The 144179-nt window shown below is 42.4% G+C and overlaps 3 protein-coding genes across 4 annotated transcripts in view; 1 reads left to right on the top strand and 2 right to left on the bottom strand.

Annotated features, from left to right (window-relative positions):
* The window catches only part of LOC134417919 (uncharacterized), a 54555-nt gene extending 27401 nt beyond the window's left edge, over positions 1–27154 (bottom strand). The window contains exons 1-3 of the mRNA XM_063155789.1: positions 26953–27154; positions 26170–26270; positions 3125–3303 (exon numbers count right to left, since the gene is read on the bottom strand). Of these exons, the coding sequence (XP_063011859.1) occupies positions 3125–3303; positions 26170–26270; positions 26953–27154 (482 nt within the window). The remainder of the gene's footprint in view (positions 1–3124; positions 3304–26169; positions 26271–26952) is intronic.
* A 3381-nt stretch (positions 27155–30535) lies between these two features.
* LOC134417918 (uncharacterized) lies at positions 30536–31950 on the bottom strand. The gene is made up of 3 exons (XM_063155788.1): positions 31825–31950; positions 31051–31769; positions 30536–30930 (listed from the first exon to the last, which is right to left on the bottom strand). The coding sequence occupies exons 1-2, from the start codon at positions 31948–31950 to the stop codon at positions 31143–31145; spliced, it is 753 nt and encodes a 250-aa protein (XP_063011858.1). The 3' UTR covers positions 30536–30930; positions 31051–31142.
* Positions 31951–50211: 18261 nt separating this feature from the next.
* On the top strand, positions 50212–143756 carry WNT7B (Wnt family member 7B). 2 transcript variants are annotated; one of them, XM_063153944.1, is made up of 4 exons: positions 50212–50706; positions 101252–101478; positions 128269–128540; positions 140360–143756. In XM_063153944.1, the coding sequence occupies exons 1-4, from the start codon at positions 50636–50638 to the stop codon at positions 140837–140839; spliced, it is 1050 nt and encodes a 349-aa protein (XP_063010014.1). In that variant the 5' UTR covers positions 50212–50635; the 3' UTR covers positions 140840–143756. The 2 variants fall into 2 exon arrangements, with proteins under 2 accessions (XP_063010014.1, XP_063010013.1); XM_063153943.1 differs by lacking the exon at positions 50212–50706 and adding an exon at positions 57037–57503.
* Positions 143757–144179: the final 423 nt, after the last annotated feature.

Genomic DNA, 144179 nt, shown 5'->3' with positions numbered 1-144179 from the left:
CCATGCTCTAACTGCTGCACCATTCCCTGAGTTATGAATAAAGTCTGCACAGTGAACTACTAGCCTAGATCTGAAAAAGAGGAAAACCCACTCATTATTTACAGCATTCTTCTACCATGGCACTTCCATTCTGCAGGGACTCTTGAAGGCAACTTCTTGCACAATAAAGTTTGCTGAGAAATGGAGACCCTTGTTTCCTTCTATATCACCAGTTCTGTTTTTACATTGTGTTGACCTTCAAGTTGGTCAGGGCCTCCCAAGTTAAATTCTGAAAGAATTTAACTTCTCTGTGGATGATGTCAATAAAAAAAAAATCCACCACCACTATTGAGATGAATCTTTAAATGACCTAAAGGCTGCTGCCTTCCCACAGCAAGCACATCTCCCTCTGCTTGTTGGAGCCAGCAAACTGAGTGAGCTACAAGCACAGAGAACTTGAGCAGTTGAGTGGGAATCACTTTGCAGGAGGTTTTTCAGGTGAAATACACTCTGCTGTAATAAGGTGCTTCACAACCTCCTCACAAAGAGCTGCCATACATTATACTGCAGTATGGCACTTTATTCATATATTAAAGTTTCAGCAAAGCTGCAGAATGAATGTGGGTACAGGATTGTCAACAGCTATCTACTGGCTGTGAGCTACGGGGAATGAGACAAAAACCAGGCACTAGGCATATAACCTTAAATGAAAGACTACTTCAAATAACTCTCCTAAAGAAGAGGGCATGGAGTTTATTATGTAAGAAATTCAGTGGAACAACCTCCAAGTCAATTTTTTGCTGAAGAGATTCAGACTGTAAGGCAGATTTCTTGTTACTGTGAACACCTGCTTGACTGACTTCTAATCATGTTTTCAACCAATCCAGGCTCTAATCTGGGAGGGATTTTCCTTTCTAGGAGAGGTGGGACTGCATGGACAAGAACTGCACAGGTAAGTGCACTTCCTTACCTAAGCCATAGTGTAGTAAAAATGTTTTATGTAAAAAAAGTGTGTAAAAATACTTTATGGAGAAATATTTGGACACTGCAATAAGCAAGGGAAAATTAAAATATATGCAGCCAGAAACATGACCCAAATAGAGAGGATTTTCCTCAGTTTAAATGAAAATGCTGCCTTTTCACATAAAGATCTATGGTCAGGCATTTTTCCTACTGCAATTTAGCCATGTCTCTGCATGGACACCTCTGCTTTTAGACTATTGGATTTGAAATAAACAAGCCATACATCTCAAAGTACTGTAAGTACAATTATCTTCCTTCCCTTCTGAGGGATCTAGGCATTTATACTGAAATAAAATAGCGACAATACCCTAAACCAGGGTGTTACTCTGTAGCATTTTATGCAAAACCAGAAAAACAACCTCGCTTTAAAAAGGTTTTTTTTAAAGTATGCAATTTAAGAAGATTATTCCATTGAAACAAAAGCTTTCAGAGTTATTCAGCAAACAGGAAGGCACGGGGGTCAAACTTGGAGATGCGGGAGCTCCATCAGGAGATACCTGTGGTTACTGCACAGAGCCCACTCCACTTGTGCAGTGAAAGAAGGAAAATTTGTGCAATCTTCAATGCCTCACAAAGGAGCTGGAGAGGCTGTAATACAGCAATTCCCCTGAAAGCCTATTCCCAAGGGACACGTGGCATTGTTTACTTGGTCAGGTAAGTGAGGTCTCAGACTCAAATACACCTCAAGAGCTTCTTTGTTTAATAAAATTTAAAAAGAGTAGTTGCCTTAGTGTAAAAAATGCATATTTTATGATTGGCTTTTTGCAAATATTAAAATTATTATTATATGTGTTGTGTTAGAAAGTTATGTGGTATTAATTCTCTTAAGTAGTGTGTTAAATATAATTTTAGGTTATAACAAAATATTAAAATAGAAACTATGCTATGTAGGATACTTTTTTAAAGAAAAGACTCAGCGAGGTAGCAGCTACAGGACACCTAAATCTTTCAGAGAAAAAGTATTTATTGCTCCCTTATCAGAAGAAAGGAACTTCTTCCCACCTTGCTCAGGATTGAAGACACCATCAGGATTCAGAGGAAGAAGCTGACACTGACCAGACAGAATCCTGTGTTTGAATGGAATTTATGCATCATGTATGAGGTGTATGAATATGCAACAGGCTGTTGTTTTAAAGGTTAATCCTCTTAAAAGGGGTCCTTTTTCAGGCTTATTTTGCCCAGAAAAAGGTACCTGGACTGTCTGTAACTCTTTGTTTTTATTGTCTCATAGCACCCTAATTCAAATTGTCCAAATTATTATTACTCTAATTTTATTGCTATTTTTATAACCATTTTATTACTATTAAGCTTTTAAAATTTTAAAAACAAGTGATTGGCGTTTTTCACAATTAGGCAGGTTTGGCATCTCAGGGACAGACAAGGCACAAGGACAGAGCTGTAGGCTACAAGTCTGTCCTTACTATCAATAAAGTATTAGTAAGACCTTCTCTAGGCCAGAGCAACCATCTCTTGTCAATTGAGTATTAAATTTTCAAGATCATAGGGAGTTAAGAAAGCCAGCTGTATTGCACTGTTACCAGATTCCAGGCTGGTTAATTTGTCATGCTGACATTGCACAAGTTCAGGAGAATGAAAGTCTGAAAGAAAAGTCTTTTCCCTTCTGGGAACAAGGTAAATAACATAAAAAAATAATCCATGCTGCTTGTTCCCCTTCCAAATACATCACCTCACTTTCAAAATGAATGTAAACAAACCATACAAGTGCATGACTTAAAAGTATCTTAAAAACACTGTCACATCATTCATATCAAGTTTTTAGGGCATAATCTTTCCTATATCTTGCAATTCAAAACATCAAAAGAAGTCATTCCATACTGGCTTTTTAGTGCTCTGTATGTCAAACCCAACACTTCTCCCATCCCCAATGCCACAATACCTTAACTCTTCAATAAGAATTACTTAAATACCTGCACAATGCCACTAACAGAAACTTGTCTGCCTCACATGTAGGTAAGGGAACTGAGCCCTCAAAAGCCTTGTTCCTACATCATCACCTTCTACAGCCAAATCCCCACCCTGACACCCCAGAGGAAACAGGAGGGGTGTCACCGTGGCTGCAAACAGCTGACAGATGCTGCTGGAAACCCAATTAATTACCCACCAGGAAGGTTGTCCTGCTGCAGAGGTGGTGTTGACACTGTTTAAAGTGTGGCTCAGTGATCCCCCTGCTGCAGAGTTCCTGTGTCCTGGGAGCAGAGTCCAGGCAGTGCCAGTGTGGGCACGCTGCCATCGGAGCAGATGGGGACAGACAGACGGACATGGGCAGCCAGGAGCAGACACCTGGAGCGACATCAATAATGGGAGTTGTCCAAATGTCCCTTCACCCCAAGTGCCTAAATCAAGCTTTGTGTGTGAGTGCATTTAGGGATAACCACAGATATAAAGCCTGACTTCTCTGTCTCTTTCATATCAACCAATACACCTTTGGCAATAAGAAATAGCAAAAAAAAATAAAAACTTCTTCAGGAAGTAGAACTGGTTTATTTTCAATTTCTAATCTTAGCTGTGTTTGCAATGGGGCAGGTGCTGGTCAATGCCCATGAAATCCAGTGTTCAGGAAAGAGTGAGGAGCTTTCCCTTCTCATACAATCCAGGAAAACAGGAGTTTTGGGGAATGCCAAGGGTGCTCTTGATGTCCTGAGCCCTCAAAGGGCACTGTGCTAAACTCCAAAAAGCATTTTTCTATTCCAGGATGCTGCCATTATAGCGCAACAGCTCTACTATCATTACATTGCAAGGGTTTCCATATTGCTAGAGTTTCATACCTCCTTGATGTTTCTTGTAGGCAGCTCCTCCAGGCACTGACTCTTCCTTGTCCTCACAGCAGCCAAGTGACTCCGGTTCCCACGAATCCACTCTTTTATAACACTCTTCTTATTGGCTACAACTGTGGCCTGTTAACATCAGGCCTGCTCCTAATCCTTAATAATTAACCCAGCTGCAACTCTTTAGGAGATAAGATTACATTCTAGCCACCTTCATTTACCCATACTGTATCCCCCTACACCAGGAAGAAATGGAAAATCACTCATTGCTGTGGGAAGAACAGGGCTTTCTCTTCAAGGGAGTCACTGAAGTCCTCCAGGACTTTCTCCTGCAGCCCTGCTAATTGTCTCAATTAGATTTCTGATCATACATGTTTTAAATTTATCTCCCAACAGGAAGGATAAAGGAATAGCTTTGATACAACAGATGGCCATCCAGGGTGGTGAGGAGAGGCAATAAGGGCTGTTAGCAGACAGGGGCTATGTTGCTGTTCTCCACATGAGACCTCTTGGTGGGATCATGCAGTGGCTGGGCCTCCATGAAGCACAGGGCTATTCCTCCAGAACATTGCAAACATATTCCTAGAGCTCCTTCCTCCCCCATATCCAGGACCACGTGCAGCCCTGGCTCTACACTTTGGCTAAGCAAACACATACACACACACAGAAAATTAGCTTCTACCTGCATTGGGCCCCGTGGAATTTTCCAGGAAACCTGGCCAGAGTTTTGTGTTTCTAATAAAACCAAAACGGTTTTTAAATCCAGCTTCAAGCTTCATGGCAAATATTTCTCAGAGCCCTCTGTAGCAGGAATAATTACTGTCCTTATTTATCGGGTAGATTATACAAATCCCCTAGTAAGTAAATTGTAGGATTAAGGTTAATGTGCTAGATTAAGCTGACAGATTTATTTACTTCCTCCGAGGAGGAAAGACGAAAGGATGATGACCTATCATGTATATTAATTCAGCATTTAACCCTACCACAGCTCCAGTGATTATCTCTGCAAGTGCCAAGTTTCACTTTAGCAGATTAGAGTTGCCATACTGCACACCCAGGGCTCTGTTGTCCCCAGGATTTTATCTGTTCAGCTCCTGGTTTTTCACACGGTAACGTGCTGTACTTTTGCTGTGCCTTCCCTCTGCAGTTTCAGAGGGCTCACAAGGAACCACACATGCACTCACCTTGCAGAAAGCATTACTTATCCTCATGTTACAAGCATTCATGCTGATGCAGGTTTTTTTTCTATCACTTGTCTGGATGAAGTAGACAATTCATGCACGGTGCACAGTCACTGTGTGTTTTGGGAGTCCCTTGGAGTGATTTTTCCTGTTGTAAAAAGCCACATTCCGGGGTATGGAAATGTTCATACTGGTCAGCTGGGTTTTGTGCTGCTTTCTGATGCTGACACTGGTATTGTGGTCAAGTTATCTGAGGGCTGATGCTGCAGTTGAGGACAGGAATGAAAAGACAAACGTGGATCTTCCCTTTTGTTAGGTCTATCCCATCAGTGCATGTACCCTGAGCAGGGGCCAGGCTGCTTTGCTGTTCAAGTGAATGTGTTTCTCATCTGCTCTCTCCATCAGCAGAGCTGGTTGCATCCAACAGCACTGCCTAAGAATTTGATCCATCCTGAGCAGCACATGCTGCCCAGAGCTGCCCCAGCAGATCATTTCCTGCAAATTAATGGGGGATATTTTATGGGATTACAGAGGTGGAGACTTGCTGCAGCATGTTGTGTCCCCCCTCCTTGCTCCACCCAACTGGCCAGCGAACAGAGGGAGATACCAGATGGAGAAACAACTTCCCTACAACCACAAACAAGGGATGTGGCAGAAGCAGGACTCTGGTCTTCAGAAAATTGACTTTCAGTGCCTGGATTCCCTCTCAGTGCTGTGAGCTCCTCAACAGAGAGATGTGGTAATGAACCAAAACAGGCAACACTGACACAGACAGATCTTCTAGTGTCACACCCTCTCCACTACAGAAACCCTCCCAGAGGAACTGGGAAAAGCTGTCAAGGTGCAAATGCTTGCACAGCAGACTGGGATTTGCAGCAGCAGGGCTGGGATTCACCTCAAACCCAGAACATTGCCATCTGTGTGTTCTTCCCCCTTCAAATAAAAGCTTTTTTCCCCCCATGTGCTGGCCCCAACAGGTTTCTATATTTATCTGTCCTTATTTTAGGAGGTCTGCAGAATAAAGGTATAGGTTACAGATGTGGTGCTTCTCATCTGAGCTAAGGTTTTCAGTAGGGATGGTTGTTCTGGGACACAATCCCAGCCCAGAGTCATTTGCTGCTCGCCTGCCAAGTGGACTCTGAGCATTGCCAATGCTCTGCTTGACTTAGCTTGAACAGTTCACAGCCTCTGAGGAAGGGGAGGAAAATTCCACCATGGAATAGCTGATTTAAAGTGCTGCATCCCACAATGACAGGAGAGTGCTCGCCAATGCCAACGCATTTTTCAGATGGAGACTCTTAGTTTGACTTTCAGGATTGTGTTCCTGCTGGGGAGAGGGCCAGGGTCAAACCCCTCCCTCAGCCCAAAATTCAGTGAGTCTTTGAAAGGAAACCTATTCTGCTTTCACAGCTGGCACCAGTTCTGCAAAATGTGACTCCTTACAAGGAGGAAGAGGAGGAGGAGGAAGAGATTCTGGTGACATATCCACCTCCTCTTCCCTGTGTCCTGTCCCTCAGTCAGCAGTGGGATTTTGCTTCTGCCAGAAACAGATAGACAAGAGGAATATAGGAAATTGAAAACTCACTCAGAAATTTACTTCTAAGGAAAATTTGCATTGTGAAATATATAGTACATGCTCAAAACTCCCATTTACATGTGATTTTGGCAGATAATATGATATTTAGAGGTGCTCCAGGAAAAAAAAAAAGGCAAAACCAAAGAACTAGAATGATGGTGTCTCTTCGAGAACCTGATAAAGACCGTTTTCAAAGGCCACTACAAATTTCTTTCCATCAAAAGAGGAAATAATTCCATCCAGAGAGTTGAATTCTACAGAGTTGTCTTAGTTTGCAAGGGTTAAATAGTCACAGCATTTTGAGGTGTTTACATCTGATAACTCCCAATAGAGATAAACATATTTAGTGCTTCAAATGTAAGTTAACACTGGACATACAATAGGAGATTTATTGCTGATTTAAAGTGCTGGACATATGATAGGAGATTTATTAGAAAGAACATTAAAGATTATTATTAGTCCCAGCTGCAAATCTCTGTCAGGAAGGAATGGCTGTGTGTGAGTCAGTTGTCAGAATGGTGCACCTCTAAATATGAGAAACCCTTCTCAGTGGCTGCCTTTCCACCCATTTCAGCAGCATTTGGGTCAAGCCTTCTTTTACTAGAAAGATATTTAATTTAATCCTGAGAGGAAGGACTGAAAACCAGACACCCACATTTCCTTTGCCTCTTCATCTGGCAAGGCTACTCTGTGTAATCAGCAATGAAGATTTAGATCACAACCACTGTAAACTGAATATCAGCTGCAGGGAAATGTCTGTGGGGAAAGCTCAAACTCAGTGTGTCAGGGGGAGAACGGGGGCTTATTCCGGCATTTTCTAAAACCAGATGAAAAAAATCTATGTACTTTTAAGTAGCACTGGTTCCTTCTCTATTACAGACAGCAGAGATTTGCTTCTGACTTCAGAGAGGGAAGAACTAAAGCTGTGTGCCTGGGTGTAATTGTACGGGAGGTGTTCTAAAAGGACACAAGGATCACATGCTACATAAATTGTACCTGGTTCTGAAAGGGCAACCCTGTGTGGAAAAGGATTTATTATTACAGGGCTTTTGATACAGAAATCCCAAGTGTACACCTAATTTAGCACTCTAGTTTTCCTATGATTAAGTTAGATTGATGTCAATGAAGATAAATCAATTTTTTCCTACTGAAAAGCTAGTAGATACAAGAAATATGATGTATGATGGAAACAATGTGGAAGAGAAATAAAAGATACACTGAATTATGACAGTTTTTTCCCTCGTTTTTAATAACTAGATGTGGCCACTTAGCTATCACTGTCAACTTACCTCTATTTGCATCCTTCCATACCATGATTTCAGTAAGTAGCTTTAAATATTCTAATACAGGAAAAGGGGAAAGTAGGAAAATCAAATGCTAGATCAGGTGCAAGTGGGCTATCGACTCGTACTCAAGCACATGGCTGCAGCAAAAACAGAGAACCAAGAGCAAGAGTCATGTGCCAAGAGCCTGTCACAGGTGAATTTTGCACAAGAGCAAAATTCAAAATTCAAATCCACGATCAAAGTCTGCAGAATTCATCCCTGACACCTCCATGGCCCTGGCACAGCTGGGTCACACCACATCTCTTCAGGAAAATGTGGGGTCAGCAGCTGGGAAAAGGAGGCAAACTGTCCATATTGAATGGAAAACCCCCTAAAAGAATGGCCTGTACAAAACAGTGTTTAAATAAGAAAGGAAAGACAGACCTGTGAAATGGATGGTATTTTAACTTTAGGCTCATCTTTCATATTTAGCCCAGGCTGCTGGTGATTGAAACTTGTTGCCAAGGTTTATCTTTTACATTTAGGATACTTCTTAATAACTACATAGCCCCTCCAGAGGAGCATTGCTGCCTTTCATCAGTATACAGCCTCAAAATGGGAATAGTGGCAGCTATTTTCAGAAGACACCAGGCTAATTAGAATACATTCAGTAGTCCAGAAGCTCCTAAGTCCATAAATAATGACTTGTGCTGGGTAAGGGACAGAATTTGTCCCTTCTGCTGTTGACAAACAGGCTGGGTAACTCAGTTTTGGTCTCTCATTCACAACAGGTTCAGATGGTGGATGTGGAGGGGAGGATGGAGTGGCTGCCTTTCACTGCCTGCCAGTAACACAAACAGACACATCTAATTGGCCTGTTGTCACTCTGCAGAGCTTTCTAGGTCTGGTGTCATGTCTCATGACAGTTTTTGGCTGATGCTTCATGTTCTTGTAAGATGTCAAGCTACATTAGATCATTAATCTTGTGTAATATAGTATTGGACAATGCCACTGAATGAATACAGAGTAGAAGTATTTGCAGTTGTTCTTTTTCCCAGGGGACTCCATCTAGCTCTTGGCTTTCTAAAAAGACACTGTGTTGAGACATTGTAAGGTAGAAAGGAGAGTAAGAACCACAATTATGCAAAAAGCTTCAGAAACATCAATGACTTCCAAAAAGATATACTTAAGGATTTGCAGGAAATTCTGCATGTTGAAACACCACACTACTCAGGACATGTATTTTAGTTGCTGAGTGAAGGTCATAGGTGCAAGCCAAACTGCTGAAAGAGCAGCTGCAGTGGTGTTACCACAATGATATGCAAGCCACAAATGCTGTTGTTGAAAAAGGTTATTCATAAACTGCTTGTATGATAATCTAAGAAGTTAACTAGGCTTTGGGGGGAAAAGCAGAACATCTGATATTCATTTCTACCTTCCCAGCATTAGCTCACTGACATAAAATGAGATATTTATTATCCTTGTGTTTTTTCCATTTAAATCCTGCCCACATTTGCCATCAGTTCACAGCCATTCTTCATGGATGGTGCTGTAAAGCAGCCATCCCCTCTCTGACACTGCCTGAGCATTCAGGTGTCTTTTGGTGGGGATGAATCACAGAGGATCAGCCCTGTTCCAGAGAATAATTCAGGCTGGAAGAAACCCAAATCCAGCCTCCTGCTCCGTGTGGGGACAGCTGTGTGGTCAGACCAGTTTGCTCAGAGCTTCACCCAGCTGGGCTTTGAAATTTTCTGAGCAAGGAGGCTGCACAGCCTGAGTCCACCTCATCCATGGCCTTCTGTAAAGAACTGGGGGTTCATCTCTCCAGAGAGGCCACCAGCAGTGGCTGAGGGCCACAGGTGACACCATGGCTTTGGCAGGTTTGAGAACCAAAATTGGAAATTTGTACCTTCTCACAGGTGAATAAATTCAGTGCCTGAACTGTTTGTGCGCCCTGGGACAGGGCTGACTGTGCCATGACCACATTCACTGGCACTGCTTAGCCTGGGCCAACTGAAACCCTTCCAAATATAGCCTGGCCACAGTCTGGCAGCTCAAACACCTGACAATTTGCATGCAAACACCCTGGAGTTTACTAATGCAGATGTTGCTGTTCCAGGCCAACAGAGCCCAGGAGGCTCCCAAGCACCTTTGATCAGCTGATACATATTGAGCTTTTTTCTTTTTCCCAATTCAGGACTTTGTCCTGATCAATTTGTGCCTTCTCCACCTGTGAAGATTTAAAAATTAGGAATTAGTTGCTTGATACAGCACTTTTTTTTTTTGACCAATCTCCTGTGTGCATTTATGAAAGCTACTCTGTAGACAATTTTCCAGGGAAGCTTGTAAAACAGCTGGTGTGATATACAGTTTTGTCACAAGCATGGATAAGCACCATCATGTAGCATTTCTTTCCTTATCTGAATAGTATCATTAAACTGATGACACCCAGGGCCATCCAGTGTTAGATTCCTCCCTCATTAGGATCATGATGTTCTCACAGAAGGTGTGAAACAATGTGATGAAAGAACTGTCTGCTAAGACAGAGAAAAGTGACTTTCTCCAGTCAGACTTTTCAGAGGCACAGGAGACACCCATCTCCCGTTAAGGATCAATGCCAATCAGCCAGGAATCCTCATACAACAGCCTGCAAGCTCTGCAAAAGGAGATTCTGCATTCCTGTGAAGATAAAGCTCCATGAGGATGTGTCAATTGCAGGGCTCAACAGGTTGCCCACCTCATGTTTGCAGACTCACTTGTTCCTGCAGCTGACCAGGACACCTAAATGCCATTGTCATGATGAAGACATCCCAAATGCCTTCATCAGGTTAGTCCTCTCCCCATGAGGTAGCAGGGCAGGGGGCAGCCTGGAGCTGAAACCTACCTTTAGGAATAATTGAAGCATAATATCAAGAGATAGTATGAGAGAAAGCCACATTGAGATCAGAGTTTTTGTATTGCATTAGTTTTGTTGATATCCAAACAATTCCACAGATGTGCTCAACCATGAAACACATAAATATGCAAGAGGAAAGACACACTTTGTCAGTAAACTTTATGTAAATGTAGCACAAATATCAGTAATGGGATAAAGGCTTTTTTGTGGATAAAACAGCCAGTTTAGTGTAATACAAGACTTTTGTATTAAATTAGTAGTTTTTAATTATGCCAATCAATTTTCTTTCTTTAAAGACTGGTGAAATATTTTTCATATGACATGAAATGAAATATTTTTCATGACATGAGGAAGAGGAGAGAATTCCTAGCTTTCAGTCAGCACTTGGTGTGCCACCAGGAGATGTGCAGTGAAATTGTGGGATGCAGATCCTCCCATCTCCCTTGCCCAGGGGAGGAGCACCATGGGCAGCAGCAGAGCCCAGCTGCACCCACAGAGACACAGCACCCTGCAGGAACAGGCAGGATGGCTCTGCTTGCTCCAGGCCAGCTGGGCCCTGAGCCCAGGAGACAACCAGGGAACAGCAACTGCCTACAAAGACATTTTCTGTTGGTTTTTTTTTTTTTTTTTCTTTCCCTGCAACAAATCAGTCAGGTTTGCATTATAGTGCCTGTTTCCATGGCAGAAAGCTCAGACTGGGAAATGTCTGTCCTCCAGGTTTTTAATCATTCTCCTTGTGATCCCAGACAGGGATCCCTGTGTGCCAGGACAGATGTTTTTGCAACCTTCATGATGGACAAAATCACATGTGTTGCAGGAGGGCTGAGACTTCAGCTAAGCCTTGTCAGAAAAGTTTCTAGGGCTGAACAAGATACTGATTTTATACTGAGATAAATGGTTTTGTACAAACACAGCAGCAGTTTCATCTCTTCTCAGTAAACCAAGCACTCCTCGGGGTCTGTGACCTTCAAGTTGCAGCTCTCCCTCAGAGGGAAACTGCAGGATGAGGCATAGGGGGAAAGTTGATCAAATGGACACAGGACAAAAAAGACAACTGTTAACTCTCTGCATTAACAACAGTGCAGCTTTTGAGTCAGTGATGCAAAAGCCCAGAAGAGAAGCAGAACACTGAACACCTCATTAATGTGGCCAAAACAAAGTTTCAGCTGTGTTAACTGTAGATATTCCTAAATCCTTATTGTAACAGCTGGTTTTAAACAGAATATCCAGTCACACAAAGCCCAGAGAGGTGCCTGCCACTTTCCCTGAATTTTATTTGTATCTGCTGTACATATTTTTTGCTGGAGTTCCAAAAGATTTATTCTTCTGGCTACACAGAACCCACTGACTTCACTTTGCACTGGCAAAACAGAAGAGATGAAAAACAAGGCCAGGAAAGAGCACCTAATTCTATTCTTCTAGTTTTGTCAGGACACCATTTAAAATAACCTTTACATTTGTACACATGCATACCCATTTGTTTACTTGCAAATAGGCACAGAAAGACATGAGACAGAAGTGTCTTTGTCCTTCCATCAACTACAAAGGGAGTTTAGATGGTGAGATCATCTGTCAGCATCTCTCCCATAAATGTTTAAATACGGACAGACGAGAGTGTCATTGATTATCTGGTTCCTTTATTCTGTAGATTGCAGAGTAGATGAAGAGTGGTTTACCAGGAGCAGCAGGAACCCGGCAGTGAGTTCTCAGTGCAGGGCTGGAAAACTCCTCATGCTCACTCAGCCTGGAGCAGGGAACACAGAGGTTGGTTTTGCTGGACACAGTTTCCTTCCCTTTCCACCCTGAATTGCATATTCTTTGTGTGGGTTGAATTTTGGACTCATATAAATGTAATTAATTAAAGTAATTAAAACAAAAGGAGCACAAAAAAAGAGCATGCTCTAAAACTTGTAGAGGTCAGTGTACAGATCTCAGTGTCTTCAGAGAGCTCTGGAGCAGGCTCCTATGCCTTCAGTGCTGTTTGAAGTGAGAAAATAAATGTGAAGTGATTTACCAAAAAAAAAAAAAAAAGCTTCCTATGCCAGTGAAAAAAAAATTCCAACATGTGCCAGCTCAGGAAGTTCAGCTCTTTATGGAGGGAAAGAGCAACTTCTGTCCCCAAGATAAAACTGAACAGAAACTTCTCGTGGAAGACTTTCCAACTATTTATTAAAAGCATACAGAACTGATATAATATTATTCAGCTCCCAATCATTGTTTCACCAGACTTCCACACTTTTTGGTTCTGTTTTGTTTCCAGGACTGGGCTTTTCCTTGCTTTTTTCTTACAGTGGTATCTTTTGGAGGCCAGTTTCCTTCCTGCTGTAGCACTACACGGCTGCCCTCTGGAACATCAGATCTCACAAAATCCATTTTAATCTCCACTGGAGAATTACAGCACTCTTCATGGAATTTACGCTCTTTGGAAACATCCAGAGTGATGCTGGACAAGTCTATGAAGGATACTGACACTAGGGATGAGGTTCATATCTTCCTCACATGAGGTCAGTATTCACTGTTTTCAAGGGATTTCTCAGGATCAGGATTTCTCAGTTTCAGGATCAGGACTACAAACAGGTTGGCAGAATATCTGTGCTGTCTTGGAGTTTTATGGCAGTATTATCCCCCTGTAAAACTACAGACCAGAATGTGCAAGTTTGAGCATTCAGGCTGCTTCTATTAAGGCTTCAGCTTAAACCTCGTTCATTCTCAGTTTGCCCATCTGGAACAAAATGTCCCAGAACAAAGAAATTGGAAATTTATTCTGTGGGGATATTTTATGTACAGAACCCCTAACCATGAAACAATCCAGTTTTTCTTTTATAATATGTGCTTTCACATACCCTCCACCTTCTTGAACTCCATCTATATAATAGATTTTACCACATCAGAAAATACTTTTTAAATGCTGATTTTAAAATAAACAAACAAAAAACAGTTTTGTTCAATACAGTTGTTCTGGCCACCACAGAAAGAGCAATTTTTCTGTTAGTACTTCCACTGCATTCCCCCCTCCGCCCCCAAAACCCACAGTGGGGTCAATGCATTCTTAAATATGGTGTAGCTTATAAAGCACAGACACAGAACAAGCAAAGGCAAAGAAAAAAGGGAGTGAGGATCTGTTTGAGGAGAGGGAAATCATAAAATCATTGGCTCTGCAGCTCAGAGACACAGCAACAGGTTTTGCTGCAGCAACCCAAAGCTCCCAGCAGACCTGGAGTACCTGAGGTCTGTGTGGAATGATGCTGATTACTGCTAATTTTTGTGTTTCTGAAAATGATACAGCACAGGAATGATGCATTGCTACCAAGCTGATCAAGGTATTTTTACTTTATATAAATATGCTATATAAGAATTTATTAAATAAGTACTTAATATTATTAAAAATCAGTATTTCACTATTCTAATCCTAAGAATTTACAAAAATCACAGGATTCTCTGGAAGGAAAAATAATATTTGAAACTTTGAGATTTTTTTTTAAAAAGTGTTGGAATCTTTTTATGCTCTCTTTTTTCAGATGTTAGATTTCATAATTCCAGTTTCTCTCTATTATCAGGAATGGTTAAGTGATAAAAGCTGTGATTTACTTTCAGAACAAGGTTTCTTTCACAGGATATGCAGAAAACCATCAAATGTAAGAGCATAAGGACCAAAAACACTGAATATTTTTGGTTGCTTTTTTCAAGTGTTCATTGTAGGGTTTTCCATTTTTATCGCATTTTGTTTTAGCCAACCTCTAAAATGTTATGTTCCTGAAATGCACGCCATTGTTTCCTCCTCTATATATTTTTAACCAGAAAGCTGATTTCTCTTTGGGTTTTACTGAGGAAGGGCAGGTGCCTCTAGGAAACAGCTGATTTGTGGAGAGTTGTATGGGAATTGTATAATTGTACAAGGGATGGGAAGAAAGTGCACAAATCTGCTTCTCTGCACTCATAGTTTTGTCAAAAGTCAGCAAAGGGAACAATTTCAGATTGCCACCTCTCTTTGTCACTACCCCTGCCTCAGGAGCAGATCAAAGACTGCCTGCTGAGGGGAATATCCAGCAAAAGGGTTAACCCCACTAATATGATTACTAATAATAAATAATTCATTGCTCCTGTAATGCAAAGTGAAAGAGGCTAAAACCAGAGCAGCACATGGCAGTCCCACTGCTTGAAATTTGGCTTGCCCAGGAAGTCACAAGGCTGAAACCCAGAGCAGAAGGCTGAGCTATCACTGCCAATGGACCCCAGCCACCAAATCCACTGCTGAGCATCTTCATTAGCACATTCCCAAAAGGTGAGATAATTCTACCTGCTCAGAATTAGCAATCTTTTGCTGTGCATGAGGTCACACACTCATTGGCAGAAGCCTGCAATATAAATCTTAGGTAGTTAACTAAATGACAATTGCTATGTATAAAGGATTTTTTAAAAAGAAAACCCACATTTAGAAAAGTAAATATAATAGGAGGTGCTTAAAGTTAAGCAAGCTTTAAGAAGGAAATAATCATGGCTCCAGTCTTCCTGCCCATAGAATTGGGGTAACATTACACAGCCATTTTCTAAATTACTACAGGATGTTAAGATGGGAGTCTCCACATTAGGGCATGATAGTGTTATTTTCAATCTCTTTCCACACAATATTAAGTGCAATGCTTCTAAAAACCTGCCCCATCTACACTGCTGCAGAGTCAGGTCTGTTTAAATAAAAATAAAGGAGAGTGAGCGATCAAGCACACATTACAGCTGCACCACTGGGTCAGTAAGTGAGAAGTTAAAATAAGAAGTTCATTCAATAAAATATTGATTCTGGAAACAGATTACAGGAAATCATACCATACCACTAACTTAATTTATGAGTATTTATATTGCAGGAATTATACCAATATATCAAACACAATGCCTTCAACCTTAGTTCAAAAGAGAATTTTATCTCTAAGCTTTAACAACAGGGCTGAAAATAATTCAGATTATATGGGCAGCATTTTAGCAGCCCATTTTCATCTTCTTTAAAAGCAACATTCTAATGCATGATGGTTAAGGATCAAGTTGGGATTATGAGGAGAATGTTAAACATATACCAAGTAATACATCTGTTTTGAATAAAAGATGTTGTATAGAGTTCCAGTTCATTTTTTTTCCAGCTCTTTGCTGTACGTGTTGTAGCTGCTAAGTGAAACCATGCATCAGATAAATACATCACTCCAGCAACAGATTGCTAATCAATTGTCTGACATGTTCTGAAATATGTGGAATAAAAATACTTGGGGCAGAGGCTTTTCTAGTTTGGAAAAGTGTTTCATGTTCTGCTGTGGTTCACCCTTCCACCTCTGAGCTTCTAGGGTGTGCTGCTGTCTCCAGACTGGTGCTAGACCATTCCCTCCATGGAAATGGAGAAGGAAAGGCATGGTGTAAGGCATGTTCCCTGCCCATTTCCAAACACCACTGTGAGGGAAAGGCATATTTGATGGCCTGTCATTCTCTGGCCAACAAACATGTTGCTCCCAATAAGAGAATCACTAAAATATTCTGTTTGATTGCTGTATCTTAGCAAGGTTTAATAGTAGGGTTTGAAGCAACTGATTTTTCAGAAGGTTAATTTAGAAATTCTGATAAAAGGATTGTTTTCAGTTTTTTTCTTCAGTTGGAATGGGAAACTGGAAGCTTGCTGTAAAAAAATTACTCTGTTTCACTCACTTTCATTTCAATCACATCAGAACTTCACACTTCTATGGATTTTAAATAGCCACCTTATCAAATCTGTTTGATAACAATAACTAGCATGACTAGTTCCTAATATTCAACCAAAAATATGTTTAATATTTCAATACAAGGGAAAATGGGTGCATGTGGGCTCCACTTGTGCTAGGCTGTAGCTACAGTTCCTCCAGAATTCTGGAACCAGTTGTCCCCTCTTCCCATTCTTGGTATCCTCCCTGTCTGCAGCCTCACCTCCTTCTCTTCAGAGCAGCTCTTTGTCAGCTTCCTCATGGGGCAGAGAAGGAGGGCATTCAGGTTTTTATTTCCTGATGAGGGGAAAATAACAGTAGGAACAGCTGCCATACAAAGGCCAAGGGTTTGAGATCAGTGCTCTGGTACTTGTCTCATCCAGCTCCAAACACCTCTACTCAGGAACCAGAGATATTTCCCAAGTATTGAGTAGTTTATACTCTATTTGATGCCCTCTACTTCTCATACTGCAAAAAAAGGTGAACAATCACTCCCTCTTCAGCTTCTTCACTCCACTAACTCCTATTGTGTCATTGTCCAGTGATATTTTTTCCATGCTAAAGGGCTTTGGACAATTAATTTTGGTCAAAGACCATCACAGTCACATTTCTTTGTCTGCCACTGCTGCACCCCATCCAAACTTTCTCACATTCATCTGAGGAAGAAAGAGTAATCAAACAAGTCCACATACACTAAAGAGTCCTGAAGCTGCTGGCCCCCATGAACCCAACCATTCCTATATCAACAGGTATCAGGGACAGAAAGTTTAGTAAAAACACAATCATCACCTGTCACTCAGACTGATCCTGGGCTCATCTTTGAATATTTCCTCACTGCTGTAATTCTCTGTGGTTTTCTGATAACCTAAGGCAGATGCATGTGATGACACAAGAAACACTTTGAGCCTGATACAGTGCTGGGTTATGGTTTTGTGCAGTCCTCTTGCTGTGACTGTGAAGCAGGCAGAGTCCTTACTGTAGAATCTGCTAAGAACCAGAGGCATTCACAGTCCCACTGGGATCTGGCTGAAGACCCAACTCCTTTCTACTACACAGAGCAATCCCCCTGGGTCAGATGCTTAGTTGCAAGGGCAATAGATACTCAGTGTTTTTGAGGCAAAGAAAGTCTGATAGTCACATCAGCAGATGTTCCTGCAACCATGGGAAATGTATCTCCCAGGGGAAAAGATGGATTTATGGAGTGGGAAGTTTTCAAAGGGGCTCCCACAGTCCAAAGGCACATCTGATAACAGACCTGGCAATGACTCTGGGTGTCTTTGTGTCCCCTTTGCTGTCCCACCAGGGCTGTGTCTGCAGGTACAGTCCCTGTGAGCATTACAGAGCCACAACAGCAGAGCTCTGCAACAGAGTGCAACTTTGGCTACCTGAAAGAGATTTTATGCCATCCTAGTTACACCAGGCTCTAAACCCCACAGGTTAATCTGGCAGCAGCCTTTTCCTGGCAGCACAGCTGTGTCCACACCGGGAACTTTGCTGGCTGAGCTCCACTGGGCAGGTGGGATTTATTTTATTTTCAGATCCAGGCTAACATCAGCATGTGAGAAGTTTCTAATGTAGGCCTGTAAGAAACATCTCTGATATAAAAGCTCCATTACCTCTGCACGTAGCAATGAGCTGTCTTGTCCCTCAACTCCAACTACAAAAAAACTTAATTTGTGTCCTCAAAAAAAGGAGGTGGGAAAACTGGTGATGCTGATGGATCATAAGAATGGCAGAAATGTTTATGAGTTTTCTGTGAAAGATGCATTTGATTTATTCACTAACAAGGCAATTGGTGAATCTTCTTGTTACTGCTGGTATGTGAGAGACATGGCATCAGGATACACATTACAGCAGAATCAATCTCAACTTTGGAAAACAGAAATAGGACCACTGCCATGCAAAGGGGTTTTGGTTTTGGTTTTTTTAGGGTTTTTTGGGGGTTTTTTGTTTGTTTTTTTTCTGTTTTGTTTGTTTGTTTGTTTGGGGTTTTTTGGGGGGTGGGGTTTTGTTTGGTTTTTTTTTGTTTGTTTGTTTGTTTGGGGGGGTTTGTTTGTTCTTTTGGTTTTTGTTTTCTGTTTTGTTTTTTTTTTTTTTTCTTTTTAAATAAAGGTTTAATTACTGGTCTTACAGATGTCATACTTTCAATTCCAGTACAGGGACAGGAAAGTAACACAAAATTAATATGCATTTAGAAAGGAATCGAGACATCAAGCATTTATGCCAGATTAGCTGTTTACTTGTTAATATTGTGTATGTTTTTGCTATAGGACCTCATTAGCCTTGCTGAACAAAAAAAACCCTCTCTGTATGAAGATCCAATGTAAGCTGGAGGTCTTACTCCATATGAACTGTTGTCACCAAGTGCATCTTCCACTATCCTTAAGGACCTTTTTGCCTTTTACAATTGTTTTTTTCTGATTCACTTGATTTAAAAACAAAGCCTCTTTACTGAAATTCTGTTCCTCATATTATAGATAGCTTGAATCAAGATCAGTCCAATATCCTCAGTCTTGTGTCAAACATAAAAACCCCCAATACAATATTAATAATATGCCAGTGCAATATTAACACTGGGCATTTTATAAATGTGGAGAATGAAAAAGATCTTGAAACATAAAATGAGACTCTGTATTCAGATGGTGTAATGGATATCTTTGATTACCAGATACTTGCACTGATCTGATTTGTATTTTAAATGAAATGTAATGAACTGTACAGGATATGTAGAGCATAAAGTCACATGCCTGTTAAAAGCCTGTTGCATTCCCCGACTTAAAAAAAACTCCAGCATTTGAAAACTTGATTACTTCATAAAAGCTGCAATATGATACAATAATAATAACTCAGTGTTATGTAAAGCTAAAATCTGCTGCCAAACCATGAAGGCTGCCAAGTTAACATTGACTTGCAGATAACCATTATCACGATGGAGAGCTTTTCCTGAATAAGAACATATTCACCAAAAATGCAGTTTTCACAAATCAAAGCAGCCCTTAACTCATGTAAAATCTGGCAAACACATCTGAACATTTTTTTTTCAGTGATGAAAATCCTTTGGCTTTATTAATCAAGTACATGAAGAGCATTCAAGAGCATGACCCCACAGGGCAAAGGCTAAGTCATAAGTTGGGATATCTATTTTGCAGTTTCTGATCCAAATTCTCTTAAGAGGAGTTTTTGTCTTTTAGTTCTCCCTCATTGGGCTGCTAGTAAAAGGAGGGAAAAGGAAGAATGATGAAAATTACCACCTGCTCCTATTTATCCAGATATATGAGTGTCTTTTTACTTTCATGAAAAGTAGCCAGAAATATTTTGCCAAAGACAGTTATGTTAATGTGCCATTATTAAAATGTTTGAGTTTGATTTTACCTGAACCCATATGCAAAACCTTATCTTGGCTGCCAAAACCAAAACACCATTTATTCACCTGTTTTTTTAGATCAGTACCTTTAGTAATGCATTTTCCAGGACTCTCTTCCTTTAGAAAAACCTGTGTTGCACATCCAAAAAAATAGAACGGGATTAAATACAGCAGGATGTAAAAATCTCACTGATGTGCGGGGACAGGAAGAAGAAACTATATTAACAATCAATAACTAGGAGAAATATCACAGAGCCTGGCTTTTACCAAAAAGAACAGGCTGAAGATGCTGAAGCCAATATATTCATTGCATAGAAATGCAGATTTTTATCCTTTAGAAGCTTCACTTCCACGTGTAATACCAAAAACCACAGTCAGCATCTGAACTGCCTGGAGCAGGCAATAGAATGGACCTTGACCAGCCACTTTTGCTGCAATCAGCATCTCTCAGTGCTCCTTCCTCAACTGCATTTAGCATTAATCCCACCTGATCCACATTAGAGTGAGCTGAAATCCAGAGTAGGTACCACTCCCACTTAAAATATAAACCAAAGCAAATGATATTGATATATTTCAGAGGCTTATAGAACACTAATTTATTTAACTAAATGCTCATTGAGAAATCACAGCAAGTAAGAAAGAAGAGACACAGATGGAAACCTGTTTTTCCAGAGTTATAGATACCTTATTCATTTCACTATTTTCTTTTCTTTCACGAGTTTCCTGTTTCAGACCTCTTAAGAAAAAGCTGTATTTAACATGCCAAAAAATCTTCTTAAGAACCAGCAGTACTCTCTCTAGGGGCTGTTTTAGGCAATTATAGTTTTACAGTTTCCTCTTCACATTGGATAAGGATCTTGGATAGTGTCAGATATTTGGTATGTGGACACGATCTTGGCCCCTGGATATGAAGTTGTCATAGCTACTCTGGATGGTTTCTAAACATGACCAAATCCTCCACAGGATCCTTCCCAAGTTTCATGGTCTGTCTGCAAAGAGCTTCCCTTTAAAAGACAACAGTTTGCAAGACTGTGTGTGCAGTACAGTTTTTCAGGTAGAGTTTGGCATTTTCTTTTGAAAAGAAACACTTTTAAAAATAATAAAATAGGGAAAGGGTGAGAAAGAGATGCTATAGACCAACTAAGAGAAAGCCCATCATCTAAGATCACAGGAAGTAGGTCCAATTCTTTCATGCAAACTATACAATAAATTCTGGTTTGGTCACAGCAGCGTAGAACTGGAATAAATTCATCAACACTGGAGAAGCTGAGCTTGAATTATACCAGAACAGCTGAGAGTAAAGCCAGGCCTTTAGGTTTCATATTTTGTTCAGCTCTCCTATAATTTACAAAGAATCATAAATCAACAGCTCATCATCTCTGGAAATATATAGAAAACAATTTTCTTTTGGGCCTAAAAACATAAGAATGGTTTAATTACCTTTAGATTCAAGGAATTAACCTTGAGGTATGGTCATACTTCAGAATATGGTTTTATAATCTTTATAACATGGAAGAAGGAACATTTTCCAAACTGTATTTCACCCTAGATACTCAGATTAGTCTCTGTTCTTTTCCAATGCAAGAGGCAAGAGCAGAATAAATAATGAACAGGGACTGTTGATTCCAAAGGTAACTACAGGGTATGTTCATAGCAGAGAAGATAAAAAATGAAATTTAGTAAATGGAAAGTGGTTTAGAACAAGCTCTTCAGCAAGAACTACTGCCACTGAAGTTATTACAAAAAAAAAAAAAATAAAAAAAAAAAAAAAAAAAGGAAGGAAGAAAGAAAACCAAAAGAAAACCAACTCATCTTAATAGGGTAGGTCTGCTCTGAGTAGGAGGTTGGACCAGATGACTTCCAAAGTCTCTTGCAATCTAAATCATTGCATGATTCTAAACAAACTGGACTTTTCTTGTAAACATATTTGTTCAAGAGACTAAAAGAGATTTAAAAATCAAGATTGATTGGATAGGTACTTATTATTACAGCAAAAATTACAAACAGTCACTTACAAGTAGCAAAAATATTACTTCCTCAGAAATACAAAAAATAATGACCCTATCATTTGAGCATTTAAGTAAAGTCTGGTCAGAAAAAAATATAATCTATAACATTTTTGTCATTTTTCCTAAGCTTTCCCACTGATGGAACACAACCTTTTGGTCATGTACATCCCTGTTTCTCCCTCAACCACAGCCCTCTTGTTGGATTCTAAAAGACTCAAGGAAATGATGTTGTTGAGTACAAAATTTTATGAATGTCCTAATGGAAAATGTTTTGCTGTATAACTTCTAGGAAATTTAGCCTTACTATGGGATCACTTATAAACTGGGCACTTAATTTTTATTGCCTTGTTGGTTAAGTTAATTACATTATGACTGCTAGCAATTTTTCATCAAAACAAGAGGCTGTTTTACCGTATCTTTTACGTTTTGCTTCTCTAGAGTGTACTGGAAAGTATCACAAATGCAGACAGAGGACTGTTGTTAAGTGGTGGCATTTGTGCTTGTAAGTTTAATCCAAAATAAATTTGCCATAAACCAACAATAAAATGGAATATAAGACTGACATTAAATGAGTGAGTTTTGCCATGGTGAATTAGTGAAAAGAGGAATCTTAGAGGTATATTGGGTGAAAACCAGGTAATATGTAAAGTTTATTGTATAGAGTCTCCTATTGCACAAGTGTTACTTGACAGTGCTTTGGGGTTCCTGCAAACACAAACATGGTCAGACTAAACAAAATAACAATGAAATAGGCACAGAGACTCTGCTGATGCCAATGTGTGTGTATAGACCCTGCTTCCCTACCCAACAATCCCACTGAGGTCTCTACTTTCATCCTACTCACTCTAACCACAGAGAGAATCCCTTGTTATTTTCAAGGAAGATATTAGAGTCAAAACAGACCATACTGCACTAATTTGAAGAATAACTACAATAACTCTTCCTAGTGCAGTTAGAATATGCCCAACGAGCTCTGTTGGTGTATATATGGGCAATTTGATGCTTGCATTTCTGTGCAGAGCTGTAACCCTGGGAGCTATTCTGGTATTCACCATGTCCATCTCTGTGCTTTCCCAGTGTTTTGATGTGAAGCTGTTTTTAGATCTCCTTGCAAGTCTCTGGATCAGCAGCACAAGGGAATGAACTGCTTTCAGTGATTAAAGGCAAATATCACTAAACACTTTCAGGATATAATTACAGAGCATTTTCACTCCTCTGCTGCTATTGGCTTAAAAGAGTTTGAGTTTCTGCTGATAGTTATCCTCTAACAGCTGGGTCCACTTTTGACCCAAGCACATGGATCTGATCTATGTGGTACCACCATGGTCCTCAGAGATATTTAGTTAAGATGTTCTTCAAGATCAGGCCCAAAGCATGAAGGAAAGGTCACTCAACTGTTATGAAATGTACAAGTACCATTGTAGAACTATTTTCTGTTCTCTCTACTTTTATCATGACTTTGTTGGTAGTATTTCTAATTTTTTTACTCCTCTGAAAAGACCACAGTTTAAAGCTCTCCCCCAAAGATATATTTCCTTCCAATGGGTTTATAACTTGATATTTTTGCCTTTATTCCCCTTGAAGTACACTTTCAAGCATTAAAATATTTTTATGCTGTGTGCATCTTACAAGGAGCCACAGGTATTTCCTGAGACAAAAAAAGTGCAGCGACAACAAAAGTCTCTTTTCTTTCCACAGTGTATATGCACCCTCACCCTTTTGTTTTTCCTCTCTGTTAATCATCATCTACTTCAAAACATGAATTTAAAAGATCAGTCTGTCTTGCTTCAGATGAGGGCATCTTATCACTCAGTAATTGCAAGCTTGGGCCACTACACAAGATGCTATAAAGACACAAGCTATAAAGACAGTTCTTCCCTTGAAAAGCTTACTGCAAGACATCACACACCCAGAAAAAGACAACACACCCAGAAAAAGAAAGAAAAGTGAGACTTGTAGTGGTATTTGGCAAAAAATCAGGTAAATTTTCACTTGGACAATACCTCCCTGTTAGAAGATCACTGATAAGATGTGTAAGACTACATGAATGCTGCTCAGTTGTACATACTTTTTTATGCTGAGGGAAAACAAACAACTAATCCATGGGAGTTGTATTCCTGAATGAGAAGATATGGTGCTGGGCAGGATATCACAGCAGCTCAGGATTCATATTTGAACCCTGGAGCCCCCATAGATCTGGAGAAGGCAGCCTCTCTGACCTTCCAAAAATGTAGTATTTTGAGGGCTTTTTCTGCAACTGTTCTTTCAATCCTTTTTAAACCACTGACAATGAGGGAAGAAGTTACAAAGATGAGAATTTAACAGTTCTCCAAGATCCTACATGTGTGGAGTTGGCACATTTGGAGAAGAAAACTGTTTCCTCCTTCTGTGTCCCTCTTCCCTCTTCCCACCCCTGCCTTGCCACACAGTCCCTCCACACTTAGGGAAAAATTAGATTTGAGCTTAGCTGTAACCAAACCCTACACTCCAGTAAGGCTCAGCTAAGAGACCTGATGAGGAGATGCTGCTGCTGAGAAACATCTGGCCTTTGTTTGATGCACCCAAAGAGTTAAAATTATTGTCAGAAATACCATAATGTATAAAAGCTGCAAACACCCAACCCTAGTAGTGTCAGACTGCCAAATTGTACAAATGTATTTGTCTCTCTTATTTGTAAATGTTATTTGAACAGAAATGGCACATTGTAACCACCTAACAAGAAGCAGTCTTTCTGATGACGTTTGAGACTTCTTTGCTCCACTGCATGGAAATATTTAGAACTTAAAAGATTTATATTAGAAAATAGCATTTCAAATGGCTCAGTCCTGTTCCCAGTAAAGTCAAAGAGGGGGTTACTCTCAGCTTCAATGAAAGGGGCATAAGGGCCAAGATGAATTTAACATGATTTTTTTTCTGTTTTGTTCCAAGAGTCAAGAAGTCTCTCCAAGAAGTCTACTCCTTAAAAAAAAAGAAGAAAAAAAATCAAGCAAGTTATCAAGCATCCATCAGTGCCATGGCCAGGCATGAAAATCCATCGAGACCTCTGAATGTCAGAGTTCCACCACATACAGTATGTTGGGCACAGAGAAACCCAGTGTATTTCCAGGTTTAGGATTGGAAGGCATCTGTTGCCTTTAAAAATATTTTCTCACAATATCCAACACACCGTCCCATTTGCTCTGAGACAAAGATTCTCATCTTATGGACATACTTCAAATATAAAAATCAACACTAACAAGTGAGTGATACAGTCTGATCCTTTAAAGGGATTAGAGTTTAGGTAAAGTCAGCAACCTTTGATTCATTTTTTTTATGATTGACAGATGCTAAATTAAGTTATATAAATGAACAAACAGGCCCATAAATTTTTATATCTATATTTCAATTTAAATAGAACAAGGACAAACATTTATCATCAACTGAGCTTTCCCACCAGCCTCCAGAATGAAAATGTTTTTCTTTGTTGGTTTTTATGTTTTATGCTCAGATTTTTTTTTAATAATGATTTGGATCATGCATTTTGTATTTCTGCTGATCCTCAGATGTGAATAGCAAAATCATATGTATCTTCTTGATAAAAGTTTACAGGAAATGTGGAAATGACATATCCTAATATTAGATTATTCTTTCTTCTTCTCTTTCTTATTATTTCTTTTCGTTTTTAGTTATTTATTTAGAATTATAAGCTCTGTTGGAGACCTCTGCCAGGGTCTCACCACACTGTTTCTCCTCTAGTGCCATGTTTTGCTGTTCTGCTTGAAGAGCCCTGAGTGACCCTTTATGCTCAAACATAGCCAGACAATTTTCATCCCAGAAATTTATGAGGGACAGCACGATAATGTCACACAAAGGTGCTCCAGTGACTTCATTAGGATCAAGTCAGCATAGACAGAGTAAAGCTGTTCATCTCCTGAGAGTCCTGGGCGACTGCTGCAGGGAAGGCCTGGAAGAGCTGGGAAAGGGAACTACGAGGACAGGGAAAAAAACCTTACAAACCCAAACCAGAACAAACCAACACGCATTTTATAAGGGGAAAAAAAAAAAAAAAGTTGGAATCCAGCTGTATATTTTAAAAGGGAAAGGTTAGAAAAACATTCAGGGAGAGCGCCCAAAAAGTTAATTTCCAGCAGCGCTTGAGGCAGCAAAGCCTGGGAAGGCTCCTGGCGCCCTCTGGTGTGAGGCGGCAGCAGGAGTGGAAATTTCCTCTGGAAAACACCTTTGTCCTAAAGTTCGGGCTGATAAAATGACTCTCAAGCGTCCCGATGGGAACAGGGGTAATTTGATCCCCCAAGAGAAGCGTGGCTTGGGGCGCAGCTTCTTTTTGGGGTGACGGGGAGGAAAGGCGGGAGGCTACTTTCTATTTTTATTCTTATTACTTTTGCTTGGTTTTCATTTCTTCTCCGGAGTCTCAAGTTGGGCCGGCTGCAATATGAAGAAAGGAGCCCTGAAAGCCGGTGAATGAAGAGCTCGCAGGATCCTCGGAATAATGGGTGCAGCATGGCAAACATTTTTATAAAACAGCAAAACCTCCCAAATCATGCACGCCTATTTCCCTCCTGTCTGGAGTTTCCAAGGGAGAGAGAGCCTAAACGAGCACGGAAGAGAAATGTGTTTTTCAACACGACTTAAATACTAAAAGGGAAAAGCCTTCGGGGAAAAAGAAAAAAATAAAAAAGAAAGAAAGAAAAGGGGGAGGGGGGGGGGAGAAAGCGCAACAAACAACAAAACAGAAAAGGCATTCTTGACTTCAAGCACCTCTCCCTTAAAATTGAAGGATGCTCCCTAACCCAAATCGACACCCTTACTTTAATTGCCAGGAGAGTGAGAAGCACCCTCTGCTAGCAGGCTATGAATTCACATTTTTAAACATCTTTTTTTTTACATTTTTACAATCATTAACAGCGATAATAGCTTCTTGTGAGAAACAAATGCACAAAAGCCCATTTGTAAATGCAAAGGGACCGACAGACGGTAGAGCAAACATCAGGGTTCTTCCTTTAGGTACCTGCTGAGGAAATACACTCTGATTTTAACCTCTAAAATTAAAAGGGGGGGTGAGGCGCGGTGTTTATGCTGATTGGAGACCAATACACAGAGCTTTCCAGCTCATCTTCACCAGCTGTTTTTCCTTCATTCCTAGCATCTTCCAGCAAACGTACCTCCCAGCCCCTCCCAGGAGACGGGATTTTTTGATTTTTGGCAGGAGCGGCTTTTTGAGAGGGGGTGGTCCCGCGGTGGGTGCCCTCGGCTGCAGGTGCGGCCCCCGGGGTGCCCAGGTGGGACAATGTCCCCGTCGCGGGGATGGTGGCGGGGACTCAGCCGGCCCTGCACTGCAGCTCTTCCTCCCGGCACCCTCTCCATGCGGGCAGCAGCCGCTGGGCTTCTCCCTCGGCTGAGCACGAATTTACCTTAAAAACAAATAATAGGTCTGTTTTATTACCTTTTCTTAAAAAAAAAAAAAAAATCGTTTGTTTTTGCGTGTTTATTTAGTGGGGGTTTTTTTCTCTTTTTAAAAGGAAGCTCCTTATACAAGTGATTTCACGTCCTGGTCCGACAACGCTTGACAAAGTTCAAGGATATTAGAGGCAAGTCCCTGACTGCCGCTCTGCTCTTTGCATACCAACCACAGCACACTTCCTTGGGATAAAAAATGCTAAACTAAACACAATTTATTTAGTAAAAGCCAGCAGATTTCTGTCACGATGCAGGCAAGGCTCGGCATCTATCTTGGTTTGTAGGTATACACATGTGGTGCTCTTCCACCCCAAGCTCTCCATCGGAGTGCTGTGAAAGAGAAAAGATATTCGTATTTTTTAAATTATAGGACCCATTTTACAGGCAGCGATAAGTCAAAGCAAACTGTAGCCGAATTCTTGTAGGAAGGGTCATGCGTGGGCAGATTTGTCCTATTAATAGGACACAGGAAGAGCCGGGAGAGCAAACGCCTGCCCTGAACACAGCGTGGGATGTTATTTGAGGTAATAGATTGAGAGCAGACACGAAATCAGCGCTTTGTGGATGTTCAAACGCGTCGTTATTTCGCGCTAAATAACATCTTAAAGACGCTCCCCCGGGTTTTCTGCTGGAAGGATGCGGGATTATTTGGAAGCATTTAAAATGGAGAGAAAAAAAACTGTATCCAGACGACAGCTCCCCGTGGGAAGCTAATCAACATTATAGACAGTAAACATTCTACTGTTAAGGGCTACTTTGCCGCAATTGGTTTTAAACCATAAACATATAAATACAGGAAATAATTCTGAGACCACATCGGAGTTTACCTGGAAATGACGGGAAAGCAACAGAGTATTCCCGAAACTGTCAGTACCTTTCAGGGAAGCCTGTTGATGCTGAAGGACTGATAGTGGGCAGAAAAAAAAACCAAACAAAAATCCCGAAACAAACAAATTCACAAAAAACCCACACACAACAAGCAAACAAAATCTAGGACACCTCCCGAGCCCCAGTGTCGCCGCGTTTAGGAGGAAACACACAATACGTTTCTAAAAATCCCGCTCGCCTAATTGTTGCTATTGTGGTTAAAATATTGGCTGACACCGCACTAAAGGTCTCAGTAAGTTACAGACGATCTCAGACGTACGGAACATTTAAAACACGACCCTGCCGATTTAAGAACTAAGTATTTTAGGTAAAAAAGGACTCTGATAGCGATTCATTTACCCTAATTAGGAATTAATGGGTTTTTAAAAGATTTTTTTTTACGAAAGTGACTTCACAAAACAAGATTTCAGTATTTTTGCTTGTATTGACCTTCCTCTTCACAAGCAGTTAAAATGTAGAGTTCAGGAGGTGCTGGATTTTTGGCTGGTTGTATTTTATTTTATTATTTTATTTTATGTTGAGCTTTTATTGTTGTTTGCTTTTGTTTTTCAGTATCCACTTTGTATCAATGTTTATTACATTAGTCCATTACTAAAAAATTCCAGAAGAAACAAAAACAAACCCAAAACTATGGAGGAGACGAGTAGGGCCTTACTGTACATTTTTAATTAACGGAAAGACAAAATTTCTATTGACTCAGGGTGGAAGGGAACGGGGCCCTGTGAGAACCACGACAGGAGTCAGGTGTATTTTCCTTTCTCTCCTCAGCCTCAGGGACGAGGGGACAATGCCGCACCCCCGCCCATCCCGGGGCAGGGCTGCTCCGGCCCAAGGGACACGGAGAGGCTCCCGAAACTCTCCGGGATCCCTCCCCACGTCCCCACGGATCCCTGCCTTTGCACAGGGAGGGCACACGAGTGCCAGGCGGCTGCTGCCCTGCTCCAAGGATCGGCGCGGCAGCGGGAGCCAGAACCAAGCCGGGGGCTTGGCAAATATTCCCTTCCAAAGAGCAGCGAAAAGGGATTACACTGAATTATCAAGTACAATATTTAGCTTCCATTCACGCTTCAAAAAAATTACTTTAATCATCCATTAACTGTTATTATGACCAGTGTTACTTGTTCATCACTGCTCCGTGAAAGTTATTATTTATTTGAAAATTCTTTGCGATTTCCAGTTGCTCTCCACATAGCATGCACTACTCGAAGAAAGCAAGAGGGCTCTCAAACAGGAAAACGCAGAGTTAGTCCCTCATTTTGCAAGACGGAGATGCCACTGGGGCTACTAGTTTTATTTTTAATACAAAGAAAATTATTTTCCTCCGTGCTGAGCACCTATCTTTTTATTCTCCTCCTTACTATTACCGTGGATTTCTCTGGCAGGTGCTGGGTGCCAAAGCCTTAGGAGAAAACGGGCTACCTTTTGACAAAGGCCCAACTATGGACTTAACAAGTAATAAACCCTACGATGTCGTTTCAATCCCAAATTCACTGTACCACGCTCAAAAGATGCCGTAAACAATGTGAGCAGTACAGAAACATTGTGGAAAACAGGAATTAAAAAAAAAAAAAAAAAAAAAAATTTAAAAGGGCTCTCATAACCGAAAAATACTTTTAGGATATGTGACAGTCTGGAGCAGGACTCGCCTGCTCCGTGGGGAAGCAGAGCCAGCGCGCACCGACCGCCGGGCTGTGAGTGCCGCTGCCCCGCGGGGGATGCTGAGAACCAAAATCGCCACGGGGGAGAGCCGAGCGTGCCCCCGAGTCCCACCAGTTATTTTTATCCACGTCCGGCCTTTCCAAGCCATCAGATATTCGCTGCGATAGAAAAGCACCCTCGGAACTCAGCCGGACTCGCAGGGACACACGGAGCCCGCCACCGAGAGCGAGCTGGGCTGTGACATCGGGCCCCACGCTGCCTGCCCTGACCGTAAATTAGCAACAAAAAGAGTTAACTACCTAAACCCGAAATATTGCCGAGATCTCAGTAAAGCAGAGAAAGAAAATTTAAAAGTAACAAAAATACACCTCCAAATACCAGCTTAGGACAGGCGGGCAGCAGCACAGCTCTGCTGGCTCCCGGAGACCGAGCTGCTGCTGCTCGGATTACCCTCCGGACGCTCCAACCACGAATGGAAGGAACCTTGCTTTTTTTGTTGTTGTTTTGGATCTTTTTTGTTGTTGTTGATTTGGGTTTTTAGTTTGTTTTTTATTTATTTGATTGTTTTCCTCCCTTCAATGTCCCTTCTTTTTTCTGTACAAAGCAGCAACCCCGACCCTGTGCACTAGGCCTTGCAGAATCTCCCAAAACGGTTTAATAAACGTAAACCCGGGATTAAGATATTCTGATTGGCATTTATTATAAAATATATAAAGTACATATTATGTGTTTATATGCGCATGTATAAATATATATCTAAGCTTCCCCCGGCCTTTTTCAATACATCGGGAAAAACTCAGACTCGAGGTAATGCAAAGTCAGTAACAGGAGCAGCTTTTCTCGGCTCTGTCTGACAGGCTTTGTCTCTATGTCTGCGTCAGACAGCGCTCAGTCTAAGCCAGCCGGATTAATCAGGACGATCCCCGGGTGATCCCGAGCAGCGTGACAAACCGCAGTGCTAAAATATGCCCGTGCCACTCTCTGCGGACACCTCGGGGCTGTTTTACGGTGCCACATCCCCGGTTATCCCTCTGCTCGTGAATGCCGGCCGGGGCGCTGGATGCGGGAATTAAAATCCACCATCACACCCGGAGAAAGTTTTAAATGCCAGGATTCACTGTCCTCTTCACGAACGGCTAAAAAAAAAAAAAAAAAAAAAAAAAATCAGGTGTTGTGATACGCTCTCATGTTAAAATTGTGAACAATGTGAACAATCGGTATGGTTTTCTTAAAAGGGCTAGTATGATTTCAGCAACCTTATCCCTTATCTTTGGAATACACTTCGGGGGCCCGGATGACGTGCTCGGTACTCGGGAGGGAAAGGACAGACGGGGACGCTGTGGATGTTCTATTTAGGGGAATTTTTGTTCAATCCAAGGACAGGAGCCCCGGGGGGCAGCAGGCGGTCCCTGCACACAGCACCACGCAGACAGCCTCGCCATTTTACACAGCCACCGCTCCTGCGCATTAAACGGGACAGCGGAGGACGGGCTGGCATCACATCCAGCAGCGGCACAAGCCTTAATCCGGGGCCGCGGAGGAGCCAAGAAACCCCCGGAGGGGCATGCGAGCAGACGGAGCCCTGCGCCCACCGCGCCCCTTCAGCGCTGCTTCCAGAGAGCCCAAGATTTACAAAAAAGGGAGGAGAGCCGGCGAACTCTTCCAGTTTGTGTTTCCACGCACGGCCCTCCAAGCGAACACGAAGGGGCGATCGAAAGGAAGATGTCTGAAGGTGCTGCCCCTCACGGCGGAGAGGGCTCTGCGCCTTGCCAGCCGAGGTCCCGCTGCCCGGCACCCGTCCCGCACCCTCCCAGCCGTGCCAGCTCGCTCGGCCCGCAGGGAAGGGCGGGCTAAGGGCGGCGGGGGCGGTAGCTGAGGACGCCTGCCTGCGGGGGGAGGCCAGAGAAAATGGAGGCAGGCGGGATCGTATCGCTGAGTGGTTGCATGGCGGCAGCGGGGCGGTCCGAGCTTCATACTGAGGGGGAGCGAGTGAGCTTCCCCCGCCCGTCTGGGCTTAACCGGGACACGACAGCGACCCACCGCCCGATGCTCCCCGGGCTCCGGACACCGCTCGGCCTCTCGCGGCTCGGCTCCTCCAGGCGGCCCTGGGGCCATTCCAGAACGTTCCCCGCGCGCGGGCTCTGCCAGCCCGGCATGGCGGGCCGAGGCCGCCCCCTGCTGCCTTCACGCAGAGGTCGCGGCCCTCAGGGCTGCCGGGACAGTAAAACATGTAAAAATTAGTAATTCTGTGGGGAAAACGTAATTTTTTAACGCTTAGCATCCTGCAGCATATACGCCTACCCCCGCCTCCTCCCCCCCTCCTTCTCCGCCCACCTGCTGAGTGTATAATTTGTGTCAGGATTTTGTCAAATTTTTAATTTAGCAATGTAAATTGAAAGTGCAGAGTGGCCAAGTAAAATGAAGGTTGAGTTAAACTCAGCTGACCAGTGCAATGCAGTTTCTTTTCCCATTTTTTTCCTTTAAAAGTACGTGCCCATTTTATCACCCCTTTATGGTGGTTTATGGTTCCTTTAAATAGCCCTGAATATCAGATCGCAAATGCTGAAAAAATGTAAATCCGGTTTGTCTAATCTGGAGTTTAAAATATTCTTGTGATGTCAGAAAGTGATGGCTTATAAAATATTTTCATTTAATTAGGAAGTGCTAAGAGGATTTCTGCAAGGAAAAAAAAATAAAGGCAAGGAAGCTCAGTTTGAATTATTTATGTGCTATGAACTATCATGATTGCTGCTGCAGCTTTTCAAGTACAAAAATCCAGGATTTGCTCGCTTTTCATTTTTAGAACATAATTCTTTAATTATTCAGGCATGCAAATGACTGTGAACAGGGATTAATTATGCAGGTAATCAAGGTTTTGTTCTGTGTTTACTTTTGAAAAGCAGATTGGCTGATACTATGTACAGTGTTGCTGACAGTAGGCTGGTGCACTGAAATACTCCTGTAAGGTATGATAGCAGTTTGGGATTTCATGGAAGTAGAAGGGGTAGAGGTGAATTGTGTTCCTTAGCTTATGCACAGCCTTGCATAAGCTAAGGAACACAATTCTTGCCGTATGTCTTGCTATCCTGTGAGAGAGAATTATCTCCTTCCTCAGGACCAAGTATTCATCATCTCCTTTCTTCTCACAGAATCATAGAATATTCAAAGTTGAAAGGGACCCACAAGAATCATCGAGTCCAACCTCTTGCCCTGCACAGACACCCCGACAATCCCTGTACAGACACCCCAACAATCCCTGCACAGACACCCCAACAGTCCCTGCACAGACACCCCAACAATCCCTGTACAGACATCACAACAATCCCTGCACAGACACCCCAACAATCCCTGTACAGACATCACAACAGTCCCTGCACAGACACCCCAACAATCCCACCCTGTGCATCCCTGAGAGCGGTGTCCAAACGCTCCCGCAGCTCTGGCAGCCTTGGGGCCGTGACCATTCCCTGGGGAGCCTGGGCAGTGCCCGGCACCCTCTGGGGGAAGAACTTTCCCTGATCTCCAGTCTGACCCTGCCCTGACCCAGCTCCAGCTGTTTCAAGGGTCTCTTACAAGCTGTTGATCACTTCAGTGCTTCTGGCTTTAAGGCATGTCAAGTTAGAAAGCCAAGATTTGAGGATTGGCCTGCTTTGGATGCTGCTTAATTATGAGTCCCTTTTGATCATTTTGGAAATAAAGCCATAGTCTACACAAGGCTTTTTTGGTGTTGGAGGAAGGGGTATATTGTATACCTCTGTCAAAGCAGCTGGATCTGCAGAAGTAAGGAGTAATATTATCTTATTCGTTGCCCAAGGAGAATTATCTTATTCAGAAAAATGAGACTGTTTTTTATACGTCAGAGGAATATTTTCAAATGTTAGGACAAGAGTGAAGGGTCTGTGGAATGGGGCAGCCTGAGTCTTTTGGAGACCTCATGACTCATTTTATCTTCCTCCCTCCCCAGAACTCCCATTCCATTGCAGTCTTTTGAGGCACCTTCTGGGCAGCAGGGAGGAGGCCACAACATTAAAAACGTTATTTTATTTCAGACTGACAAAAATGTGCTACAGTGTCCACCTCATACACAGAGCAGCTAACAAAACCTTTTAGCTTCTCCCTGCCAAAATAGTTTCCTCAGGCAGTTTTCAATAGCCACTCCTTAAAGCAGGAGGGAAAAAAGCCTCAAACACTAATCCTCACCAACTACACTGCTGGTAGATAGCCAAAAGGAGAAATGTACCTCTTACTTGCTTTGAAGTTTTACTTTTTGGACTCACTGATGAGAGTGGTAGCTAAGCAGCAGCAGTGTAGTGGCTGTGACAATGTCAGAAGGAGAAGATGGGGTTGGAGGATGCTGATACAGCAGGGGAAAAGTCTGCATGCTTGATATCCAGTTACATTCAGTTAGATGAATATCACAATGCAATTAATTACATGGAAAATGCTACAGGAGATATTTATAGCAAATATAAATTTACTCCTTGCAAATAGGAGTAACCTCAAAGAATGGAAATAGTAGTGCTCATATTGATCACTATTGGCATTAGCATTGGGATAGTGGGGTTTAGCCAGCTTGAAGGAAGACACCTTGATATGAACAAAACATAAAAGTTCAAGCTCCTTTTTTGTTCTGAAGATAAGTTCTGCAATGTAAGAAAAATAATTGCTGAGCAGAGGAACATGAATAAAAAAAGTCATGACTATAGAATGTGCAAACTTGCATGTTCTTGTGACATGTACTTAAGAAAAAAAAGGTGGGCTGAGAGAAAGAGACAAATTGAACTCACAAAAAAAAAAATCTGATTCACTCCCTTATTTTGTCCTATGATTAAATGTGAACATGGAGAAAAAGCCCATGCACACAAAGGAATCAGCACTTAATAATGGGATTATGACGCTAAGGAATCATATAATATTCAGCTTTCAGGGGTATCATATAATGTCCAGCTTTCAGGGCAGTTTACAGGTGATTTACAGAGTGCTCACCCTCAGGACAGGCCAGCCATGGGGTTGGATGCTTCCCTGTACTGCCACTGATGAACCCATCATGGTGCAAACCCGCTGTAGGCTCCCTGGTGTTGGTGGGACTGCTGCAGAAACTTCCTGCCTAGGAACAGGGTGGGGGATCAGACATCTCGTCATTGCCCTTAGTTCAGTTTCTCAGAGCATTGTTTGCCACTTCCAGCTTTAGGTGAATGGAAGAAGAAAGGGCAAGGAGCCGGTCCTCAATTGTACAGAGTGAACAGCAACAGATGGAAAAGTAGGAGGCAAATTAATTTTCCCTTCCCTTTCTGGATATCTGTCTGTATTTAATTATCCTGGGATTTTATAGCTGTCAACTGATGGATGCGCAGCCTACCAGTGCCTGCTGGCTAATCCACTTTGGGGCTATATTAGATTGGTTGAAAATGACTGGATTAGAATAATATTCTGCTGTAACATTAAACAATAATGGGATAATGAGGAAGTTTACGGAAAAAAATATTATTGGTGTCAATAAAAGAAACTGAGTGTCAATTTTCAAGAGGTAGATCTGAGTTTCAGTAACATTAGTGCAACAACAGAGAGAGTTAGGCTTGTTCATATGAGACTGAGAATTACATAAAAAGAAAAAAAAAAAGGACTGAAAAATGAGAAAATAAATAGGATATATGGTCTGGTGGTTTGGTAGGAAACCAAAGACAGGATGTTAAATTATGTGTGGTCAGTAGCATCTTGTAGACCCAGATGTAGGACATAAAGAGTGGTAAAACAATAAAAATTGGAAGAAGAGAAATAGAAATTCACAGACCTCTCAAAAGAAATACAAGGGAGTTCCTTTAAATGAGTCCATGAGGTTTACACAGGTGAAGATATGCCTTAAGTCATGAGAATTCTTACTGTGTGTGAAGTTATTTAATGATTCATGCTCAAACAAATCACTACCAAAACCCAGAATGGTCCATAAAACTGAGTGTGTTTTGAAACTCTGTGTCCAGTTCCTTGCTCTTACTTGTGAATAAAGGTTTACTCTTAAAGCACTGATTTGGAATGGAGTAAAATGAGAGATTCTCTGTATATGTTAAGATCTAAGGAAGCTTGGTTTAATATGTATGGTTTTTTACTTTTTTGTGCTTAGTGCAACACACACACAGTGGGCCTTTTGGCAGAAGTGTGAAAATTGTTTCTGCACCAGCACTATGCTTTTATCATCCTCAATTCTTTCCTTCAATATATGTCTACATGCCAGTATCACCATTATCTTGTTTGAATTGAGCATTATGCATTTTCTCTAAGTAACTGGGAAAGAAAAGTATTTTTTTCATCCAAACTGTTTGCAAACTGAGAAATGAATAGAATAGAATAGAATAGAATAGAATAGAATAGAATAGAATAGAATAGAATAGAATAGAATAGAATAGAATATTTTCAATTGGAAAGGAGCCACAAAAATCATCTAGTCTAACTACCCGACCACTTCAGGGCTGACCAAAAGTTAAAACATGTTATAATTGTCCAAATGTCTTAAAGTCTGGGTTTGATCATTGATCATCTCTCTAGAAAGGGTTTTCCAGTGTCTTGGAAACTTCAATGCTTTCAGGAATGACAGATAAATTAATTTTTTAGTATCTTAAGGGAATAGAAGTAGCCACAGAAATCAGAGTCCTTGTACTTTCAAAAAGCACCCTGTACAAACCAAGAGTGATTCAGGAGTATCAGGAGATCTCATAAAACACATGTGTTGTCTTCAATAAAGTAACCCTGATCTCCTGGCTGGTTTCTCCCCGTGGGAGGAAGTGGTAATTTTCCCTTGTTTCACCCATATTAGTAATTAAACAGATAATTTATGGAAGACCTCTTAGGTGAGAATATCAACAGCTTAATTGCCTGTAATGCGCAACAACTGATGCAGTCACTGGCATTCACAGATGCTTTCTGTAGCAGTGCCTTCATTACAAATTGTGCTGAAGTGACCAATACCCTGCCCTTTATGTAGAAAAGTGTTAACAATTTTCTCAGTAATAACACCAAAACATTAATGTTGCTTTTTGCAAGCCATGAACGCAAAGGCCTAGGTCACGGGTTTGGCATTTGGCAAAACTAGCTCACACATCCAAAGACTGTGGAATATTTATATCCTTTTGCTTTTTTATCACTTCTGTCATATCATCCAAACCTAGTGCCACCTGTTTACTTTACCCAATATTGATACCCCTGCTGATATCCTGCTTTTCTAGCTCAGATTCTTCATTCCTTCAAGCCTGTAGAGAGGGAGCTGGCAGGAAAGTCTCCATCTCCTTGCTGAGGCAGGAGGCACTGTGATGGAAGTGACTGCCAATCATTTAGTAATGCAGTGATTCAGTGCAGACTGTGACTCAGGCATGTCAAATTCAGCATCCTCAGCCTTCCTGAAGTCATGACAAACCACAGGAACAATGATGAGCTGAAGTAATCTGTGACAAAGAATCAGAAGGCAGAAGCACCCACTTGCCTGTTGTTTGATTTCTATGGTTGTATTGTTTTACTGCATTATCAGCAGTGTCACTTGACAGACTAACAATGTAATACACTTTAAATGGCTGAGCTGGAGCTGAAATGCATTGGTCTGTCAGCATCTAACAGGAAGACCAGAAAAGCCAGTTGAAGGGGAGGTAGTGTTCTAATTTCAAAAAGGGAGCTCTAGCCAGCCATGGAAATTGTAAAAGAAACAGCATCTTGTGGATTCTAGAAATACTACATTTTCTGTTAGATTACACTCCTGAACCCAGATTTCCTTTTGATTTTCAAAATATAGTTGTTGATTTACAACAAATTCCTAGAAATACCAAGAAATGCTGTATTTCCTCTATATATTTAATACAATGATTCATTTTATCAAAGTACTTAATTTTTTTTTTGTTTCAGAATCTTTCTTTCCTTTACTCCTATTTCAGTTAACTCCTATTTCCTCCAGTTCTCTTTACTTTATTTGCTGATTCTCTTCTGCACACCATTTTTCTCTTATATCACCGTTCTTCAATTCTACCTTCCATTTTCTGTTCTCTTGCAGACCCTGTTTCTTGGCCAGTATGTAAGCAGAAATAATAGCCACCCTTAAAGCACTCTAAATATTTATTGTCCTAATCTGATTCTTCCAAAACATATAATTATGCTACATATTGAAAATAGATTGTTCTGTGTTATGACAGGAATAAAAGTAAGATTTTTTAACAGGGCAAGCTTTCAAGACCTGACACAGTGCTGTTCTAAAAAAGACAAGTTTTGATTTTCACATTACAAAGGAGAAGTACCCATACAGCAATATGGTAGTTGGAAAGAAACTTCTAGGAAATTGCTTTTCTTAGTTCTTAATTGCCAAAAGTCAGGGGATGCCTTAAGCCAAAAGAGGTTTTATATGTATGTTTTTTTTTTTCTCCCTACATTCATGCCTCATGATTGTGGAAGATGCTGTCCATGGGCCATTGCTGAGTCAATCCAAGTTAAGACTTTTGAAAAGAAGAAGAAATGTAGTGAAAAGATACATTAAAAAGACAGTTAGCCAAGAGACTGTATTTAATCAAGGCAATAAATATGTTCTCACTTTATGGCTCATGGAGGCTCCACAGACAATTCATAACAATCAACTCGAGTTTGAAAGGTCCCAAATAGCAAAGGGCAAAAGATTATTTTAGCTGTGGCATGCACATGAACAAGTCCAGAATGACTCTGTGAATAAAGCTTTTGGTCACTTTAGAGGGAATAATTAACCCAGTATAAAATAATTTGTTCACTCTGCACCTAGAGACCCCAAGGACAATGTGAATTACTGAGGAACATTCCCAAGAGTGATATTGGGTTGGAGCTATGCTCTGCATTTGGAAGAATGTTGGGAATTAATAATTTACATTCAGTAATCAGAAATTTTAGTTCAGTTATGTGAAACACACAAAGCTAGGCTCCAATTTGTTAACCCTCATACGAACTTGTAGCAAAAAGTCATTGTCTGCACCCAGAGAATGAAAAAATTAATTAATACGCTGGGATGAGACATGTTCATCCTACAGGAACTGTTTGTACTTCCTCAAAGATTCTTCAATTCTTCCCTTTTCTGAAAGCACAGGTAGGGGTGTGCAGGTACAAGCACAGTAGCACCTATTCTGAGTTCCTTCCTTCTTTTAAAAAAGCAGAAAGATAAATTGATTCTAGAAACCACAGAGAACTGAAGACTTGCTATGGCAAGGCCATGGCTGAAGATGCTCCATAACTGATCTCAGCTCTGTACTTGACTTGTTTTGCTCTCAGGAGTGGTGGGCATGGCAGGAGCCAGCACCTGCCAGCCCAGTGTCCTACAGGGCTGCTTTGGGATGCTCCCTTAGGTGACTGTCCACATCCTGGCAGCTTTCAGGCAGATACTCAGTGCGGGGAGAGGCAGGCACTGTGGTGGCCACACAATGATTTCAGATAAACATGGGACTGTGGAATAGTTTGGATTAGAAGGGACCTTTAAGGGTGACCTAGCCCAAACCCAGACCAAGAGTGCAGGTTTCATGCCAGAAAGGTTTAATGAGGAATCTCCTCCTCTTTTGGGCCCTTGCTCAGGGAGCCTGTGTGTGGAATCCCACCTGTGCTTGGTTTGGAAAGCATTTTTTAATGATTTTTATAACACATGTGAGGCATGTTAGGGCTGCATCCAAGCAATCTGCAGAGAACTTTCAGCCCCAAAGGAGGTGATGAAAGAGTAGAGGCTGTCAACACCACGTGAGATTTAAACCCTGATTTCTACAGATATCTTGTACTGAGTTTAAGGAGACACTGGAGTCAAGCAAAGAGTTAAATCTGTAAAGTGAAGTATGTACTTTTAAACATTTCATAAATTGCTTGTAACTGCACAAAATACCGCAGGGTGCATGTGAGCACCCCCACATGAAGCTGAATTGCAGCCAGATAAAATATGCTGCAGCTTTTGCTGATAATCCTGATGAAAGAGAGGCTTATTGTAATAGAAAGAAAATGTAGGGAAGATGTGTAGATAAGTGACCATTCTAAGTCAGTGACCTGGGGGAGGACATGATGCAAACATTATTTGATGAGTCATTGGAAGCTGTAAAGGGAAGAGTGGCAAACCTTTTCAGATAATTTGCAAAATTTAGTCATTACATATATATATATATATATATATATATATATAAAGTTAATATATCCCATTCTGCTTTGTCATAGAACTCCTAGAACTGCAGCATGACAACACAGCTAGGTGAGCCAAACCCTGGTACACAGAGACAATGATTAAAATATCCATAAATATCCAATGATTAAAATATCCATTATTTTTAAATAATTTCCAAAGTCTGGCTATTACATATATATATAAAGTTAATATATCCCATTCTACTTTGTCATAGAACTCCTAGAACTCCAGCATGACAACACAGCTAGGTGAGCCAAACCCTGATACACAGAGGCAATGATTAAAATATCCATGTAAAAGAGACAAATGTTCTGGAAAACAGATGAAGGATGAATGAAGAGTAAACTCCATTGGGCACATCCTTATAAAACTACTCCCTAGAAGTCATCTTCATCTGAAAACCTCTTTACTGGGGCATTTATTTTTGATTTAAGACACTAGAAATATTTCTAACTCCTAAGTAGCAGCCTATGAATGGACATTTTTTTCCAGTGACTTTACTGTAGCTGTAAATAAATTGCAGACTCTACTCAGTAAGAGCAGTAGATGTTTTTAAATAGTGGCTGGTGGAAAAGACAGCAAGCTAAACAAACCAATGTTCTCATGTTTATGTTGGCAGCATTAATATCATCAATCCTGTGCTTTCAAAAATAATGTCTGGACTCTCCCTCCCCCCAGTTCCATTATTAGATTTACTTTAAAAATCAGGATAATTTTAAATATTGCAATTCTAGATATGCTTGGTTTTCTTAGAAGGCCATAGTTTCTGTGAGCAGCGGAAAAAAAAATCCCATTTAGGAGTGTTTCTTGGCATCTCACATGTATGGAATAAAATAATCCAGAGGTTTTCATTTGTCATTTTAAAACATCAAGCATTGGAAGGCATGTGATTAGCTTTTGAAATCTAGAAATAATGTACTGTCAGATGTATATAAATACAGATCATCAGAGTAATTTTTAAAAACAACCATGCATAAAATTGAGAGATGATATTTTTATTCCAAACAGGAGCGTTCATATTCACACAGATTTATCTCAAAATAGTAAGCAGTATACAATAAAACAAATTAATAATTTCAATATGAATAAAGCCCATAAAGTCCTTTATTTTTATGAAGAGATGGTTATCAAGTCTGTTAATGAGTTATTCTTAGGAGAAAAATGAATGTTTAAAGGCTCAATTACAAGATAACGAATATGACCTAAGCATAGGTCTGCAATTACAGAGTTTCTTACTGGTTGCTGAAATAAATGGGATATTTTCTTGATATGAGAGGGGAAAAAAATATACTCTTACATCTGCACTATTTGCCTTTCAGGATGTTTCCCTGACAGGAGACTGCACCAGGTAGCAAGACACAAATAGGCATTTTGACTTTAGACCTGAGATTTCTGGAAAGTGTAGTTTAGAAATCAGAAAAAAAAAAAAACAAAAAAAAAAACAAAAACAACAACAACAAAACACCAAAAACACAGGGGTTTTTTCTCTTTTATAGATGGTTATTTGCAATTATTGGAATGACAAAGTTTTTGGTTTTGCAATTAATGAATCTACAAGATTTTGTATTTGCATTTAGTGAAAATGCAAGATTTTTGTGTGGTTACATGCAGTGATGCTGTTTTGGTCTGGGGGCAATCACATTTCTGATGACAGAAATGCATTTGAGCATATATCTGAGAGATATAAGCAATGCCTTTGAAAGCAGTAAGATGAATTGCTAAAGGAGATTCACATGATTAAGCTGTATCACCAGTGATGTAATGACAAATGAAAAAAGAGGTAAGCTCAGCCATGTTGTGGTCAAGCCAGTGGTGAGTGAGTAATTTCCACACTGCTCAAATTAGAAGCAAGTACATTTTCTCTCAGTGTGTGGCAATGAAGCCAGAACATGAGTGGATGGAGATGAGGCAGTGTAAGTGAAAACCTCCTGATACCTTGGAGCTCCAAATGTTGATGTCTGGCTCGACTGGAAGAGAGAACCATTGTCACATTTTATTTGTCAATTAATGCTCCTTCCCCCTTATATTTCTCTTGCTTACTCTTACTAAGGCGCCCTGTCTTACAATGAAAAGTTCATCTCTGGAGGGTTACCTGAGGAAGGACTCCAAAGGACCCTGCAACTCTAGACTCACAATCTCTTACATACAATATCAAAACCAATATCTAGTAAGGGGACAGCTGCAGTGGTGAAAAACCTACAGCAGGTTTGTAAAAATCTTGTATTTACAGGGTTCCCAGACAAGGGAAGGAGTGATGAATCTGACTCCATGTTCTTAGGAGGAGAATTAAAATAATTCATTATTAAATAAATTATTATTTTAAATAATTTATTAAAGATACTATATTATATTAAAGAATACTATACTATATTAAAGAATACAGAAAGGGTACTTACAGAAGAGTAAAAGATACTGAAGAAAAGCTTGTGACTCTTTCCAGAGCCTCAACACAGCTGGCACTGATTGGCCAATGAGTGAAAACACACAAGAATCCAATGAAACAATTCACCTGTTGGATAAACAATCTCCAAACACATTCCAAAGCAGCAAAACACAGGAGAAGCAAATGAGATAAAATTGTTTTCCTTTTTCTCTGAGGCTTCTCAGCTTCCCAGGAGAAGAATCCTGGGCAAGGGGATTTTTCCAGAAATATGATGGCAACACTGCTGGACTTTTCTCTTTGTCAATTAAAGGGTAGGAAGGTTTCTGTCATAATTCTGCTAAGAAGCAATCTTCCCTTGATAGAAGCATTGATAGAAGGGTGCCATGCTCCATATCTGCAAGCTCATCTCCACATTTGGCACTGTGGCCACTTTGGCCTCGCACTGGGATGCTGCCCTGGGGACAAACACTCTGCGGGTCTCACTGTCTCTGAGCCAAGGGGAATATGTTGCTTGCCTCAATGAGATTTCAAGGTCTAAATAGGAATAAAGGAATAAACATGCCTGTTTATTCATAATATTTCTCTTTTTTTTGCAACCATATGTTATTGCTCACCTTCCTTTTTAACTTCTCAACCTTCTTCTGCAGAGAATTTTTCAAAGTAATGCAGTCAACAAAGAACCCTGTGATGCAAACTGTAGTTCTTAGATGTGTTTGAGATATACAGTGATGCAATTTCACTGGGACAGAACATCAGGCCAAACACACAGAAGAGTTAGAGCTTTAGTCTTAGGCTGAGTATTAATGCTTATTGGTTTGCAACTCAGAAGCTAAAAGGCATTTTGCACTGGATAGAGAAGATGTTAGGAAGAAAAAACTGCTTAACAATGTGCAGCTTCCCTTGTAATATTTACAAAAATTGCAGCACTCAATAGGCAGGCAAAACAGAATTAGTATATCACATAAAACTATTCAGTCCCTTAGCTTTTGAAAGATGATTTTAAAGGTTAAGTGTAATCTGACCCCATCATGGTGTCTTTTGTAGTCATCTTTCAAAACCACAGATAACTGAAAATGTGTTTGCCCATCTAGACATGTCTGAGAATATAATAAGAAAATAGGAATGAGCATGTAAATCTCAGCAAAAATCACTTCCAAGTTCTGATTTTTCCTTTTGTTGCATCATATGTAGTTGTAGGGCTTAGAGACTTGCTGATTATAGATTAAATTACTAATCTAAAATTATTTTATCTTGATTCCAGTAGAAATCTTGCTAAAGTCAGTATTTAGTTTGCATTCATTTGTTATAAGGCTTCTTTAGTAGGTCTACCTTGGGCAAATCATGGACTTTGGTTCAATTATGATGTCTCACTGTATTATTTGAAGCATGGAATAAAAGTTATTCACAGAACTTTAGAATCTACAGTCTCCAACCTTAATTCTCTGAATTGCTGCCTTGATTAGAAATGTGCAAAGGCTCCTTTCATTGGACATTTGCTTCATGGGGACCGGGGAGAATGTTTGTTTCTGCGAGATAGGATGAAAGGACTTGCTGCATGAAATACAGCCTAGAGATAACTGCTCTGGGTGTTCCTCTAAACTCCTGGATGCAAACTCCATCTCCTCTGGTCAAGCTAGATGCTGTCTGAAACACTTTCAGAAGAAGTCAGAAGGCATCTCACCATGCTTTATGAAGGTGAAAGGAATTTTGACAGCACAGTGGTTGAAAGCAGACTCACAGAATCAAAGGTCTCATGTCTAAAAGGAACCTGGATATTTTTAGCCTGTGGTAGGATCCTGTACTACTAAATTTCTGTAGATGATTATTTAACCTGATCTTAAATCTTGGCAATATTTGCCATTAATTTTGTGTAAATGCTACTCAAGTCCATTAATCACAAGTACAATTCCTTACCTTGCTGTCTTTGCAATGTGTTTTTGCACATTTGAAGACTATTACACTCTCCCTGCTCAGTTTGTGTTTCTGTAAAATAAAGCAACACAACCTTTCCTCATGGATCCTGTATTTCATTGTTGTAGTGGATCATCTTCCTGTTGTTCACCTCTGGGTCATCTCTAGCTGGTCTGTGTACTTACTGAAGTTCACTACCCAGAATACAATTTCATACATGAGTCTAGACTTCCTACTGCTGCAGAGTAACAGAACATGTCATGTTCATTCCCATACAACATTCCTGTTTATTCATAGTATTTCTCCTTTTTTGCAACATATGTTATTGCTCATATTCCTTTTTAACTGCCCAACTTTCTTCTGCAGAGAATTTTTCAAAGTAATGCAGTCAACAATGTAAGAAATCAGTTCATGAAGAACAGAAGAAAGAATTTAAAATTATATTAAATCCAGTGCAACAAAGCCAGGAAAGCTTCAGTTATCAAGGGAGGAGTTTGTGAGAAAGTCTGTAAATTCCATTTCATGCTGCTATAAAGATGTGTACAGTACCTCTGCTTGAACACTGACTCTGAGCTTGGATGAGACGAGTAAACAGAAATTTTCAAGCCAGAATTTACCTGTATATATGAAACACCTGAAAAAACTGAGCATGGACAACTCTGTTACTTATTAATCAAATTTGCTGTCTGCTAAACTGGTGGAGGCTTAACAAGCTTGGGAATTACAGGAAGACTGATAGTTTGAGAAAGTGGAACGTATTCCAGGTTATGAGATGTAAAAGAGAGGAAAGAAAAAGAGGAAAGGAACTGAGATGAAAGCCAGTGGTGATCAAAGATGTGCCCAGATGCTCTTTTGCACAATACCAAGTGAGAGAAGAATAAGAGGGCAGTGGACAGGTCAGTTACTATGTAAGAACAGATTCAAACCTGGACTATGGTGAAGGTTTTATTGCCATTAAGTCATGCTATTGCCATTAAGTCATTACCATGCCTAATGCACATGCCAAAAGCATAATCTTTTACCAGTTTGGTACTCTTCTGCTGAATCAAAGCTCAAAGACCCGATGACTGAGAACACATCTCAGCATCAAAAGCTCACTGAAGGACATCCCAAGCCAGAAAAAACTCTGGCATCAGAGAGTGTGTTTGGTTGTCTCTTAGAAAGAAGGGATATCATAGACATACGAAGCAGGTGGGTAAATGCAGTAGTGTGATTTAAGAAAAGATTTCATGTACAAAAGCATGGTAACACATGTACAAAATATTAAAGACTACTAGTATGTGCATATGCTTAATGTGTACATTTGTTAAGAATGTGCATGAATTGTGTGTAAAATCCTGATCAGATGCAAGATACCTATCTTTGTGCGCTTCTTTTTTTTTTTTTCATTTTTCTTCTTTTAGTTCTTTTTCTCTCTTTCTTTTTTAGTCCCATATTCTCTGGGTGTTTCCCCATAGGAATGATTTTGTGCAATTGTTTTGTCAGTGATAGATGGGGCCTTCATCTACAACTACAATAGTGGAGCAACAGTGCCAGAGAGTGGCTGGCTGGGATAAATGCAGCTGGATTTGCCTTGTAGTTAAGCCTTTGTGACTTAGAACAAGGACACAGAATCATAGAATATGCTGAGCTGGAAGGGAGCCCAAGGATCGTCGAAGTCCAGCTCCTGGTCCAGTGGTTGATCTGGGCAGTACAGGAAGAAGAGGAAGGCATGTAAAGTGGCCTGTCACAGAGTAATTATCTATTCTGTTTGCATTCCCTAGAAATTTCATGTGATTTACTCTGATTTTGTACACTATTCTTGGAAAAATGCTGGGAAAGATGATATGAGCTCTGACCAACAGTTCCTTTCCCTTTGGTCCTGCTTGCTCATACTTCCATTTACAGAGTTGCACAGGCTGCAAGCTGTTCCCATACTGTGGAGATTGCTCCTCCTGCTTGGGCAGAGCTACCTCTTCATGAAAACATGTAAGCCCCAGGTCAGACAAACAGCACTGTGTCCCTTGTGGCACATCCTGGAATAAATGGGACCCGTGCATGGGCCAGTGACTTTGATTCCCATCATCTTCATTTTCTAAAGAGATGCACACCTAGGTTGCCCTCGAGTGCCTGCACCTGATAGTTACCTCCTGTTGTCCAAGCTTTCACAGCCTGACAGGAGGCTTCTGAAGGTCACTTGGATTCTCCTCCCTAGGTGAAGGAAAAGGCTCTCCAGTTGGAGTGGGGGTAAATGCATTTGTGATGGATTGAGAAAGCTGAAGCTCAATAGGGCTTTGAAATATTTTACCACAGGAGCCAGAGCCACTTTATCAGAAGGCTGTGGGGAGGTGTGGGAAAGGTGTAGTGACCAGCAGCAGTGTGTGTAGGTGACCTTTGCTTTGGCATGTTTTGGAGATGTGAATGTTGAGCTTTGTCAGCAGAAAGTGCGAGAGAAACTGAATTACTGAATTTTTTATTGACTATATCTCCTACTATGCCAGTTATTTTGGATGACTAATAAATAAGAATTGTGTACTAGAAGACCATTCAGCAAATGATTTCAACCCACATCTACCAATGCTTTTCTATTTAGGAATATTACCTTGCATCCAGAAAGTATTTTAGCATTATTAAGGTGGTATTTGTTTAAAGTAATTCAACAGGCTTTATATATTTTGCACATAAAGTAATCAGGTGAATCTCTGAATACTAATGTGAGAATTAAGCATTTTAATATTCTACCGAGATTTTTTCCTTAAATCACAGAATTATTAAGCTTCATTAAATCTTCTTATCCTCAGCCTAAGTTTTCAGGAATAGTCAAACTGATATTTGAAGGTAAGAAAATATATCCTTTTCCCTCAGTCTAGGATCTTCAAATCAATTAGGTGAAGATAAAAGCAGAGTAAGGGTCAAAAATACAGAAAATTTTTGCCCTTTAAATCATGCTACAACCTCGTTTAGTTTCTATTATTGAAACTTCTTGGGTTTTCATGAAGTTTGCAGAAGCGAGTGGGGTGTGCTAGCCTGATTGTCATTGAGGAGACTGAGACAATGTGAGTTGTATTCCCATATCCGTGGGGTTTGCGACAAAACAGGCACGAGGGGTCTGTACAGGAGACCTGTGACAACAAATAGCTGCGATGCGGAGCCCCTCGCTCCTCCTAACCTCCCTGGGCAGTGAATGCCCAGTTCCTGCTCACGGCCTCACACACGGCCAGGCGTGGGTGCGGAGCAGACCTGAAAGAGCAGGCTGGATTTGTGCTCGGGTGCGGGGGCAAAGGGAAGCAGCTCACGGGCAGCTCCCAGGCGCGGCGCTCCTGCAGACCGGGGGGACCGGGCTGTACATCCCGGCAGCGCCGGGGCTCCCGAGCGCATCCCGGCCCCAGGGGATGGAGCCGCTCCGCACACCCCGGGCCCGGAGCACCGCCGCAGGGTGGCGCTGTGACCCCGCGGGACCGCCCGGGGCCGCCTCCGCCGGGCCGGGGCAGCGCTGCGGACAGACAGACGGGCACATCCCTGGGGCAGCGCTCCGGACAGACAGACGGGCACATCCCTGGGGCAGCGCTCCGGACAGACAGACGGGGCAGCGCTTCGGACAGACAGACGGGCACATCCCTGGGGCAGCGCTCCGGACAGACAGACGGGCACATCCCTGGGGCAGCGCTCCGGACAGACAGACGGGGCACATCCCTGGGAGAGCGCTCCGGACAGACAGACGGGCACATCCCTGGGGCAGCGCTCCGGACAGACAGACGGGGCAGCGCTCCGGACAGACAGACGGGCACATCCCTGAGGCAGCGCTCCGGACAGACAGACGGGCACATCCCCGGGGCAGCGCTCCGGACAGACAGACGGGGCACATCCCTGGGGCAGCGCTCCGGACAGACAGACGGGGCACATCCCTAGGCTGCATCCCCGCGGCACCCGCCCGCTCCCGGCCCTGCCGCCCGCCTCGTCCCGCCCCGCAGGAAACATCTTTCTGTACCTCGCTCCTCCCGCCACCGCATCCTCGCGACTATCATGAGTGACACATAACACTTCTTTTCCAAAAAGTTTCAAAAACCGGCAAAAAGATTCACAGGTGGCGGGTGGTGGTGGGGCTGTATCGTGAATGAGTTTTTGGTGTTGGTCAAAGAGTTTGGGAGGCAGCTGTGGGTAAAGTTAGGAGGCTGTCCGAGACATGGTTCTGCAAAAGTGAAATATAGAATCAAAGTGTGATGGAATATTCTGAGTTGGAAGGGCCCCACAAGGATCCTCAAAGTCCAACCCATGGACTTGCACAGGACAGTCCCAAGAATGGCACCATGTGCCTGGGATTCCTGTGATTCTGTGAAACACGGCCTCATCTTACCAAACACTGCTCAAAAAATAATGGGGGTGAAGAACAAAATAATCCTTATGTTGGGTCCGGAAAAAAAATAATAATAAATGACCTTTAAATACAAGGAAATGAGTGTGAAGGGAAGACTCGGCAATTTTAAAGGACAAATTGTCTGTAGTTGAGTATTGATGACAGTGTAGCCGAGCGGACTGGAGAAGAGCTGGCTGCCTCCGAGAGCCGGAGTGCTGATTATTAAAGAATGAGACTGAGGAATGCGGGGGAAAAGAGCCAAACCGGTCCGCAGCAGAGGAATCGGAGCTGGCGGAGCCCTGGGAAGTCTCGGCCGCCTTCGTCGCTACCGGGGGACTTGCCCTGAGCCCCCCATCCCCAGCACGGCCCTTCTCTGTCCCGCTTCGCTTCCAGGGACTGGCCTGGGGTCTCTGCCCCGTTCCTGTGGGCACAGTGGGTGATGACAAGGTGCGGGCAGCCTTTACTGCCGCAGTCTGAATGTGACCTGCGATTTCACACTGCGCCTCTTCAACCACGGCAGCCTGGCTGGCCTTTAAAAAAATCCTTTGTTTTCTCGGTCAGGATAGATACTTTTTACCATGAAGTTCTATGTTCAGCCTCTTCTGCTTGCTTGTCACTGCCTGCTTTCCTTTCAGGCTTTCCTGGTGTGTGTTTGGCCGATTCTCTCTGAGAGATGCCTAGAGCCATCTGTGCTGACTGTTGCTACACGTATATGAATGTGTGTGTAGGAGAGGGCAGAGGTGCACGAGTTTTTCCGTATCTGTGTAGCTCCCTGCAGCCCACAGACTTGCATCGGAGTGCTATTTAAGCGTGCATATGCATGCAGATCTGTGCCTCCGGACAGGCACACATTGTGTAGTAGACTGGAACAGATAATTCCGCAGAATGCAGGAATAGACGGAGCAGCTCAGAAATCAGGGAGGAAGAAAAATAGAAAAAAAAAACAGAGAGGAAGAAATGAAAGGAAAAAAACCCAAAAATCAGAAAGAAAAGGCAGCCTTGCTTCATTGTTAGTGTCTGAACACAAAGTGAGGTTTTGTCCCGCCGATTAATCTCTCTAGGAGCAGCAAACTGACTATCCTAAGCTAGTGTTACAAGCTAAGTGTATCAGTTGCTCAAAGGAGGAAACATATTCTCTTACTGCGGAAAATGATATCAAATTTGGTGGCAGACATTTGTGTCCAGCAGGGTCAAATGGCCGAAGAAGTAGTCTGGACACATGTTGCTTTTTAGGATACAGCTGCCAGCAAGTGGGGATTAAAGCCTGCCTCTGTTTGTTTAGAAAGGAAAAAAAAAAAAAAAAAAAAAAAAAAAAAAAAAAAAAAAAAAAAAAAAGACGAAGAAAAAAATTAGAAAAGTTTAACAGTTTCTTTTGTGAAGTCCGTACATTGCAAATCCAGACGCGTTACCATACTAAAGGAAATGAAAAAATGCTTCGGTTTGAGAGGACGAGTCCTTTATTTCCCTTATTGAATACGTTTCATGTGTTTTCCCCAACACCCCGGCTTAAGGACATGCCTTTTGAAACACAAACACACGCACAGCTCGCACACGCACACACAGATAAGATATGTATTAGATCCTGACACATGCGGGGTGGAGGGAAGAGCGGGAGAGAGAGAGAGAGAGAGAGAGAGAGAGAGAGAGAGAGAGAGAGAGAGAAAGAGAAAGAGAGATCCTCCTACCTGGAGCCATAGATTGCAAGATACGTAGTGTTACCTGAGGAAGTCAGAACAAGTAAAAACAGATTGAACTTCAGGGCTCTATGAGGCAGTTGATCAAGATCAGTGCTTGCTCATTCTCTCCCTCAGACTGTCTGTCTTGGGGTTTTGTTTTACTGTTTTGAGCAGCCCTTTCCGTTTTTTCTTCCTCTTTAGCTTTAATATCGGAGCCGGTTTCGGTCACCATGGCTCTGGGAAGAGCTGCCTATCTGCGCGGAGTTGACTTTTTGCAGCTCGGCCGGCTTTGCTCCTGGGTAGCTTCAGCAATGCTCTTGACTGGGATTTAATCGACAAGATCAGTTCGGCTTTTTGTGCAATTTTTATGGCTCAGTCCATTTTCTAGATCATGCACAGAAACTTTCGGAAGTGGATTTTCTACGTGTTTCTATGCTTTGGAGTCATCTATGTCAAACTAGGGTAAGTCCTTCTGCACGACAAATCTCCTTGCCTTTTGGGTCGCGTTAAGTGCGGAGTTGGGAGCAAAATACTGCAGAGGAGCTAAAAAAAAAAAAAAAAAAAAAAAAAAAAAAAGGAAAAGATGTGAATATTGTTTCTCTCTCCGCCTGCGGGTGTCCCAGCGCCGGCAGCCCCCCGAAGCACGGCTGTCCCGTCTCCCCCGGTCCCGGGCCGGGGCGCTCCGCCCGCCCCGAGCCTGCAGGGAGCCGCTCGCTGGTGATGACGGATCCTTTTATTTTGTACTGCTTAAGCGAACTTAAATATTATCTCTGGCTTACAGTACCCTCGGAGGAAAAAAAAAAAAAAAAAAAAGAAAGAAAAAGAAAAAGCAGCCTGACAGAGTTAACTCAGGCGCTGCTGCTGGGACAATAGAGCAGGGCTGAGGTATTAGGCGAAAGGGGCGGGAGGAGGGAAATCCCTGCTCTGAACCTGCGCTCAGGGATTTGGTTTATGCAGGCCTAGACACAATTTGCGTTTCTATCCATCACAAGGACGTGTTGAAATTAACTTGACAACTGGTCCGGCTGCCTCTGCTCTGGGGCTCCCGGGAAGCCGAGCGGGCTCGGGCGCAGGGACCGGCCCGGGGCGGCGGGGGCTCCGGGGAGCCCGCTGTTTGCTCCACGCTGTTTGATCACCGCGATCGGTGCACGCGGTTATTTTGGCTGCCAAGTTTCGCCCTCTTTCCCTCTGTCTCTCCCCCCAGTGCCTGTATGCCCTTATTAATATTGCTCGTCGCAGTAGGCTGACTTGAGTTGAATTTCCACATTCCTGAGCCCCAGCCGAGTCCTTACCTGTCGAACTACAAACTCTTTAAAGATCCTGTCTTTGCGGGATTTTTTATGCTTTTTTTTTTAATGATCAAGAATACTTAAGGTGAGTTGCAATCCAAAAACGCTCGCTCCCCACCTTGAAATCAATACGGGGAAGCCAAAGGGCAGCTCCCAAAGGCAGGAGAACGGGAGAATTCCCCAGAGAAGAGGCAGGCTGGAGCTCGGCCGGGGCAGCGGAGCGGGAGGGCAGCGAGGAGCGGCCCGGCCCGGCCCGGCCCTGCCCGCCGGGAGCCGCAGCCGCGGGCGCTGCTCCGCGCACGATGCGCGGCGGGAGCGGCCACGTCCCCGCTGTCAGCAGCGCCGGGAGGAGGGGGAGACCAGAGGGAGGGAATCTGCGGGAGGGAGCGCGCCAGAGCCGAGGATTAAGGTTAAACAGCGCGGGGAAGGAATTAAACTGGGCTCCTCGGCGGTGAGAAAGGAGCGGCAGGCCCTGCGCAGCCCACCAGGAGCTCTCAGCAAGGGCAGAGCTGTCCCGTTTTCAGGGTGCCGGCGAGACCCTGGAAAGAAGCCGGCTGCTTCCCGGAGGGTTCCCAGCGGGTTTCTCGGGAATCGCATCCCTTTGCGTTTGCTCATTTAGGTGTTTTTGGCACGGCTCTCGGCCCGCCCCTGCAGCCGCAGGTGCCGCCGCGGTGGCCGGCGGAGCGGGGCGCTGGCCCGCGGGGGATGCGCGGGTGCGGAAGGGGCACGGCCTGCGCGCTGCCCCTGCCCTGAGCCCGTGGGGAGCCCTTGTCTGCCCCTGGCTCGGCTGAGCCCGGGGATAGCCCCAAATCCTGCCTGCTGCAGACAGGTCCTTTCAGTGCTCTGACCTTTGCGGGGCCGGGAACCCGCGCCGCTCTTTGTGGTAGCGATGTCGGCTCTGTCCCCCTCTAGGCTCGGATTGCCGGGAGTGTAGATGTGTGGTGAATTTGTCGGGGCTGTGTATCCATAAATGAAGCGATGACAGGGTACCCAATCTACTTCAATAGCGTGAGGACTTTGTAGAGCACACCCTTCACACAGAGGCAGGCGAGCTCAAGGAAAACGCTTTGCAAAATGAGGGCAATGGTGCAGCTTTTGCTTTCCCTGGGGCTGAAGGGAACTGGGGATTGGGCAGTCTGAAAGGCAGATCTCTCTTCGAAATTGGTTTTGGCTGTTTTAGAAGGAGATTCAGAGCAAAAATCACAAGAATGCTGTCGCACTGAACCTGGAAGTGAAACTGAGCGGACATCAGGAACAGTAAAAGCCTTTGCGGAAACCCTATCAGATCCATCACCATGCCTGTAAGGCGATGAGGATACTTCACTTTCTCTGAACAATAGCAGAGAAATTTGCTCTGAGATCCAGGGCTACTTCTAGGCTAGGCATGTGGGATGCAATTATTTCCTCTTTCATCAGCCACTGGAACTACCATTTTGTTGAAACCATATCCTTTGGGTGTAATGATGCCTTTTCTGGTGAACTCTTTGCTTTGAAAAGGGGGAGGTGAAGGTGGATAAAAAGTCTTCCAGGGCATTCTGTTGATTTTCAGCGGGAAGGAGGAGAGAGCCGTCGTGTCAACCACTGCAAGAACGGGAGTCTTGGCAGGGTTGTTTGTTGTTTTGGTTTTTTTTTTTTTTTGTTTTTTTTTTTTTTTTGGTTTGGTTTGGTTTGGTTTGGTTTTTTTTTTGCTGCTGAGCACGTCTTCGTGTCTTAATAAAACGTGCTAAAAGCTCCATTTTCGGTGGCAAACATGACACCGATGGGAGAGAAAGTAACGCAATACAGAAGCTGTTGGACGGGCCGGGGTGATGCATGGCAGGATCCATAAAGAAGCCACTATCTCCTCCAGTTAGGAGGAGAGAGCAGGTTCCACTCAAGCAGTCCTTCCTCTAGGGGATCTTCCGTCGTTCCCGTTTCTATTTCCGGTACCCCAGATTGCTGGAGAAACAGGGATGAGGTGAAACATCCCTTAATATTTCTGTCGATGACGTTTCCAGGCACTGAACCATTAAGTATCTGCAGCCTTGCTGACTTCATGTAACCCCCCGCGATAGCAGGTCACATCAAATATTGACCTCAGGCAGGTTTGAAACAGAAATATTTCCTGCCAGGATCACAGAGCATTCGGATACTGCTTAATTCGGACACCGTTTTAATTATTAAGCACATCAGAAATTAAAAATTACAGCAGTAAAAATTTACAGTGCTCCAGATGCAAATAACAGCGGAAGCTCTGGGTATGAGTGATGTATCTTTTGGAAAGATGAAGTCGTGGGCAATACCCAGAATATGGGGGCAATCCCCACCCTTTTCCTCTTTATTCTGGAGGAAAAGAAAGGTGACAGCCGGGCAGCTCTAAAGGGAGCGGGGAAGATCCCCGTTTTCCAGCGGAGAGAGGGTCACTATGACATTAGAGGGATGCTGGCGGCGGGAGCTGCTGCTGCCCAAGGGAGCAGCGAAAGGTGTCGGCACCCCTTTGAGGGGAGGTAGGAGCGCTTCTTTCGTGCCCATCCGAGCCGAGGGCGCGCAGGGATGCGGACATCGGGGACCCCGGCCCGTTCTGGGAAGGGGTCCTGGGAAGGCCGGGGCTCTCCGCTTCCCGGGGCTGCCAGGGATGCTGCGGCGAAGAGCGTGAGAGCCGGTCCCGCTCGCCTCCCCCACGGCCAAGTTCGCCTTGCCTTTGCGACGTTTGCGGTAAAGGCCAACGAAATCCTGCTGCCCTCGGCATCGGCGGGGCTGTCCGGCCGCGGGGAGCCCGCCCGAGCCTGCCCTGTCCCCCCGGCCCTGGGCAGGCATTGACCGGAGCTCAGCCTCGACGGCGGCAGCACGTGGAGCGCCGGGAGCGGCGGCGAGGCCCCGGCAGGAGACCCCGGGATTCCCGCCCGGAGCGCCGCTGCCTGGCACCGTCCCGCAGGGGGGAACATCGCTCCCCGGCCCCTCCATGGACAGGTGTCGTTGTGCTGCCGCCACCCCATTCCCTGCTCTCCCATCGCCCCGACACCGCTCATTCTGGGACTCGTTGTTGCCTTCTTTCCCCCGGCACTGGGCTTGATGAGATACAACAAACGCCCGGTTCCGCCCAGAAAGGACCCGGTGTGTTCTTCACCTGGCGCATCTTCCCGGCTTCCGACGTGCCCTTCAGCCAGGCGCACCCCAGGCTTGGGGTAAAAAAGAATCCGCGGCTGGGAATAGATAGATAATAGGGGATTAAAAAACAACAACAATAAAGCAAATACTTTATTAGTGTCCGCCCGACTATAGTGTCGGCAACTATTTCAGTGTAATTCTGCCCCATTTTGTCCAAAATACAGCTGTTTCTGGGAAAAGGAGAGACAGATGCTGAAGTGCCCGTCTAAGATGTTGCCGACAATACCTCCTTTCCAGCGTGACGTTTTATTGAAGGGAATGTTTCCGTCTTCAATCAACAAAATGAGTGTGGTACTCGCTGCTATATGTATAGAAACCATTTGGATGGAATTTGCAACGTTATTCTCATCATCATCGTCATAATCTTCATCCTCCTCCTCATCATCATCATTCAGCATCAATAATTTTTGCCATAATAACCGGCCTGTGGTTTTAGAATAAAAATTAACTCCCGGAAAAGAAAACTGCACGGTTTGATTTCTTTATACGACTTTTCTTCCTCTACACAGCGCATCTGTGGATAAAGTCAGTTTCGACCTGAAAATGATGGAAATTGGCAAACCGTCTCCATTTCAGGTGGAGTGGGTCAAACTCTGCCAGCACCAGTCCGAAGTTTTCCAGTGCCAACTTTTATTTGCATTTTTACAGTTCGCTGTCCCTCTCCTTTCCCTCCCAGGCACATCTTTAAAAGCAGACTCACATTTAAAACACCTATCCGAGGCGGGACAAATGCTAGAAATAAAACATTCCAAGTGGCTTCTCGTTCTCCTGGTTTCACGCTCAGCAGAGTTGCCCCAGCCGCATGTCTAGCAGGGAAAAGGGCACTGAGGAGATATACATCTCTAACTCTATATATACACTTGTATGCACACTTAGAGAAGTATAAATACGTCCATTTTAGAATCTGAAATAATTATAAACAAGACGGTTCTGGGATGTAAATAATCGTTGAAAGGATTAAGCTTCGGTCTCTTGTAAATCGAGATCAGCGTTTCTCGAAAGGACATTGACTGCCCCAACGTCTGTGCTGAGCTTGCAGAAGAGTGGTTAAAGCAGCCAAACCCCGAGAAGATTTTTATCGCACATTGAGCGGCATACAACGTTTTTGCACCAGTTCTGCCATTCCCAGTCCATCTGAGGGCATATTTCGTTGTGTCGCTGGGACAGCTGCACCCATGTTCTGGGGCTGGTTAACTGGAGGAGGTGTTACCAGGGCGTTCGGTAACACCAAGACATCTCCTTCGGTCAATAGCCAATAAACCTGAGACGAACATTTACAGACCGAGGACACTTCGGAGCCTGGTTCTTGTTCGTTTCAGCTGCATTTCAGTTCAAGCGTCTTCTGTGGCCGCTTATTTTTCGGGGTTCGTTTTCAACGCCCAGCCCCGGTGTCCGCAGCGCACGTATTTCACCATCGCTCTCAGCACTTCCGAAATCAAGGACAGACACCCAACAATGCAGAGGAAAAGCGATGTCTCCTGCACGCCCGGGGCTGCTCAGGGCTCGGGCCCGCCGGAGCGGGAAGGGTCGAGCATCTCTTTGCCGCGGTGCCAAGGGGCAGGAACCGCTCGGCTCAGGGGGAAGGCGGGGGAGAGGCGACAAACCTGCCGGGAAGCGCCTCTCCGGACTGGCATCTTCTCGGAAACGAGAGAAGCAGAGGGAAGAGCGGAGAGGAAAGCTCTTCCCGCGGGGGAGGCGAGAGGTGTGGGGAGCCGGGAGCCGCCGGCAGCCGCCCCCCGCTCGCTCCCTACAGCGGCTGCTCCGCGCTGGTCCTTTCCCGAAACCCAGTCTCGCCAGGAAGCCGCGAGTGTGTGTGCATGTCTTTATTTCTCACTCAGCCAGGCTATGACTACATATATGTTCCCTTTTTTCTTGACGTTGCTCCTGAAATCGAAGCCTAATTTTTAACATCGGGGAGACGACAAGAGCCAAAGCCCCGCCGAGGCTGGAGGGAAGGCGGAACCCTTCGGTGGAACCGGGACAGCAATAAAGCAATTAGCCGAGAGTGGGGCTGGAGGCTCGTTCAGCCTCTCCCAGGGCGAGCTAAGGGTGCCACGGCAGAAGCAGGGAGCTCTCAGCCCACCGAGAGCCGCTGGGGGGGAATTAAAAATGCCCCACGGAGCGCGAAATGAGCCCTTGTCGGGCGAGGCGTACGGAGAGGGCTCAGCCAGGGAGCACGGATTCATTGCAGCCCCGGCTAGATCAGTGTCTTTCCATTGTCATCCTCCCCCTAGGAAAAAAAAAAAAAAAAAAAAAAAAAAAAAAAAAAAAAAAAGGAGAGGGAGAGAAAAAAGTAGGCGGATTGCAGTGACTGACTGCCCAATGGCAGCCCCGGGCCTCAGGAGAGTTACAGAGAGAGAGGGTGAGAGAGAGAGAGAGGCACTTTCTGCCATCCAAATCCCTTAAACCATCCTCATTCCGACACGAGAACCCACTGTAACAACTTCCAACCACTGAGACATGACAGGCAGGAGCCCAGAGGCAGCAGCAGCAGCGAGAGCAGCAACAGCAGCAGCACACACACTGCACAGGGACCAGCATTAGCACCAGGGGAATACTACACACAACAATACAAACAAACAAACAAACAAACAGACAAAGCCCCCCCAGGCCCAAGGGACTGGATTCCAACTCAGATTCAAGCCACAGCTGACACCAAAAAGGGTGGGGAATTACGACCGGGGGGGCCAGAAAGGAATAACCAAGGAAGCGAACTCAAGAGTGTAAACGGGATTCAGCCATGATCCTTTTTTCATCTCGCAGTGTGTTACTCTCAGTGTATTACCCTCAGATTTTCCTCATCCTTACCAGTGGGAGTTACCTGTAAGTGATCCAGATTTTTTTTTTTTTTTTCCAAATACTGTTTGCAATGCCCCCGCTAGCAGCTACCTAGGGGCAATGCGCAGAGCGAGCAGAGGGAGCCGGGAGAAGCCAGCACGGGCGGCAGCTCCGTGCGGTGCGTGGTGGTGAGGTGCGTGGTGGCGGTGGCGGCGGAGGAGGAGGAGGAGATGCCGCGCCGGTGGCGGTGCTGGCGCTGCTGGTCGGACCCCGCCGGGGGAAGGGACGCACCGCCAGGTAACTCCCGGGGCTGCCCCGCCGGCGAGGCCGGGGCCCGGCGTGCCCGCAGCGGGGGCGGCGCACCTGGGAGGGCGGCGGGGCAACGGGACGCGGAGCGGCCGGCGTCTCCCCTGGGGACTCCGACCCCGACTCCTCCTCCCGCCAAACCGGAGATGGGCATCGCTTCGCGCCCGCCGGGGGAAGGCTGTTCGTGCGCGGAGGTCCCGGGGAGCGCGGGGCTGCCGCAGCCGTGCCCTGCTCGCCGGCCGGCTGCTTTCGCTCCGGAGGGTTCTCCAGCGCCGCAGTTAGAGCTGGCTCCAGGACTTTTTCCTTGTGAGGAAGGGGGTGGAGGTAGGGGTGGGGGAAATGAGAGTCGGTGGGTGGGACTGCGAGGAATTTCGGTCTCTTTTTTTAATATCTATATCTGTATCTATCGTTGCGGGGGATAAGAAGCGGCTGGGCTAGTCCGTGAGGGCTGCGCAGAGAGTGTCCGCCGCCGTTCAGCTGCAGGTCCCCGGCAGGTCTCAGTGCCTCCGGGGCAGGTTGGCGGGGGTGCTGGGCCGGGGTCCCGTCCGGGAGCGCAGCCGGAGCCCGGAGGGGCTGCCGGGGACCCGCCAAGGGCTTCTGTTCTCCTGCGCTCCGGAGCAGAGCCGCGCGGAGAGGAGGGCGCTGCGGCGGCAGGTACCCGGCGGAGGGAGCCGCTGTGAAATCGGGGAGCCTTCTCTCTCCCTCCCTCCCTTGGGCATCCCCCCAGCCCCGGGGCAAGAGTGCCGGGACCCGGGGGTCGTGCTCGGGGGCGCTCCGGGGCGGTTCGGAGCCTGCCCGAGCTGCCGCGGCTGCGGCACAGGGGTGCACCCCGCTCGGGGATGGGGAACCCCGGCCCGGCATCCCCGGCCCCGCGTTTATCTCGGATTTCCCTGCTCTCCTACCCTCAAGCCGACCTCAGATTTTGTGCCCCGAAGGATGCGATTTTGAGGTTCTATCCCCAAACTGTACGTGGATTTATATATATTTGGGATTTTTTTCCTCTGTATGTGCGCACAGAAGCACATGCATATGAACAAGCACGTGTGCGTGTGTTCCTCCCTGTGTGTGTCCATCTGCTTTCTGTGGGCTGTGGAAAAAAACATATCCCACTGCTGTGGGAGAAAAGTAGGAATAAACACGCCCATAAAAAGAAACTAAAAGCCTATTTCTACATTCTTAATTCTTAATGAAATGCACATGTCTTGGCCACCGATTTTTAAAAGCGCTTAGAGTTATGGAAGCACGTTAGATTGATTCAACCAGAGCTGCCTGGTTCTGTTCACAGGAGGGAAATGTCTGCTGCGTAGGTGACCGATGGCTTGTAAAAAAGCTTGCCGTGCTATCTTTGGTTGGTTGGGGTTTTTTTTGTGGTTATTATTTTTTTTATACAGGAGGAAGGAGTCGTAATAAATAAATAAATACACCCTTTTAATATAAGCGTAGCCATATTTTTCTCAAAACCGTAGGAAATTACTATCCTACAAAGTTTTCCTTCTATAAATAGTTCAAATCTTAAAACAAAAGTTTGCAACCACACACCAGATGCTGGGATGCTGGCGGTTTCCCTTGCTGTGTGACATAATTATAAGGTCCGAAAGCAAAAGCTATAGAAGTATAATAATAATACTAAGGCGACTGCTGAGGGGAAATACAAGGGAAGCAATGCCTGCTTTATTTAAAGCCAACTGCTTGTGGATCTTTTGAGCGCTGCCCCGCGACAATGAGAAGTTGTGGTGGATAAATAATGCTCTCTCGCCTTTCCCTGGGCCGTCCCCGGTTCATCCCCTCCGCGGCAGGTCACGGGGAGCTGGACCCGCGGGGCTGGAGCCGAGGTGGCTATTGCAGCCCAGCAGAGCAGAAGCGAAAGGGATCAGGAGGTGAAACGCAACAAAGCGGAGCCCCCAAAGCGACGCCCACCTCCCTCCATCCATCACTCCGGAGGGACGGAGCCGGCTGCTTTCCCGGGGGGAAAACAGCGTGCGCCGCTGGGATCAGGGTGCCCGGGACCCGACCCCCCCTCTGCTTCTCCTCCGTGACACCCCTGGCACCAGCAACACTTGCTCCTTTTCCAGAGTGTCCCCTCATCCCTCCCAGAGAGCGGGGACAGGCGGGAGAGCCGCGGTGCTGCCTCACTCCCTGTACGAAGTGAAAAGAAAGAGGAGTTATTGCAGTGCTTAATGGAGAGTAGCTACTTGCGGTGTTTGTCTGGTGGGGAAATATACTTCTCTGGCTTACTAATGGTAGCTTTTGAAGATTAAAGCATAGTAGAGTCTTGTTGGAGCATTATCTGCTGGTGTCTCTGCTACCCTCGCTCTCCGGAGCGGAGGATGCTTCCCAAGCTGCTGTTTGGTGAGCTCTCAGGGATTGCCAATGGTTATGTTAATTTTCCCCGAGATCTCCATCATCTTTTAGCTGTGGGAACGACTCCTTGGCTTCTGCATTTCTGCTCCTTCAGGGACAGAGGGGGTGAGTTTCAGCGGGCAAGCAAGTGGAGTGCGGAGTGTGCGTGCTCCGTCTCTCTTGGTGCAGGGAATGCAGGCCGGGGGAGATGGGATAATGCCCGGTTATTCTGTGAGAAAACTCGTCAAGCAAAAATCCTATCAGATTTTTCTGAATGGAAAAGGCAATGGTGAAATGAAATGAAATGGGCACCACGCCTCAGGTTTTTTTTGTGCAATAGCTGGAAAGGAGGTTAAGTTATGGTCAGCTACATCCAAACTTAATTTAAAATCCGATTCCTTTATAAAATTGATTTCTGTATTGTAAGTGTGCTATCTGATAAAGTCATCTTCTTCAGTGTGCTTGCCTGGTAACCTCTGGCCTGATGAGGCACTGTGAACATTTTTACAGCCAGAAGAAATTAGTGTCTGCCTCTCTGAAAAAGAAAACTGAGGGTGGCTCCAATAGCAGATGCATTTTAATGCTGGACGTATTTTGGTAATCCAATGAAATATTTAAAGTATAAAGCTGCCATTAAATAATGTCAGTGTAATTAGCATAAATGTCTAAATGCCAGGATTGTGCAGAACACTGGCACTGTTTCTTGCAGTGCATGTGAGAGTGTGCAAGTGTCTGTACACATTCACATATTCAGCTGCTTCTAAAGATGGTGCTCGTTGGTTTTCCATTGGTGCTCCCCTTTCACTGTTCATCTTATTTAGTGCAGGATGCATTCACCAGCAACATGAGAGACAGTTCTGAAAAAGCTTATTTGGGGATTATCTGCTGCCACATAGATACAGTTAATTCAGTTATTTGCTATGAAGTGATTTGGAACAACTCTTAAGAGAGTGTGTGTGTATGTAGTAATAGCAGCACAAATGTTCAAAGCAGATACATTTTATATTGGTGAGTAGCTATCACTGCTTGGTTAGGAAATGTAGAGGAAGTAAAATCCTCTGCATGTTTTGTGTTTGTTCTGCTGGTGCTTCCACATCCTTACAATTCCATATCCTTAACAACAGGGCTCCTCAGCACTTGTGGGAAGCAGATTAGAAGGGATGCAGATTGTTCATATGCCTACAGGAAAGTGGTCATGCCTAATCCCTAAAGATTAGGACTGCTGGAGAGAGTCCCTGGAGTTTGCTTCTTAATCCATCAGTGCTGGAGGGAGCTGCACATGCAGAGAAAAACCCAGCTGCTCTAGGAGGCAGAGCCTTCAAGGGCATAGTGGGCACAGCTTCATAGCAATGCCAGCCAGCCTGACTGATGCTCCCCCTTTAGCTGGTGCAGTCAGAGTTACACAGGCTGGCCCACTCTTCCCATCCTGGTTAGAGCAGGGCAGGATCAAATTCTGTGATTAAGCTGCCCGTTGTGGGGATGGGGTTGTCTCTGGCTCAGTCACTGAGCTGCAGCGTAAATCATTTCCCTGCTTTTGCACCTTGTTCATTTTATAACTGAGACTTCAGGGGAAGCTTGCTCTCTCAGCCTCTAGTTATGCAGTGTACAATGCCCAAAGAGAGCTCTGCTGTTATATTCTCCTTTTATGTGATACTGTAATAATGATTGTCTGTAAGAGGATTTGTAATAGGACTTCCTTCCACTTTACCATCCCTCAAAGATGTGTTTGCATATAGACAGAACAGGTCAATCTTCAAAGAGTATCAAGTATTTTCAGGCTCATCTAAAGCTAATGCTTTTGCTCAGCAGAAAAGAGAAAGATAAAGGATATTTTTATGCTGGACTGCCATAAGCTTGGCTTATGTGCCTGGCACAGGAAATTTCCATGTATTGAAGCAGCTACACAAAGATGGGAGAATGATTGTGATATGATTTCTTGGTAGCTCTAGGAGGCAAAGTCCAGCATTTCACTGTGAGACCCAGAATAAAATTCCCTGTCTAAAATCAGAGAGCCTGGTGAATCTGGGACTGGCCACTCCTTTCCTGCCAAGGTCTAGATCTAGCACTGAAGTCCTGAATATCCTTGAATCCAAATGCATTTGGATGAAAAAAACTCTCTCAATCCTTTGCAACAGTCAGTTCCAGGAATCAGATGTTTAATACACCTTGAAGTTGCAAGAAAAATAATTACTTTAGAAATTATAAGGAAAAGTGGCAGCATCCAGAATGTGTAGGATGACAGCATGGAATTACTACATATGTTATATTACTAACATAGAATAAAAAGTGGGTAAAAAGCAATATGAAATGTTCAGATGAATAGGTAAGGATGAATACAGATTTAATGCATATTAAACACCCAACAAGGCTAATCCCTCAGAAGAGAGTCTTTCAAATAAGGTGTTAAAGAGCTAAACAAAATGAGCAGCAATTATACAGTTAGACTGACAAAACCCTTTTTTTGCAATGGGAAAAGCACCTTGTATACCTGGCAGTGTGGCATGCTGAGGGTAGAATGGTGGCATCCACTTTGTCAGTGCTTGGGATTGTGCAATTTGGGCTGAAATGCAGTGAGAGAGCCCCCTGACCCCAAAATACAGTTTGACCCTCTAGTCCTCCCAAGTTACCCCAAGCAACAAAAACCTAGGACCAGCTGTAGATCAAAGGAGTTCTACAGGTATGCTGACACGAAGAGTTACAGAATTGGTTAATGTTGCAAGCCAAGTTTCTTCAGCCCACAACTTTTGCATATTGCTCTACCCTCAGTGGACTCTCACCAGTGCCTTTCATGGCTGCTGGCAAAGCATGTCTGCCTGTTAATTACCTGAGAGATGAATTTTTGCAATACAGGTTCACCTGTCTGTTTGGTTCTTCTCATTATTTTTGCTCTTTCCCCCTTGATGCTCCACTGGCTTTCTGTAGAGCATCTCTCCAACCTCCCCCAGGTATGGAACTTGCATAGTGGTACAGTAAAACTTTGTGTGGAAGGGGTCTATGGGAGTCAGACAGGCCTCTCTCAGTGAGAACCATGACAGAAAAGCAAAATCTCCATGACTTTTTTATTCTGGAATTGTGCCATGCACATGTGAACACCCTGTCAATGAGCTGAAGAAACTTGCCACCAAAAGCTTCAGGTTTACAAGCCCAGAATTATGCAGGAGGATAAGAAAAGTCCAGGAGTGTAGGCACAGTAGTATTCTGGAAAAAAAGCCAAGGAATTGGCTTCTGGAGAATGTATTTCAGCCTTTTAAGGGTTGTTAGAACCCTCTCCTCTTTTGCCATCCTTTCAATCCTCCCCCGAATGTAGAAAGATTTATTTTCTCTCCATTGTGGATAGCTGCATAGGACTTGCTGTTAACTTCTTGCTAAGACAATTCCTATGTATTTGCATTTGCTACAATACATGCCTAAGGAACATAGCAAATTCTACATTAGTAGAAATGGAAAAAAATTCTAGATACAGAGACTTAAACATTTGAGCAGTAGGTTTTTCTGTCCCTATGCATTTCTGTGATTTCTCCCTTCTGTTACTGCCAAAATGTTTTTAGAACAAACCTTTAGATAACAAACTGAGTTTTTTTCCTATGCTTCCCTCTTGGGCTTTCTTTCTAAAAGTCAGTTTTCTGGATGGAGCTGAAAGTTTGCTGCCTTATTCAGTTCTAATAGAGTATGGGCAGTTTTACTGAACTTAAGGCCAAATAGTTGCTCTCATCATAAAAACATATTTATTCCACTGGATCTGATAATAAGATGATTATCACCTACTAATTATTTTTCAGCAAATCATATCTCCTCTAGAAAATCTCAAGACAGAGTAAATCAGAGAGTTATTGTATCTTTCCTTTCTGGAAATAATTTTAATAGCGCATACAGTTTGTACCCGTATCACTGTTACAGTTTTGAACATTTATTTTTGTTTCAGCCTATGCCTGTGGATCAGATTTCCCTTGAAAAAGGATAAACTTCGTGTTTATGCAAAAATCCCACTTAATCATCGTGGTGACAGTCTTTGTTCCAGCTCTTTGTCCAAGGGTCAGATTTCACCCTGAGTTCCTAATAAGGAGAAAAAAGACATCCAGTGGTAAGGCAAGTGTGCAAGTGAGGGAAAAAATGAGGGTTAGGAGTTTGATAAGTGGCAGAAGAATTTCCCCTGTGTAGTGGCACCAGGTCCACTGGTCCCTGCACATCCCAAAGGTTTTATCTGAGGTAGGGCCACACTGTTACAGGCAGTGACACCACTTCCAAAGCTGGTGGAACTGTATGGACTTTACTGGCAGATTTGTGATGCTAAAAGTAATGCTGGTGAGCTGGGTCTCCACCAGCAGGTACTTGGAATGCACAGCAAAGGTATTCAAAATAATTTCTTTCTGGATGGCCATCACTGTGTAGAATTTTGGGAAGATCTTACCTTTTGTCTTTTAAGCTTTATGGGCCTAAAGCTTCTCTGCCCTGAGGCCATATCCACAGCTCAGCAAGCTAATAAAGCAGGAGTGACTCTGCTGCAGTCAAGGGAATGACTCCAGTGCAATCAAAAAGAGTACCAAACAGAAAGTCAGCACCAGCCTTGTCCTTACAGTATCCATTTGAATTTGGCCTTGACCCAGGCTGCTGTTTTATGCAATTTGTAGGGAATCTGGCCATGGTTAGCAAGAACATACAGTGAAGACAATATTAGTAGGAGGCCATGCCAGACAAACCCCAAAATCAGTTCCATGGGCCACTGAAAGAATTATGGCCTTTGGAATCAGCAAGACCAGACATAAATCCAAAACCTTATTTAATTTTTTGAGGAGAGAAATAAATTAAATGCCTTGAAGCATTTGCTGTTGCATGTGAAGTATTGCAGAGAAGCCCAAAGCTGGAAGTAAGCATGAGCTAGAAAGATATAAACCACTGTCTGCATGCAGGCAGGACATGAGAAATGTTTTGACTTGTATCCAATTAAAAATTTTGAAGTGCTGCAACACTGGGACCGGATGTAATACGCACCTTACTAGTCTGGTTGAAGTGAGACATAATTATCAAATGTGACTACTATTTAATAATGATTTCTTTCATCAGGGGTTGTAAGTGAATTAATCCTACCAGTATGCAAGTGAATTGGGCAAGGATCATTTCCCTCACTCCTGGGGCAGAGTGCAGCAGTTGCAGCACCCAGAAGAGCCGTACGGACATGCAGGGCCAGCACCAGTCCTGGCATTCCTGGCAGCTAGGCAGGAAAGCATCTGAAAAAGCCCAAGCACATCTTTGATTGATCTGGACCCCGGCCAGGGCCAGTCCCTCTAAACACTGCACTTTCCCATGGTGGGTTTTGCTCTGAGATGAAGATAGGAGCGGTCCGAGAGTGAGCCGATGTCTGAGATGCTGAATAGCAGTATCGTGACTGCTGCCTGCCTCAGTTTCCCACAGCTTTAATAGGGCAATAACAGCACTGGCAAGGCTTGAAAGTAGGGGAGGGGCAGGAGAGCAAGAGCTGCCGCAGCAGTTTGGAAAGAGAAAACACAGCGTAAGTGCTGCGTCATGACTTTCAGTGACTCTCTCTCTGACCACAAGCACAAAGGCGATGCTGCTGCACTCACCGAAACGCGGCGTCACCATCGCCCTCTTCACCACCAGCATGGCCTTGGGGAGAGCTCAGGGCTGCTCACCAAAGTCAGGAGCATCACTTCTGACAGCGCCTCCTCCTTCCAGACAGCCACTGTGGGCAGCATGGAGCAAGCCCTGGCCTCGGAGAGCTGCTGGCCTCGGGGCTGGAGTGCTGGGCACAGACAGGACACGGTTAAGGGAGTGCTGAGGTGAATGGCTGCATCTCTCATGACTCCTTTGGCTGCTGGCCAGGGAGCCATGTGACTCCTTGGTCAAAAGAGTCCTCTCAACCATGGGACACTTTTTTTCCCCCTCTGGTTGTACCTTTTCTTTTCTGAAGTTAAAAAGAAAACAAAACGTACCCACAAAACTTTCCACATTAAAGTTATATTGTAGTCCGGTGACTCAGGGTGAGAAATTCAAGGGGAATGAAGAGGAAGGGAAGCATTCCTGAATCAGATCTGTTGTGCTGGGCCTTAAAGAAGAAGATGATTTTGCTGGATGGAGAACAGCTCTGCTGCAGCACAGTGAGCAAGAAGTAAAGGATGAGACTTAAATCCCTTCCCTGCTGCTGTGGACTGCTGCTAAAGCTCCCAGGGTAGCTTCAAACCCAGTGGACTTTGACGCTATCAAGAGGGCTGAGGGTGGAAGCACAAATAAATATGGCTTCTGATTCACAGAGAATTCCTTTTTCTCCACTCCCATGGCCTAAAGGGTATATCAACTAGCTTAACAGTTTTTGGTTAGCTTTTTTTCATTGGCACTGCCCACAATAATTAGACTGGCACATCCCTAGTAGACTCCCTGGAGTCTTTTGTTCCTCTGCCTGCTCTGTCTCTGGGGAGCTCTGCCCAGGGTAGGTGCTCCTGAGGGGAGAGATGAGGTCAGGTTATTGTTGTTAATGTCACTCTGGTTATGTTGTAAAAGATGTATCAAAGAGGAAGTTCTTGCACTATGACCTACAGGTCATCAGGCTCTGGATTAGGCTAATCTCTAAAAATTTGTCCCCTAGACAGATCCTTTCGACCGAGAGTAACTTACCTCTAGGCACAGAGCTTTGTAATGTGGTTTGTGATCTCCATTGTTCCAGAGAAGCTCTGCAGCTGAGGCAGAGGCTTGTTCTGCCTTCTCTTACTAGGCCATGATCCACTAATTGTTGTGTTGAGGTCAGGTTTGACACCTTGAACTGAGGATGAAAGAGAGCAGGGGAGGTGAGAAGGCCTTGCATGCAGAGGTGATGTGTGTGGCATAGCCTCACCTGGACACTGACTTTGAACTCAGCATGCTGTATTCATGGTCAGAGCACTTTGGAAGTCATTAAGTCTACACCTCACTGTGGCTTTGTGCTCTCTTTGGAGAAAAAGGGCAAAACATTTTGAAAATTCACAGCCAATAATTTTTCCAGGCTTGTCTGTCTCTTTGGGACTCTTGTAGGCTGAACTGAGTGGTTGGAAAAGCTGTGGATGGAGAGCTGCAAGTTCAGGGATGTCCATTAACCAGCAACACGGAATGCAAGCTGTGCCAAGGGTGTGGAGGTGCAGGACAGGATTCAGAAACAACAGCTTGCTCCTTTGTTTGTAACCCCCAAATGCTGGCACGCTTCAGAGCAGAGCCAGGGTCTCCCCTTGGTGTAAATACTCACTTTTAAGGAATGCACTTGAAACAAGGATGTGTGCCTGGCCCTGTATGCTCCTCTCCTTTCCCCACCCCAGTTATGCAGTGTGCCAAAGCCAGTTCCTCAGCAACAAGACTTGGCAGGTGGCACCTGATGAGATAATTGTGCCCCTGGGACATTCGGAGTCATGAGATGCAGCCAGGTGCTCCTGATCCTTCCATGGGTGTGATTTTCTGTGGTAACCACACCCTCAAGTGCTGTCCTACTGCAATTAGGAAATTTGTTCAGTTTGGGTCAAGTGCTTCTATTAGGGTGCTCTTCACACCTAACATGTGTTGGCATGGAGAAACGTGTGGATGTCCAGGGTCAGGAGCATAAGGCTGAGGGATGTTCTTCCAATGAACAGGGAAGAAATCCTACTTCTCACCACTTTGATCTCGCTTATGTCCAAATCTGGACCTTCCCTTCATGAAGAGCCACTAATCCGAGCATTGATTCAGGTGCAAATAACGAAATGGCTCCTTTGGACAAGATGCTGCTCCATTTCGTGTGCAACAGATGAGGAATGTTTTAAGAGTTTGCCACTTTTGCTTCCTGGGATTTCCATTTTGCAAGAAGTTCTTTTAAATCTTAGACATATGAGGGCCATGCAGCAGGACAGACCAAATGACAGTTCCCTTTTTGTAATTTGAAAGTGCCTTGCTGTCCCAGGCTGGCTTGCCTTGCTGTCTTACTCCTGGTGTGGACGCTAGAGGTTGAATCAGTCACAGCTTCTTATTAAAGACTTGGTGTAGCAAAGCCCAACAGAAAATGAAGTGCTCTGGCTGTCATGGAGGTGAATAGGAAAGGGGGGTCTCCAGTGAATTGCAGTGTTCCTTCTCTGTGTCTTTCCTTGGGCAGCGCTGTCACTGCTTGCCATGTTTGCTGCAGTGCTGTAGGAGGCAAGAAATGAGACAGCCAAGAAGTGGCTTGAGGTGCTGCCAAGTCTTGCTCCAGCTTTGGGGAAACCTTTCCTGACAGTGCACAGAAAAGTTCTTCCAGCACTGCCTGCCTGGCCTGCAAGCAGGGGAGGATGGCTCTGTGCCTTCATGCAGGGAAGCACATGCAAGGCTTCTGCTATTTGCCCTTCTCACTGCATCTGGGTACTGCCTAAAGTTGAAGTTTAAACTTTGGTTCCACACAAACATCGCCTGAATAACTTCAGGATTTAGGTCAAAGTATTTTGTTAGGACAGTGCTGTTTTTTGGAAAGAGAGGCTGGTGCATTTTACCTCTCTAAAATTGAAACCCTCTTTCAGCACTAATCAAAATCCCGCTTTTCTTTGTTATGCCAAGATAGGATTTTTTGAGGTGTATCAGATTTTTTTTACATGATAGTTGCCATTGTATACCTAATTAGAAATCAGCTTTAGCTTTCTGACAATAGCTGGCACAGATTATGTAAACTGTAAGACATCTTGTGAGATAATTAAAGCGTTGACTGAAAACACAGCACAGCAAAAGGAATGTTTCTTGAAGTGAAGCCACTTTACAGGTTGGCTGTGTGTGTTTTGTTAAATGCAGCCCAGGCATAACTACCCTGACTTGGATGAATAGCCCAGAAATTGGCACCTTATTTTTTAGGAAAAAATATTGAAATTCTCTCAGTTTCTAACTCTTTTAAAAATTAAACAGATGTGTATGAACATACTGCTTGTGAAGGGTGCCTGAAGCACAGCCCTGGAAAATGAATTCCTCTTCTTACCCACAAAACCAGGACAGCACAAGCAGAGGGTGTGTGAGCTTCCCCACTCCACCCCATGCTCATGTCTCATCCATGACCTAGAGGGGCAACCTCTAGCTAGGCACAGGCGGGTGGCTCAGTCTCTGTTCTCATTTAATCCTGGGCCAACCTGCCAAGGCTGCTGGAGAGGGTGCCAATTGTGGTGGTGGTTTCTGTGATGTGGAGAGCCATCCACTGGGAACTGGATTAAGACCATCAACTCCTTTCAAATACTCTAGGCCACAAAGCTCCTGCCAACCAGTAACCATTTTTTTGGTCACTACTGACTTGGGTCATGTTTGGATCAGCGATGAAAGGCTCCATAGCCCAGTACCAAGCCCCTGAGCCATACAGTTTCCCGAAATAATTTTTTTAAAGAAGGAAAACATTATTTTTTGTCCTAGGTTCTACTTTGATCTGCTGATGTTTAATGTGCATATTGGCACTTTAGGACACATAATTTTCATTACTTGATTGTAGAGGGCTCAGATGATGGGAAGCATTTTGGAAGATGGCAGGTGGCAGACCCATGTGGTGTGATCTAAAATAAGCTCTCAGAGATAGTGGTTACACACTGGCACCCCAGCTTACATTATATTTTGACCTAAAATTGATTTTACACCTTGAAATTTATCTCATTATCCCTCAGGAGAAAAATTGCCATTAAAATTGGAGATCAGATTCTCTGTTGCTCTTGTTCTTTCAGAGCTACCTAGTTGTGTGTCAGATCTGGTAGCATTTCCAGCAGCTGTTCCTATTGTCAGTGGCCCCTGTTGGTCTCTGTGCATGCCCTCTAGTGCTCTGAGTTGTTGGGAGGTGATTTATTTCTCAGAGATAAAGACTAAATCTTTTTGCTGAATGCTAAAAAATCCAAGGTTTCTATTGGATTGCATGGCCCAGCTGGGCACAGAAATGGAGCAAAGTTCCAGCTTTACCCCCAAAGCATAAGTTCCTCTCTTCAGCACACCTGAGAGAGGAATTAGGGCCAGCTGAAATAATTTTGTTGGCAATAAATTACATTGCTTCCTGGGGCAGTAGCTCCTGCCCAGAAGAGACCCAGCCCCAGAGAGCTCTGAAAGTGAGCAGCACATTTTCAGCATGCCAAGTGAAATGTTCTGGCCTTTCTCAGGTAATGTATAACCATGCAGCGCTGCCACCATCCCTCCCTTGAGCTGAAGCAATTCCTGAAGGGTAACTGGGTTTGTTTTTCTGGGGGTAATTTCCATTGAAGCTGGCAGGAGGGCACTGCTTTGATTGCTTGAGTTCCTTGGAACAGTGAGTCACCTGTCTCTTCTCTGTTACACATGGAGGTGACGCTGCTGGGATAACAAAGGAGTGGCTGTAAAGATGATAGAGAATTCTGAGCAAAATCCATTTGCAGCTGTGGGTATTCAGAAGAAACAAATAGAGGAAAAAATGGTATTTATTGCTGGTATTGTGAGGCTGTGGTAGAACCTGCTTTCTCACACACAGGTGAAGTGTCAGAGGCATCTTACCTGTGGTTTATTAATCTTGGACTGTGAAGCATGTATCTTGGATTTCCTTTTATTTTGTTAAAAAGAAAATGAAAATATTTTATGCATCCGTCTGCTGTGAAAACTTATACCTGTTAAGAGAAATAGAGGAAGATAAAGAGTATTGAAGAAATTGTGCTTGAAAGATTATATATAGCCACATAGATACATATAGAAATAATAATTCTTTATTTTTTTAAATAAGTGTGTATCTTATTAAGAAGTTTCTCTGCTTATTTGGAGCCCTTTATTTATAATTTATCTTTCCAGAGTAGAAGCTTCCCTTTTAGTGACAACTGAGGCTTAAGTTCATGGAGAGCTGGAAGCATACAGGCTTTGGAGAGTTTGCAGTTACATCACATATTTAAACAGACCATGTCACACATGTGGAAAACAGGATATACCCAGTGCCCAGCACCCTTTATGTTCCCTCAGTAGAAAGGGATTCTAAGACATGCTTAACTCTTTCCTGAAACAAGCTCTAAATTTGAGCGGCCTCTCAATTTTACTTTTTCCCTTCTAAACCCATGAAAAGAGAACTGAAAATGAACTTTGTCAGAGAAATCTCAGTTTGGGACATATAAGTTTATGTAAATAAGTCAGATTTTTTTTTTTCTGTAAGCTTGTTGGCTGTGAGTGGAGACCAAGCTAGGAGTTTTGAGGTGAGAGGTGATGAGGAGTGGTGGTGGCATGGGAGGGACAGCCAGGGAAAAGTCTGTGTGTTCCCCAGGGAGAAAGGAATGGAGAGAAGGGTGGGGTGGAAAAACCCATCTGGAAGGAGACTAACAACAGAAAGGAAGAAAGTAAGAAGTCCATGGAGCCTGGAAAAGGTGGATCTGGAGGATGAAAGAGGCTTTTGGACAGCTTCCAGAGAGGGAGCCAGTTCTTGGGAGGTTCAGCATTTGGCTAAGCCATTGCCCAACCTGTCCTGTGGGTCCAAGTCATGACCCCATCAGCTGCCCTGAGATTTAACCACCTCACAGCAGCTTTATTGCCCCTGAGCATGAGGATCATATCCTGGAACCAGAGTGCAGGTGGGGCACTGGGGATTGTGCTCGGGAGGGGTGAGCAGAGTGGCTCAGGAAACCAAGCTCAGCCCAGAGACACCCACGGTGCTGCTGTGGCTTGTTTGTCCCCAGACAGGATGTGAGTGACCATTGCTGGCCAGGGAGAGAGCACAGACAGAGTGCAGGTCACAGCTGGCTGGTTTCAGCTCGATCAGAGCACGATCCCCTTTTTCAGGGGAGAAGTACAGGAGAGGGAATGTAAGAGAGGAGCCAAAGCACAGTTTACATCAATAAGAGAATTTGGTATTTGAAGAAGACTTTATGCATGGCTGCTCCACATAAGTTGTGCTCAGCTCTCCAGCTGCAGGATTTTGGGGTCTCTTGGATTGTCCTAAGGACGGTTTTGCAATTAAACATTTGAGAAACATAATAAGGCCTTTACATGGGTGCACTTTTAAACTTAGAGATTCAGAAATGCTCTAACACTGATGGTCAAAAGAGATGTGGAATAAGGGCTGTCTTCACAGTTTGGTTTTTTTTTGGGTTTTTTTTCTTTTTGGGTAAAAATACTATTTGACCTGAGAGTCTGCAGCTGCAGTGTGTACTGGGAACACAAATCCTTGGTGTGACACTGGTGTGTGAGGTGGAACTCACACAGTCACTGTGTGTGGATGCTCAGCTTTGCCTTCCTCTAGAGCATGAATTAATTTCAAAAGCCAGCTTTCAGGGAGTATAGCATTGCTTGTGTGCAGCCAAACCATAAGGGATTTTTTTTCCCCCCCAAATTAAATTCAGCTCTTTCCTTGCCATCTTTAGAACTATTTTCAATATTTCAGCTGACTGGGATCCAGTTTTTAAAAATATATATATGAGCCTTTGCTTGGCACAGAATAGAGACCTTGGATTTTATAGCATTCATGCACTACAAGGATCTAGTTTATTACTTAGTAAAGTGTTTTTGGGACATATCTTTTTATGTAAAACTAAGTTCAGAACAATTCATATTACACATCTCTCTTCTCTGCTGTTTTCTTCATGGATACAAATATTTATAAAATATTTATAAGGTGTAGAAAAACTCCAGAGAAGGTCTGACTGAGTGGTTTTGAGGTAATCCTTTTAGCTTTTCTTAGAATCCTCTATTCAAAGTTACACACCATTTTAGTTGAAATTGGTGCCTCATCCATACCTATATGATTTTGGTGTGTGTCCAAGCCTGATCCTCAGGGTTTCACTCAGCAGTTTTCTCCAAGGGGCATGTATGTGCAAACCTGAGACCAGGCAAATGTTAACATCAGGCGGCTGTTGAATTTCATCCTTCTCAGTAACTCCTTGAGATGAAGATTGGTATCTGAAGTTATCTTATCAAGGCTTGTCTCAGTGCAGCTATGCCGTTTCAGTCTTCCATACAGTCAGAGAGTTGTATTTTCTTTTTCTCCCCCTCCTGTCTTCCCTCTATTGTTGTTTCTAAAATAAAATGCTTAAGGAAGGAGATAACTGACAGAGAAACACATGAAACTCCAAGGAGGCTCAGAAACCACCTCTGATTCCCTTTGGTGTGTCCTTCTATTTAGAATAAACCTCAAGTCAGTCACTTTCCTGAAGATGTGAACCCCAAAATACACTTCCAAGGGACCAGGAAGCACCTGGCAAATACCTGGAGAGAGATTTACTCCCATGTTCAGACACATGCAGGCACACACGTGCAGCTGCCCAGGCAGAAGAGCGAATGCTGGCTCCAGTGTTTCCAAGTTGAGAACACATATCTGGGCAAGCATAGGTTATTATAACTCTGGACAGCAAACCACAAAGGCATTCAAAGAATCACCACCACAACATTTTGCAGAATATTATTACAACTGTCACTAGGAGTTCTCTCAGAAATCTGGAAATTGCAAAGGACAAAAATTTAACCACTGAGGAGCAGGGAATTCTCAAAAATTATCTGGCAGTATGCTGGCATGTTTGACCAGACAGAAAGGTGCTAGACTGTGCTGCTATGATCCTGGAGTGTAAAGAGGGAAAGTAATGTCAGAATGATACTCATGTGCCCCTCTTCCTTCAAGATCCTAATGCATTATCCTTAGTGTTTTCTTGCTCTCCTCCTCTATATTGCACCACCTCAAGCTGGACTGGCTCCAAGGACTAACTTAAATACTCTTCAAAATCTCACATCTCATTAGAGCTGAGATTTTGGAAACAAGTTTGAGTTTTAAGAGAGAGAAAGTAAATGGAGCTGTTCCCATATAACCTATGCCAGCAAAATACATCACATCAGGATTGCATTTAAATTATATCTGGTTGAGCATGACCTCTTGACTGTTAAAAGCCTTATTTTGTGCTTTTGTATGTTCTGATAAGATGCATGGCATTTTGTGTTGCTCCAAATCTTAATTTTACAAGATGAATCCTTTCCCCTTGTTTCCTTGATGCAAGAGCCTATCAGAAGAGAAGTAGGGAGTTGGACACAAGGATCAGAAAGCTGGCACCTTTGAAACTTGGAAAGTTTGCACAGGAAGAGGTTTTGGTAGTTTGAGCCCTTGGGATATCTTTTAGACAGGAGGTGGAGTAGGGCTGTGTGCAAAGATGCAGAGCTTGAATTCCTTCCTTAAATCCCACATCAACAATGACTGAGGAATCTTCTTCATGCTGCATCCTTTTGAGATGCTACTTCAACCCAAAGTGATCCATGAGCACATTGCCTAAAAGCTTTTGGTTGCATTACTGGGAGTGAAATGATTAAGCACACTCATCACCATTTCTGCCAGTTTTCAGGAAAAGCAGATTTGTGATGTTTCTCTTGGACTTAAGGTTTCAGGCTTCTTGTGGAAGCACTCGCGGCCAAAGCGGGGCTGCAGATCCACAGTGAGTGAGGACATGCTCATGTAGCTGGCCCTGATTCCTGTCTGGGACAGCCTGCCAGCATGTGCAAAGTGCTGCTGGGGGTGAACAGCTGCTGGCAGCAAAGCCTTGCTGCCTCTGTCATCATGTGTCCCAGGGATGGCTTTCTTGGAGCCCCACATGGAGACCCTGTGTGTGCTCCTGTTTGCTGGGATTGGGATTGCTGCACCCAGAGCAGTTCTGTACCTGCCTTCTGTGTTCTTCTGTGATGCTCTGTGCAGAAAAAAGTTTATGTTAATCCTGGAAATACCTGAGAGAGCTATGAAACTTTATTTTTACTGCTGGTCATGCTCACCTCCCTCCTAAGCCAGGTGTCTCTAATAGTGACAGTTCAGGTTCTTGTCTGTAACACAGAACTGGCACTGAGGGGGTGTGAGAGTGCCCAGTTGTGCAAAATCCTTTTGGCTGGCACTGCTCTGATGGCTTGACTTTTGGCGCAGATCTGGAAATTGAAGTTCAGCTTCAGTTTGACAGGACAAGAGGGCATCAGCTTAAGCTGTGCCAGGGGAGGTTCAGGTTGGAAGTCAAGAAGAACTTCTTCATGGAAAGGGTTGTAGGCATTTACTGCCTAGAGAGGTGGTGGAGTCTCCATCCCTGGAGGTGTCTGAGGAACACCTTGGTTAATATGGTAGGAATTGGTCACAGGCTGGACTTGATGATCTGGGAGGTTTTTACAACCTTAATGGTTCTATGATCATATCCTCTCACTTCATCCCATTCAGCTCTGGGGCCATTTTGTTGTCTAGTGTAGCAATTTGCAACCAGGAGAAAACACAATTGTAGTTTTGAAAGTATAAAAAACCTGTAGACCACAGGGTGAATGAGAATGTGTTGGACCAGGGGTGCTTTTTAGGCACCTGGGTCCATAAGCTATGTAAAATTGTGGATTGCTTTAGAGTCATATGATCCTGTAAGGCCTAGAAATGGACAGAAGACAATCCCTAGCTCCTCAGGGGTGCAGCATGCTCATTTCCAGCCAGAATGACTTATGAGAATTACACATGAATCCTGTTTGTCATGCAAGGCTGACCATTGTGCCTGACATAGGAAACGCTGATTCTGGGGGGAAATATGTTTATGTATGTGCTGGTGGTTTTATAACTGCTGCTTAGGTTTGGGGCTTCTGAGGTGGCTCCAGGGAGCCTGGATTGGTGAGTACAAGAGGTGCAGGGTAAATACTGTAGGAGGATTTCCACAGCTTAGCAGCTGATATCACCACAGTGTAAGTGATATCACAGCCTTGCTGAACAAAGCAATCTGCTGTGCTGGGTTCCCATCCAGGGTCACTTCTGGCCTAATTTCACCAAAACACTGAAGTCTGGGAGTATCCCACTGGCTCTGCTTTGAGCTCAGAGGGAGCATATGTGTGTTTAAAACTTTCCACACACACTTTAGAGTGTGTCAACAGCCCATGCCTGGTGTGCTCCATGGGGCCAGCACCAGAGGCTGAGTGTCACCAGCGGCCACCAGTGACGTGTGTGCTTCAGTCACAGCCTGCTCCCCTGGGTGGGTGGTTGCTTTACCAGACTGTTTCCAGTTACATTATTTTTCCCTGACCAGGAATGCTTTGTTTGTCCCTTTCCTCTTTGCTTGTACAGTTGTGTAGCTCTTTTTAGGAGCTGCCTTTAGCACAGGAGCTCAGGCCTCTAGGGAATCTGCCTGCAATCAGCAGAATCGGAAGTGACAAATCTGCATGTGGAATGTGCTGAACGTGTAGCGTCATGCACTGTCCAAGGGAGATAGGAGCTCTTCAGGAAATCAGGCTGCTCCTGTGCTGGATATGAGGCTTTCAACTCCTTGGAAAATTTGGCTGCTAGACAGATTGCCTTTTAATTGTCATTCTCTGAAGCCATTCCTGGCACGGCTAAAAGCTTTGTGAAGGTGGTCACCTTCTCTGAAGGCCTGAAGAACATTCATTGCCTTGCATGTCTGTGCTACTGCCAGTACACTCAGCCAAAGAGGCACACATTCCCTGGCTCTAGCCTGGGTCCCATCCCAGTGCCTCTTTTCACAGAAATGCCCTCAGGGCTGCCTCACCACCCCATCCATACACAAAGATGTGGTGGTCTTCTCCATCTCTGCTCTAGGGGTGGTCACCCCAGCCTTGTCCTTTCCCATTCACTGCCATTTCAACATTTGCTATTTATTTATTTTAAGCTGGGCTCTACAGCTGCCCAGATTTCTATCTTCTAGCAGGCTCAATCATAGCACCCATGGGGGCATCATCTACCCCACATTCCCTGGTCTAGCAGGGAAGGAAAGGGGGAAACATGCACAGGCAAGGTCCTGCACAAGACAGGAACACTAAGGCAGCAATCATGAGCATGGATACTAATCCTGGCTTCCTAGTATACTCATTGCCAGTGAGCACAGTAATTTCTTTGAAATCCCCAGAGACTTGTAGACTTAAATGGACTTTGGCTCAGGTTGCCTTTTTTTGATACAATAATTTGCTTTAACAATGAGAGTGAAATTAGTCCAGTTCCCTTCCAGTTTGAGACACAGCTGGTTGAAGGGGAGGGTGTGGAATTGCAGTAAGAGGGAGGAAGAGGGAATAGTCTCCTTTGAAAGCAGATAAATGTTACCACTTCTTCTAATTGCATAAAAATGAAAAGCTAAGCCATAAACTGGAGTGCAAGTCTGAGATTACTTGACACCCTGTTATTCAAATGCAGAATGCTGGATGGAGCAGATAGAGGAGCTTAGTGTTGGAAAAGGCACTTATCTTCCCTTGTAACCCCCCCTGTGTGTATGAGAAGTCATCCCCAGCCTGGCAAAGGAAGATTAGTGCACACCCATCAGGATTAAAAGGCCTGGACACAAGAGACTGTGGCACCAGACCCACATGGCCCCTGATCTGTGGGGAGCTGACACCTCAATCCAGCCATAGCTCAGGCCCCTGTATCATGAAAAATTAGAACCCCACCTGTCTGTTATGTGCTGATGAACATGTAAAGGAATCATTTTGCTATGAGAACTGACTTCCCAGTCTAATTAACCCAGTGAAAAGACTCCTGCTGTTTTCAATGAGCTTTAGATCAAGCCCAGGAGTGGCTGATAACGCGCACTGAGTGCTCCTGCGTGGCCCACAAGGACAGCAGACATTGCTGCTAATGTTTGGCAGCTCCTGTTAGAGCCAAAGCATACCAGAGTGTCTCCTCAGAGATGACTTGCTATGGAGTGACAGAAAATTGGCCTGGGTGTTAAAATCCAGAGTTGTTTTCAAAGTCAACTGGAATACATATTTGTGTGTTGGATTTTTACTTTGAAAAATTCAATCTGCGGAAACCACAATTGCTCTGTGATAAGAGAGGGGTAAACAAAGAGAAGAACAAAAGGAGCTGTGAAAGGCAGTGGCATGTTGCAATCTATTTGAATGTTTATCTGCAGCAACACGCAGAGGTGGATTCACACAGCCAGATTTAGGCAATGAGGAGAGGTTCTCAAGTTAGGAGTCCAGTCTCCCTGGGTTTCTTCTTAGTTAATGGAGAGACAGGCAGGTCCATGGGGTAATTCAATCCACCTCTGCTCTGAATCATCCTGGGAGGTGTCTGGGGATGGTAGAGGGAACCTGGTGCACCTGGTGGCTTCCCTCAGGTAGGGAAGTAGTGCTACATCTAGTAGCACTGTGAATGGAGAAAAAGCAAGACCCAGTGAAAAAGTCTACCAAAATGCAGGATGTTCTATAATTCTGTAAGAAATCTCTTTTTAATTCCCATTAAAATTAATTAAACCTAGCCTAGTTGCCTGAATACTGAGCTGAAAGAGAATTAAAAGGGAGTGAATGGGATGCTAAAGAGGCAGAGGACCAAACTCTGCTCTGTGCCTGTGATCCATCACATCCAAGGAACCCAAGCAGTGTTGGGGGAAATTCAGCAATGGCATTCTTTGTGCTGCATGGATTTTTAGATTGCTAAACTGGAGCTGTAACAGCCCCTCATAAATTGAAATAGTCCTGAGGTGCTGCACCAGTGGCATCCCTCTTTAGGCTGCTGGGCTGAGGAGGGTGACAGCATTGACAGAGAGCTACAGTTCTTTGAAAGTGGGATTGTGTATCGTACTGAGTTGGAAAGAACAGACAAGGATCATTGAGTAGACCCCCCCAACAATCCCACCCTGTGCTGAGAGCATTGGCCAAATGCTCCTGGAGCTCTGGAACCTGACTGTTCCCTGGGAAGCCTGTTCAGTGCCCGACACCCTCTGGGTAAAGAACCTTTCCCTGATATCCAGCCTGAACCTCCTCTGACGCAGCTTCCACTCATACCAACCCACTCCTGCTCCTGAGGCAAAACAGCTTCTCCAGCTTTGTTTTGGTTTATCAGTGTCCAAGGGAGAAGGAAGCAGAGCAAAGGTTTCTCAAACAGGTTAGGGGCTCGGCAGCGCTTTGGGCAGAGGGAACATAATCTCTGGAGCTGCCAGCATGTGCTTGGGACTTCCAGGCAGCGAGGGTGAGTCACAGGGAGGGACAGGGAGAGAGAGAAAGAGAAGGGAGCTCGGATCTGGGAAGGTAGAGAGTGTGGGTGGAAGGCAATTACCATGAAAGAGCAAAGGGCTGCTGTGTGAGTCAATCGAACCCTATGGATACTAATAGTTATCATAAATACCAAAGAGGTTTTAGCAGCCACAATTTTCAGAATGTAATAAAAGAAAACTGTTTCCTGTGGTTAGAAGGACCAGAGAGGATGATGTGAGTGGAGGAAGAGGAGGTATCAGGGCTACGAAGGCAAGGGAAGGAGCATTTCGGGGGATGACATAATGGAGCACGGATTAGCAGCAATTATGTGGCATGGGCACAAGACTGGATGATTAGCTTTTCCAGAAAGATGTTGTGCTGTTTTTCCCAGCAATCTCTTATTAAATGGGTGCTAGAATGCATGAACAATACAAGAAAACCCCTTCTTATTCTAGTGGTTCTTTTTTCCATAACTAAGTAAGTTTTGCCCATAAAGCGTTGCAGGACACTATTTTTTCCCTAGTGCTGCTTCATTTCAGCGCCATGTGTCTTTCTTGCTTTGGTTTTCAGGTGGCACTCAATGTGAGGCAGCCTGCAGAAACATTTTTAACTCTTGAAGTTTCTTTTTGGGAGTTCTGTCAATGCAGAGATCGCTGTTTACTGCTTGCAACATTATCCCTTGCAAAGGCCTGCACTGCAGGGTGCAATAACCTGTCAGTGATTCATTTATCTTCTTTCTTTAGAAGAAAGAAGGTATCTGATGGGATCTTTCTGCATTGAGAGGTGAATAAGCATTATAACAATATTTTTACTCAGGTTTTAGATTTTAATAACAAAACAGACATTGTGAAATAAAAAAGATAGAAGTGCATCTTTGAAGCTAGACAGAAAAACAATGTCTGGGACAATGCAGAGTTTTCTCCAACCCTTTTACAATTTTATGGAGCCTGAATTTTGAGCATTCCCAAAATTCAGAAGTGGGTTTTTCCCCCGTTTTCTGAAGGACAGGATGCAGTGATTTTCAAATTAAATTGTCAATAATGCACCTAAGCCATTTCAACTGTATCGATTTTCAGGTGAAGTATTCCACTACTCAGAATGGATGTAAGCATGGGAAACTCAGCCACAGATGTGAGGGCTGTGCATGCAAACAGAGCAGGAAGAGAGAATTTTTATCTGAAATTATAGGAGGGATTGTTATGCATTTGATACGGTATCAAGGCTTTTCCTGTTCCGTGACATGAAATTTCTGCCTCAGTGATTTCAGATGAAGTGGTGCAGAAGATGGTTAGAAAAGAGGCTGCAGAAAGTGAGGCTACCCTGACCTTCATGTTTCTGTCATCATGTCCTTTTGAACAGGGAGTTGCAGTTGGTATCCAAGTTGTGTCCAGGTTTGGTATTTGAAAGTTGCCATTTGGGTTAAAATTTCAGTCTAGCAATTATTTCTTTTTTTTTTCTGGCAACTGCCAATGGATCTTGAATGTGGCTCCGACCCAAGTGTGCATTAGTGTCTGTTCTCTAGTTCAGTCACATATTTCTACAGCATTTCTGCCTCTGGGCATTTACTTCAGTAAAGTGGCTTTGTGCTGTAGGCTTTCCTCCAGGGGCTGTGCAGGGGGAGCAGAAGTCTCCTCTGAGTCAAATATTTGAGTGTTGCTGTATGAAAGTTTTTGTTTTTTTAATGAGAAGTAGATATTGCCTGTATTTGGTTGCTTGTTCCCAGAATGTGGCTTTATGAAATGGGGAATGATCCCAGCTGCAGAAGCAGTCAGAAGGATCAGACAACAAAAAATGTTTTGAAGGCTGAAGTCCTAAGAGTTGTCAAACTCAACTCCTTGGACCAGTGAATACTTGATAGCGAAATCTTGCTGAATTTCTAAGGTGGGAGGATTCATGTCTCCTGTCCTCAAAGGGGTATTATGGGATAATTTTTCTGTCATTCTCTCACACATTGTAATGAACATCACCATACAGAAGGTAAGGTTAGACTCTTTCAATAAAACGGAGTTTGAAATGCTTGTAAAGCCTGGGTCTGCACAGTGAAAAAGGAGAAAGCAAGACAATCCAATTCCTCATCAAGAGAGTGCATCCACCCGGTGCACCAAATGGATGAGAGGGTCCTGTGGAAAAAAAAAAAAGTTGTGCTGCTGTAGAACTGCAAGCTGCATTCCTGTGCATGCACAGGAGACAGGTGAATTCAAGTTTCACTGTCAATCCTTGTCCTGGCATTTTCTGACTTGCAAGTGCTTGACCTCATGACCTGAAAATGTTAGTGTAGAGTTGCTTTCTATCACTTGGTATTATGTATGCTTAGAGGGGTTTGAATGGAAAGACTGGCAGAATGAGCTAGGACATAAAACCCTGATGTAAACTTTTTTTTTTCATTTTAAGCAACAGTTCTTTTCATACTTAATTTTCTGAGGCTTTAACTGTATCATAATATATTGGCTCACTCATTTTTAAATTACCAAGTTAATTGAAGCCTGTTAAATCCTAGAGTTTAACAGTTTGGCAATGTAGAGGCATTGCTCAAATTCATCCATCATATTGCTCTAATGACATTGGTATTTGGCTTATTGCACCCCTTTCATTTTGGAAGGCTAATCCTGCTAGTCCTGCTCACAGTGAGGGGATACACCGACTTGGCCTCTTACACTGGACTCCTTTGTGCCAACAAATCAGTAAACAAAGAGACATATCTGGATGCTTTTGCAGGGAACAACAAAAAAAAAAAAATTAAAAAAGAAAAAGAACTATTTGTGTATTGCCAAAGAAACAGAAGCATTCACAGGGCAAAAGAAAACTTTGCTACATGGAAAACCGCTAAGTGATAATTTCAGTAAGTTTGCTAAAGCTTGCACCCTGCTTACAAACTCTTGATTAAATCCATCCTAGCTCCTAAACCCTTGATCTAATCAAAACAAGATGTATTTTTAGATAGAGATGTTGGAACACACTGTAATTTCTATGGCTGATTGCACTCTGCAGGAGCAGGGGAGGCAGGTGAAGGGCTGGGTGTGTGTGAGCACAGCTACGTGTGTACGTGTGTGCCAGTATCTGAAACAAGGTGGAGCTGGGTCTCAGTTGAAAGAAGAAAATCAACCTCAGCAATTTCTGAATTTGCTTTGGAATTTTTTTTAAAGAAAAAATCCCTTGTAAAAGATACAGCCTGCAAAGCAGCTTGGCTGTGTTTCCCAGGGTAAGTGAAGAAAGGTGGTAGGCAGTAGAAGCAGGATACTGAGGCATGTATCTGGATAGAAGCATGGTTGACCAAAGTCCATTGAACAGAGATCTCCCAGCTTCACAATGAGCTGCCCAAACTCTTTCTGGAGCAGTATTAGCTGGGAGACATCACCACACCACAGCTGCTGGGTGGCTGAGGAGAAAAGAGATGTTGTGGCTTCACAGCAGCTCCCCCATGGGACCCACCAGGCCACTTCTGTAACCAGTAGTAATTAACACCCCTATTTCCAGTGTCAGCTCCATGGCCATGGGCAGGCCTGGAAAGGTGAGAGCTCTCCCTCTGAGAGGCCCCTGGGTTGTGGCTAAACTTGTACAGTGAGCATTGTAGTATTCTTTGAACGCACAAAGAGAGCGGACAGCTGGGAAGAACCTAAGGTGGGGAAAGAGATGGGTTAAACTTTCTCTCTTGCTATTTAACTAACCCAGGGAAAAGCACTGAGATTGGTTAGTGAAGAAAGAGAAAGCATCTATATCTTAGGATGCCATTGTCAGAGTCATAGAGCAGAACTGAATTTCCTACTGCAGATGTTTCAGTTTTGGTTTTGGCTGTCATTTGCTCTTCTGTGACAAATATGTGTGTCTGAATCAATGACTGGAGGCAGAAAACTGAAAAATTATTTTTATGTTTCAACTGGAATTGCTAGAGCAAATTGCTATGGGAAGTGATGGGCTGTTCATTTTGGAAAGTGCTCATGAAAAATCAAAATCCATTCCGGCATGTGCTTTAAGGCTGGGTTTCTCAGATGAGTGATTTGTGACCTCTTTAGGGGTCACAAGAGGATTTGGGTGATGCTACAAAGTGTTATGTGGCATTGTGCAGCCCCTTGGCTCCTGAGAGAGAGGCAGTGCAGACATGGGTGTCCTGTACTTGCACCAGCCAAGGCACAGCACCATGAATTCAGTGTGCTGTAGGAGCTCGGCTCCTTCAGACCTGTGGAATGTGCAGGAATAGGCAAGGACAGTGGAGCAGAGGAGGTGTGTTATTGCCAAGTGTGGAGCCAGCACCTAAAAGGCCACAAAACTTGTGCTGGGTTTATACTTGGTTCGTCTATGTTAAGAATTTGAGATTTAATATATTCAGGATATCCTCCTTGTCCTTAGTGGGAGATATTTGATCCACAAACTAGTATTAGCATCCTAGGTATGTAACTAACCTGCTAGTTAGTGTTTGTCTGTTTAACATGGCTGAATTTGAAAATTGTCCTTTAGATGGTATTCCTGAGCAGCCTGAAGGAGATATTTCAGATTTGCTGTGCCTACACTCATGTACCTTCTCTGGAGCTGGAAAGCACTGACACAAGTTTGGCAGGAGTGAGGAGAATGGTTTGTTTTAGAATTACTGCTTTGGCAACAACACCAGCTCAGCTAGGCAAAATCTATGGGCAGCTGGAGAGGTAAGACCAGATTCCAACCCAACATCTTTCTTCTGTGCAAATGAATAACAGCATCTACAGCAAAATGGATCATTTAAAAGAGTTTGAAAAGGATGATTTGGATGGCAGAGGGAAGCACTAAAACTGATGGTACTTAAATTTTTAATGCCTCTCCTTTTTGCTGTCAGCCTGCTTGTTACTGGAGGTACCTATGTGAGAAATATATGTATATATATATTCTAATTATTAATTAGAATATATTAATTATTAATTTATTATTATTTATTAATTAGTTATTATTAATTAATTTTCCCAAATAAATTAATGCCTAGCACTCAGTCTGTAGAGTGGAAGAGAATGCAAGTACAGGCAAGTCACTGTCCTGGCTCACTCTCTGTCTAGGAAGGTAAAACTGCAAAGAAGCAGGAAAGCAGCACCCTACAAGGAGGCAGCTCACTCAAACCAGCACAGAAAATCAGAGCCAAGAGCAGGACCAGGTCTTGCCACTTTGATCCTCTATTGGAGCCACTGGAGAAGAGGCTCTCCACTCCTTATCTGTGGATCTTCTGAAGAACAGGGGAACAAGGAGAGCAAGTTTAGGCTGCTCCTCATGACCAAAGACTCTCAATATCCAGCACCTACTGGGTTCATCCTTCCCACAACCTGCCTTAGCTGGCAGACATGGGAAGTGAGCTGATGTTCTAGGTATGGACAGAGCAGAGTAAGGCCTGAGTCAGGTTATCTGATTTTCTATGAGTCTGTGACTCCAGAGGACAATCTTGGATTTTCATTTCAAATTCTAACCTATGGGATGAACTGGTCTATCACTCCCATGAGCTGACATTATAGTCCTAAGGTTGACATTATAGTCCTTTCATTTAGAAGGACAACAGGAATGTAAATGTTGTGAAATACTGCCCTCAGTGTGTGCCATGGAGATTTCTCATGCCATTTAGAAGCAGCAAGCCTCTGAAATGTGGGAAATACTGGTGCAGACAACTAAAACCAGCAATCCCATGTCCAGCAACTGCTTGGGCTTGATCCTGTAAAGATGTACATCTGCTGGAAACTCTAACAATTTTCTACAAGCTCCTGTGTGGGTTTTCAATCCCTTCCTTTTATATTGTGCTGTAATGGTTGGAATTCTCTCCAAAAAGGAATGGATGATTCTTTAAGTTTCGGTAATCACCAAGGAGCTGAGCAAGAGGTTAGTTGACAAAGATATTGCATGTGGAAGATGTCACTAAGTTAGGATGGTAGGGAGCCAATTAAGAAACTTTTCACCAGCTTTTTCATTAAAATTCATTAAAACCTTTGCAAACCAGAAGATGTTTTGGATTAACTGCCACATTCAAATTCCAAACCCCAGCTTTTTGCATGTTTCTGTGCTTCAGTATTCACATCTTAGAGTGCCACTTCTCATCTATTGCTATTGCTGGGAATTACAATCTCTGATTTTTTAAGACTCCAGGCTTTTCTTTCACACAGGATAGGTTTGAAGATTATTTTGTTTGCCTGTACAGTGTCTCACCATGCTCAAAGGAAGGTTTGGAATGTTTTGGATCCCACCATCAACTGATGCCAATTAAGAAGAAATGATGGAAACTAACACATTGTAGCCAGGACAGGAGTAGAATTCCTGCAGCACCGCTTAATTCCTTGACAAAGTTGCCGTACACAAACTGTAGAGTCCAGCTTTGATTCCTGGCTTCAGTAGCTCACAAGATCTTCTCAGAGACCTATTTCTTCATGTTTTCTTTTTAGTCAGTGTCAGGTTACAATTTGGCAGCTTTCTACACAGCTTTCCTTATAACTATATCCAGGCCAGGGCAGCTGTAAGCTTGCAAGTCAACAGCTTGCAATCAAACCCAAGGATCTCAGCCACCAGGAACACAGCCTGTCAATAAGACAAAAATAAAAGCTGCCCACCAGTTTACCATGCATATTCAGGGATATTTATTTCCACCGCCTCTAGCTTGGAGTAACAGCAGTCTGAAAGTATTAGCTTACTCCTGTGTGAGTTCACCAAATTTAGTGAAGCGGGTGGAATTTTGGTATTTTGTGCAGAATTTGAAACTCATGAAGATGCAAAGAATTGGTGGCCAGTGAGAAAAGTTATTATAGGCAAATATAATAGAGCTTTTTATTTTCACATTTTTGATTCACATCATGATGAAACTTGTAGTTTGGAATGGTCTGAGTTTGGCAAGCTTTGGGATAATTTCCAGAACTCAGAACATCACACGACTGTTATCTGTCATTGCCTTATTGACAGTCTCTACATAGAATTCAAGGATTTACTGGTTGTAGAACAGGAACTCTCTCTTCATCCTCAGAGAAGTTTTTTCCAGTTCAGCAGTGAATATAGCAATCCTTGCATGTGGGTAGGGAAATAAGGGAGGGAGAATATCAGTTTCTAGAAACTTACCAGAAGAAGTGTGCCAGAATTTTTTTTCTCTCCTTTCGTTCTTGTATAAAAAAAGAACACACCAGCTATATCTTGTAAAAGCTGAACAAGAACCTTTTTTATAACTGGACAAAAAGCCATCAGGCAAACGCTGAATTATCACTTTTTTTTTTTTTTTAATGTTGGCTATGCAGAGTTTTATTTTTCTCTGCAAGGCCTGTATTTGTCACACTGAGTCATCTGAGGTCAAGCAGCTCAGTCCTCTCTGCCATAGTGCCCATCTTTTTTGGGATCAGCCTTGGCAGCTGTTGGCACTGCCAGGCCCAGCTTGGCTCGGGTGCCCCTGGCACTGCTGTCAGTGGTGCCTGGCATGGACCAGCAGCTCCTTCAGGCCACACCGTGTCACCTTCCCCTTCCTGGGCAGAGCTTCTCCTGCTGCTGTCACAGCTGGGACCGCGTCATGGACAGAGTGACCCTGGGGAGCAGAAGGGTCACTCTGTGAGGTTTATTTCTCCCAGTATTTCCAGTTCTCTCTGGTCTGCCCTAGAATTTATTACCATTTCAGCCTTGCTGCAGATTCAGTCACTAAAACTGACATGACTTTAGTTGGCTGCAGTGTGTTAGGACCTTATACGACAACCTATTTGATCTCTTTTTTGGGTTTCCATTTTCCTTCTGAGTGAGTGATTTTTTTGGCATGGGAGACATTTTTATTAATTATGAACTTTTCTCTATGTTGGAGTTTTGTGCAGTGCTGTCGTTTGGACACACATGATGATACACTGCTGAATATTTGGCAGAACTGAGATCCCTTCACCTAGAAACTGGCTGTCAGTGTTTGTCTTTCACTGAAATAGCACAATGGTGGTTTTGAGCAAAATAACCTGGATAGGGAAAAAACTGGATAGGGAACTTACCGTGACAATTATGATTCAAAATTAGTCCACGGTATAAAAATCATTATAAGGTCAAGTTTCCCATCTGAAGTCTCTAGATCTGGGAATCACATTTTCCTCTGTTAGTAAAACAAGGAGGATAATCTTTTCTGTGCGTTGTGGATTCATTCATTGCCATTTCTAGAAAGTCTAGTTCATAAGTTTGGCTCTTTTGCCACCCAAAATTCTTCTTTGGTAGGTTATGGCCAAAATCTATCCTGGCATCACTTGACTTCTCCAGCCAGAGAGACCCCTAAGAAACATAAAATGTTATGCCTTTTTTTTTGAGTTAAACCCACATTCACCTGTACTTTGTATGCAATACATGCACATAAGTAATAATTATACAATATTTATGTCCCCAAATGAATCTCAAAACAGTTGCAGGCCTCTGACATGTGTACTCAATTTTACATTCATGGGATTGTCCTCTTGGGCCATAAAGTTAAATATTGTGTCAACTTCTAGGCTGAATCATTTGAATCTGAACTGGAAAATATCAGCTCTTTACTTAAGCTCTTTTACTTGAGTAATCAGCAGGTTTCTTGCCCCCCCCCCCAAAAAAAAAAAACTAGGATGGTTTTTATACAGAAAAAATGCAGAAAAACTGTCTAAACAGAAAGAGCAGAATAATGCAGCATATAGTTAATACTTACAGGAATTCTAAGCAGGCAACTTTAATTATCTGATTTTCTGTCAGTTCTTTGATTCCAAAAATGCCAGAGGATTTCTAGCACCACAAGAGACCAAGCCCTCTGTTTCATCTGTGGGAGGCAACAACAAACTGTGGGACATGCATCATCGTCATCTGTGACCATCTATTTTCCTTGTGAATGAGGCATTTGGTATCTCCAGAGGAACTGGATTTTGGGTCAGCATGAGATGTCATTGTTTTGTTCTACAACAAAGACGCTGATTCTTGTTAGCTTTTGGGAGTTGGTTTGTGATGTTTGGATTGTATTATCAGGATCATGCACCATATGGGTTAGTTATCAGATCCTTTATGAAGTTACAGTTTTTCCTACATCAACTAAGAATCCCCAAAGGGGTGATTTTCTTACTCTTATCTTTCTGTAAGACAGAAGGAATGCTGTTGATTCTTTTTTTTTCCATTTCTGGTGACAGAAAGTTTTGAAGCATAACAAACAAGATGCTTAGGAGAGTTCTGAAGCATACTTTAAGACATGGCATTAAGGTATTATTTATAATTCTTTTTTTCCTGAAAGCATGCAAAACATTCTCTTCATAAAAGTAACTGAACAAATACATATGTTGTTCCATTAGTGCAATTAGTTTTTCCTTTAAAATAAATATTTTTAGCATCTTGTAAGTATTTTTTAGAACACACTGGAAGACAGAATAAAAGACTCAGCTTGGGAAACACTGGTCAGCCCAGGAAGAGCCTTAGGGAAGATGGATTTCGAACAGCATGAGCTGTGATTTTTTTCCCCTGTCTGTGGGGTGGGCTTCCCCACACAGAAAGGCATATTGTGTCTCGTGGTCAAATTTTCAAAATTGGTGAGAATTCTGTTTACCCTCCAAATGGGTGGCCAACTCATTACAAAGAATTGTCTGTCAACTGAGTAGATTTGTGAGAGGGGTGAGTGGTCCTGCTTACAGGCTGAACCCATGACCTCCTAATCCTATCTTATGTGTAGTGCCTGCCAGACTGTTCAATGGTCATTAGACCTGGGTGAACAATTTGGACAAAAAAAAAAAAAAAAAAAAGGAGCCATTCTGGGGATTAAAGATCCAAAGGAACCAAAACCGAGCTCTCAAAGTTACTCTGGGCTTTCAGCTTCCACTCAGTTTTATTTTATAGTAATGTCTTTCCAATACTGCATGTTTGTTCTGCCATGGCAGTAAACTTTCATCCTGGATCATATAGGCTGTGCTGGGAAAACTTGAGGATATGGCATAAATGCTTTATGTGTGAGGTAGAGAAACCAGAGTCTAATGATTCACGGTAATGGCATAATGCAATGGTAATCCAATAAAATCAGGCACTTTGATTTTTACTAGGGATGAAATGCTCAGAAGCTGGATGAAAACACTGGCTTAATTCTAGAAGTGTTACTGGATAGAAAGTTTTATATCATCCATACTTTATAGAAAAGCCATGAATTACAGAAAATCCAGAAACATTGAATGATTTGAACTGTAGCTCTTAACTCCTAGGGTCTCTTGAACGTAGAGACTGGCCTAGAAATTAAATAAAGGGTGACAGAATTTAAACCTGCAACTGAAAGATACTTTCCCACCAACACATGTAGCTCCTTACAAGAAAAACTTCTCTGGCTTTGTTTGGAGACAAGAGAGAAGTGAGGCTTCTCACTTCTTAGTAAGGCTGGAGGTGATACCACCTCATCTCATCTTCTCAGTTCCAGCTGGAGCAATTCTCATTCTCCTGAGCAGTTGCTCTGACTCTCAGAAGTGCAATGAAACCAAAACACATCAAGCCTACTTTGGATACTGTTTGCTAGAAAAATTGATTCCTATGCCATAATTCCACTCAATACTGCACCAAAATTTGATGTAGATTTATTCAGGCTGTGTATCAATGGGAAGCAATATATCCAATATTTTTAAGACTCTTAATATAGGTGCTTTTAAAACACAAGCTTTGTGTGTTTTAGGTACTTAGTGAAGATACTTTTACTTGACCTGTCTCAGACAGTAAAACCTCTAATGCAAATATTAAGCACAATCTAAGCAAATGTGTTTTCTATGCTTTTAACCATACTTCCCCTCCATCTGCCCCATGTTCCCAAAGTCAGATGCTGCAAATCAAAGGAGTGCTCATAACTGGACATTGATTGCTGAGCTGCTGCTGTTCCACTAATGAGGGGGTGAGGCACAAGGAGTCAAAATAATTTTGGGCCTGTTTTATACAGCTGCAGTGCAGCCCATGCAGGAACAGAAGAAGTCAGAAGCAATGGTAATTCACTGTAGAATGAGGACTGAAGAGCCACTTTAGGTCTCAACTCTATTTTAATAAGTGGAGCTAAAGATGTGGAATGGCAAAAGCAGTTATCTTGTTTTTGTTTCCCTGAGAGGAGAAGAAGGGACTGTAATTCCAGTCATGATGTGTGGTTTATCTTCTTGTGCAGAAAAGCTTGGATCAGTGGAAGAGAATGTTGAAAAGGGGGATAGAAATGATCAGAGGTCTCATGCATGAGAGGAAAATTTGAATGAGGGCTGTTTTGTTCTGCAGAAGGTTTATAAACAACTTAAAGGGCTGTGCAAGGCCTCTGAGGACAAAATATTCTGTTCCCATTGGGTATCAGAGAAGAAACCCTGATCTTTAATTGCAGAAATTTCCTAGAATCATAGAATAGAAACATTGAAATATTCTGAGTTGGAAGGGACCCACAGGGATCATCAAGTCCAACTCCTGGCCCTGCACAGGAGAACCTCAAGCATCTTATCCTGTGCCTGAGTGTTGTTCAAATGCTCACTGGGGGAATGGAGGGGGCAGGTTGCAGGCTTCAGATCTTAGAGAACGTCCATGGCTGTCCTTGTCTGTGGCCACAACCCTTTTAAAACAAATGCATCTTCTGAGCATGTTATGATGTGGAAACCCAGGGCACTGGGAATATTTCTCTGTCTGCTCTGGGGTGCCCTGACCCCCAGGGCAGCACTGACTCTGACCCTCATTCATGGAGAAAGTTTCCTGGACTTCAAGATAGACTGGAACCCACAAAAGTGTGAAATAGATTATAGAGAGCAGTGTAGGTGATCACTTGGTGAGAAATTTAGGTTTTGGGAGTTTTAGTGTGTTGTGGATGGAAGCAAGATGGAGGGCACAGGATGTCATCCTGGGTTTCTTCTTCATGCTTCTTCTTCCTCCTTCTTCTTCATGGGTTTGGGTGGCATTTTGTAATTGGGCAGAAAAGTCTGCATTGTGGGCTCTTTGGGATCAGTTATTGGGTTAAAAGGGAAAATAATCCAGGTGCCAGTTCTTAATTGGATAGTTTAGTCTTAAAAGACCTTGTAATAAGAGATTGTTGGCCATTTTGTGCTTTGTTAATGAAAAGGTACCAAACTCAGAGTAGTGAGACTGTTTTACTGATAAGAAATAATAAACACCTGAGTCCAAACATGAATTACTGTCTCAAGTGCCTTCAATCCAGACCCAGAGAAACCAATGCCTGGTACCACCACACTACAGTTCTTAAAAGATATTTAAGTCATAGAGTTGTAGGAAAATTTCATGATTTCTGAGCTTCCTAATAGTCTGTGATGCTTCTGTTAGCTTAAGTTTTTCTTCTGTGGAACAGATAAATGTAATTCGGACAGAAAGCTGGCTTCTGTATCAATTTTTACCTAGGGGTAAAAAGTTAAAAAGATCAGTGGCAAAAGAATGGTAGCATCAGGGAGAAAAATGAGAGTATTTGTTGGCAGTGAAAGGAGATTTCTGTGAGTGTGGGGCTGGCTGATGATGGAGACTGGACTGTGGCTCAGATGTGGCTGTTAAGCCAGGCTTAACCTGCCCTGGGTGCTCACTGGCTGATGCTGTGTGTGCCATCAGCTGCCCATAGCCTGTACAGATTGCACATGGCTCACTTTGGTAGAGCTGTTTTAGCATCACCTCTGCAGGCTCAGCTGTGAACTCCAGAGAGTCCTCATCACCTACCTCTTTAAACCTCTTCATTCTTTGAATTGCATGGCCATAAAGAGATTTTTTTCAAAGTATCAAATTCAGAAAGAGAACTGCAGGAAAAAGGAATTCAAGATGCTCATAGTCAGCAGCATCTTCAGTTTTAAGGCAAGAAGCAGCTAAATTGGGGTCAATATGCCACCTTACAAAAAGGCAGGTAAATGCCTGGGTGTGTCTGACTGACAGTGTGTGTGGGATCTCTTGAGAGAGGCTTTCAGAAGGAGAAGTATTCCATCCAGCTGCTTTCACAAGCTTACAGTGATTTTCAAAACACCAAGGGCACACCCAGCACGGGCCACTGGGATAATAACACAGATGCAAGACTTTTATGGCTGCACACCAAATTTAGAAACTCCCTCTAGAAAAACAACTCAAAGTGACTTTTGCTAATCCTTCTGAACACCTGGAATAGGCTCAACAAGCCAGGGAACTAGAAAAGTTACTGTGTGGTTTAGCAGGCCTCTTATATCACTCAGAATTAAAATTTTGAAATAAGTAGCTGAAAGAAACCTTAGACATTCATAGATAGCCGTGTTTGGTGTCACATTATTTTGTGCCAGTGTTGACAGTTCAGATTATAAAACAGAGAGTTGTTGTTCACACAAAGCCCACATGCAGCATACAATAATGTTTTAAATGCTTGGAAATCTGCATAGGAAATAAACTTTTATATTTTGCAGTTTCTGAGGAGTGCCCCCCTTTTTATCCACACTTGAGACTTTCTCAGACTGAAGCTATTTTATAGTAATATCCAACTTTTAGGTACAGATTTGAAGGTCTGATCAAACTCTATTTCCATGTCTAACCAGCATGTATAATCTCAAATGGACAAACTGTCTCATAACATCAGTAGGGTAATTCCTGAAAGGAGCTAATAATAAATTATCTATCTGATGGATCAGAATTTCTCTTTCCATGATCACCAATAGCCAGTGGGGAGTTTTGCTGGGTTGAGGGAATGCAGACCTGCTCCATGGAAGTGCCAAGCAGTTTTGCTTACAGCTGGTGTGGTGGTACAAGCAAGGCTGCAAATAATTTTCTCATCAGGGAACAGACTCAGAAAATGAGAGACAAAATTAGTTAACACACTAAGAGACTATTAAAAAAATATTTCCAAGAGCCATTTGCTATTTGCTTAAAAATGGGTTACATATTTTTTCTTTCTAATACTATTAATTAAAAGTATAGAAAACCTACCAAGTGAAGCATTTATGCACTCTGCATTTCCTTTGCAACTTCCTTAATGTAACACCTCTACCTTCTTAATTTATTTTGGGATCTGGCATTCAGTATGAGGTCTTTGTAAAGGGCCGTATTCTGGTACATTGACTTGGGCTGACTTGCAGTTGACAACAAATTTTCCATGGAAGCAAATAGAACTGCATGACCAGGAAAACACAAAGGGTGTCAGCACCTTGAAATCTCTGATAGACCTCTTGTGTTTAGTAAGGTGGTCCTAAAATAATTTTCCTTCCTAAATCAAGGCTTTGCAGGAGCTTAGCTGAGCAACGCAGGCTGAAAGGAACTTTCAGGGCACTTTTGCTTGGAGTTGCAGCCAGCCCAGGGAGGTCATTTAAAGCTGGGTGTCCAGCCCTAGCACAAGCCTGTCCTGGGAGCAGAACCTGTACCCAACCTGTGCCAACCTGAGCAAGCTGCACCAGTGGAAAGGGAGGCCCTGGCAGAGCAGCTGTGGCTGCCCCATCCCTGGCAGTGCCCAAGGCCAGGCTGGATGGGGCTGGGAGCATCCTGGGATAGTGGAAGGTGTCCTTGCTCATGGCAGGAGGTGAGACTGGATGAGCTTTGAGGTCCCTTCCAACCCAAACTCTTCCATGATTCTGAGGAGCAGAGTCTGTTTCTTTGTGAGGTGATGTGGAAGGTGCATCCTCCCTCCTGTCCTTGGTGCTGGAGATGCAGAGTAGCTGTAATTCAGTGCATGTCTCTGACAGAGGCACCTCTGCAGCACCACCCAGCCTCATGCAGGCTCACCACTCATGTCTGCTGGGATATTGCAGTTCTCCTGTGAAGGAATAAACTCTGACATAAAATATATATATATATAAAAAAAAAGAAATTTAAAACCCCACAGTCTTCCTCATTCTTACCTGTTCATGCTAAACCTGGAGAGGTCCATGGTTTCTGTCTGTGGGACTTTGCGTTTCTTTTCCAGTTTTTCCCACATCGTGAGAACAACACAAATGTGTTCACTGTGAATGGGTGTCCCCCAGCCACTGTAGTTTGAGGGAAAGGTGAAGGTGGTTAAGTGAGGAGGAAAAACACAAGGGCTCAAGGCTGCACAACCAAACTGGGACTATTGTCAAGGCAGCAGGGCACTTCACATAGAAATTTTCATTTTTCTATGGTACTGAACTGTTTCTGCATAGACACAGAAAATCTGTGAGTTATCCCTTCCAGCCACTTTGGTATCTCAAAGTTGCATTCCATGCCAGGAGAACTGCGATATCCCACCTTGGTTATTCTGCAGTGGTGTCGCTGCCCAGCAAACAGCTCTGTGCCTGCCTGCCAGATATTGTTGTGGGTCTTTCTAGTACTGAAGAGAGCCAGAAATGGGGTGGAAGGCAAATTATAGTGCTAGACATCAATACCAGCTGTAAGTGCTTAAAGGGACATCTTGGCACTGAGGAATGGATTTTGTTGTTACTGAGGGTGGAAGCTGCTTGGTACTCTGCAAGGTGAGGCATGTGCATTTTTGCAGAGCTGGACTGATAGGTCCTGCTAACACTCCTTATAGAGAAAAAAAGAAAAAAACTGTTTGAAACAAAGTGTTTCAGTTTGATTTCTAAATCTGATAAAGCTCTGTTTGTTAAGGGAATCAAATAATTTTATATCAACATCATTCTTCATTAAGCTTATTCAGATAAGTTCAATTGCACCATGTATGTCACCACCTTCATCACTGACAAGACCAAAGCAGGAATATTCCAGCCTTCCATGAATTGCCCAGGAGAATGCTAGAATTGCTACCTTCCTGCAGCTTTCAGACACTGGCCTATCAGTTTTCTTTGGTTTAGCAAACCAATCAGTTATTGAAACACAAATTCCTTTGGAATTATTTGCCACACTTCAGATATTTTAACACCCAATTGTATTTTTATAAATTTTTATATCCACAGGATGTGTTTTCCACCATATAACAAGATGCCCCCAGAGTAAAGTGATTTGAGACAAGAAAGAAAACCCTCATTATACAGTAGTTTGCCATAAAAATTCTGGAGGACAGTGAATGTCAAATGGAAATGTAAATTTGCTAGTTGAGCTTTTACAATAGGACACATGAGGCCTATGAGGCATTTCTGTTCTCCATGAGTCTTTTGTTGGTGTAAAAAAGTTGAATACAGGTAACCTACAGATGTAACACTCTTCAAGATACCCTGCTGTTACGTATCAAGTGTTGCCTCACTGAAAAATTATTAAAAATTATTGCAGTGGACCAGTCATACAGCAAACAAGATATGTGTCAAAATCAGCTTTCTCTTGCTGAGTGAACAGCAGGAATGTTCAGGAGGCTGGTGCTGGTTGCTGGTGCTGATCTGTGAATGGCATCCCAGGCAGTGTCTCCCCTCCTTCTGCTGAAGCCCAATGGTTCACAGCAGCCATCCCAGCTGGGAGGGTGTGATCCAAGGCTTTGCTGGTGTTCCCTGATCACTGTGGCAGAGGGATGGGGGGCATGCCCCACTCCTCTCTCAAGCAGGCATTCACCCCCAAGGCAGGCTCAGCCCTTGTGTCAGTCATCCCTCAACTCACCCATTCCTCCTGGCCATGCCAGCACGCACACTGCGTGGGATATCAGGCACTTTTTTGGGTGAGATCCTCAGAGAAATCTCTGCCTTTCATTTGGTGGGAGTGAACAGGTCTGTGTGCAGCCCCCTGACGGGGTCTCTGATTTCGAGATGACCCCAAGGTGTTAGAAAGTCTCTTTTTCCAAGTCCCAAGATTGAAGAAGATGGGATTCCCTGGCTCTCATTCTCAAGGTTGTTTATTTGCTCTTATTTAATACATTGTCTTTGTGGCCTGCTGAGATCTGTCCAGCACGTTGGTTCATGGCACACTGAATGCCTTTGGGGTCATGTTATCTTTTTATACTAAAAACTACGTGTACATTACTTGCAATAATTTTCCAATACCTATCGCTTATGTTAGACAGTCTCTCTCTACTCTAAACCAATCCAGAACAGTCACCATCATAGCTGAGGATGGAGGACAAGAAGAAGGAGAAGGACAGGACATGCCCAGATTCCTCCATCTTGCCTCCTGAACCCTCATTCTAAAACCCCCAAAATTCTACATTTTCACCTGGTGATAAGTTGACCATCGTTCTACTCAAACTCTCGTGGCTTGTAAATCTTCACACAAAGTTGGTAATTGTTTCCATGGGCTAAAATCGAAGGCACAGGTGTTTTTGACTCTGTGCCAGGGTCTCTCATCCTCCAGGGCAGCCAGAGGGATGTCCTGGGCTCTGACAGCCCCCAGTCTGGAGCCCAGCAGAGGGAAGGGCACACAGGGCTGAGCCACGCAGCCTTGCTGCGTTTCCTCTTCAATCCCACATGTGCCCAACAGCGATTTCCCAAAGCCAGGGTGGAAAGCAAAACTGAAAGCCTAAACAAATGCATATGGCATTCAGAGCCCAGGACACTCCTGCCAATTTCTGCAACTGATACGCACTCAAAATATTTACTTAGGAATTCTTAATTAAGTCAACCATTTGGTAGTGGTGTTCGGTTTCAGATGTGTCGCAATGTCACCACAAAATACCTCGGTGGCTCCTGCTAACAAAGAATCCTCTGTGTGGATTTTTTTTTTTTTTTTGGTCAGAGGTGGTGGGGTAAGTTTTCTGTACAGTGTGCCCAAAAGCTGCACAACTCCTCTGCTGTTAATGGGGTTCGTGTGGCTAAATGCCTTTATTCCTTGCTGAAAACAAACCCCCTGCCCAAGAGCAGTTTCAGGTGAATGTCAGAAAGCAGAGCTGGGGTGGGATCACAGTGACCCTACAATTGTCTATCCAAGGTCTTGCAGCAGCGCTGGTTTGGTGGGAAGTGTGTGCTGGGCTGTTGAGCAGTCAGGAATGCAAGTGAGGGATGGTGCTGGAGGAGAAGTTCTTGACACCAGTCCTGAGCTCAAATAAAATGTAATTTGCCCAGGGAGCACAGACTGGCAGAGAATTTTTAAGGCAACTTTTTAGTTTTTTTAACCAAAAGGTTAAAATCGACTTGATTGTTTCACCTATATGCAATGTGTTGTTGGTTTAATCTCTTATTTTACATCTTTTGTCGTGTATTTGTCAGAATAGCATATTAAGCTCCTAGGAGAAATCTCAGTACTCACCTGTGCCTGTGCAGGAGCTTGGGGACAACTCCTAAGATTGGTCAGTTACTGCTCTTCATCTATAAGTAGACAGTTCTCTTTCATAATTTTATCAAAATTCAGATTCTTTTAACAATAATAAAATTTAAATTTTTTTTCCTCTCATGTGCTTGTACAGCTGTCCATTATAAGGATTTACTTTATATATTTTCCACTCATGCAAAGACTCTGTAAACTGCAGTTCACATTATGACCTTCTTATAGGTAAAATTAATCAGAAGTTGCAAGGACATGATAATATTTGAAATGAATGATATTACTCATGCTCAAGTTAGGTGAATGCTCGCTTTTGCAAACATAAAATGGAGACTCCAGCAAGCCAACCAGGAATGAGGAGTACATTTCTCTTCCAACAAGCAGTTCTTAAAACTCAAGTGGCCTTAGTGCTTAATTTCTGAAGCATTTCAAAGACGTTTACTTTTATGACTGGCTTAGAATATCTAATAATTTCCATTTCACTTTGTGAAAAGGGGAGCTGGAGTTGCTTAGGTGCTACAGAGGAGATACAACTGTAACAGGAAATACATTTGGAAGGAGAAATTTCTCTTTTTGTGGTAGGATTTATCTGTCTTTGCATAAGTAAGCAAGCATTATTTCAGAAAATAGGCTGAAACTTGTCTCCCACTGCCGTGTTTTTTGGCTTACTGTGACACAGTTGTAGTTATTTTCTCAAATGATAAAAACCCTGATGTTTCAGAATTCTTATGCAGAAACCAAGCCTTCCAAAATCGTGTTCATCAGGTGTAATTTGATGGAAGTTTGAACTGCAAGGTCCTATCCAAGCCCAGATCTGTTTATTTCTGTTTATTTCTGTGTGGGTTTTCTGTTTGTTTGTTTTTGTTGGGTTGTTTGGGTTTTTCCTGTGTTGTTTTTTTTTTTGGGGGGGGGGGGGGGATTGTTGTTGTTGTTTTTTCTAAATTTGGGCATAATTCTGTTTATAGATATTGCTCAATTTCAGTGCTGCTGTTTCTCTTGCATTAATGGAATAGGCATGAAGAAATGTCAAAGCTCTCCATATGCCAGGCCCTGGTGCTGATTCCTTAGGAAATGTGCCATTATTCCACTCACTCTGTTTGTCTGGATAAGCCATGTGGATGGTGTTTAATGGAACAGCCCATGTGGGTGACCCAGCAGAACACTCTGAGCTGTGTGGAGACTGTTGTGGTGCAGGATGGTTGCAATTACTGTAAACTGCATCAGAAATCTTAACAAAATACCACGCTCAGGAGTTTCTGGTGATAAGAATCAAGGCAATTTGTGCCACAGAGAAAGATTAGATGAAAGAGGATGCCAAAATGTGGCATGGAGGATCTGCCTTTTGACAGCTATAAATTGAATAAAAGTAATTTAGCCTTCAACCTGCCAAGGGGCAGGAGCTCATCACAACCCTCCCAAATGTGTGATGGATGCACAAACTGAGGGACGCCACAAGAAATGGAGGAGAGGAAGCTTGAAATGCTGTTGGGTGCATTTCTTTAATAAAAATAAAGCTTTGCAAAACCTCAGTTTCATGATTCAGCATTTCTTTTGGCAGTGTAACAATTTAAAAGTAGGCTAAACAAGTCTGAGGGAGTATGCTGGTAAGTTCAGGCCAGAGAGGGGGAAGTTTCTGGAAGTAATAGAAAAACCAAGACCCCTTCCACCCCCAATAATTGTAGTTTAATTGTTATAATACATTTCACAAGCACACAATAATTATAATTATAATAACATAATACCCTCACAATACCTTCTGAAGCAGGTATGACTGTGCTTATTTTCTGGATGAATAAACTGACCCACTGTATTAAAATATTTTGACCAAAGCCTGCTCCAAAAAACAATAGGAGCCCAAAGAATATATTCTTTAACCTAATTATGAGACAGCAGGGACATGTATGAAGGAAGCAACTTAACTGAAAATTATATGTTTAGATGCTGTGGCCAATTCTTGCTTTCCTTTGTTTTGAAAGTCGTAAGGTTTTTGCTGCTCAACTTGAGAATAGTTAGTGGAAACTGTGGAAACCCAGCAGTTCAAAAAATATTGTCAGGGAGTTATGGCACAGTTTTATAAATTTTTTAATTTTTAAAAAAGTATTTCTATAACATACAAATAATTTTTAGGTGTAAGTTTTGCTAGTAAGTTGGTGGCATGGCCTCAGTAACTTGGTGACCATCAGGCAGCTACAAGACCAGAACTGGGTGTCTTGTGCATGTGCCAAGCATCAGATGGAATTTTGAATGCCTTGTGCATGTCTCTTTCTTAGGAGACAACCACAGATTTGCTCAGGGCTAGATTTTCCTGGAAGGGTCAGTGTCTGAAGCAGCAGTGGAAATGGGATTCCAGGTGGGAAGGTCTTGCAGGAAGCCTGGGCAGCTGGTCTGTCCCAGGGAAATGGGCAAAGCCAGGTGGAGGGGATGGGGCAAGAATGGGGCACAGCATTTTAGTATCCTCAAAGAGTCTATGATTCTGAATTTGACACATCATCTGTTAAGGTAAAATGCTTTCCTTTGTATTTTAATGAATATTTTCAGAATGTCCATCCTACTTTGTGTGGAAAGTGGATGAAGTCAGAGAGAGAAAAGCTCCATGACCTTTCAAAGAAAATAGCACTTTTACTTTTCAATATTGAAAAGTGTGTGATTAAAAAAAAAAAAGTACTGATACTTTCCTCTGTGATTTTCATTAGCTTTTGAAGCCATAACATAAAGGTCATAAGCCACTGTAAAGCGAATCTTGTCTTTGTATCAAACATAATACTTTTTTAAGATTATCACATCTCTTGGAAAGTCCCAATTTAAAGACATAATTATTTAAATTTATTATTTTTTTAATTTTTAAGAGGAGAAATACTTTTTGCCAGGAAAAAAACCCCTTAGCTCAAAACCTGCATGAATCCCAGGGACTCTCTTACTCCAGCTGGTGCTCCAGCTTTGTTGCTCAGCATCCAGAGGAACACAAATTAAAGCTGCAGATCTGAGCACTCCTGCTCCAACACTGGGAGTGGTCAGACTGAAACTACTTTTTGTTCTTACTTCTGTTTAATAGGCAGAACAACAAGGCATGCACCTGCTGGGTGATCCCTTATTTCTGTATCCACAACCCCCCTGTGCCGTCATAAACAAAAACCCACCAGTGGTGAATTTCTCATGGACTGTTAACTTTGGAAAAAGTGTAAAAATACCTACTAAAGGCAGAGTGGATCATCATGGAATATCCATTCCACAGGAATAGCAGTATTTCACCCTCCTTGCTCTGGCTTTACTGTATCCTATTGAAATGATAAAATTAAACACTGATTTCATTGAAATGCAGCATTTATGTAACTTTGCAGTTACCTTGTGATAAGTTGACAAATTCTTTTATAATTATCCTTTAATTTTAGTCAGCATTTCCCCAAGGGAGCATTTCCAGTGGGAAATTTTTAACACTAAGATGAAAGGCCTGGGCTGGTGTTCAAGGTGGGAAGCAGGATCATGGGCAGTCTGTCTGTCTGTCCAGAGCCAGCTGAAGCATCTCCATGGGCCTGGAGGGTACTCAGTGACCAGAGGCATCACTGAACATCTACCCATCTTGTCCTATTTTTTTCAAAATATTACCATTTAAAATGTAGGCTGTAAATATGTTGAAAAATGAGCCTGTGAAGATGTTGAAAAGTGAGCTGGAAAATTAAAAATAAATGTTCTCAAGTGAAAACATATGGCAGGTGCAAGTTATATGCAAACTTCCTAATGAATTCTGAAAATATACATTAAGAATGAGAGGTGCAAATGTTTCTAGACTGGATGGCACATATTAAGGACAACTCCTATGTGCTCCATGATGTTTGCCAGATCTAAAAGCACAGTTATGCTGGAGAACTTCATTAATCACTCAATAACCTGAGCGTAATAATGGGCAAGAGAGTTGGTAGTGTCAAGTAATTTTCTAAATTGTGCTTAACTTTTTCAAATGAGGGGTGAATGAACTGGCTGCAGTAACTAAAACACTAATTCTGAAACTGAATTCAAAGTAATTTCAGAGATTTGTGGATGATCGCTTATCACTATATTTCGATTTTAAATAAGTCTTTCTTTCCACATCTCACAAGCTGATGTCTGGAAACAAAAGTGCCAAAATTAAATTTCTTTGTTTCTTCTGGCACAAACCAGATCAGGAATTACTGCAAGATTTCCAGGCTGCTATACCAGACCAGAGACACTGTGCCAAGTTGGCATAATTACAGGAACTGAACCTCCGACCCTTCCCCTTTTGCACAGCGCCCTGCCAGCCACACAGCAGCTCCTGCTCACCTCAGTTTGGTTATAACGTGTCTTTCTGCTTTTCTCTTCAGAGCTTTGTCATCCGTGGTGGCTTTAGGAGCTAACATAATCTGCAACAAAATCCCAGGCCTGGCCCCTCGGCAGCGCGCCATCTGCCAGAGCCGCCCTGACGCCATCATTGTGATCGGCGAAGGGGCACAGATGGGAATCAATGAGTGCCAGTACCAGTTCCGCTACGGGAGGTGGAACTGCTCTGCTCTGGGAGAGAAAACGGTCTTTGGACAAGAGCTTCGAGTAGGTAAGGGTGTCTCTGTCCCTGCAGTGCTGTGGGGATCTGTTTGGGATGGTTTTCTCTTACCTTTCCTGCAAACGTTCATAACTTGGAGTTCAACAGGACAATTGTGTGTTTCCACTCAGTGAAAAGTCACTGGCAAGAGACATGGAGTCTCCAGTGGTCTGTAGATGGAGTCACTCATATCTGTGCAAATTCAGGCCCAGCAATGGCCTCAGTGCCTGCACAGCCATCCGAGGTCACAGCCCATGAAAAGAGTATTTCCAACTGTTGTCCTGTTACACGTTGTTGTGATACCTGTGGTGAATATTATGGCCAATCAAAAATTCACAAAAAGCAGCTAAGAAAAATCCCTCTGGATGAATAATTTCAAACCAAAGACTGGGAAAGGGTGGGGGACAACATAAACAACAGTGATTCTTGCTCTCTTTGTACTGGAAACAGGTAAAATTGTCAGTCCCCTCTTGATCCCATGCTTCAGCTGCAGGCCTGAAAAAACATGGGAATTGGGTATGAAAGATATCTAAGTCATGGAGGAGCAGTTGGCATCTTATCATACATGCTGAGGGGGTGTCAGCCAGTAAATTATTCTTTGTTCAGACTTCCCAGAAGTTTAAGTAATGGGAGAGTCCCAAATAGTTGATGGAAGAACTGTGCATACAATACTGGCCTTCCAATACGTGGCAATGATACATTTTAGTGTTGCTATCATACCGCAAAGAAAATACTGCAAGTGATTTGAGGCAGGAAACATATTCAAAGAAAATAATACATGGCCTTGGCCTGACAAGCTGCTAGCTGGCAGAAGTTAGATCAATACCTTTTCATTTACCCTATGTCTGGTATTATTTCACAGGGGAGATTATGTAAATTTTTTTCCAGCACTGAAGTCACTATTTTCCTCATCACCCAGCTGGGTATCCTTAACTTATTCCTGACCTTTCCTCTCTCCCCCAAGGGCTGTCTACTCTCCTGTCTGCTGTTCTGGGTTGGGATAACATATTGTGCTGTGTGGCTCTCTCAAGGGCACTCAAAGTGATACCATCCAGCTTCTCAGTGGGGTTGTAGCCTATACTTCTTGTATCCCATTTTTCTTTGGGTGATACCTCTTACATTCAATGGTTTGGGTGAGTCTTGTGCTTCCAGTACAGCTGAGTGTGGTCAGACATAAGATCTCATTAATACTGTATGAAAAAAGGCATAGCATTTAATTTCATCTGTGCAAGGAGGTGTTGACTCACATGGTGATGCTTTGGTTGTTAGTGGTGGTCAAAGTGTCAGGGTTTTTTCTGACGCCCTTGTGAAATGAATGCCAAAAACTGAAGTAAGTTTGGGTCAACAAAGGAATGGAATATTTTTTGAAAGAATATCCAAATCTGAGAGTCTGGCTGAGGTCTGGTAGTGTTAAGGACACAGTGGTTCATCTGCAAAGTGTTGTAAGGGAATAAATCCACTGGCATTGGGCATTGACTTAAATTTGCAGAGGGTCTGTCATATTCTGTGAGCTTTGTATTACATTCTCAAGGCATCATATTCAGGGATTAACCTAACTTTTGACTTCTACCTTCAAATTTAAATGAGCCAGAAAGAAAAATCTAGTGACTTGTCTTGACTGTTAGAAGCATGGTCTGGTCCTCCTTGGCTGGTATTATGTTTGTTTAATTTTGGTTGGTAACCAGAATTACCTTGCTGTCAGAAAATGTGCATCTGCCAAGCATTCTGTGCTTCTTCCTGCTCTGTTTTCATCTGCCAAAGCTTGCAGGCATGCCCTGACCTTAGATAAGTGAGTTGTCTTACCTTCTGTGAGATCCCTTATGGCCTGAGAAGGGCCACTCTGGAGGGTTGTACAAGGATGGGTGTCATCTCAAAGCTTTCCAGTGAAAAGGCTTCCACCACTTCTGCTCTCCTCTTCAAGCTGAGGATCTTGTGCTGCCTCACCATCTTCATCACTGTGTTTGTGGGTAGCAACCCTCTTCACCAGAGACTCCTTTCATCCTCCAAAACTTTGCAAATGAGGGCACTTCAAATGCCTAAAGAGGACAAGCTGTAGTTGTGCTTTCAGTCTCAATGTTTCTATGCAATGTAAGAGCTAAAAGAAACAGAAATTATTTGTCATTAGGATGGACCAGCTATCAGGCTGGTCAGACTATACAAAGTTGGAAAAAACGAGGGTTTTCTTGAGCCACTGTTCAAGCCATATTTGCCAAAATATTTACCAGATTCTTGCCCTGTTCACTGAACCTGGGTGGTTCCTTGCAAGTCTGAAATGACTGAAGTGGAATTTGGTGGGTTCTTTTATGGGTTAACCCAAATGCAGATGAAACTTGGCTGTTGCAGCTGAGTTCTGCTCTGACATTTGTTGGGTGTGAAACCACACAGACTCTAAGAGTTGCAGAAGGTTTACATGACCCCTTCCAGCCGAGCCAGATGAGTTCCATGCAGGTCTGTAAAGGATCCTATAATCCACAAGTCTTTATTTCTTTTATTACTGGGGTAGCACCCAGAGATTATGAGGTCAGTACCTAGGAAAAGGATAGGGTTTAGGAAGCAGTGTTATTACACTAGCAAGGGGGAAAAAGGTAAAAAATGGACAAAGAATTAAAAAACCCAACTACTTAAAAGTACAAATATTCACATGTGTAACAAAACATGTGTCTGACACAGAAACACTAAACCAGCCATTTGGTTCTTCCTGAACACACTGGAGAAAGGACTAAAACTAAAAAAGACAGGCAAGTTTTTCACTTCACCCCGAAGGAAAGCTTTGTCCCAGAACCCCCTGGGGGAGATGAACACTGAAGGTGAGTTATTCAGGTCTCAGGTCGGGAGGGAAAGTAATCAGTGATAACATATTAATCATTCTCTTGCTGCATGGGAAGGAGAGGGCCTGCTCTTTAGCTACTGACCAAGCCTCTACCACCACACTGACAAGCACAGAGTTATGGTTATTCTAACTTGTATTTTGATGCAACACTCCCCCTTCAAAAATCAAAGCAAACACTCAGACTCATTTAACATGAGGTTTCTCCAACAGATGTACATCTCTTTCTACCATCACTTCTTGGGTGCCTTTATGTTCTAACCATGCATGTCTTCCACCCACCACCAAGCCAGAAGACCTGACACGGGGACACATGTCCCCCCTGGTGATTTCCAGGGATCCTGCAATGCCAGGAGAAGTCCTCAGTTTATTAGCTAAGCTCTAAGATGGATCAGTGAGGAGTTATTTATTCACAGAGGTACTTCAGTGAATGAGGGCTGCACCACCAATACAGTACATGGAATCTATATTAAAAAAAAATTAAATAGTCCAGGGGATGGAACAACAGTTGTAGAAACCATGGGGCATTCATGTTGATGTGAAAGATTTATAGCAGCCAGACATAAAAGTGACAGAGAAATTTAAATTACTAGCATGAACAAAGGCTGTAGCATGGGATGAATTTGCCAAGCATTGTGTATGCATAGCTTATTTTGATATATTTATAGCTGGGAACTCTTCCATAGTCATGCCATCCCCAAAGAAAGTCAGTCCTGCTCTTACTTTATTCATGCTGTCCTTGTACATTTTTGTATTTGTCACCTTCTTATGCTGACAGTGGATTATTGTGGATAATCATTTGTGCATTGACCCTTTCCACTGGAATCCTTTAAACTGAAGTGCTTGTGAACAGGCAGCTCTTACCAGTGCTAAATCCAGGGCAAAACTGAGCTGTTCTGGTGTTTTGGAAAATATATCTGTCAAGATATCTAAAGTGATCTGTACCCGTCTCCTTTCTCAAACTCATGATGTGGAAAACGAGCATGATTTAGCAATATTTGGTTGTGTCACTGGTGCAGTGGTTTGGAAAATCATTATATTGGACACCTGACAGGGAAATATTAACAAGTAGACCAAACCTAAGGGAGTTCTGAAGTTGATTTTGTTGTTTGTTTTTTGTTGTTGTTGTTAGGATTTTTTTTTTAATTATATGTCTTACCCTTTGTTTTGATCTGTAGTTTTCTGGTGTGTTGAAAGGAGGCATCTGAAGGGAAGCTACAGCTCTGCTTGCCAGGGGAAGTTTAGGAGAAGAACATCTTGAGTAGTTTCCTGTCTCTTCCCATTCATTTAACTTTTGATCCACTCTCCAGGCAGAAAGGGGGAGGGATGGGAGAAAGAAAAACCCCACAGTTTAAGCAACCAACAAAATCTGTGCATGGATTTTATTAACTCCCAGGTGAAGGAGACTTTTGGCAAACACAATCAGAACATAAAGTTCAAATTCACAGCTCTCTACAAGCATGCTCTTGTACATATGCACACATAAACCGGGAAAAGGATGGATAATTCCAAACGGAACACTCGGAAAGGCAGGGGGACAACTTCTGAGGGAGAGATACTCATAAACAACAGAGATTCCTGCTCTCTTTGTGCTGGAAACAGATAACATTGTCAGTCCCCTCTTGATACCATGCTTCAGCTGCAGGCCTGGAAAAACATGGGAATTGGGCATGGAGGATATCTGAGTGATGGAGTCATGGAGGAGCAGTTGGCATCTTATCATACATGCTGAGGGGGTGTCAGCCAGTTAATTATTCTTTGTTCAGGCCATATATAGGCTAAATTAAATTTGGATTCCACATATGAATCCAGTAATTTTTATTCTGGGCTACGATGATGGTTTAACCGAGATGCCAAATGTTCATAAAAACTTCCTACCAAAAATGGGAGGAGTAGGGAGGCTCATTATTCTCCAAAAATGGATATTTGGGTCCAAGCAGATGGATTAATCTAGCACAGTAGTGTCTAGTGTGGTATGAGTTGGCCAACTTGGGAAGCTTGGCTTTCAGTGTGAGCAGAAAACTTGGGACACATGAAGACAGGCGGCATTCTTAAGAATGCTTTACAACCATAGCTGTGCTTTAATGCTATCAGCAAGTCAATAAAGGGAGCCATAAATGAATCCAGACAGCTTGCTAAAGTAAGTACATTGCTAGCTCACTTTTTGCCTTTATTTTCTCCTGCCATTTCTTTCTCTGCTACTTTATATTCTCATTTTCAATTTTTTAAAATCGATTTATGTTGTTTGTTATATGTTTGTTAAGGCTTAGTAAAATTCATATATCAGGTTGACTGTATGTTTATTATTCTAACATCTGCGTATTTATTATGGGAAAATCTATCTTTACGAACTTGCACTATATCCAATAAAAACAATATGGGGGAAAAAGAGGAATTGTACAGCTGGAAACAATTTGGAGGGGGAAAATGAGTTGGAATTAGATTATTTTAAATATGATACAGAGCAGGGTACACACTTCACCGACGGAAAGGCAGTAATTATCTTTGTCATAGCAGTAGGTGCTATGATTGGTTTAGGCATTTGTCAGCTATGGGAACCTCAATTGCACAGTGGCTTTTGGACCTAAAGTGGAAAAATTTGGGGTTTTTTGTTGTTGTTGTATAGCACGGGCCCGGACAACAATGTTCTTTGAGCATTCAAGCAACAGAGCAGAAATAAATCTGTTTTCAGTAACTTGAACTGGATTTCTCTGTCGGTGCTAGGATGTAGTAAAACCCTTCCAGTGTGAGGGGTGGCTTCTGAGGGCACGGCATCAACTTTCAGCTCCTGGTGCAGCAGGCTGTCTGGGATTCCAGGACAGAGGTGCACAGGATGCATTCAATAGGCTGCAGTCTGTACTGAGGATGTGTGCAGCTCCAGAAGGTGATGTAGGACCAATACAAACTGTGTCTTTATTGCTCATGTAGCCAACTTGGAGTGACTGCTGGTGTCCATTTTCCACGTGGAGTCATTGCATTTGCCTGTTTGATTTAGTTAAACTATGAATACCATGGCAAACTTAATGATCTGTGGCTTAAGCAAGCATAACTCTTAATAGAAGCACAGTGGTGCATAATAAGTTGGATATTTCTTGGTTATTTGGAGAAGGAGAGTTTTCTCATTATTAGCCTAAATGGAAAAAAAAACCCCAAAGACATGCACAATGAATCTCCACCCCTAGCAGCTAGATAATTGGCAGGCAGTAAAGAGACAAAACCCCCAAAATCTGTGGAATTCCTCTGCATGTTCATTTTGCAGGAAAGATTTACCACCCTGCAAACAGTCACTGCAAAGCCTCCCCTTAAAATGTCCCAAGCAGCACCTTTATTTTCACAAGTGGCATGTTGTTGCTGGAAGGAGAAGCCAAAATATCTTTAACCTTAAGGAGGTCCAATCTATTTGTTCTCAGTTATTAGCTATATATAGTAATATATATAGCTAATAAGTATAATAATACACAGAATATTATATATATAGTATAATAGTATACTGCTATTATATAGTATTATATATTCCTTATGTTAGAAGGATTCTGGTGTGTCAGGGACTGTCCCACAAGTTGCCTTACAGAGGTAGGAAGGCAGAAAGGCCATGCTGGAGCTGAGCTGCTCCACCCAAAGCCCTGTGTGCTGGTCTGAGTTATTCTACAGGCAGTGAGAAAAGTGCTCAGAGGCAGCTGCCTTAGCAGAACAGTTTCCTCAGTGCATTTCTTCTCAGCTGAAAGCTGAGCACTGGGGAAAAGGTGCGATAATGCAGCAATAACAAGGCAAAGCACGTGAGAGGGCATTTCAGTTTGCATTATCATCTTTGAGGGAAATTGAGGAGTTGGTTCAAACTGTTCATACTTTCTTACTGTTGAATGTTGGATAAGCTTTTCACTATCACAAGTAACAAGGTAAGACAGTAACCCAAACCAGAAAAGGAAAATAAACCCTCCCAGCTGGCGGTAGCTGAGGTTGTGAAGGAGCAGTAAAAAGGTTATGAAACCCTGAAGGTGCAAAGAATTTGTACATTTTAAACTGAGGAGACAGGTTATTGTGGGAGTGGTAGGTTCAGACTCTTAATGTCTGTCACTTGGGTATTTTTAGAAAAAGAAAAATATCTTTTTATTCTAAGAAAGTACTGTTGTGTTAAAGAAACATCCTATTTTGACAGGATAGAGGATTCCCAGCTTGGTGAATCAATTTGAACATTTGTGGATGATAATTTCTCTGTGTTTTAAAAATTTCTTAGATGTCAGAACCTAAAAATGATTCAGAGAGGCCTTAGTAATGTTTTCAAAATACATTGTAAATCATAAGGGAAAAGACAAACATTAATGGACAGTACCATTTGAAAATTATGAGTTGACCGAAATAAATTTTGTTTTACTTTACTAGAAAAACTGTCAGTTTGCCACATTATTTTATAACCTTTATTTCTTTGCCTCCCTATAAAAGAAATAAAAGTATATATAGTCTACAGCATATAATAATTTCCAGCCATGAACAGACAGATGTTTATATATCTCAAATTATCTTCTCCACTTCCTTGTCTTTTTGTAAGGTTTTACTGTTCAGTTCAAGTATAGCTCAATTGTATTTTCTCTTCCCTCAAGGGCCCTGTGTGTGAAGAATAGTATAAATTCTCTTAAATTAAAATGTTCTTGTTGCCATTTAAATATTTACCTATTTGGCAGCAGACTTTCTTTAAAAGGCAGACATCCTTATTCCAAACACAGCACTAATATGGTAATACAATTACTTGCTGAACTGTGTGTGGCTTGCAGCTGGATGGGGAATGGTGGTTACTGATCTGAATGAAATCTGGAATTTCCATTCTAAGGAGAGGGCTTTTGTTTCATTCTGTTTCATATAAAAGTGAAGATTTTCTTGGAACAGGTGCTTTTCTGTAGACATTTTCAAATTTAAATACACTGACATACCTGACTGTGAAGGATTCCATTTTTGTTTTCAGAGCACTTAATTTTAAATTTGCTCCATGCATTGATGTAAATTAATGCCAAGAACTGTAACTTGGGGGACTCAAGTCTCTGGATCTCTGCTCTCACATGCTTCCATGGGTTTTCTGGGATGTAAGGGCCCATTACACTGCACAGCTTGGTAGGAAACATCATATGGAACAACACACTGTCTTCCTGTGACCCTAAACCTCAGATCTCCTGAAAAACCAATGGACTGGCATGGGCATGGGGTTTAACACATTGTTTCCATGGTTCAAAACTAAATGGACCTTTTTATTGTATGGAATTGCTCCATTTAAGTGCTAGTATGGAAAATAAACATTTTTTGTGGGAGAGGGGTGGGTACTCATAAGTTTTGGAATTTGATCATCCTACTTGTGTGCTTGGGTGTGGTGGAAAGGGGGCAGGAACAGGTGATGGGGCCTTGGGTCTGTGATGATCATTTCCTGCTCAGCACAAAAATCCTCCTTTTCTCTTTTAGCTTTGTCTGTAGCTATTCAGGGTAACATTTTCCATATTGCTTTTCTGGTTTCTCTTGGGATGAGTCAGTCAGAGGTCCTGTGGAAAAGATAGTGTACAAATTCTAGGCTATGGTTTAGTTGAGTTCTGTACCAAGGTTTGGACACAGGGCTAACTTTGCATAACAGCTTTAAGCTTGGCATTTCCTTACTTCCAAATGCCTCCAAGGAACATTAATGCACATTTAGTGTCATTTTTAAATATTTTTATTGCTGAGTATAATTGTTCCATAGCATGCTGACTCATTAGTTACTTCTGCATCCCAATCCTATTGGTCAATGACTTAGAATGCAATGCATGCTTAAGACAGGAAGGCAAATGACATTAAAAGTCAAATAAAGTGGGGCTGGGCTCCCTCCAAAAGGACAGGGGCCAAGTTCTTGTCCTATTGCTGTCAGTAGAAATTTTGCCACTGGTTTCACCAGAACCACTAAAAGGTCTCCTGGCTTTTGGTTGTGAGCAGAAGTTGAAAGTGAAGCTGAACTTCACAGAGGGATTCAGCTAAACCCCAATTAGTTAAATGACAATCAACCATACAACATCTGACTTTTTAAGTACAGAGCAACTTTGCAAAGAGGCAGGTGCTGGCAAGCCTTGCCATGAGAGGGGAAATTCTTTGTGGAGGACAAAGGGAGTGCAGGACAGCACCTGCTGGTGTGTGATGCCTTAATAACTCAGGGTTACAATGGCTCTGGAGATTCCCTGAGCTTTACTACTGCGGTTAAGTGTGTTGTCAAAATCTCTTCCCTAGAATTACAGATGATAGGTTTGGTCATCTAGTCCAACCTCTACACCAAGCAGGACAGGCTAAACATAACATTAGGCTCCAGAGTTACATGTGTAGCAGCATCCCTCCCTTTCCTCCTCTGTTCTTAGGGATAGGTTCTGTTTGGTAAACGATCTGTTTCTAAACTGAAAACTTGAAATGCAGAGAGAGGCATGTACAAACATTACAAAAAACACAGCGTTTGTTATCTGCACATTTTGGTTTGCAAACAAATATTTTAGCATTCAGGATTAGACCACTGATCCATGCAGTTTGCCATCGTGCCTCCAGTCACGAGCAATTTCTTTTCCTAACAAAGTGGCTGGTGTATTGCAAAATATTACATCTGACAAATACCTCATTTTCTAATTGACAAAATTTCCTTCGTGCGTATCATGCCTGACCTTTTAGCATTGGATTAAATTGTGCATGACTGTAGTTTATTTCTTACTGATGTTCAGACTGTGAAGAATAATATTTTTGTTACTGATAGAAGAGGAAAATTAAAAAGAGAAATAAAGCAAGCAAGCAAGAGGACTCTATAATCTGTTATTTGGAGACTTGAAAAAGTGAATCTAGCATTTTAAAGTAGTCAATCTCTCAGTATTCAAGCGGGGAACTGACTCCAGCAGTGCTTTTTTTTTACACAATACAAGCTTAACTTTAAAACTTCCATTGTAAGTGCTATTAAAGAGGCTTTGAAAGCCTCTTTTTAAAGGCAGAACCAAGTGGTTTGCAGAATATAGAAGTCATAGTGAAAGAACAAGCAGAGGATGGGTCCTTCTGCCCATCCCAGATCCACTTGGAGTGGATCATGGAGACTGCTTTTAGCCACAAGTGTAGTTTGCTGCTATCTACAATGCTCTCTCCACTGCAGAGGTTCAAACTCCCCTTCTGGAATTGTGTGAGAAGGATAATTCCTAAGGCTTAGCTGGTGTTAGTTAAATGGGATTGAATTACTGAGGTGTCTTTTTGGTTTGCTCTCACTCCAGACATCTCTCACTGGTGCACTGGGAGAAGGCTCTGCTCTCTCTGGATGGAAACTCAACAGACATGCACGGAACTGCTGTAGACTTTGCAGATTTATTCACATTGCTAAAACAAACAAACAAATTTACTCATGGATCATGACTATTTTTACCTGTTCACTCATTTCTTCACCAAACTGTGGAACCTCTTATTCTGTCTGGTTCCGCCTCCAGCTACCTTGTTCAGAAGAGATCTCCATTTTCAGTCCCATCAGACAGGGTCAGTGCAACCTTGTAGTTCCTGAGGGGAATGGCACAAGAGGCTCAAGTGGTTTCTCTCTGCTGCTGAATTAAAGGGTTTCAGACAACAAAGGCAGAAAAATGAGGAGCCCCTTCCTCACTTCTTTTCTTTGGCCCAGTTTCACATCACACAGCTCCAGGCATTTGCTTGAGATGTCCGAGATAGGAACCTAGTCAGGCTGTTTTCCTTGTATGGTCAAAGAACAGGGAGAAACACTTCCACAGGGTGATTTGCATCTTAATTTGACTGCACAATGGTCCCTGTTGCCTATCCTGGGAGTTTAGACTCCCTAAATACCTAAATTCTCTTTGTGTTTGAAATTTTTCCATCTCTATGTATATATTTCCTCAGGGAAGCATTTGGTCCTCCCATAAAGCCAAATCTGCTCTCCCAAATGGCAGACATGGAAACTTGATCCCAATTTAAAATCCTACCAATTCTCAGTACTCAATCACCAGTAGTACCTGCAGAAGTTGTCTTAGCTGAGGACTTTTAGACAGATAGTGGCAAAACCCAAACACCAATGCTGCAACCACAGGCGTAGCTCCACCGCTGCTCTTTGGAAATTTAAGAATTGGGAGTCCAAAATTACCACCAGATGGTGCACCTATTTAGCAAGTGACAGAGACATGTTCCACAAAAAAATGGAAGCCACAGCCTCTAGCAACCCACCAAGTAGCTTCCCCTGCTCTTTATTCTCAGCTGTGACATAAATTGAATGTGTTTGAAACGTGGACCTGCTGGTCATACTATCCTGTTACACTAATATGGAGTGTGTTTTCAATCTTTGTAATGGAAGCCTTTCAGCTCTCTGGCTAGGGACGTGAGGAAGTGGGAAAGAGTGAAGCAGACCTATAAATGCATATGAAGGGAGAGGGAAAGGGAAAGGAAAAGGGATGGGCCAGAAGCAGGAAAAATCAGTAATGGTGAAGGGCAATGGCAGGATCCAAAATCCAAGGTGGATCCAGCACAGAGCACTGGCGCATTCCTGTTTTTAGCTGAGGCAGTTCTGGCTATCAGTGGTGGGCACCTGACAGTGCATTTTTGAAGAATAATCTTTATGTCTGTATTTTGGAAAGTTGCTAATGCCAGTACCCCAGGCAGAATCAGACAGGGTATTTCATTCAGGGCATAGTAAAGGTGGTGAGCTTTCCTAAACAGTCAGGTGGGTTTTATTCTCTGACTGCTTCTCATTCCTAAGCATTTGGGTCCTCCATACTCAGAGCAGGATTAGCACAAATCAACAAGAATATTTTGCCATTTTCTGCCATGTTTGTCACAATGACAAAATACCACATAATTCTTTCAGCCATCAATACTTTATCATGTGTAGAACATGAGCTGGTATCTATTTCCATTCCACTCTACTTCTTGCTTTAAAGAAAATTCCAAAGTAATAACTAGGTTCCTGGTAATGCTATTTCATGAAAATCACAAAACTTATGCATAAAAAAATATTGTGTCTCATTCTTTTACTTAGGTGCGTCTTTTACTGCTTTATGTTGTCATGGTGTCTTTAAAATTATGCCATAATTAGAATTTAGTATATTGCTAAGAATAATTATTTAGATTGTTCTTTTAGTTACAACTTCACCAGTGAAAATGAACTGAAAATTTTCTGAGAGAAAACATTGGAATATTCTTTAACTTGAGAAGTATTCATGCAGAATGGATAAAATAATTTTTTATTCTCTTTATCTAAGCTAAGAGGAGGAATCACGTTGAGAAGCTCAATACCATTCCCTTCCTATCCTTTTTCACATACCTGTGTCTCCTAGTTCAGTGTAAGAATAATCATTTTATGGTGAAAGCATGGACCAGGAGATAATGGACTTCTTCTCTGCTCCCAGCTGTGCTTTTTTGTGTCACCTTGACACTTCATATCTCACTCTCTGGAAACTAACAATGACTAATTTCAGTGAGGAATTGAAATGATTAGAGACCAGCCTCCATTTAAACATTTGAGATATATCCTCAAACAAAACTGGTTGCTGGTAAAGTCTTCTTACTTAAAGAGGAAAAAGAAAAAAGGAAAAGAAGGAAATATCATGGAGGAATATGGTCTTCTAAAAAATTAGTCCAGGCCTGAAAAAAACCCAACAAAGTGAAAAATCTCAGTAGAAGAGGCCTAGTAGGATTATTAGCTTAGTTTGCAGGAGAAGGAAGTTAGAAAACCTTAGGTAATTGTCCACTCAAATTTCACAAAGAGAAAATACTGAACTGATGTTCAGTACTTACATATAACATAAAAGTGACAGAATAAAGCCCACAGGGAGAGTAAATTCTGGTTACTTATTATATGTGTGCTGTGATTCTTTGACTAAATCTTCCTGTCTGTGTTCCTGCTTTTTCTAGCTACTGGAGCACATCCTGACACCAGAGATGGGGCATTAACACTTTTCCCCCCTTTCCCTTTCTCTTTCTCCTTGCTGTCTCCCATTTTCTTTCTCTTCAGCAGTTCAGTAATGCTGAAACCAAGCTTCTTTCCCTTTTGTTTGCTTTCCCCCTGTCTACTGATCAACCATCTTGATTATTACCCTTTAGTATTAACTATAGTATAAACAGAAGCACTGAGCAGGGATTTAGCTGGGTTTCCCCTGCCCTCTTATGCAACCTAAGGTTCTGCAGCACCCCCTTCCTGTTTGTTTTCAGGGATTAGAGGCAATAATCCACATACTGGTGACATAATGAGGCATAAGCTTCACTCAGAGGAGGCAGGACACTGTTTTGGGAGACCCTGGACTAGAAGGGATGGGCATGGAAAGTTTGAAAGGTGGCAGCCTACCCTCAGAGCTGAGTGGCAGGGAGATTGCTGTTGGGTTTTGCACATCATGAAAGCATTTCCATGAATACTGTCTTCTTCTTGAAGCTGGATTCAAAGTGTCTGCATGGAATATCTCACACAGCAGCATGTGCATGCTGTCAGTTTGTGTTAAATTAACCAGAAGGACATGACATCATGTGATAGACAAAAACACTGCTTGGTACCATGTAGCCCAACCCAGAACTTTTCACGTGAAGCATTTGTTTTGGTTTGGTTTGAAGACATTTGCCTTTCTAACTGGTCCATTTTAATTAGAGCTGAACCTGAACCACAAACGATAGATTTGAACTTTCCCAGAGTTCAGTGGTGTTCAGATCTGGCTTTTGGTTTGGCCCATCACAAAGACAGGGGTCAGCTCCAAAGTTCAGATCTGGAAAGGAGCTGCTGGAAAGTGGGGGGCTGCAAAGATTATTTAGTGAGACCCATTTCTCATGGGTCTCACTAAATTAATGGGGAATTTGCAGTAGAGACATTGCTCGTGGGTTTTAGGAGCAGTTTTACATAAGCAGCATCTCAAAGACTGGTATTAATATCAATCTATCTGTTGAAATACTCATGTGCAGCAGAAAGGGCGTTGTTCCTCCTTTTCTGGTCACAAAGCCTGGTCTGAGGCTGGAGTACCTTAAAAACCTAGAAATTTTTCTTCTTGTCTTTGTTTAAAACTCATAATTCCTTTCCAGGGTATACTGCTTAAAACCAATTGACTATGGGCTAGAAATTTGATCATTTTATTCTCATAAATTTTAGTTTTTTCAGCAGGTAGCTTGCAGGGTTGTTATGGCATCTGCCATTTGTCAATCTCTTGCAGGTTTGGATCCCCATTTTAGGGTGAGCTCTCTCAGTGCATGGCAAGACACAAACTTAACACAACACAAATAATAAACAGCAACCACTTGTCTGCTAGATCAGATAACCTGACCCAGTGGGGTCAGCTGGAGAGGCTCAGATGAAACATTGATTCAGTATCTGTTGTAAGTCCTCAGAAGATTCAGATAAACCTTGCTTGTTTATGGGAATCTTGTCACTTCCCAACCCTTGTGAGGACCAGAAGCTCCAGAGCTGAAAAAACAGACTTTGCTCTTGTGATGCTTCCAAACTCATTTTGCAAACCAGAGAGGTTTGGATCAGAATCTAAACTTTGTGTATTTATCCCAACTTCTCTGAGCTCTTTACTCTTTTAAATCTCTTTCATATGTGTGATCTGTGCTGTGTCTTGCTCCCTGGGGTTACAAATTGGACTACAAATTAAACACCAAGAAGGGTGGACATAATTTCTTGACCCTGTCTCTCCTCCCAGCAAGATGCACAGGCAAGGCAGATGTATCAGAGAGGTGAATGCAGCCACACAAGCAGTGTGAAAGAGCATTTGGAAAATATTTAAGCAAATTCAAAAGCAAGTCTCAACCCAGCCCTCCCACCAGAATTTTCTCATTTGCTTTCCACAAGCTCTGAGCCTGGAGGGAGGACTGCAGTGACTTGCAGGGTCTGCTGCAGCCCAGGGGATGTGACCTCTGAGCAGAAACAGCAGAGCACAGACACAAGCTGGGGCTGCCAGCCCAGCCCCAATGCTGGAAGGGCTGGATGGAGTGGGCTGAAGCCAGTGAGGCACATCTGCCATGGCAGATATCCAGAGTGAGAACACCCCAAACAGCCACACAGCACTCACTGCTGCCTCCCCTTCCATATTCTGCCCTGCCAAGAGTGCACCAAACCCATGAAAGCCCCCACACCCACAGGAAGGGTCACCTGTGACAGTGCAAGTGGCTTGCTTGTGGAATTTGACTTGCTGAGTTGGTCCTCTAAGGTGTCCTGCCAGGCATTAGAAACCATGACAGGAATTTATGTGGGCTACGGATTTGTAGGACAACCCACATAACTTCATCCTTCAGGAGATAATCCAACAGGAATTCCCAGAAAATGCAGCAAGAACCTCTCTGTCTGCTCCTGTGCAGAATTCATACAGAAGAAGAAAACATTCTGGTACACTATTTGACACAAATTATTTTTTCCTTTTTTTGGTCAAACATAAGTCTTTTTCTATATCTATGCACTCGAGAAGAAGGCCACCTTGAAGAGCAGAGTCACCAGACAGGAAAGCATAACACTCTCTGTGCCTGGAAAGTGCTGTCCTGGGCACACAGGAGCTGCTTCTCCATGACCTGAAATATTTTTCAGACCTCCCAGTCTGGCTGTCACCATTTCTCAGTTTGAGCAGGATGTCCTCCATACTCACTGCTCTTACCATGAAATGTTGTGTAGAGCAAGGTACTTCCAGAGGTCATTATTTCACAGTTGTTTGTCATAATGCTCATCTTGTGTTGCTGTTGCAGTGTGAACTAAAAGGTCAGTGGTTGTTCCATTTCATGATATTTGTCTGGATTTAGATTGAAAGTCTGAAATAGAATTTAAACACATATTTATTTATTTATTTATTTATTTATTTATTTATTTATTTATTTATTTATTTATTTATTTGACCCTTCCTAGGTCACATAGATGCCTGGTGTATGTGATTCAGTTTAATAAAAGATACAGCTGCTCTTCATAAATTCTTTAGAAATGTCACGACAAAGTAGAATTAGTACTTTATATAAACTCATCCTAATTTTGTACTTGACAGAACCAAGTTAAATGATACTGAAAAAGAAAACAAACCTAAAAAAATACACTACAAGAAATTATGTTCGGAAGAGTATCTTTTTTTTCTAATCAGTGAAAGCAAGAAAGTAATCTCCTTGCTTTTCATTTAAAGAAATCTTTTTTCCCCAGTCAGAATATTTTAAGAGTGGGCTCTCCTTTTCTAAAACCACCATGTCCCTCCAGCAATTACACTAAGATGATTGCTGCCAGCAAAGTTGGAAAGGCTCACTGTGCAGGGAAATCTGGCTTAGCTCTGATGGGATAAGTTTAGACTCTCCCTTTCCTTGCATTTTCTGCTGCCAGTTTCGGGGCTTCGCCATGCAGCTTGATACCTTCTGAGAACCTTGCTTTTTTGGTTTCTAACTCTCTCAGCTCTTGGTGAGGCTGGATTTTTGTGCCAGCCACATGGAAAATGCTATGTGGAAGAACATTTAAAAGATGGGCTTTTAGAGCCAACACCCTGTTGCAGATTTAGCTCTGGATGATTAGCTCCCTGTAGATGTAAATTATTTTGTATCCCATACACATTAGTCTGAAAGCAGTATCTCATATTTGATAAATGTCCTGGGCTATGCTTGCTTTGTATGTGCTCCCAAAAGGAGGCATCCATCCATCTATCTATCTATCTATCTATCTATCTATCTATCTATCTATCTATCTATCTATCTATCTATCTATCTATCTATCTATCTATCCATCCATCCATCCATCCATCCATCCATCCATCCATCCATCCATCCATCCATCCATCTCAAACATTTGTGTGGGTTAACATAAAAATTGAGTACAAGAAAAAAGTCTACACCGACAAACAAAATATCCAAAATATCCAGCTTGAGGTTGTACCTATCTCTCTAGTAGTCAAGAAATGTCAATTCCAAATGGGGATGTGGGACCCCTTGGTATCTCTCTGAAGCAGAACAAATAGAACCTCAGCAATTATTATGGGAAAACATATTAGGTATTTTTTGGTCAGGTTTTTTTTCCAAATTAAAAGTAAAGGCAGGGTGTGGATCCAAGCTAAGCAGGTGTGGCATGTGAGGATGTGTGTGGGTGTGAATGTAAGGAGTGGACTCCTACAGCCGTGGCTTTCTCTGGCAGGCACTGGGATGCTGAGCATTGCTGTGCCAGATCCCCCTGTGTCTCTGCCAGTAGATGTGCAGGTCAATACTGTATTGAACAGTGGAGAAGCAGAGCAGAGGATTCACACTCCCATAACTACTGCTCCTACATGGATATTCTCCCCGGCTTGAATTTGTATTTCAGTTGTCTCTTGAGAAGATTCCAACTGGATTACTGTTATCTCCTCACAAAAAGAATCCAGCAAGAGCAGGTCCTTCTGTCCTCTGGATACATACCTTACCCTCCTCATGCCTCTGTGAAAGAGAGGTAATTATCTCTCCCTTCTCTTGCCCTCTCCAGCTGAAAGATGTGTCTCCTTAAAGCAAGGAATGCCTCTTGCAGAAACAGGTTTGTGTCTAACACCAATTTCATCTAGGTATCGCTCAGATATTTGTAATTCAACAATTCTGGCAAAGTGGCTCTGGCCTATTCATAGGCTCTGCACAGAACATTCAGGTAATATTCATCATTTAACTAAACTATCTCAGGAAGCAAGATCAGAAATTTTATCTGCAGAATATACAGAAGCCCATCCACAGACACTCTGGCATGCCCAGGTACAGGAGTTTGGTGCTTACAACAACCCATAATTCAGTAGACCCTTTAGAGGATTATTTAACATGTTCCTACAGCAAAGGACAGGTATGCACAGTGATTTAAAAAAGAATACAGGCATGATCACTGCTCCTGGGGATTTGTTATCTGGGCTAGAAATGACATAAGGTAGTAGAGGAAAAGACGATTTGATGCAAATGACAATGCAGATTTATTTTTATAGCGGTGCTCTTCAACACAGTGCAATTATGTCAGATCACTGAGATTATTTAAATTAATTAAAATACTGACCCAGCAAAAAATCCACTGAGAAGGTCTGATGCTGCATGGCAGTGGATTTTTGATACTCATGAGTATATTAGAAGGAATACAGACAGATAGTGAAATTTGTGAAATGGGATCCACAGCAAAATCAAATACAGTCACAAAATTACAGAATAATTTAGATTGGTAGGATCCTACCTTGAGTGCATCCATTCTGAACTGATCCACTCATGAAAGGCTCAAGCCTCTAAAATCTGTGCACATGAAAATCTCAGTGGTTCTGGCAGCCACCTCCTCTGCTCTTGTATCTCCTCAAACTAAGCATGAAGTTGACTTGAAAGCAAATGTACTTTAAAAGTGTGATTGGTAGCACTGTCCTGTTTTTCTTCTCAGGTTCAGAGGGGAGGTTTGTTTTCTGCTTGGTTTTTTCCTTCTTTTCTACTTCTTAAATCCAAGTGGACAATGTTTTCCTTGCTGAGCCCCACACAGGTACCTCAGAAACCTTTAACAAGCCATATTAGAGTGCAAGAATACTATCAAGAGCAAACCTAAAATAAAGATAAAATATGTGCCCACATAGTTATAGATTCCCTTCCCTTTTTTTCTAAATATTGGACTCATTTTTCTCTGTGAAATGCCCTTTAAAAGAGAGACTGTAATGCATTGTCAAATCCTACATAAAACTGTTGTGAACAGGTTGAGGCAGTAGAATTATTCGAATAGAATAGAATAGAATAGAATAGAATAGAATAGAATAGAATAGAATAGAATAGAATAGAATAGATGAGAAAGGAAAGGAAAGGATGAGAATGGAATGGAATGGAATGGAATGGAATAGAATAGAATAGAATAGAATAGAATAGAATAGAATAGAATAGAATAGAATAGAATAGAATAGAGTGTATGTATAACACATCTGGTTCCTCACAGACTTATTTAAGGACTTTGGTACACTTCAGAGCACAGTTTCTCTGAGTGCCTTCAGGATTCCATGCTTTCTGGCAAGGGGTGCAAAGATCTTTTTTAAACCCCAGCGCACTGGAAGATGTCTCCAGCTGAGCTTTCACACACTGTGACATATCAAACCTCTTGTCGTCACTGAAAAGAAAAGGCACCAAACATTCATCAGGGAACCATTGAGCGCCACAGTGGGACACCAGCAGGTCCAGAAGAGAGCACAAGCAGGAGACAATCCCTCTGCTCCAGCCCTTGTTTCCCACATGCTACTTTGATAGTATTAGCAGCAGCTTTGTGGAAACACAGCCGTGTGTGACACACAGAGGCTCCTCTGAAAGGCACAGAGCATCTGGGAACTCCCCCCTCGTGCTCCTCAGGCCATGCTCTCCTGCACTCTTTAAATGTGTGCTCAGCACCATGTTCTCATTTAGCTTAGACAAAAATAAGCTGTGGTGCTTTGGGACCAACACTCCATTTCACCATTTTCTCTGAGAATGCTAAGTTCTTAGGGCTGAGCTGGTAAGAAATATTTATTATGGCAAATGTAGTTTTACGGCAGAGAGCACAAAAATTTCATATTTCTCTGGGCACTGCTAAAGATCTTTTCAGAGATTACAGCAAACTCACTAACCTCACAGAAACCGTCTCAGAAAACTTCACCAAGGGACATGTTGCCAAAAGACAGTCAAAAGCATAATAGAATTATGTTCACTGGAACAGAAATGCTGACTATTGTTTAAGGTTGCCAGGACTTAACTGAATAAATTAGGGGGTTAATTAACTTTAAAATCCCTGTAAATCCTTGGAAGAGTCATTACAGAAATCACTGTGGAAAGTAACACCAAGTCTTTAGAAAATACCCATGACATTCAAAAAATGTTTGAAAAAATGTGAAAAGGAGAGGCAGAGTATCTCTTTTTAATAGACATGCTTTCAAAAGTATATAAGAGTGACAGCAAGAAACTGCAATAAGGCTAATGTGAAATAATTCTGGCTCATGCACAGCCCATTTCTAAAATAAGATTTGACAAACCCACATGAACAACAGAAAAGAATCCAGTTGACAGAGCAATTCTAAACTGATGGCCAAGATCCTGGCACCTCCAGCCATAAAAACTTAGTGGGAGCCTGGAGATGAAAAATGCTGAGTAAGAGAAGAATCTGTAAATAAACCATTATGTCATATCACTACACATGCTCAGCCTTGAGATCTGCAATTTTCTCTGTCCTGGCCATGTGTAATTGAAAATAGATACCGCAGGAGCCTAGGAAGAAGCTGCTGTAATCAGCCCTGCTCCAGCTCTAGACCTATATGAATCAAACAAAATTAAACAATATTATTTTAATTAGACTGTAGTAGAAAATAAGGGGGTTAAGGAGGAAAAGTGAAATGAATGAACACTGTAAAGAGAACATTACTGAACATGACCATCAGCAGGCTCCATCCCAGAAAGTCCTGGGACATTCAGCCAGCACCACATTCATTGCTCAGGAGCATTTCTGAGCACGGGTGCTTCAAAGGAACCTCACAACCATGGACGGCTATATCTATTTTTTTGTATTTACTGGAGGCTACACAGAAATCAATGAGTTAGCACTAATTTGTCAGTGAGTAGGAGATGTAGAACAAAGGCTGATCCACTGCCCAGTGGAGTGGACTCCAGAGGAGAGTACAAACCAAGGATAATATGAAGAAGTCCAAGCACTTCTTGCCTCAGACTTCCCTAAGCAAGTGAATGATGAGCAGATGTTATAAACTTACACCAGCAACAGAGGAGCCCTCTGAGCTTTAGAGAGCAGAATTTGCCCATGTTGATTGCTTTCCAGTTAGATGTCCCTCATCTCAGAACATTTAATGGAGTGAGTGGTTGTCCTTGCAGCCACTAGTGCTGAAAATTAGTGAAGAGCTATAACTAAGAAGAATTGAAAAGACAAATGTCTGACCTTTGTTATAAAAAAAAAAAAAACCAACAAAACAAACCCACCAAAAACCTAAAAGAAAGGAATTGTAGGACCAATCAGATTAATTTCAGTAAATGAAAAAATATGGGAACAAACTTCCATTTGTAAGCTCATAACTAAGAACAGGGACATGAGTAAGAGTCAATCAGGATCTGTCAAGAACAAATCACATTAAACCAAACTAATTTCCTTCCTTCTTGGGCCACCCAGGGCCTCAGAGGCAGAGCAGAAGCAGTTTATACCATAAATCTTGGACTTAAAGGGAGCTTTTGACCCTGCTTTATATGACATTCACAGAAGAAAAATAAGAACTTGCCAGATGGTTACAGACCATCTGAAAATATCTTGGAGGGTAGTTATCAAAATGGAAAGGTGTGCAGACTGGGTTTCTTGTGACCTGTGCTGGAGCTCGTACCAGTCAGGATTATACTCTTGCCTTGACCAAGAGAATATGGACATTGCATTTGCAAGAGAATGTGCACATTGCATTTGTGAATTATATTATGTTGGGAAGGAGTACAAGGAAGCTGGAGGAAGTTTGGGTCAAAACTGGACATGATCATGGATAAGTGATCCAGAAAAGAAGGAGAAAAGCCTTAAAACAAGGAAAGAGGAGGCAAATCAGGAAGGCAAAGATCTGTACATGGGAATGATCATCTGCACAAATGCAAGATGAGAAACATCTGGTGGCAGAGCAGCTGCACAGAGGACAGCTGCAAATTGAGTAAGAGTCAAAAGTGTCCTGCTGCTGTGAGATGAGGAATGCTGGCAGGAACAAACAGGACTACAGCACACAAGGCACATGAAGGGCTCCTTCTGCTTTGACCTCAGCTGGGGCACCCTGTCACATCTCCAGCACTGCAATTCCAACCAGCCAGCTGGGAGAGCAGGGCAAGGGACAGACCCCTTGGGGGTGCTGGGCAAGAAATGATGGTGCAGCATATCTGGGAAGGGGTGGAAGTCTTTACATATTTCAAGGCTGCTGCTGGAGGGGGGAATAACCTGTTTGTGGAAGCTCTAGAGAAAGAAGCAGTGGGTTTGCACTCAGAAAGAAGTTTCAGGTTGATATTAGTGAAATACATACCAGGAGGGGTCCTAAGGTTTTGGGCTAGACCGTGGAACATCCTCTACTGAAGATCCTTAAGAACAGGAACAATAAAGATTGTTCAACAATAAAAGCTGTTGTGAGGAACAGCTGTCTTATTAGCCTATGTTAGGGTTGACAGAGCAGAGACCCTCCTGAGTTTTCTGCTCCTCTGCCTTAATTTTTCTGCCTGTACGAAGTGATTTCAGTAGCCGCTAGTTCTGACATGTAGCACTGGGTACAGAAAGTTAGAGGGACAGAGAAATTAAATTAAATTTAATTAGTCCCTACTTTATAAACCAAAGTTAATTACACTGAAAATGCAAATAAAGGATCTGTTCCAGACAGTGAGAAAACTCCCTGTGACTTGTACTGCCCTAGGATCAAACCCAAAATGCAGAGCCTGCACTATTTTCCTTGACAATTGTTAATATGTGTGTTGAATAAAATACAAAATTACAAAGGAAATAAACTTGTCTGTAAAAGTCTTCATCCAACACTACTTAAGATGCTCTTGTCTGAGTTTCAGTTTACTCATCTATGTATCTATGGTCCTTTGCCATAAAAAATGACTCAATCTGTCATCAGCTTACCAGACTTGTTAAAAAGGGTAGGTTTGTCAAAAAAAATTTTAGTTTTGCTGTGGTTCATTTCTTTTTCCCATTGACCTATGTTGTATTGGTTCATATAATCAATCTTTTGTCTTGTGCAAGTGCATGAAGAATTTGTTTTGTTTAATAACAATGTGTAGTACTTTCTTCTATCATTGCTGATGCAAGATCTAGGAAATTGCTGGCCAAACACTGTATGTTCTGCAGTTAAATATTTCAAGTTAAATTACAGTTCTAATGGCTGACATTCAGTGGCAGCCTGATTCATCCAGCTGCTGACATGAGTAATTTCAGGGATGGTGTGTGCAATAGCAGAATTCTCATCTAATTACTCTGACAAAATAGATGTCTTGCAAACAGCTATGGAACAGTTCAATCTTTAACCCTGTGCTCACAGCTGGATAATTGAATGTGTATTTAGCCTGTGTGATTCTCAGCTGATTGTGGCTCCAGGCTGGAAATTCTCTGCTGAATCTGTGCACGTTGGAGTCTGGTAAACTACAGCAATTGTGGAACTTGTCAGAATTTCCACATCAAACCATGCTAAGTTAAGTGCTCAATTAGAAGTCTAAAATTTGGCCAGAAATGACATCTAAAAGAGGGGTAAAACACAGGCTACTCCATGGCTCCAAGGACATATAAAGGCTCCTCTCTGATGGAAGAGAAGTGCTAAGGATCAGTGGTCCAAAATCTGTCTGAGCAGCAGCTGCCTGCATTGCTGGCTGTTAGAACACTTTTAAAGTTCTGTTAGAATGCAAATAAACTCAAGAAAATGGCAGTAACTCAGATTGGCAAATGACAGACTCCTCTGATAGCCTGGCAGATTCCTAGAAGTGGCCTTGAGCACCTTCACCAAAGAAAAAAGGCTTGATTTTTATTAATACTGCCTGTCATCTCCTTTTGGAGTTATTAGATTAGACAGTTATCAGATCAGATAGTTATTAGTTCATGTTATATTCATGAAAACATCCCTTCTATGTTTTGGGAATAAAGTCAGAACTGTCATCATCAACTGACAACAAGACAGGAATTTCTAACAGAGAAATGGACAAATCCAAGGGTTGCAATAAAGCCAAAGCAGTGTCTTTTCCACCAAAATAAAAATCTCAAAAGAATTTTTCTGGTCTATGGGACAGAAAACTTTGGAAGTCAGACAAGATTTTTTCTTCTGAGACTGAAAAACTGAGTGTATACATTGCTAAACCACTAGATAATCAGGATATTCACTGGGAAAAGAAATATCTAGCCCCAGATTTGGGTCAAATCAAAAATCTGCTGCTACTTATATCTTCATTTCATGAACATTTCTGGAAAGGCCTGTCTCCTTTTTGTTGCAGACCAAGAATATTTTTGAAATCTCAGAAAATTCCGCAAAATGAGATTATTGTTCTCCATTAAGGTATCACAGCAATCATTACTTAAATATTTTTAGCTGCCTGACAAAGAGTTGCTTAGAACTGATTCCAAGTGATGACATGCTAATGAAAAGCTTTGTGTAGAGCAGACATTATTTGAGCACAGAGGTTCCCTTCCCTCCTCCATCAGCAGTTTCTGATAGACTCCACTGATCCTGGGACCTTAGTGAACTGTCCAGGAACACTAGTGAAGTTTTAAAACTTAGTCTAGTTTAAAAATACCCCCAAAACTTTAATTCTTAGCAGGACAACTTAACTTGCTAATTTCTGAGACCTTCTTATTTTAGAGCTGCATTGAAACAGGAGAGTAATCTCTTCAGAGAGTCAGTGTGGTTTCCATTGGATATTATCCCATGACTTGAGAAAATTCCATCACTGCTGCTAGCTCTCAAATGGATAAAGGAAAGATATTTTCCTTTATTGTTGATGGTAGTCAGGGGTATAATGGGAATGAGGGAAAGGAAGATAAAGACATGAGTTTCTTTCATTTTATATAATTGACCAAGGGAAGCAACGTGTGAAAATTGAAAAAGAAGGCACAGACACAGTGGCTGTAATAAAATGTCTTACCATGTGCTCTGGAGACATGGGGAATATATTGAGCTAAACGCAAAATATGAGCAACTGTCACCAAATCTCTGAGTAAATCTCCTGAACTGTAGGTCACAGCTGCCATATTCCCTCACAGGAATTAATTTCATCTTGTTAATAAACCTTTCTACATATACTTCAAAGGTATCTAACCAAAAATTTCCCTGGGTCTGGTTTTGCATTGTTGTTTACCCTCATCCTGAAGAAAAGCCAACTGTATCTATAAATGTAGCTTCTATTACATCTCATACTTCCAATATTTCCATTTATAGATTAGAAATAGAATTTTTTTTAAAGAAGAAAGAAAGTAGTCATGCAAGTCAACAGAACACATTAATAACTGTAAACACCTTATAATTTTTAACACATTATTATTTTAATTAATAATTTTAAAACAGGAGTCCCAGATTTGAATTTAGCTAGCAGGCAGAGAGGAGAGGAGTGGACATCAACACGTGAAGATCACACTAGGAGCTAGAACAGTGGTCCCATAGCTGATTTGAATTGCTATAAACCCTCAGAAATTTCTTACAGACCACCAGGTATCGTTATCATCAAACTTTTAATTGAAAACACTATTTAAAATAGTGTTTAACATGGCTCTGTGGGTTAGCTGTGAACCCTTTAGCGTGGCCTCCTGGACCACCAGTGTTCTGCAGAGCATTTTTGGGAAGCACTGAACCAGACTGCACACATCGTACACTCCAACAAAACACGTCTGGGTCTGAAACAGAGGCACAGCTCCTGCAACTGCACCATCTTCTCAAATAATGCACATGCCAGCTCAACCTTTTGGGAGCTGAACAACACAAAACCCTTTTGTTTTCTTCCCTACCCAAAGTTTATTTTTTATTTCTTTGGAGAAACAAGCGAATGGTGCCAAACCTCCGTTTCTGATTGTTTCTTGTAGGATCTTCCTCATATCTGGCAATGGTGTAATCTTTCAGGAAGCTAACTATGAAAATAAGAAATATAAATTCCCCCCACACTGTGGAGTTATCATTCCAGAATAATTATGAGATCTATGAATCCAAATATTAAAAAATTAAAACTAGCTTCTAAGTTGGTTTTATTTTTTTTTTCCTCCTCTGGAAAATTTGTTGCTTTTTTTCCCTTCCCAAATCCACTAATGATGCTAGAGCTCTGTGTGTGGTCATTAAAGCATTTCAACAACTTCCTGCAAATCCTTTATAGTAATTCTTTGGCTGCAGCACTACAGGATTGTCTGTTTATTACCAGAGAAACACACTGAGGAAATCAATGAGAAGGGAACTTATGGGGAAAGCATTGAGAAGGGAACTTGTGTGGAAGTGTCATAAATAACAGCAGCAAAACACCTCGATCCAGCCCTGTGTACAGTCAGTGACAGAGTGGTCTCACACAAGAGCAGGGATGGGCTGCATCTTCCCCTGCCATCATTCTGCCTCCTTGCACCTCACAGGCACCTCAGGCAGTCATGTAGGAAGGAGCCTTATTCACCTCTCCTCATATTCACCTTATTCACCTCTCCTCATACATTCATTATCGACAGCTATTGCATGGAATTGGCAACCAGGAACCTTTGCAAGTAGCAGCATCACAGACCAAATAAAAGCCCCCAAACCCCCCAAATAACTCCTTTTCTAAACCAGCTATTATTTAAAAATAACTGTGCTTCCATGACAGTACTCACCTAATTTGGAGAGAAAATAGTGCTGCCACAGCACTTCTGTGCCCTTTGTATGCTCAATAGCCATGGTAATGCAGAGGTTTGGGTCAGAGTGGGAGTGGGAAAGCGTCACTTCAGCAAAACTAATGCACAGGAGAGGTCTGCAAGGGAAAGGAGTAACCTCTGCCTTGAAAGAAAATGAGCCCTACCCAGTTCTTGTCTCTATAGGTCTCTCTTGCAGTACTTTACACTCAGCATCACTAATGGATGCTACTGGAGCATCCATTAGTGTTAGATTAATAATAATCCAAAGTTAGATTAATAATCAGTCCCATTTTTGTCCAAGGGTTTTTTTTTTTGGTTTGTTGTTATCTGAATAGTTCTCTGTTTCCAATTGCAGTGCCCATGCTTAGAGGTAGCTGTCAACTCACTTTTTATTAATCTGAAACAGATAAACGTCGAGCTTGCAAACCTGACTAGACAGTATGAAAACAAATCCTGTGGCCTCACCTCAGCACTGTCCAGATTCACTGCCAAGTTCCCCTCTGGTGAAGGGGTTTGCTGGGACTATCCCATGCCTGCATACCTGGGGTAATTTGCCCCGAGCTGAGCCAAGCATCTCAAACACGCGCGGAATTCCGTAAGATGAGAAATCCACGCTGAGGAATGATGCCCCTCCTCACCTCACGTTGCTGCCTGACCCCCCTTGCTGTAGATGATGTGTGTGTGTGCTTTCTTCAGCTGCCTTTCTGCCAACCCATCAGCTTTTGGCTTCTCTCCACAGGAAGCAGGGAGGCCGCGTTCACCTATGCCATTACCGCTGCCGGGGTCGCGCACGCTGTCACGGCCGCCTGCAGCCAGGGCAACCTCAGCAATTGTGGCTGTGACCGAGAGAAACAGGGCTACTACAACCAGGAGGAGGGCTGGAAGTGGGGAGGCTGCTCTGCGGATATCAGATACGGCATTGAGTTCTCCCGGAGGTTTGTTGATGCCCGAGAAATCAAAAAGAATGCACGGAGGCTGATGAACTTGCACAACAATGAGGCTGGAAGAAAGGTATTCCAGAAAGGATGAGGGATGGGAACTTGTGTGCTGGAGGATGGGGGGGAGGCTGGCTTGGTGGCAGGAGGCATTTCCTGAGAGCTCACCCCTCTCTCTGATGTTATCCCACACCCACATCAACTCATCTGTTGTTCACCATTTTCCCCCATTTCTTTTTACTCAGATCTGGCCATGTATATATGGTACCTATAGTACCATGTATTATAGGTACTCCTGTAAAAATTTGTGTTTCCTAAGCCTTCTTTCCAGCCCTGATAACAGAGAGGACCTTGCTGGATCTGTTTAGCTGAAAATCACTGTTTTTCATCCAATTTGCAAAAATCTAACAAGGGATGTCTGGGCTTATGATGGGACACAACTGCTTTGCTCAACTTCCACAGCACTTCCAGATATTTATTCCAGTGAACCCCAAATCACTTATTTGACTCCAGCTCTAGTGAAATACACATAGTAGTACACAATGCACTTCTTAGCAGATGCACAACTGTCTCTTTGTAACTACAAAGAGCTTCAGAAGAAGAAGAAGCAGTTTCCTGTCTACAACCATGATGGAATTGCTTCTCATGGTAACAATAAACATCGTGCATGGAGCTATGCTGATTTGTGTTCACCAATACTCATAGCTGTCAAAGCTTGTCCTTTAAGAAGTGCAACAAATCTTTCTGCATCATATTTACTTACCTCAGGAGAGATTGTACTCTGTGTTGCAGAAAAATCCAATCTACCAATGTAGCAATCCAATAAAATCTGCCTCCTTCTCTAGTCCCTGAAGTAAGACTGAATTTTCCTCCTCCAAAACCATGTGTGCTTTCAGTTCTGTACTGAGCACTGGGCAGAGAGAGTAGAATTGGTGGTGACAGAAGCAATGCAATTATTTTACAGCCTGGATCTTGTTTGCTAGCACAGTTGCATTGGCCATGCTCTGAAACAGAGGGTTTTGTATGGGCAGGGGTTCACTGGGATGGAAATGCTACATAAATTCAGTGTGGTGAGAGAGGCACAATCTCAAGTGTAGAGAGGATGGTACTTCAATGATAATTCACACTGAAACAGCCTTGAGGGCCACAGTCTTTTTTCCTAAAATTTGCTGCCACAGATATAAAAGAACTTCATTCAGCAATTGACATTGGAAGACCAGCTCCAGGTGTGATCACCTCACTTAGGCTGGGAATTTCAACTCAGCATCACAAATTGTATTTGGAGGCAAAACAAGATGTAAGTCAACTCTTAAACTTGCCAGGGAGGATTTATTACTGATAGATGCATTCCCATCCCTGCTGAAACTGGCATCCTCTGTGGTGTGTGTGTGCCACCCCCATGGAGATCCTGAGGCAGGTCCTGCTTGGAACAGGCCACGCTCTAGATGGGAAAGGGGGACAAAAGAGCGAAAGCAGATACTGAGATGGAGAACAGTGAAGTCCCAAGGACAGAAAGAGCTCATTATGTGAACCAGGCACTGATCATGGGTCCCCCAATTCTAAATACAGCACAGTAATCACCAGATCACATTGCTGATTCTTATTAAGCACATTATATTTTACTTTTCATCAGAATTTCATAAACAGAGGGACATAACCAAACCAAATAAGTGCATGTTTTTACAGATACTTCTGGTAGCAGAATTCATGCAAATAAATTTTATTTAACAATTCTAAATTTTTTTTCAAATGTTCTTGCAAAAAACAAATGATAATACTTTCATGTTTTAAGAAAGGAATTCAAAGGCTTGCAGTACCAACAATATATTTTTTCTCATTTTTAAAAATAGAAATAGTATTTTGGAATTTATTAACTTTCTGTTGCATTTTTCAGTAGTTATTTATACCCATAGTCATTCATTAATTCATTGTATTGCTTTCAAAAGCTAAGAATGACTGAAAGGATTTGATGTAGTTTTTTGGTTTTAAGTATAATCCATAAAATCCAGAGTAATGTGCTAATATAAAATATGGTTTGGGGGTCACATTTAGAAATAATGTTGGTGTTGTGATATATATTCCCTTTAATTGAATATTCAGAGTTGTACAGTAAATAATATTTAGTGATTTTGGTTCTTCTGAGATAATTTGCTGCTTGTATAAATTAGACATTTTGAATTCAAGTCTGACTGACTCTCTGAACAATCTGTTGCATTTTTCAGTAGTTATTTATACCCATAGCTGTTTCATTATATTGCTTTCAAAAGCTAAGAATGACTGAAAGGATTTGGTGTAGTTTCCTACAGAGATGTCACAGCACTTTTCACCATTTAAAATACTCTGCATTCACATCTGTAATGGTAAGGCCTGCAGTTCTTTTTTTAGTCATTCCAAATTGACTTTTTGAGTTAGCTAAGAAGAACAACTTTTAGCCAACAAATATGCTACCTTTCTTTTATTCTTCTTTTTGAATCTCAACGCCTTGCAAATCAGAAACATGAGGAAAAAAGGGCACAAAAACCTCTCAACCCCACATAAAATTGTTTCCAGCTTGCTCTGAAGTCAGTGGTGGGCCCTTGATGACCCCATTGAACATCTACCAGGTGGCCAGAGGTTCATTGCAAGGATTATTAGTCAAGACTGTGGCCACCAGTTTTGCCCCTCAAGCAATTATTTGAGTATTCTTTTATACCACCACAAGGACTTTCTCATGTGCTCTCAGAAATCTTGCTCATTCTCCATCTCTTCCAGCACTTGTCCCACACATGCCTGGGTGTCAGAGGGGTTTGTAAGTACAGCAGTGTGGCTTTAATAATTTCCCTTTGTTGGGATGCTCTCAAACCTGACCTGCTGGTACTTCACTGCTGCTAAAACCAGAGCCCAGAGGAATTTCTCTTTGTGGAACAAGCAGCATGTTGTAAAAATAATTGCACAAACTTTGCAAACTGGTGAGGGAAAAACAGTCTTGGGAGGGTCTTTTACTTCTGTCTAGGGTTGAGATGTTCAATACAAACCTCTAATAAATGATCTCATTGGGAAAAAAAGACATTTAGACTTCTCAGGGAATTTCTGATGACTGTGGAATGAATGAATACCCTAATTGCCCCACTCTGCATCCTGTATGGCTCTGCACTGAATTTCTAAGAATTGTTTCAGCTAATGGCAGGTTTGCAAAGTTTCTGCTAAATTTGCAATAGGAAGCACCAGTGAAAAAAATCATAATCTTGTCATTGGTGTAATTTGGAATGAATAAATGCTCAGGGATTCCTGGTGGCACAAGGCTCTCCTGATGGAAGATTTATGTTTGGTGGCAAAGCGGCACCGCATGGTGTGAGAGAGCAGAGGAACAAAATTCCCTGTCAGTTCCTAAACATCTGCTGTGATTTGGGATGAAAAGAACAAGTGTGGTACATGAAAACAAGCCCCCAAAGAGGACTAGTGTAAGTCTAAGACAAATGTTACTGAAAGAACGTTTTGTTGCAAATCTGAAAGATTACAGAGAGATCTGTGGGCAAAACTTTGACAGAGTAATGAAAAATTAAATACCAACAAACCAAGTCAGCTTTGATGCTGTTTTATGAAGCAGATTTCTACCATGTATTTTTAGAAATAAATATCTTTATTCTGGGATAAATGAACTTAGAGTAACATCTGGGAACACACATCATTAAGCTTAACTTTTTGTTGAAAGTTTCAAAACAATGACTGTCTCTCACGGGAAATCTCATTTATAAAAATGGAGGTTTCTGTTTGTTTTTATGGGGTGAGTTAAAAGAACAAACTGACAAATTGGTAGCAGATTGCAGCTTTTACCAAAAAGTAGAAATGTTTCTAACAGTTTATCAATCAATTAGGCTCTTACATCAGACAGTGACTGTGGTTATGTGGAGAAAAAATTGGCCTTTCCAGAAACACACCCATCACTCTGACTGCCAGCAGCTCTGCCTGACACCATCCCAATATTTACTCCTTTGTTACACCAATGGGCCAATGGGGTTTTCCTACTTTTTTTTTTTTAATGCTTTCAAGATGACAACAGCTTATTTTACATATGAAACAATAAGAGTGTGGGGATAAAACAAATAATTTAGGCTCTCTTCAGAAGAGATTTTTCAATTATTTGGGACATTTCCACCTAAGATATGGCTTTTTCTCATAGTTTCTGGTGCAATAGGCCTGTGGTACTGGGAAGGGGTTCTTTTGCTCACTTGCTTTGGCTGTAGAACAGCTAATGAGGTGATTTGTTGATTACCATTAATTACATATATACATATATAAAGATACAAAATATATAATATAATATAATATAATATAATATAATATAATATAATATAATATAATATAATATAATATAATATAATATAATATAATATAATATAATATAATATAATATAATATAATATAATATAATATAATATAATATAATATAATATAATATTATATTATATAATATAATATAATATAATATAATATAATATAATATAATATAATATAATATAATATAATATAATATAATATAATATTATATTATATTATATTATATTATATTATATTATATTATATTATATTATATTATATTATATTATATTATATTATATTATATTATATTATATTATATTATATTTACATAAACATTTATAAATATAAATATTATTATAACTATAACTATAAAATAAATAAAAATATAAATAAATATATAAAAATATATAAATAAATATATACAGCGTGTTCACATAATTATGGATATTTATACATATTTATGTATATGGTCTGTGCATACTTTGTATAAGACAGTGTTTGCTCCCTTCACCTCATGTGAAGCACTGTAATTAGCCAGCTCACTCCTGCAAGATGAACAGTGTCTAATTTGCTGCAGGCTGCCCCCACTGTCACCTGACAGGATGTAACGATAAGAAGCAATGCCCAGAAAAAGACTCTGAATAAAATGTTCTGAAGTCCCAGTGAAGGCTGAATCCCAGTTTCAAACGTGAAAGCCAACTAATTTTATGCTGTTATAAGCCTAAAGTATTCTTTAAAACGTGACTTTGTTTCCTAAGTCATTTCAGGGATGCAAAGAATGTTACTTTCCAGGTTTTACAGCCTCCGGTCTATCATTTGCTGAAAGTTTCTTTCTCTAAACGTGACAAATTATTTCACTACACATCCCTTGTGAGAACTTTTCTTTCACAAAAGAAAAGTTTTCAATAGTTGTGCTTCATGCCGTATTTTCAGTCTTCCCACTTAAAGTGATTTGCAGTCAGTTACATAAATCCAATTTCAAAAATTTTGGTGTTACAGCTTGGGTGGGTTAGATGGATAACTAAGGACTTATCCATAGGTCCTGAATATGCAAGCTTTGACTCAAAATCTCACGAGGATAGATCTCCTGCTTCCAGTTGGGCTGGATTTGTTAGCTCATTTTTTTCTTCCAGAAACACACCCTAACACAGACTGCCAGCAGCTACATCTGGTACTACCCTGCTTTTTGAACAATTTGCATTAAAATTAGAGGGGGGAATAGCCAAATATTTTAGGACTTGCTAAATGGTTTTATTCAAGAAATGTGCATGCCCATGCATACCATGTAATGCATGCAAGGCATGTATCAAACATCCAGTGAAATATCACTGCACGACCTCAAACCTGACACATCTGTTCTGCCTGACAGAATAAAACTACCAGTGAAATAGTTTTAACTATTTCAGGTGATATTTTACCTTTAATGTTTACAACAAATTCCTTAGAAAACAGAGTGCAACACTGCAAGCACGCTTTGGGGACGATGGGGAGGATGCTTCTGAAAGAAACTGCTTTGCAACATTTCACTGTAAAAATAATATTTAAAATGTTTTAACCAATTGCAGCAGTTTGTTGCTCAAAAATTTATTTTCTCCTCCTAGAAAGTAGAGAAGAAACACTGATGGATTAAGCTATTGTTCACCCTCATAACAGCAGGGACATCCATCAAATGGGCAGCAGGTCCCAAAATGCTGGGTTAATTTTCCTGGTGGCCAAGAGGAGAACTTGTGTAAGGAGAGCAGTGGGCTTTCCTCAGCTTTTTCAACACATTAAGTGGGGACTTATGGAACAGGGAGGCAACTGGAGGGCAGGAGGAGGCGAATTGATACCTCCAGGCACCCCTGATGGTCCCCAGCCCTGCTCACTCTGGCAAGTGGCAGGGAAAATCCAGTTCATGCTGTGTCTGGACAGAAAAGCAGAGGCTCCCTGGTCCCATTAAACTAAACAACAAGGAAATCAAGGATGTGACAAGAGGAATAAACACAGTAACTCAGTTCCCCATCCCACAGAACATAAATTCTGTTGTGATGCTTGATGGAACAGCTTCACAGAGGAGCAGAAAGAAAGCCATGCAGCTGAACTTCCCTGATTCCTCTCCTGCTGGCTCCATGCTCCCTCTTCACAGGAAAGGAACACAACCCAAGGAGACACACCATGAACTGCTCAATTTTGGGCTCTGCGAGCTACTATTAACAAAGAATAATTTCAGGACATTTGTATTAGAAGATCAGCTCTCCTGGCTGCAGCTGCATGAGCACCAAAGAAGTGGTGACATCTTGTGACCAGAATTTGGTAGTTATTACCCAAAACAAAAGTTGGTCACTTGCATATTTGATAAGGCAAAACTCCTCAAGTCTTTTATTTCTTTTTGATGCTTCAGTAAAAAAATTACATTCAAAAGTTACATTCAACACTTGGTTGAACAATGTGCATTTCCATTAAGGAAAACAAAAACCAGCAGGGGTAAGCCAAAACACATACACACACAAAATGTAACTATTGTTTTTACATATATATGTAAAATTACTATATATACATACATGTATATGTATATGTATATGTATATGTACATGTACATGTACATGTATGTATATATTTTATCCAAATAGGATTTTTACCATGTACAGAAACTGTATCTGATGTTATGCAGTTGGGTCTAGATATGGAACTTGAATTAGAGAATTTCTTTAATGCACATAATTTTGTTTCATTTTGGTCTTCACAAGTCTTTTTCTACTTAACTGGCAGCAGGCAGCCCTCAAATTGCATTTTAAATGTATGATTTATATAGGTATAAAAAATGTGGGATTAAGAAAGCTTTAGCATTCTATTTCACAATTCATTTAACAAAGTAGCAGTAGGTAGAAAATTTTACTTAGCAAGATCACACTGGGGTGTGATGTGGAAAACGGACTTGAGAAATGTTCCTGTGATTAATCTGAGGCAGCACAGCCCAACGATGGGAATTTCCTCTTTGGGAGGTAGATGTTGCTGTAAACCATTCAAGATTAGATACGAGGCACTGACATATGACAAATGAAACTGCTGAGAGAGTGGCTCATTGGAGCTAATGATTTTCAATCTTTAATTAAGCACCTAGCTTGGCACAGTGTCTTAGATTTGAGTGAATAAGTACCTTCAGGGCTCAGGGTCAGAGCTTTGATGGGAATTTTGCTGAGGAAAGCTGAGCTGGAGGGACTTTTAGGAAGCCAAATGTTAGTTACTCTTCATTCAGAGCATTGAGCAAACAGGCTCAGATCCTGACACCTTTTCCAGGTCCCCATGGCACCTCCCTGGCTAGTGGGAAGCTGCTGAAGGCACCACACAGAGAGAAATAAATTCCTTTGGAGGGCCAGAACATGCTGGCCTGTCAGCAAGGAAGGGCACTCTGGATGGAAAGAGGGGAAAAATGCTGCTCAGAATCTGCTTAGGTTGGGCCTCGTATTCCCTGAACCTCCAAGTCTTTGGGCACAATTTTATACCCACAGCTGACTGTGGGCACACAAATTATAGCATTCAGGAATTTAACTACCTGATGATTGGGCCTCTGCTCAGTGTTGTAACCCCAAGCATTCCACATTCATGAGAGAAGCCTCCAAAAAAATTTTAAAAACCTGCAAGATTGGCCTCAGGAGCATGAATTAATACTTTTTGAAACTTCTGATTTTTTTGAGCCTGCATGGCTTGCATTTGCAAATCCTCCCACCTTCAAAAATAGTGGGAATCTTTGAAAAAACACAGCAGTGAAATCAGGTTTCTGCTCACCAAAATGAATCACAAAACTGGACCTTCAGAAAGAGAACGGCAAAAACGAAAAAAATATCAAGACTTAGGATAAAGTTGCTGGAGATTGTACTATAGAGGCTGTGATGTAGTGTCTATAAATAATATATATATAATGTATTTAATAATGTCTATAAACATCAGCATCTCAACCAAATACACACAGGCAAACAATTATTATATAGACAGACAGGCATATATATATATATATATATATATATATATATATATATATATATATATACACATAAAAAATTAAAATACACATTTCCAAAGATGTCACCCAGGACATTAAAATGGGTGATGTCTGTCTTTCAGGAGCAATGACACTTTCTAGTGTATCAGGGAAGGACATCAGAGGCTCCTTGGGACAGTGTTGAACCCATAAAAGGATAAGGAGCCTCATGAACTTCGTCTCCTCCCACCCTTAGCAAGTTACTGACTTGGCTTTTTCAACCAAAATGTAGACTCCAGAAACATATGTAGGGCATGACAAAATATGGACCCTTCAGCAATATTTACTGCTCAGGGAGGAGTAAAACTCAGAGATGACAGATCCCATTGTCAGTGCTTTCCTGGAAATCCTCAGATCCTTGTGCTCTTTGCTGGAGGTGTAAAAGTTGCATCCATCCATGTCTTGTCATGGATTTTGCTGCAGTTCTTACAGCTGCATGTTGAGAAAGCTGTAGGAATGGGTTAGTTTCAACAAAACCAAACATTTTTCAGCACAGCTTCATGTCGAGCACAACTTCTAAGCATGTTTTAATACATATATATATACACAAACACGTCTAAATATCAATAGATTATTTGTACCCAGATTTGTGGAACAGGATTGAAAACTTACTTAGGGGTCTTTGGAAAAAGGCCTTCTCCATAGGCCAGAAATGGATACAGAGGAGACCCTGGAGACCCCTAAAACACCCCAGAGTGTGTCACAGTGCATCCATCTCCTCACTGCCACTGAAATGCTGCTGCTGCTGCAGAAGAAGGTGGCAAGTTTTCTCTTCTGTCAGTAGGTGAGTCAGGAAGGTGATGCAGTGCATTCCAGTGTCTACAAAAAACCCAGCTCCTCACAGCCTTGCTGATTTTCTTCTCTTACAGCAGTTGCAGCTACAGGAATTTCTTCCCCAACTCAGTTTCCCTTCCTGGGAAACACCTTTTCTGCCCCTGATAGGATAACTTGACTTTCACTCTGGTGAAGCCTGTGGTTCCAGAAGGTCTAAGGTATGACCAGGCTGAGGTCAGACCTCAGCAGGGGCTGCAGCTCCTCCTGAGGGGAACAGGAGGGGCAGGCCCTGAGCTCTGCTCTCTGGGACCAGGGACAGGAGCCAGGGAACGGCTGGAGCTGGGTCAGGGCAGGGTCACACTGGAGATCAGGGAAAGGTTCTTCCTCCTGTTCAGGCACTGTCAGGCTCCCCAGGGAATGGTCACGGCCCCAAGGCTGCCAGAAGCATTTGGAAAATGCTCTCAGGGATGCACAGGGTGGGATTTTGGAATTGTCCTGAGCTAGACTTGAAGAGCCCCTTCCAGCTCAGGATGTTTTATGATTCATGCATAGGTTGCTCAGCTATCTCATATTTGCTACTGTATGTTGGTAAGGGAGAATCAAATCCAAATATTCTCTTTAATACTGAAACCCCAGAAATTTGGGAAAAAACAAACCATACAATTTAAGTGAAACTCAAACAACTCAGGAGGGTGCCCTCTATTTGCAGGGATAACCAGATCTGCACAGCTTTTATTTTAAGGCCAGTTTCTGAAGCAGTAAGCATTTTTTACTCCCTCCTACTTCATTATGCCATTGTACTCAGATTTCGGCCCTTTTATCCCTTGCCCATTTCAGTCATGTTCTGGGATCTGCAGTGAAACCGCTACAGGAGATGGTCTGCAGCATCAGTAATGCTTTCAGACAAGCTCCCTGGCTCATGTTTCTTTGTTAGCATCCCGTTGCGAAGGGGAAAGATCAGCCTGCTTTGCTCTTAGGCCCTGATTTTCATAAGCTAATGATGACTGTGGGTGTAATTATGGTCAGCCTTAAGTGGTAACGCAAGGGCAGGAAAACAGAGAGGCGCTTCCGTGGGGCTGGCTTCCCCCTGCTGCACACACGGGGCGGGAGGACACCGCTGCTTTCCCCCACACAACCTGGCCCTGTGGATTTTTCAGTTCAGGGCAAATTTGGGAGAGAACCCCCAAAGGGGCTCCTCTAGGAAAGCAGATTCAATTGGCCCCTCCTCGCAACCGGTCCAGGAGAAAATACCTCCTTGGAGAAAAGTGGAAAAAACCCGTTAATTAAACAATAAAACTTAATGAATAAACCCCTTGCTGCTCCAAAAGAGATGACAAACTCAGAAAGTCCCCTCCCCGGGTTGCAGCTCAGCTCACTCAGTCTCTGTCAGTCCCTCCAGGGCTGGAAATGCCCCGGCCCAGGCCCGGCCCGGTGCCCACAGCTGGAGCTGCCGGTGCTCTGCTGGGTGTTCTGTCCAGAGAAGGGTTAAACAGGTCCAAAGAAAAGGGAAAAAGGAAAAAACCACAGTCCAAGGAACTTCTTTGCCTCAGCTAGCTAAAACTAACTAAAAGCAAAGGAGAGCTCTGTCCTGCTGTCTGTCCATCCGTAGACAACACAGTCCAGGGGCAGGGATGTGGAGGAGCGAGTGCAGTGTCTGAAAACAATCTGTGTGCTTCTTCTCTGGCCCCTTCACTCTCTGGAACAAGTCTTAAAGGTGCAAAACTTATTATTTAGCACAGAACAAGACAATTGGGGATAAAAGCATCATATAGTCAACCTAGGACACCTGGAAGGAGGGATGTGCTGGGCGTGGCACAGCTGGGCTGCAGAAGAAACAGCAGTGTGACAGTGGAGCATCAACCTGAGCTGTCACCCTCAAGTGTGTGTCTCCTCTGACTCTGAATTAAACCCCTCTGGCTGAACCTCCTCTACAACAGCAATGCATTTCTCTTCTCTCCTGGTTAACAGTACTCCGTTGAGCAGGAGAGAAGAGAAATGCATTGCTTTCACTCCTTCAGTGAATTTTTTTCCCTCTAATGCTGTGTTATCATTGCCCTGGTGGAAAAATAATGTATCTGTGGCTGATTGTTTGCTGAATAGTTGGACTAAATACTGCAAAAATAAGTGCTGCTTTTTAAGGAGATGGGACATTCTGTGTGTGGAATAGTCGGTAAGTTTACCACTGGTGGTGTTGCTATAGGTACATAGGAAAAATCTTTAATTGTGCAGTGAATATAGCATCATAAAATGGTTTGGGTTGTAGGTGACCTTAGAGATCATCTAGTTTCCAGCTCTCTGCATGTAGGCTTGTTCAGTCACACAGTAGATACTGTTCTTCTTAAGCATTCTTTCATCATTACTTAAAGCAATTAAATATTTTGAATCTTATACCACTTAACCCCCAAACCCATTCTTGTTTTCTGTTTTCAAAATGAAAATGATTTGAAAAAAAATTGAAGTCCCCTGTGGCTCTAAAGATATGTCTCCTAAAACATAAGTAAATATTCTCCAACATTTGGAAAAAGAATGGAAACGTTTTCCCCAAAAAGGACAAAACACTGTATTTCCAACAAGGTGCCACTTGAAACAAAATGTTATGAGCATTGTGCTGGGAGGTGAGAAGATTTATAAGCATTATAAAGAATTACAAAGCATATATAAGCATTATAAAGTATATTTAGAAGCATTTGAAAAATTTCAACCAGCAGTAATGAATATTCATATGAACTAAACAGACTGAGGTTTAGGCAGGCTTGCGACATTATTTTCCTGCAGTAACAATATGCAAATGTCTGTACACATAGGTTCTTGAAGAGAGAATGAAATTGGAGTGCAAGTGTCATGGAGTTTCAGGTTCCTGTACAACCAAGACCTGCTGGACCACACTCCCTAAATTCAGAGAGATTGGATATATTTTGAAAGAGAAATACAACGCTGCAGTGCAAGTGGAGGTGGTAAGAGCCAGTAGACTGAGGCAGCCAACCTTCCTGAAGATCAAGCAGATTAAGAGCTACCAGAAACCCATGGAAACGGATTTAGTGTACATTGAAAAGTCACCCAACTACTGTGAGGAGGACGCTTCCACGGGGAGCGTCGGTACCCAGGGACGGCTGTGCAACCGCACCTCTCCCAGCGCGGACGGGTGCGACATGATGTGCTGCGGCAGGGGCTACAACACACACCAGTACACCAAGGTGTGGCAGTGCAATTGCAAATTCCACTGGTGCTGCTTTGTCAAGTGCAACACGTGCAGCGAGAGGACAGAGGTGTTCACCTGCAAATAGCGGCGCCGTGCGCGCAGAGCGAAGCGCCGCGAGCGAGGAAAGTGGAGTACAACAAACAACGACAGCATCATTTTGCACATCTGATCCTCTTGGGGAAAAGAACCCCAGCCAACACCACAACAACCACTCCCTCCCCACAACTACCTATTCTTCTAAGGATGGTGCATTTTGGCTGGCTGGCTGTTGTAACTGCTTTGGAAACAAGGGCAACAGGATTAAGGTGATGTTGACAACCACATGAAACTTTCTCTCTATCTCTCTTTTTTTTTTTTTTGAAACTACAATCTGGATGTTGTAGAGTTCTCTTAGTGTTTTAAATTATACATAGCAGAGAAGCTGATTGCATTGCAGCTCCCATAACATTTAAAAGAAAACGACATTTTCTCCTATTTTGCAGCAACAAAACTGTCTGGCCCTGTGCAAACAAAGACTTTTTTTAAGGAAATGAAATCTTCACTGCCTAGAACACAGCGTTCTCTCTGCAAAAACCAAAATTTCTAAGAAAGCAGAGAGAGAGAAAACAACAGGTAGGGAGCAAAATGTATGTCAGAAATACTCCACTATCAGTTTGGAATAAAATCCCAACAAGCATTCACAAAATTACATCAGCTGCCAGTGACACTGGAACTCTTTGAATGAACATTAAAAATAATTATTTATGGTTTTAATAGTATCAAAAAATTCTAAGCACTAACGGGTAGCTGTGTCTTAATTCTGTACTAAATGTAAACTTATTGGAACTCTGACTGTATGACTTTTGTATTTGGTTCTGCCTAAGTTCTTCAATGCTACTGATCTGTTGTCACTCCACTATTAGAGAGCTGAATTACTGTAGGCCTTAAGCAATTGCCAGAACTGAGCAAAAACATGAAACTTTGGTTACCAATGTTTGATATTGACTTTTACCACTTGCCTCCTGAATAAGAATGACTTTTTCAGACTCAGGCCTGAGGTGTGGAGCACCAGCTCACAGCTCGTCATAGGGAGTTTTAGGATAGAAAGGTGTGCTTCAACAAGTATCAAAGGTTTTGCTTTGACAATGAATGCACTGGCAGGGTCTTCCAGGCATTTTGTTTTCCCTTTAATGGTTGAAAGTTAGTATTTTCAAGACTTTTAAGAAACTTATGCTCAGTATGCCCTCAGAAGACGATAAAAGCCCGGCAGCTGAGCTCTAGGTTGCTGCAACCTCTGAGCTGTCATGGCTTCAAGAGCATAAGAAAGCCAAAATTTGGGTTAGTCTGTGTCATCATTATTTTAAGGTTGGGAATAGAGTTGGCAACCTCCTGGTAAGCACATGAATGTTAAAAGAAAGAAGCTCACTCAAAGCACTCAATCCTAATTCCCACACCTTTTCCCTATGAGAGATTTTAAAAACAGCCTCAGATATTTTACTGCTGTAAAATCTAGTGTTTTAACCCCAAGAACCCAGATATGCCCACTTAGAACACAGTCCATTTAACCATGTAATTGTTTGCTTGTCCCAAGGGTCCCTGCCTGATTTTCTGAAAAGTTGGATTAAAAATTTCCTTACATCTGCAGATCTACATTTTTAACTTTTGTTTAATTTTTGTTCCTTATTTTGAGGGGCTGCAGAGCCATGAGCCCTCCCCACCTAACATGGAAGCACTTGTCCATCCATATGGTGCTCTTGGGGCAAGGGGGATCTGGAGCTCCACCAACTCCCATGCTGGATATGTGAATGAGCCAGAATTACCTCTGCAGTTTGTGGACCTGTATTATCAAAAGTAACTAATGATTTGGGGACCTTCATTTGAACACTTTCTGACTCCAAGCACTTATCCTCTAAAAGTCAGACCCCTTTGATGACTCACAGAGCAATGTAAAATTGCCTTTTTTTTTTTCTTTTGATTTTGCTGTTAATTCCTAAATACCAGCCTTGGCACGAATGAGTGCAACTTCACAGAAATCAACAGGGGCCCCCAAAATACTCGATTCACTCCATGTAATTTAAAGTCCCTTGGACTCATGGGTATTGTTGTTGAATTATAGTGATGATACTGTACTTTCACTACATTCTTGACAGGAAGCAAATAAAGCTCCCAAACACAGTAATGCACAGTCTTATGGTACTAGATACTGTAAATTTATTAGAATAGTATTTGTTAAGTACAATTGAGGAATCCAATTAAGTTATATTATTGTATATCGTTTAAATGTCTATAGAGTATTTTAAATTATTGCGAACTACACTGCGTTAGAGAAAAGAAAAAAAGGAAAAAAGGTTATATATTATAACACCAGCCACTCCAAAAAGTGGACCAAAGTGACACTTTCTCTCTTCCACAGCCCTATTTGAAGTAGCTCTGTCTGCTACTGTGAGACCACTGTAACAGTCCCATAACTGGTGAGCAGTCTAGAATGTAAAGTTTCACAGCATCCTGCAGAAGCTTTGCTCATGTGGAGGTGCAGCATTCCAAAAGGGGCTGTATGGCACAAAGCAGGGGTTGGCAGTGGGAATGCTTGGACTTTGAGAGATGTCCCATGGAAAAGCAGTTCTGGTCAGAAAATACCACTACCACTAATATTACAAAACACTCCCCAAAGTGACGACTTCTAACGAAGGTGTCTGTGAATAGAAGTGGGTTACACACAGCTTTTATTTTTAAAAATGTAGTTTGGTGTCAAAGACCTGTGACAATAGAGGTTGGAACACGACCAGCAACATGTGGTTTAACCATACCTTAGCCATGACAAAACTCAAAATACTTTATGTTATTAAAGAACTAAAGAGCAAAGATCAACTTGTTTACTATGTTAATGTTTTGTGGCGAGCAGAAAACAAAAGATGAAATGTGTTTCCATTAAAACTTTATTTTTTCCCCTTCCAGTTCCTTTTCCTTTTATTTTTCTTTGTTAAGGGGGAAAAAAAAGGCAACAGGGCCTTATGAAAAGACCATTTGTGTACAGGCTCCTCCACGTGAGAAATGATAGGTGAATTCCAAGTCCTAAACAGTTTTTGTGTTTCAGGAAAAATAGTAATGAACATGACTATGTGTGGTATCAGTCTTGAGCCATCTACCTACACCAGTGCACCAGCCCCGACAATGCTGCTACCAGAGACTTTAGCTGGCTACAATAAAAAATGAATTTTTTGGTGGAAGAAAATAAATGTTTTGTGATAGAAATTTGGCATCTAACCCAAAAATGGTTCTTGACCATGAACCTCACATAACAGATCAGCAAACAGAGAGGAATAAGAGCTGTAGAGGACAAGGTTGAAGGTCCTGACTTGGGCACTTGAAGGATCCAGCTCATTCAAGCTAGCTATGGACACATGTGAAAACCCTACCTGAATCTGAATCTGAAGGATTCTACTGCA

This window comes from Melospiza melodia, chromosome 4, assembly GCF_035770615.1.
Source record: "Melospiza melodia melodia isolate bMelMel2 chromosome 4, bMelMel2.pri, whole genome shotgun sequence".
NCBI lineage: Eukaryota > Metazoa > Chordata > Aves > Passeriformes > Passerellidae > Melospiza > Melospiza melodia.
This window is presented reverse-complemented; position numbering and strand designations above follow the sequence as displayed.

Coding starts and splice junctions, on each gene's coding strand:
- WNT7B (XM_063153943.1), top strand. CDS start 57,421: ATGATCCTTTTTTCATCTCGCAGTGTGTTACTCTCAGTGTATTACCCT. Junction 101,479..128,268: donor TGGACAAGAGCTTCGAGTAG/GTAAGGGTGTCT, acceptor TTCTCTCCACAG/GAAGCAGGGAGGCCGCGTTC. Junction 128,541..140,359: donor ACAATGAGGCTGGAAGAAAG/GTATTCCAGAAA, acceptor CTGTACACATAG/GTTCTTGAAGAGAGAATGAA.
- LOC134417918 (XM_063155788.1), bottom strand. CDS start 31,950: ATGCCGGGCTGGCAGAGCCCGCGCGCGGGGAACGTTCTGGAATGGCCC. Junction 31,770..31,824: donor GCATCGGGCGGTGGGTCGCT/GTCGTGTCCCGG, acceptor GCTCCCCCTCAG/TATGAAGCTCGGACCGCCCC.